Source organism: Patagioenas fasciata, chromosome 3, assembly GCF_037038585.1.
Source record: "Patagioenas fasciata isolate bPatFas1 chromosome 3, bPatFas1.hap1, whole genome shotgun sequence".
In the NCBI taxonomy this organism is placed as follows: domain Eukaryota; kingdom Metazoa; phylum Chordata; class Aves; order Columbiformes; family Columbidae; genus Patagioenas; species Patagioenas fasciata.
Window position 1 is genome coordinate 90,950,493 of NC_092522.1, and position 144,179 is coordinate 91,094,671.

General features: G+C 38.3%; 2 protein-coding genes across 2 annotated transcripts; both read right to left on the reverse strand.

The window, feature by feature from the left end:
• Positions 1-7,792: 7,792 nt before the first annotated feature.
• BCKDHB (branched chain keto acid dehydrogenase E1 subunit beta) lies at positions 7,793-119,983 on the reverse strand. The gene is made up of 11 exons (XM_065835748.2): positions 119,784-119,983; positions 117,085-117,162; positions 114,429-114,497; positions 98,170-98,303; positions 97,378-97,533; positions 92,963-93,071; positions 85,249-85,346; positions 84,322-84,432; positions 57,095-57,181; positions 13,786-13,938; positions 7,793-8,132 (listed from the first exon to the last, which is right to left on the reverse strand). The coding sequence occupies exons 1-10, from the start codon at positions 119,950-119,952 to the stop codon at positions 13,798-13,800; spliced, it is 1,152 nt and encodes a 383-aa protein (XP_065691820.1). The 5' UTR covers positions 119,953-119,983; the 3' UTR covers positions 7,793-8,132; positions 13,786-13,797.
• Positions 119,984-135,441: 15,458 nt separating this feature from the next.
• Positions 135,442-140,242, reverse strand: LOC136099382 (nuclear receptor subfamily 0 group B member 2-like). The gene is made up of 2 exons (XM_065833514.2): positions 139,658-140,242; positions 135,442-135,733 (listed from the first exon to the last, which is right to left on the reverse strand). Exons 1-2 carry the CDS (start codon positions 140,229-140,231, stop codon positions 135,480-135,482), a joined length of 828 nt encoding a protein of 275 aa, XP_065689586.2. The 5' UTR covers positions 140,232-140,242; the 3' UTR covers positions 135,442-135,479.
• Positions 140,243-144,179: the final 3,937 nt, after the last annotated feature.

Below are 144,179 nucleotides of genomic sequence, written 5' to 3' on the forward strand. Positions count from 1 at the left end.
CCTAATCATTTCCACTGTGGGCAGAGGAAACGACCAGCTGGTGGAGCCGAAAGGGTTGCCACCCACGCAGCCTTGGAAAGAAAAGAGGGTTTATGTGCAAATGAGAGCCTGAAATCTTCCTGCCCAACTGGCTTGGTGTGTGAGGACCGTGCAGAGAGCAAGCCCACAGCAGCGTGCTGGTGGGGATGCACGGAGTGCTGGCAGAGCATCCCAAATTTCATTTAGCCTCAGTAAGCACAACACTGAGCTGGTGGTGGTGGCCCAGACCTGAATCACTCATTCAGGAAACATTTGTGATCTGGCATTCCTGCCAGCACACGGTCCCCAGCACCCTTCCCAAACCAGAGGGACATACTGGGGGTGATTGGTCCTGCAGAAGCCCTGTTGTCATCTCAGCCAGCACGGCCGGGACCTGGTGAAGGACGGGGAAGCGTTGATGTTTTCCCAGTGTACAGGATCCTGTATTTCTCAGACACAGTGTCAGATCTTTAAACTCCCTGGCAATGAATGGGGAGTGTTCGCAGTCATAACTCACCTTGTTGCAAGGGACTGCAGTGAGGCTTGCCTAGCAGATTTCTCAGCATAGCATCAGAGTTACTAAAAGGATTAAAGAGGTTCACAAATAAGTAATAAAAGAACAAAACCCCACTTGAATTTAACTATTCCACCCTTGCCTGAATAACAAGAAAATAAATCCAAGAACCTACTTAGAAAATGGACCCATTTTTCATACCGAATTGAAGGATAATAAGGTTTCATCTAGGGATGTGGACAGATGTTACAAACACAGCAAAAATTAATTACTAAAACCCAAAGATTCTTTCATTAACAATAAAAATAATTGAACTCATTGAGAAAGATGATACTCTGAACTTCAGTCTCAGGGAACCAGATTCACTCAAGAGCAGCATCACTCATTTCAGTGACTGTGTATATTAATAGAAACAGACACACTCAAATATCAGTTTGCTTTTACAGCTATGCTCCGCCTAGATCATTTTAACCATAGCAATAATGTAAACATCCTCCTCCCCAAAACAGCAGGCTGAGTGCAGGCAGTTCCTGAGCTGCCACAAAACAGCTTTGCAAGAGCAGAAGCAGCATCAGCCTGAGGAGAGTGGGCTGGTGCGGCAACAGCAGAAACCCAGACAAATTTGCGCCAGGCTTCACTTAGCCCACAGTGCTGTGGTAGCTAAGCGCTCTGTTACTGAAGCCGACAGCAAAACTCTCAGCGATTTCACCGCTCATAACACAAGATGAATCACAGGCTCTTGCTGAAAGCTAATGAGATAAAGTGCCATCTCCCAAAGGCTCACCCTGTGAGTATGACAACACCCCTGTCACAGCCTGAGTGGGTGTTTCAGGCACTTGATGGTCCTGAGCAGTGAAGAGCTGTAAGTCACCAAAACTGCCTCCACCTGGGGAGAGGAATGAGACTGAGGGATGAGGGGTGGGAAGGGGTGGCAGCAGGCAGGGCACTGCAGGCAGGGAGAAGGTGCACAGTCTGTGATGGCCAGGCTGGCTCCCTCTCCTGAGGGGCCAGGGCTGGGACCAGCAGCGGAGGCGAAGACAGGGGAAGCTGGGATCACTGGTTGAGGGCAGGCAGGGCTATGACCCCACTGTGAAATGCTAGTGCCCACGTCACACCTCTTCATCCTCTCACCCTCGTTACACAGCAGGAGCCGCTGCTGTGGAACCTGCTCCACCACCTGCCCCAGCTCAGCCCCATCCCCTGCCTGGGGGCAGAGAAGTCTCCCCACACCCAGGAAAGCTGTGGGTTGGTTGTGGTGTGGGGAAAAGCTGTGAAGGAAGGGACTGAGGGAGAAGGCAACAGTTTCAGACCATGTCTGCTCTGCAAAACAGTTCAACATCTGCTTGCCTTTGCTTCAGCCACCTCTAACTCAAGTATGATTAGCACTAAATGAGGAACAGCTCAATAATATACACTTCAGTTGTATTACAAGTAAGACAAAAGTCACTTAAAAAGTTTAAAAGCATTGTACTAGAATAAATAGCTGGGCTGTTGGCACAACGGGAGGGGAAACCATACAGAAAATGTGGAGGGTGAGTAACAAGAAAAAATCACTGGAAAGGAATAGCAGTTATGGTTACTCTCACCTTGCCCTTACTCTGTCTGTTCTCTGTGTATTAACATTTGAATGGCAACCTGCTCACAGCTTCCTTCTCAAGTTAAATTCTGTTTTGTGAACAAAACACAGGACTCGTTGGTAGCAACAGGAGATGCCATGAAGCTATTGGAGGAGCACTTGAACAAGGTTGCGCTTTGTTCCTCCACTGCCTCACTGCTCTCTCTCAAAGACCCTGAGGTCAAGTCAGTAGGCATTAGAGTTTTGTCATCACAGCAGACATGATCTTCCTGTCTTTTATGGGATAAAAGATTTACCTAGAAACACACTAATATGTGACACATACCTCTTAGGAGCTTTCTGCTTTGACTTGAGGCAGAGCCCTGCACTGGGCTGAGTGGGAGAGGAAAGTCTACAGCACTTGGCTGCAGCCATGGGTCCTGCTGGAGGTACCTTCTCCATCTTCTCTGCAAACCAGTCCAAAATTTTCAGCATGTCTAGGTTGGCACCTTCCTGGGAAACCCTAAATTAGCAAATAATTAGCGTGAGATAGCTGAGCTGCCCAAGCACGTGGAAAGCTGAGGTGCTGCAGTGCAGGCTTGGAGTCACACAGTGCCTGTCAGGTTCCAGGTCATCACTGACCAATCATCTCTCTAATGTCTCTTCTGTGCAACAACCACTGGGACCTACCACCTGGATGTGCTGCTCCAGGCCAGCCAGACGCCATCCCCTGGCTCACAGGGGTGAGCTGGCTCCTCCACTTGTCTCCCTCATGGCTTTTTGCTGCCTGTCAGGTACCAAACTGCTCTGAGAGCTGCTGGAGGGCAAAAGGCACAGCTGGGTCCACATACCAGCTGCTGCCCACGCTGCCATCGCCTGCCCTCACACGGGTCACTTCTGCAGCCCCTTGAAGGTCTCAGTCCCCATGTCAGGCACATGGTCCCACAGCCTCAGGGCAGGCAGAGGCAGGTTCATATGAGCATCCCGCCCTTGCCCCAGGCCAAACCAAAGGTGCTTGGGATCCTGGTGTTGCTCCATATGTCCATGGTGACCTCCACTGGTCAGACCCTAGGCAAGAGCTGCCTCCAGGTCCTCAGCACAGCCTGAACTGGCAGGGCAGTCAAGGGGAAAGGAGTGAGTGTATCAGCTGTACTACCCATGTGGCTTATGCCAGAGCCCTGAGAAGCCAAGAAACTGTGTTTGTATGTGTCTGTGTGGGGGGCGTCTCACTGACCTGCAAGTGTGCAGGTGGAGAAAGGGGACTGCACAGCCCCCAGCCAGCGCCCAAAACAACTCTGCACCTCCAACATCCCTCTCAAGCTCCAGGGTCCCCTCAGCAAACGTGGGACAAGCCCAGGTTAGACATGAGCAGCCTGAATTTATGGCGGTAGTTAAACAGAGAGGGAAAAACTGTTTGTTTGAGCTGCTTCGTTGTCCAGGCTAAGGCGGATCCAGCGGGGGCCGTGGTGGGAAGACTGGGAAGAAACCATCTGCCTGCAGCCCAGGTCGCCCACCTCAGACTGCCCGAGACTGCCCGAAACTGGAACCAGCAGTGGCTCAGGCAGGGCAGAGCTCGCCAACGCTGCAAGAAGAGCGCAACCACAGGCGTCATAAATTCAGACAATTTCTGTTTTCAGCAAGTACTCAGCTGCAAGTAAACAGAGTACGAGTAAACAGGAATGATTTAATTATCATATAAAAGTAATTAATTAGATGCAGGAATCCACACGGAGTCCTTCTCAAATACTGGTGGCACACTGCTGTCAGCTGTATAATAGTCATCCACAGACCTACATGAGTAAGAACAGACACTAGTTTCTACTCAATGTAGCACAATTTTTTTTTTTCTTCCACAACACACAAAAATAGGGTTTAAAAATGTAACCAAAGACCATAAACAATTTCAAAGTAAGTAACAAACCCAAAGCTGGGGTTGATTCACTGTTGCATTTGCAGTATGAAATAGGCTACTGATCAGATTAATCAGTATTGTCAATCAGGAGGCTCAGTTCTTTCTGTAGAGGGCTGGGGGCAACTAACATAACGTTAAGTAGAGGTTAGGCCACCACTTCTTGCACCAGTTGGACTGAGACACAGACCATCTTCTCCCATCTTCTTGCACCAGTTAGTGTATGGCCCCAGCATCCACCTAACACTTCGTGTGCTGCTTCTCCGTTCTCTTTCCCTTCTGTCCAAAGCATGGAATGGGCAATTTCATCTGAAGTTAATTATCTGAAGTCCACATTCGGACTGTGGTCCCATGACAGCCACAGCCTCTGGAGAATCAGATGCTGTTGTCCACACCAGCATCTAGCAATGATGCCTGAGATGACAGGTAGGGCTGGATGATCTGAGCCCTTCTAGACTAGCAGCCGAGGTCCAGGCGGGATACCTTAAAACATCTCACGTGGCACTACACACAACTTAGCTGAGGCAGTCAGTGGAGTCAGCTCAGCCTACACAATGAGTCAGATTACCCTAAAGGCACTTACTAGCCAGCCCAACTGCTCTGCTCGTATGTGCACCTGTATCTCGACACTTAAATTTAGGTGGCTTAATCCTGAGGTGAATCCCACACGCAGCGACTACAGGAAGCGAGGGGACTGCAGCTCCCTCATCTCCCATTAACTCACTGCTGTTGCTCATGGCTTTGCTGAACTTGAACCAGGTCCTGCCCATATATTATCTTCAGATATTCATCAGAAACCTTGTGAGCTGCAGCAAACAACTCCGGCCAGGGGACATTCATGAGGCTGGGATTTTTGCTCCAAGTTATTTGCCTCAAGGAACTAAATGCCCAGTTCAGCATCAGCACGTCACCCAGGAGACAATCCTTTCTTTCACAAGCACAACATGTCGTGTATCCCACCTTATGTACTTACTGGGGATTTGAGCAATTTATTTTGAAAACCAAGGCAGGCACCAATCTCAGTGCTAGCATTTTATGCAAGCTCACAGAAAAATAGTCAGAGCGCAGCTACCCAAGCCTCAGAAAACAAAGGGCTCCATTTAGATGCCTGAACACAGGCATCTAGTGCCAGTTGAGATGCCCTAAAGCACCCAAGATACACACAGAGCTGGCAGGTATAACATAGGACCTATGGAAGCGGCAGCTAGAGACCATGCAGGATACCCCAGGGTGTCTCAAACGGTACTCAATGCTCAAGCACAAGCAACCAAAGTATATTCCAAAAACCTTGTTTGTGCTGAAGTCAGACGTACATCTCCTATATGTAACAAACACATATCTTGCAGGGCAGCTAAGCAGCAAAAAAGCTACAAAAGAATTGCACCCTTATTTTGGGTCTACTGAAATCTGGCAGAGTTTACAGACTGCGTCAGCTTATTTTGTTGTGAACATATAATGCTCACTGAACCCCATGAGCTGCTGTGATCACAATCTCTGCCAGCTTGCTGAATGGATTCTTTTCAGCTGCTGCCTCTGAAGTTATGTGGCAAGAGCAGAGCTGCTGTAATACACCAGGGCACTGGGAACATCGCTTTTTAGCTACGGGAGCAAGGGAGCTGTCTGAAAAGATTCATGAGCTCAGAATTGATTATCAGACCGTAGGAGCAGAAGGTCATTGTGTCAAGGCTCCTGGCTACTGCAGAGAGCATTCTACTGGCTAATCCTCTTACAAACACGTGCACTTCCACGAGGGAGAATACCTCTAATGATTTAAATCCAATTTTTATTAATTGGCGCACTGTTTGTTACACTGAGGTTGAGTCTTAACTGAGCCAGATGACAGGAGATGAGTATACAAGTCTTTCATCTACAATTAATAAATCTGGGATCCCATGAAAGCTGTATACGTCTTTCTTGAATTCCAATCTGCTGTCTCAGGATTCAGCATTAAACTATATACCATAAGTATTTCCAGCAATTAGTGTTAAATGAGCATGACTAGATAGATTACTAATTTCTTGGACTATCCACAGGGATTACTGACAGAATTTTTTGCTTTAGAAGGAGTTAGAATGAAATAATCACTTGCTCAGGTAAAATCCAAGAAAATCGCTCCACACATTTTTTTGCATAATCTAATTAAGAGACCTAATATGACTTGTCTGTGGATTTTACTATTAAGGAATATGATGAGAAACAGTTATTTGTATGTAACAACATACACCTCCCTGTCCAATTTAGAACTATATGTCATTTTTCCATAAGATGCACTTTAAACAGCTGCCATCCCTAAGCACAGGTTACATGAGTGGATACTGCCATCTAGGCAGGCTTCTGGGAGCAGCACCTACTTTAGAACACTGTCTTTGCCAGGGAAAAATATTCTACTATCCAAAACGGAGGAAAGAGAAACATTTTTTCTACTATTAAAAAATGATGCATCACCACTCACTGAAAATACAAAACCTGCCCCTCAACCAGATTGTAGCAGTCCACATTAAGAGAAAATATTTTCTGCATGTTTATTAAGAAATATATTATTTCCTATTTCAATACATGCAACTTGAATTTAAGCTTTGCACTAAATTACAAACCGCTTTTATCTGTGAAAACCACAAATACAAAGTATATAGTATTTAGGCTATTAATTACCAAAGCCCATTTTACTATGGCACTGGTTTAATTGTATCTATTTTATGTGCTTTGAAATACAATAACAGCACATTTTTAGAAGACAGTTACTAAAATATCTATTGATTTTCTACAAAGAGAGAAATCATTCTTAAAAACACTTTTCTTCATAAAAGCAAAATAGTTTCCATCCAGCACCAAAAATAGGAAATATATAATGCATCTTATTTAAAACAATCAACAAATTCTATACACAGCATTTACAGGAGACTTACAAACATACTTAGAAACCTTCACAAATAGCTCCATTTTCAGTTGTGAGATTCTATAGGGAATGTATGGAGTATGGATGCAGATCATACACAAAACAGCAGGAGGACCTGAAAAGATCATCATTGGGCACCTTCCATCTGTACAAGTCCTTTTCATGTGGCACAAATGAACCCCACAAGGGCTGCTCCTCAGGTTCGGGAGAGGGACATGAGAGCTGCCCAGGAGCCCTGAGACACACACCACTTTGAGATGCAGACACCTATAATAAAGGGTGTTGACCCCAAACGCACGTGTCCCTTGGATTTCAGTGGATCTGCCCAATGAACAACCCCCCAGATCATTGGAATGAGTGACAGAGGAACACGGTGGGGCAATACCCACTGACATTCAAAGTGAAGGTCTCCTCCTGACACCTGTAATTTTGTATTTCTGTATCCTCACCAACAGAAAAACGTCACATGCGCTGCCTCTTCTCCCACCACTGGCATGAATATGTCAGTGTACTCTCACCTTTACTTGACAAACTGGCACATTTTGCACAACTGCTTACCAGCAGACACATTCCATACCTAGAGGAAAAATAACTAAACGAAGACAGGGCAGCAAAAATGTACCAAGGGAGCCTCTCACCTATAGCAAAAAAGCAAAAAAATCCTCCCTTCTCAAGAAAAACAGGGGTTTCATTTCCCTTCCAGAAAGGAAATCAGGATTTGGGACTATTTTACATGAAGCCACCCAGCTGAAAGGCAGCGAACGACACTGGTTAAAGGAGGCCCCAGTCAGACCAGATGCACAAGCTGGTCCGTCTAAGGTTTGTTTTGTTGAAAATACAGTCACATTCAAATAACTTATTCGGGTTTTCCCAAAACAGTAACAAAACCAAGAGACAACATGTGCATAATATGTTTTATTGAATAAAATCTTGCTTCTAATATTTACACAATGAAGTTTAGAGATGTAACCTTGTGAAGCATGGCAATGTGTAACATTCATATGACATCTGAAATATCTTTAAATGCATCTGAAACTACTTATATAGCTATCACCTGCCCATCACTGATTTCATAATTAAGGAAGATTTGAACTTTCTGAAGAATAGCCAAGATGAATAGTAAGGATAGTTCAGTTCAGAGAAAACATTCTGCTCTGTCAATTCCAAACCCAAAAGATCTGTGTAAAGTGTCAAGAGTTTTGAAGGTGGCTTCTGTATTTTCCTGTCGTTTCTCTCATCTCTGCAAAAGAAGTTGACAAAATAAATTACAAATCTTACAGCTGAAAGTAATATCCACAACTTAAATACACAGCACCCTGCATGGTCATCTTACTTTTTAAATTTATGATGTCCTCTTAACCTTAACGTTTGTGAACTATAACAAAATAATTACTTCATATGTACTAAAAACTATATTACATTTTTAAAGCTCCCAAGGTAGAAATTAGAAATGCTGCAACTGATATCTAGTGTCAAAATAACATTAATTACCATCATTTATGCAAAAACCTTTATGATGAAGTGTCTTCTATCCCACTCTAGCATGTTAAGCAAAATGTTATGTGTTGTTTTCTTAAACCTCTATTAGTTATACTATCTACTACTACAGTGAAGAGGGGTCTTGTAAAAAACTACAGTCAATACCTTTCCTGCTTATAGGGTTTTTTAAAGAAAATTTCATTATTCCTGATCTTGCACAGATTCTCAGCAAGGTTTGAATGCAAGTATAGTCTTGCAACAGTCATTTTGACAGGGTAACTCACAGCATTAGCAGACTGCTATCTTACATTTGGACTACTCACTGGTTGTGAACAAGACACGATTCACTGGCCATGTGCATGATTTTTGCCATCCAGCAGGAAAACATGAACCAGGAATGCTGCATCCTGCTCACGCCTCTGGAGGCTGTTTATAGATAGCACATTACAAAAGGTGGGCAGTCTACCCTGCCACAATTAGGACGAGGTTGAAAAAAAAAATCTGGTTGTTAGTCTTGGGTTAGGAAGAAATGATGTTGCACAGTCTCTCATATTTTATTTACCAAAGAGGCAGAGGAATTATATTTTCTCTTGTGCCTCAAGTTAATATGTATGAAGCCCTGCCTAACAGGAGTGCAAAGAACAAACAATTCCAACCCGAAGCATCTACCAGGTCCCTTCTTGTTTCCCACCACAACTTACTGGTTGAGAAAGGGAAAGTATTGCTGTCTCTCCCAGCTGGAGCACTGGTTCTGAGCAAACTGTACTGGATGTTGAAATACAACTTCAAACACATGCTTAGAAAGAAACATAAATTTAAATCAACCCCCAATCATCCCCTAACATCGCCTAACCTTTAAGCACCAAGATTAAACTTCCCATATAATAGTTCCATAATGAAGTTCAGTATGACTAAAGTTGTAATAGTAATGATGTCTCTACATACACACACTCTCTCTCTCTCATGGAAGTAAGCTGTCACCTAGCAGGGAAAGCTTTAAAATGCAGAATTTGACAAGAAAACAGAATATGCAAATGTGGTAGAAAAAGCTGCAAAAGGTAACAGAAAAGCACTTGGCTATCTGCCATTTCCATGCTATAGCCACCCCTAAATATATATACGATACTTCTGTATCACAGGAGTATGTTTTATAAAATGTATGGCTGTTTTCTTCTGTTCCTTTTTGTTTGGTTGGTTTGTTTTGTTCTTTGGGTTTTGTTTTTGGTTTTCTTCCCCAAGTGAGCGGTCAGGCACCATTCCATCTACCCAGGAAATTTGTATCCATCCTAATCTCACCGCTGCTTTTGTCTTTATCTTTTTTCCAACTACAAAGAGTTGTCTGGAACACAGCTGCCTACCTGGAAGCTATTTCTCTTATAGCTAACATAGCTAGAAATTTTAATAACTAAGAAGCTGCTGAAAGATACAGATTTTGCTCTTGCCGGTCTCACTGGTGATGTATACAGTATGCATTGTCAGATGCCATCTTTGAACAGGAAAAACCATCTGTACTGTCAATCTAAAGATAAGAGACTATGCATGTGTGAGACACTGTCAACACCTGCTGAATAAAACCAAATGTACATTAAGATAATACAGCTTAGTTTAAAAATGATTGACTGTAGCATCCAGTGTGAGACCCTGCATTAGCCTCAGACATAAAGCAGTAAGTTAATCCAGGTGCCCGAGAGGAACTTTTCTGGGTATGAGGTGCACGTGCGCACACAGCCAAACATATTTCAGGGAGGGATTTGCTTGTTTTTAAAGAAGATGCAGGTTTACTCTTTGTTAAGTGAGAAATACGTGAATAAGGACACAAATATTTGGACACACCAATAACATAACGAAAAGCATACTATAACTGGTAAAAATAAGTCTGGAATTAGCATTCATTTGCTTTAATATAGAACATGTTTCCAGGTCTGAAGAGGACTTTCAAACAGTGGTGGACCATGGAACGTCATACAACCTGGTGTTATCCAGTAAGAAGGGAGGGGAATCACATCGCTGCAGACTTCATGAAACAAAGTTGCAGGTAGCTTCTCCCTCAAACTAAGGACATTTCAGGCCACATTAGAAAGGACAATCTAATATATACCAGTGATACATTTGGCAATTACTGCTTTGTTTTTTTTTACTCTACAGCCTGCCTGAAAGCAACAGATGAACCAATTTCTAGTAAGCTGTTGATTACGAGGGGGAAAGAAGAAGGTAGCCATCCATGCCACCAGCTTATATCTAACAGAAATGGCTTAAAACATAAATCAAGCAAAAACTTATACAGCTTGCCTGTTTCTGTAACAAAACCCAACGCCGTACATCCCTGTGCACCGCAGGGAACTGCTGTCTCCTCTCCGGCAGAAGAACAAGAAGGGGCCCAACTTTTCTAAGATCCAGAAGGTTACAGCTGTGCTCAAATCCACACAAACTGTAACATCACCTCCTAGAAAGGATACCCCTGTCTCCCTGCACATCAGGTGGCCTGGAACACATTAATTTCATCAATCTGGACCGACGGCAAGTAACGTCACTAATAAATGTTACACTGAGTACAAAAGGAAGCAAATATAAAGCAATTCTTCTATTTATCAGAAACAGAAGGATACCACCTTATATGCAAACTGTAGAGTAGATGGCAGGATGGAGATCTGCTACAACTGCTGCATCAAGCATATAAAACAAATTACCTACTATAGCACACAGAAAAATAAGGAATACTCCCTTGTAATGTGTCCCATAACAAGGCACATTGAGGTTATCTCTCAGAAAATCCTTTGAGCAGCTCATTCTGTAGCACTAATATCTAGTCACACCAGCCAAAAGACGTGGTGTTATGGGGCCCACCACCCGGACGTTTTCTTAGACAAACCAGAAAGTAGAGTTTTTTGTGTCTTTACAGCGTTTCCCTCCTTGATATGCTAAATCCTGATTTTCAGATGGCCATTAACTTCCTCTGATATTTGTATGTGGTGCACAGGAGCCCACAGGAGAAATGTAAATACGAATGCAGATGACTTTTCCAGATTTTAGTCCATATCAGCTTCACAGAAAGGTTCACTATGGACCTGTCCTGGTTTTGTTAAAAAAACAAGTTTCTCTTTTAGTAAATTTTGCCTGTCAGCTAAAGCCTTCATATTAGCTACATTTTCCTGGAGAACCAGACACATGTTTTGGAACACCTAGCAATGGAATGCAAACTTATTGATAAGTACGGATGGACATCTCGCGAGAGGGGCAACGAGAAACCAGTGACCAAGAAACTGACCAACCGGTGTATAACATTCCATTCATCTGAATACTTCACATAAAAGTGGGAGATCACGAGGATCTCGTCCCTTTTCCTTCCCTTCTTCCTCATGGCTGACATTAGGAGAGGACCTTGCTGGTTGTCCCTGCGAACTGAGGCCTAGTGAGAGACTGAATCCAGCTCCGGTTGGCTACAGAGTCTAATCCAGGACTTTGGGTGCCGGCTCTGCAGTTGCTGAGACTTACAAGATTGGTTTTATATATTTTGTATTATTTCCTCTATTCTTATTAGTAGCATTAGTAAAACATCTTTAACTTTTCCAACTCTCTTCTCTCTGTCCTTTCCCTCCCGATCGCCTGTCCTGAGTGGGAAGGGGGGAGAGGGAGGGGCAAAAGGGTGAAGTGGGGGGGAGAAGGGATTAACAATACATCTGCCAGGGTTTGATTGTCACCCCGCAATCTTAACCCTCGACATGACCTCAGTGTGGTAACTGGATTGTGTGCAAATTCAATGCAAACTCAGAACCCACTTTTTTCTCCTCATACTTCCCTCACTTTACCATCCTACGGAGGAACAGTGGTCAAACTAATTCTCTGAACAACCGAATGTCCTCTGTTTTCCTTTCCTTACACAGAGGTAAAAATATTTGGTCCTTTGGTTTCCTTTACAAACAAACAGATTAGAGGTTACCAAGCATGGTCCAGTAACTTGACTCAAAGAGCAGATACAACCCTTTCTCTTTAGAAAAGCTTCACTGACTTCATTACAGAGGTGCCAAAGAAAAAATAAGTCTTTAATAAGTTTACTTCAACTCAAATAAAAGGCAAGGACAACTGTCATGAAAAAGAGAGTGTCTACTACCTATTCTACAAAAAGATGACAACATTCTTCAGTTTTAATCCTAAGGAAATGCTCTGGTATGTCAATAACAGGTGATTTTGTAGAAATATTGTAAGTGGAACTACATTATTTTTCAGAGACAGTGCCTCCCATACAGGTATTCCACTACCAAGGGAAACAAAGTGAAACACAAAAAGTTGTTCTGAAAGTAAGTATGCATATAAACAAGATTAACATGAGGTACTTACAACCTTCTATCCCTGACCCTAAATTTAATTCACAGTTTAACGTATAGATAAAATGGGCACAAGAGGGCGCCCCTAATATAGGGGCCACCTTGGCCATCCCCTCTTCCGAGTTCATAGCTACAAATCCCTGACTGCCTGTTCCAGGATCTCCTTCTTCCTCAGGAGAACAGGCCTGTAGTTTTCTATTTAGTTCAGATGTAAATGACCCATCAAGACTCAATCTCAAAAACCAAGCTACTTGATTCACTTAATTAAAGGAAGTAGAGAATACAATGCATTGACACATTTCCCAACTATTAAATTTTGGTCATTAAACAACAGAAGTTCTCCCACAGCAACACACAATAGTAAGTCCCACTGCACAGCTTAATGCTACTTAGTATTATATTAGAATGAAACAGAGACAAAAGATTTTACAGACTGTGATTAATAGACATGTAATAGAAATAAATATTATTTCACAGACTTGGTGCCTGAATGGCTCTGCAAACAGAAATCTTCAAGCATGATCAAATTACATATAAGATTATAAGAAAAAATATTTTTAGAATAAATATTAAATATAAGATTTATAATTGTATTTGAGGAGAACTGTAAGATACTACAGACACACAGAACATTGAAAATACATGAATTATGTTTGCAATGCAGTGCCTATATTTTTTGTAAATTGGGACGCCTTCATACCTCACAAGATTACAGGCCACACTGAAGAGTGAAAAATTATAACATTTAATACTATGGTTTGCCTATAAAATAACTGTAAGTCTTCTACTGTAGGTGAAATATATTCTGTGCATTACTATTCCTTCCACCTTTCACTTTACATTCTTTTCACTTCTCAGGATACAAGGCATTTAATTTTCAGACTGATTAAAAGCAAGGTGATTAATTTTAAACACTGGCATTACTTGAAAATATTCTGACATCTTTAAGACTGAAGACCCATAGCCATAAGAAGCAACTCTTGTTATAAATAAATAACTAAATAAAAGAGTAGTACTTTAGCCCCAAACCTTAAAGTCAATCTGTCAGAATCATTTAAAAGCAAACTGTCAGTATAAGACATTATTTCTCACCTGTACTACTGTTCAATAGTTAATCATATTTCGAAGAGCATCATAGCATTTCCATTTGTCTGGGATGTAGAAAGGCTCAAAGATGTGAGGAAAGGGAGTGTCATAGCCACATACTCTTGTAATAGGAGCTTCTAAATTCAAAAAGCATTCCTCCTGTTAACAGAAATACATAATAAATGTTAATGAGGCCATTATTTTCAAATGTCTTGCATCACAAATTGAGGTCAAATGAACTTTGCCAGACTGACAATCCTGGAAACTCAAACTTTCTATTTATATTACAGCATAACTAGTCCAAACCAGAACAGTACTTCCTTTTGCCCAAAGGTCCACATTAAAATAACAACATGTATTAATGTTATTTTCATTTTCTACATGTGTGCTGTATTAAATCATAGGCAGGTTATATTTAGTACATCTGCTATACATCCAGACAAGTGCTGCCAAGAAACAAATATTTTAGAAACAAAGGAGTAAGAGTTTCTTCACTGTGCCACTTTTAAACATACACTTAGCTTATGTAGTTTTTCTGTATTATTTGTTGAATACACAAACATCATATTCAAACTTCTTAGAATCCTTAGATGACTAAGACTCTGTCTGAGAAGCATTAGGCAATTATGGAAATAATGAATTAGAACTCAGATCTCCAACCCTTGAGTCAAATCCATGCTCTACACAACACCTCACAACTTGTGTTCTGTTCAGAGATCACATTTGGCAATGATTGTGAGAGTTTCATTACTCGACCTAGTAGGGCACAAACTTACAAATGCACCATATTAATCTGAAAGTAACTTGTAGAAACATGAAACATCATCAGTTTTAATAAACAAAAAGTGGGGTTCAATCTTCTCACTCTCAAGTACCAGAGTGATGGCATGAAGGTCTGCAAGAAGTAGATGCACAAATAACTTCGCCGGATCAAACTGATGTCGATGCTAATTTTCAGCTCCCTTTCTCCCCATATCTTTAGCACATGCATTTGCTTTCCAGAGCAGACAAATGAAGAGACAAAACGTGTCTCCTCCTGGCCCCTCCTTTATGGACTGCAGCAACTGAGACATCCTGGCCAACCTCCCCTGTGCTTGGCTCAGCAAAATGGAAGATGAAGGATTATCTACCAATCCTTTTCCACCAGGCCCATGAGGAAAACAGGCAAAGAGCTCTGATTTTCTGCAGCAAAGTGCTAAGTATTTTCTCAGACTGATGAACTGTTTTGAATGCACATTGCCTTCCCGTCCATGGCTGCCTAACTCCAACTCACTGTGCTTTGTATGCATCACAATGTTTGGCAGCATAGAAGATACTCATAACACACCGAGATTATAACCTTTTGCTCCTGCAACCACTTCAATGCATTGTGAAGGGGCGTATTTCTGGAAGACAGATGGAAGTTGAAAGTCCAAGAGGTGTGTGATTGCACACAGCGTCATTATATTTAATAGTGAATTTTCACCTAGAAAACTTCAGACTCTGAATAGGTCTGAGGTAAAAATATATGCAAACAATATAAAGATTTTTTCGAGCTCCATTTTCAGGCACTGATTTGCTTTTCTTTGTAAAGTGAGATTCACATCACTACAAAATGCTGGCAAGTAGAGCGTCTTAAAGTCAGTGAACACAGTAACAACAGAAATGCTGCAGACCTAGCAAAATGAAGGTGATTCAGTTGACATTACTTAGTTTACAGATTTACTGACGATATTTGCAATAATATTGGCAAGAGCAAATTGCACAGAATAAAGGCTTTTGAGATTTACCTTTTTCTATAGAGTGGAAATAAAATCATAATCCAGAAGGTGGAGTATAAAGTTATCATCAGAATAAGATATTTGAAAACAATAAAAAAAAATGTACTTCTACTTTACAGTGTAGAAGTATTGTAGAGAGACAAGAGTCTTGATCTCCGTAAAACAGACAGATTTAGTCATAGAATCACAGTGATACTGCTCCATATGCTAACTATTTGGTTATTAAAAAAAAAAAAAATCTATAAATCCACATTCTACACATAAGCAGTCGTATAAAACAAGTTTAAGGAAATATCTTAATAAGATGATTTAGAAGGAAACCAGGTCTTGTTGTTTGACAAAAGATACTACTACTTTACCAGCAGTGCTCTGGATACACCTAGGTATGCAGCAAGCCTTTTGCAGGACTGAATTCTTTGCTTATAACAATCTATCATTAGGTTTGGAGTCAGTTTTGTTTAAAATACAGCTAATAAACTTTATCAGTTCATGGAGTTTTGATTTATCTCTGGAAGTAGTTCTAATTTATGGGACAGTATATTAAGTTATGTCCTTTAAACTCAAATCAAACCAAACTTTTTCACAGTTACAGAACATGAAACTGCTTGCATTAACTTAATTGTAATCTGAGCAAATTAGATTAGATTCTTCATTAGATGGCATTACACTTTGAAATATCATAGTGTTAGCAAAATCTATACTCTAACACGAAAAAATTATATAGTCTATGCACATATTTCTAACTTATCTTCCCTTTTGAGCTTCAAGAGAAGTGATCGGCCCATCAAATAGCCTATCTGATAGGGATTCTTGTTCACAGCTGCTGTTAGAAGCTGGACTGTAGGAGAAACAAGAGTTCACCTCATCCCAAATGTGATGCTGCCACATCTGCTGTACATCTTGCTCTGCCAGGTTTTTTGCACCTGTGCAGCCGTTGTGGAGAAACACGACTGAGAATATTAAATACACGACGTCCAGCTTTTTCTAAAACTAATTAGCAGACATCTTTTGTGCAAGCTTATCAGAACAAGTCTACTATTTTAAATTGTGATAGAAAATAAACATTTTCAGTTAAGTGGATTTACTCCATACTACTTGGACATGGTAATGGCCCAAAGTGCTCTCGCACAACAGGAATCCAAGCTTACAGACTTCAAGTCTCTGCATATTTCAGACAGTCTATTTAAACAACCTGACATCTTTCAAGGAAAGATCTTGGGAAAAAACTTTAAATATTAAGTGGTTTTGGAATAAAGTAGTAGGCATGAAATTTCTGATTCTGTGTAAAATGTTTTAAATTCAGTTTTGAAAATCAGTATGAAAAGTCATACTTAATTTAGTAGAATATCCACTAACTTCCAAAATTCAGTTAAAGTAAAAAATTATTGTTTTGTTAGAAAAAAAAAATGCTTAGAAGGGAACAGATATAGTTATTAGTCTAATATATCCAAGTTGTCTTATTTTAAAAACTTCAGACAAAACATTAAATCAATGTTCTTCCCACTTCCTAACTGCAGAGGTCAAATTTTGGCCTTAGTTATTCAGTATGACTTTTGCCAATTACCTTCATTAGCCTGCTTTTCACTCATAGCCTGCTGGAAAATACATTATTATATTTTAATTGGTCACATTATTTCATCTCAACATTTGATATTTCATACACATTTAGGAAGACTTTTCAAAACAACTTAAGAGCACGGATCCTACTAAAAATCTGTTCTTGAAATTCACAGCAATTGACCAAACGTATCGCACACACCACTTCAAAACAATCTTATGCCTTGATGTTTAAAATAGATGCTAAAACCAAGGACTCGATGGATTTTACATGATGATATTTGAAATGCATCCTCTAGTACTGCGTACACTCCCTCTGTATTCCCAAATTATAATATTCTTGTATGCTACTATATAAAACTTTCATTTTAGCCTTGTCTAAGTGTACATTTTACTCTTTATCAGAGATTTGGGTACTCATTGCTAAATCAAGGTTCTGAGTGTAAAGCTCTTAAAAACATGAACGACTGAGAACTGAAGGCATGTATACAGATATACAATTGTAAAAAGAAAAAAAAAATCAAATAAGAAAACAAATCCATTATCGGGCATTACGGAAAGAAAACATTACTCATCCCTGTGCAACGTATAGAAAAAAAATCTGGTGTGCAGTTTAGGGGCATTTGGCCAATGAGAAAATAGTTCAAGAGTTTATTGCTCCAGAGCTTCCTTTCTCTGGAGGGAATCTTTATCATTCCATACTCATAGTAAAAATACCTCCATATGCAAACACTTTGGTAAGTACCAGTATATGACGCTATTTAATGTGTAGCTAGCAAGACAGACAATTCCAAACTGATACTTTTCCCCTTAATTACCCTATTTTGGTCTTATTCTCTTTACTTCTGTATCTTTTGGAACTATTGCATTTTTTCTTCTCCAGCCGACATGGATTAAAATCAGTAAAAAGGAATTATTTTTTTATTTTTAAATTTACTAACCTGTAGAACACTCCATCAAGGGAGAAAACTTTCCCTTAAAAATCAATTATTTCTGCAACATTTGATGTCTCAGGGATCTCTTTCATTCTATTCTTATTTCATAACAATACAGGTATTCAAAAAATTAAGAGCTATAAGAATATCACATGACTACAGAGCTGCTGTATGAGAACACTGATTTTACAACTCCTACTTTCTGTAGGATAACAAACAAAAAGTCTATTTTAAAGACTAATATGAAGAGGCAGAGTTTGATAGCAATTCTAATATTTCTGTTGGTATTACAGCTCTAATAATAAAAAGACTAAACACAAGGTTGAGGTCCATTACACAAGGCAAACTGTAGGAATATTTCTCATGTAAGACTACTTGATTTTCTGCTGACAGTAACTACAAATTTAGACCTGGGAACTCATTGACTAATTTAGGTTTAATTCAATTGTGGTTTCTGTCAATTAGAACTCTGAATTTTGCCTTTTTATCTATAGACTACAAAATTTTAAAAACCCCACATAAATATTCAAAGAAATTTTCAGAGAGAAAACTCTTATCTTATTAGAGTTTCACTTTGTTCTGATATTATTATTCTGATTTATTTATGCTGTTGTCATAAATTAAAGCACGGAGTTCGAACAGTTAAGAACATTTATTCCATATCATAATGAGCTTTCCAAAGAGGCAGTCAATCAAACTCCGTTTTATGGAAGGTGGATATCATGCAATAAAGCTGCAACTAAACACAGATTAAAGGTCTTTTTCTTTGGTTTCTGCTTAAAAAAAAAAAAAAAAAAAAAAAAAAAACACTCTAATTTGAAGACTTTACTTTCAGTAACAGAAAAGTCAAGTATCTGCAGTTTTCATATCTCACAACTGTAGCACAGCACTTTCCTTGACAGCTGCAAGCACCAAAAGCTAGAAATTTTAAATAGAATTGCTTTGACAACATTTATATGTTGCGCTCTTCTAACAGTCACTTCTATGAGCCACATAAGTACTATACGCTTCTGAGATATTTCCAAGTTGAGAGAGAGAGATATCTTTTTTTAGAGGGAGCATTTTTTCCCAATGGCTTAAATTTGTCTTAAAATGCTTTAACAAATCTCTTCCTGATAGTTACAATAATAATACAACTTTTCCTCAGAGAACTCCACAATTATCTTCTGCAAATATTTAACTTCTGTCAGTTTTCTCCTTTTTAAGATTACTTTAAAACAATACTTCTATAATTTAGCACAGCTTGTAATGATTCATTTTTTACCAATTCTTTGAATTTACATAATTAATATTTGTCAAATACAGAGAAACAGTTGACTGCTAAAACTATAATAAACAGATAATATTTTTACTTAAAAATACATCCGCAATTAAAAAACAGTAAAGTACTTAAGGGAAAAAAGTCTGTTCCATATAATTCATCACCTTCTTACCATTAAAAAGCCATTGATGGTAAATATTGTCTTTATAGAACTGAATCACATAAAACAGTATTTACAGATGAAGCCAAATTTACTATATAGAAGATAAAGTAGTCACAAAAAATTAACAAAATTATTTCCGAATAATTCATATTCCTCTTAAAGCCATCATGCTAAAATTAGAATTTACTGCAGCTATTTTTAGCCATAAGCACTGAATCTATTAGAAGTTAATATATTTCTGACCACAGCACTTTTAGAATCCAGACATATACAACATAATGCCATATTTTAAGAGTAATACATAATCCTGGTTTAATACTTAAATATTTTAATACTTAAACCTTTTAAAATTATCTATGTGATATTGCACTATGATAATAACTTCAAATAAAAGCAGTTTCAACATCTTAACTAGAAAAGAGAGTGTGTGTGTGCTTTAAATATTGTCTTTATCAAAAGAAACACATTAGATTGAGTGGGGAGGATGGTGAGAGTTGATATAAATTCCTTCTATATGACACACACACACACTTTCAGCAAAACATATTTCAACTACATACTGTATATTTAAAAGGTTTCCCAATAAACGTTCAAGGAATTTCCACAAAAAGATGTTTAAATTGCAAGCTACATAAAATGAAAACAACACAAGTGGAAGTAACCCAGACTTTTAAGAATAAAAACATTCCTACGTACTAAATATAGTATTTTTGAAACTGCTTTCTTCAGGCACAGTAGAATTTTTGGTGCTACGGTCTTAACTGCAATCCTATAAGATGATGTTAGGTCACTATAGTAGCTATGGGGTGGCTACGCACCAGCCTTGCAAGGCAATGCTTTTTATCTGGGCTCTTTTTCTGTCATGTGGAAGTAAAGAATCCACAAGTTGATTGAAATATTAAATGGCTTATTTTTCTTCTGACAAGTCAGTATCTAGAACATCCCATATGTTATTTTTCTGTAATCCTGGCTACTTTGTTGACTGTCACTGCAGATATGTATTTGCGTGTTTTGCTTCTGGCACATCATAAGCTGATGAAACTAATGAGAGTGAAAGAATGTTTTAATTCAAGACACTGAAAAACATTTATGTTACATATTTTTCAAGACCACTTGCATTTTCTTTATATTAAAAAATAACCACTTTACTCTCTTAAGCTCAGTACTTCCATTTCAGAGAAAGGAGCGTGCATAATTAGACAAGTAAAACAAATGAGGATAATGTTGTCTTCGTTGTCACTTGTGCCTCTTGGAGCTGTAAATACCCTGCAAGAGGATTTGACCAGAAACTCGGGACAGACTCCTCACTATAAGCTGGATTTATTTTTCAAAATCTGCAGGCATTATTTTGGGGGAGTCATAGCGTTTGTACCTCCCTTACACTGCGACGAATTGCTTACAGGCAGAAAAAAAATCACTGCTTATGAAATATTCACTGTAATTTTAAAAGGTTCTACAATACCAAAGAGGGAGAACTGTAACTAACCTCCCCAGCCTCAGTATTCTGTAGCTGACGGGAGACACCAAGTGACATCTTTATCTATCTTAGATTTTACAGAGGGCCTCATCTCTTAGATTTTATATAACCCTGTCATAAATTGAAGACTTTTATATGGACTCAAGAACATTGTTTTTCTTTTTGTTTTACATCTCTTTTGAGCTTCATAAGGTGCATTGCTCAAGACAACACCAGCTATCTTAGCAATGGCTGCCTCATGCAGTTAAATTCTCATTCATTTGAAGATTGCCTTCAAATTTGATTTTGTCTAGCTCTACAAATTATCAGTTACAATCTTTAAAAATCCAATGCCAGACTGATACTGTTAGTTTGACCCTCTTTATCAAGTTTACAACACAATCACTCCAACAAATATTCACGGCAACAGCATTAACTTGAAGCTGTTAGGAACAGGTCAGTGGCTTAGTTGTCTTGGTGGTAGAACTGCATAAAAAAAATCAGCACCACACTCCCAAGGTATTTACAAAACAACAACATCACCACAAAAAAAAAACCCCTTCCACTAATGTCGAACAAATCATCCTTCCCACAAGTGGAGGTAAACGAATAAAAAGTAACTTTCATTTCTTCCCATCCAATGTCCTCTGCAAAACAGCTAAGAGTTTCCATGAAAATTTTACACGATTTAAATCCAGCCTGGTGGAGTCTATAACTAGACCTGAAACACATTCAACTCATAATGACACACTGCCAGAAATTATGTTCTCCCCAGTACATTTATAATTTGCATTGTTTAGGGCACAAGGTGCAGCAGCCAGCATGAGTCTTCTCCACAAAATAAATGGCATGAGACAGATACGCTCCAGAAGATGTATTATGAGAGCACTTCCAGATTGTCAGAATATTCTACTGCCATAAATGAGCCATAACAAAGCTCTTTGGCAAGTTTCTGATGTTTAATTGTAATCCACCAGGTGACCACTTCCCATCTTTTTACTACAAGTACTAGAAAAACTATTTTTTCCTAGGTAATTATTGCTATACCATATCAGAAACTATCTTAGGTGTTTCCTACGAATTACATATACTATACAGTGTATAGCCAAAACATGACAAAATTCTTAAAATATAAGTTATTTATTTTGTAGAGTAGCAAGCAACCTTACAGCACATTCACTACAAATTATATTATTCTATAGGACACTCCAAGTTTATAGCGCACTTTCTTGAAGTAGCAGTGAATACTTGCACTGGGACACATATCTTCTAAAAGCATGCCCTAAGCCTCACAGGTAGAATGACTTCCCCAGCCCAAAAGTATCTGAAAAGACTTGTTTGATTTAGTTACTTGGCACTACTAACCCATCTGTTCGGTTTATGATCCTGCAAACTGTTACACATATGTTAACATGGGTGAATAATCCGAGTGAAATCAATGGCCCTAAAGTGCCTGCACAAAATTATTCATATATGAAAATGTTTGCAGATCGCAAGTCATTTTTCTGCATGAATGAGCAATATATAATAAACATTTGTTAAGCTTTTAAACTGAGGATCATCCCCCTTCTAATTACACCCTGCACCTTTTAATCACAAAGCCAGAAATATCCTACCAATATAATTGGATTTTATACTTTTAGATCACCATTTATCACCTACCATTCTAATTACTTACTCAATTATTTTGCAAAAACATCTCCTGGTTAATCTCACCATGCCAGAAGTGACTGGAAGGATTTGCTGCTAAGAGTTTTAATAGCCAGTGAGCGGTATTTTTATTTTTACAGCTGTTTAGGCAGCTGAGAGATTCTTGCAAACACAGCCTTGTCAATCCATGTATCTGGCACAGCAAAGTCCTCACAGAAGTCCTTCACTCAACACACACTAATGAAATTCAAAGGAAATGCAATTTCAACTCCTGTTATTAAATAATTTAAAACAGCATGTTTCCCATTTTATATCGAAACATTTGCATTTTGGGACAGCACGATGACAGCGATACTGTCACTCTGACTGACCGCCACCAGACGCTTCTCCAGCGCAAAGCCTCAGCTTGGCCAGGCAGCCGGGGACAGGCGAGTGCAAATGAAATATCTCATCCACCCGTGAAAAGGTGGGGGCTTACCTAGTATTTTTCCACCGCTTTTTTTAACATTGTCGTCTTTGTAAAATGGAGTTGGAACAGGAGGGAAATATTAGATTACTTGAAACAGATGTATAAGGAATTTTATAGCATATTCTTTAAACCAAGTCGCTATTCTACTTACGTGTTTAATTTATAGGAAGCTGCTTGACAATTCAAACCGAAAAGTCAAGTATTCCAGTGCAAAGTTTCAACTCATATATTAAATATCCTCTCATAAGAATGGCAAAAGTAACTGTTAGGAAAGCTGACTGGTAAGTATAGAGAGGTAATTTCTATTCTCCAGATAAAGTCTAAAAAATTGAATGGAGATAAATGCAATGAGGTTTTCCAGAAGGTATAAAGTTTTATGCAGAAGAATACTCAGAAACACTGAATGAACCATACTGGAGACTGAGCTTTTGGGTACAGACTGACTTAAAAAGCATGAAAGAATTATTTTACCATACAAACTTCAAATGTTTATACCAAGTTATTCCCAAAGTTCTTACACTAATTAGCTTTTCTTCTTTCCTAGAGATTTTATTTTTAATAATTTTGATCATTTTTCACTGCATTTCCTAAACTACTCTTCACACAAACAGGCTACACTGCTATTCCACTGTCAAGAAAAACTGGTATTACTCCCCTTGGTTCAGCCAACAAAACAAAACAAAACAAAACCAAAAAACTCTAAAAAATTTTAAAAAATCCTTTATTAATTTTTCCAGCTATAAAAAGCTAATGCAACGCTGTTACAAAAGACCAAGAAAAGTGCTGCAAACTACACACTTTCATTTTAAAGTGAAATAATAAAACTACCAAAGCAGTTAGCACTACATCTCTTAATTTAAAAAGTGGTCTAATAATGAAGACCAGGAATATCATATGTCAGAGGCTATGAAATTTTAGCTTACCTTTATCCTAGAATTAACAATTCATAATTATTGACCTAATTTCAAAATGTCAATGAACTGCATTGCAAATGCATGGAATGTGTGAAAAATCCAGCAACATTTAAGAACAGAAAATCAGATATCAGCATTACTTATTTTTATACAATTGAGAAACATAATGGTAGAGGTTAACTCTATATTTTAGGAATCTCACTGAAGTTTTCATTGGATTAAACCCAAATATTTAACTTGGCCTATGTTTTAGGATTGACTGTTTAAATAAATTTCATACTTAAAATGATTTACACTAAATCAATTATGAAACTTTAATTTTCCGTCCACTAACGAACTTTCTGCTTTATGGCCAAAACTATATATCTTTTATATAACCTAATCTATCTCTTCCATCAATGATGTTATCAATTGTATAGTGAACTTCTTACTGAAGAAACAAAGTAAAAAGTAAAATACCTACACAGCTGCCTTAGCTACTATAAAGTACCTGGAATAATCTTCTTCTGTTCAGTTACACACAGTTAACACTCAAAATACAATTGGCATGAATGAAATGTAAGAATAAGCTATTGGTAGTACTGCAAAAAGAAAAGTGCAACCCAGTTCAAGCTGAGATTTTCTTTCTCCCTTATATGACTGCTAAATAGTAAAAATTGAAATGTTTCCCTCATGCAAGTACGTTAGGAAGTTCTTCCTCGGTTTATTCAATAAGTAAAAGTTTTGCTGAGATTAATCTGTCAAGACACTCTGCGTTCTACAGGAGTGGAAATCGCTAACAAATGTCATTCAATATCACAAAAATAAAATAGAACTACCATACAAATGGAGATTATTTTACTATTTACAAGGTCTGATCCTGTGAAGCCTGTTAGTGAACAGCAATCCTAACTTCCTTCCCCTGAAAAAAAACCCACAGATATTATAATAAAGCAAGATCATTTAAGAATTAAAGGTCTCTATGTCAACCGATTTTTTCAATATTTAACATATTTTTGAAGCACATCCGGCTTCTTGTTTTACCCTGTATTCAGTACTGTAATTATACAGTAGCATAAACTCCAATCACTCGCAATTCCAGAGACTGTGCTATATGATATACAAAAGGAAGCATTGAGAGAAACCAAAAAGCAGAATTCTGTGGAAATTCGAGCTTTTTTTTTTTAGGTTTGTTTCCTTGCTGGTGGCCAAACCCACTGTTGTTCAGATCAGATTTCCCATTGCATAAAGTCACTACTGATGGCAGAAATCACGGACCAGGCCCACTGACACTGATGTGCTCTTCCAGCTGTGCAACCACAAAACCAAAACACATTTTTAAACAATGGTTATCCAATCAGGGGAATTCCTGTTCTTATCAGCCCACGCACTTGATTTCTTCTCAATAAATGAGACCACCAGGTCATGCCCAGATAAAGTTTTTCTTTCCCAACCTTCTGAGAAAGCGTAAGAACACAAGACTTGATGAGGTGTCAGAATTTAAGTCCAGTCTCTGCCTTCACAGAAGGCCACAGCTTCTGCCATAAACTGATCGTATTTGACTGCATTGTACCGTACTGTGGTGGTACTGCAGTTACTGGGTTTTTTTATGCCCACTGTATGAAGGGTGATCTTGAAACTGTTTTTTTAATTTCAAGCCTAAATTCATTCATATATTATTTCTCTGTGGCATTACTCCAGTAAACTAAACTAAGAAACCAAACAGAGTGTTAAGAGCTAACCAAATCTTAAGAAACACTACTAGTAGCCTCTTGCAACTTGGTGACATTTTTGAGAGCCCAACATACTATAATCTCCTCATCATAAACCTTGCAGTTCTTGTACTGACAGGATTTTGTAATGCCAGGATCTAATCTGTCAGGCTAATCTGGCACAACATGCACTTGCTATCTAAAGACCAGCAAAATCAGTAACAAAGTTTCAGAAAACATCAGCCTGACAAATTTATTAGAATACAATAACTAAAGAAAATGAGTACTTTATGCTTTTAGGAGGGAATTCAAGACTATGAAGATGGAAAACCAGCGGTGAGAAAAATGCAGTTGGTAAAGAAGTTGTTATGGGCCTTTCCTCACCATATTTGCTGCTACGTTAATTCTGGATTTTTCCTGTGTCTGCTGGTAGAAACACAGTCGATCAATTCTGCTAATAACGATAAGAAAGAATCCTGCAGATGCTGCAGGCATGGGTTTATGTCACTGAAGATCCCGCTTTCAGTGTTTGACATCGTACTTTGTCTTGATCAGGACAAGACACACGCTCTCAAATATCTGCTTTTGTGGTTGATTAAAAAAAAAAAAACAACAGCCACAGAAATAAAGCTCACATGTAACACATTATTTTTATGGTTTGTATCTGCTATGAATTCAGGGAAACTCCAAAAATTATGGGTTTTGTTGGCTACATACTTTCCTATCCCTCATAAAATCAATATTATTTTGAAAGCTCTACAAAAATAGATGTTTAAGCAGCTTTCTCCCAACACTGTATAATTTTTCAAGATATTTATACCTATTTTAGTGGCCACCAGAAATTACAGAGAGAAAGAAAAGCTTAGCTTTTAGTGGTTAATAAACAACTTCAGCCTAGAAGACCCCCTGACCCAAGGCTGAGGCTTACTGTAGCATGGTGACCAAAAAATGCTGAAATTCAAGTTGCTGCTTTGCGGTTTTCTTGTGTAAGATGTTTTCCAATAGCCAAACATATTTTGAAAGTTTTGATGTAACTTATTTGATATAACTGTTCTAAATGATTACTGATGCATCTTAAAACAGCTGTTTTCAAGAATTCTTTCTGATTCCCCTCTCCCGCCCCCCCCCAATGGGAATACGAAATATGTATCTGAATTTCTCAGCTCTAAGCAGTGTTTAAATACTCTTCTCTGTGCTGTTACATGTCACGTTAAGTTTGGCAGCTTTTCTGAGAACAGAAACAGAACTATTAATTAAGACAGGCATTTTTTTTTCCTTTACTCTGGGATTTTCCTTCAGGATGGGTCATTTCAGAGGGTGTGAGCGGTTTTGAGCAAACTGCAAAATATTGCCAGGGTAATGGACAACTCATAAATCTGAACAATGGAAGAATAAAGCCATAAACTGTTTAAAATTTTAAAAGTAAGTACTTCTGGGAGTAAACTGACTTAACTGAAAAACCTCGAAGTATTTCATACTAAAACCAAAAGCAAATCAAAACTTTAATACTAATCTTAAAAAAAATACATAAAAGCTATGGTGGCTTAGAATACAGTTTACACGACCATTGCAATCTACCTTGCAGACAGACTGCTAACACTGCAAAACAGCTGAGCAGCTTTAAGGTGGATAATCTCAATTGCCATTTACCTGCACCAAGAGACTAGAGGCCAGATGTCCAATGCTATTGATGTTCTTGTAAGGGAGATAGCTATTTTAGGAGACAGCCAACAGGATCTTTAATTCTCAGTCACTGCTAAAAAGTTTCATATATTTCCACAGGGAGATTTACTCCAAAATGAAACGTGCCACCCTTTGAAGTTGCTCTTACTGACTAGGAAGGAGGCCTGAAGTGAATGGATTAGAGATGTAATTTTTAGATTAATCCTACCTGAGTAATTATGAAGAAAAATTCAAATCCATGCCACCTCATCACAGTGGCTGTCCTTACACAGGTGGTTGCACAGATGAGATAAACGCTCACAGTTAAACACTGTGGAAGTGATTTAACACCAGACTGGACCAATACAAAATCTGTAATAGTCAGGGTGTCCATCAAAAGCAGTAGAAGAGACAAATTTACTTTTAAAATCCATCCATATTTCCTTCTCTTTTCAGTCCTTACCCACTGCAAAAGTTTAATAGCACAAAGGTCATCAAATTTTTATGGGTACAATATACAGGACAGCATATGTTGTGAGTACACAGATCATGAAACGTCTTCAGATCTTCCAAATTTCTTGACTACTACCTGCTAGAATTCAAAGTTGGTATAATATCCAGCTTTAAAGGTGAATGAAGCCCGCAGGTAATCAAACATATTATAAAAGAAAACAAAATGTCATTCATTAGATGACTTCTGAAGTCAATCCTATAAACTCATTTCAGCATGTTTTAGTCTAACCCATTGGCTTCTCAAATGAGGCTACTAATGGAAATTCTGATTTCCTAAGAATGGAATTCAGTTAGACAATATTTCTTAACTTTTTACAAGTAATGAATGTATGCAAACACATTAACTTATGGGGAAAAATGTCTAAAATAGAATACACTGATGCACAGTCATAACACTGTACTTCTAAACCTGTATATAATGTTACATGTAGTATTTAGAAACATGTTTCCCTCCAGTAGCTCAAAATGGCGTATGAAAATGGGAGAAGTTCAGATCTTTCTACTCAAAGCTAAATCAGAGAACTTCCATCATTACAGAATAGTAAAAAAATCTTCACAACTTTTGTGAAGATAGTAACATCCACGTTTAGTCACTTAATCCTGTCACATTTACTTATAAAAGAAATATTTTTCTTAGTATTCTGAATATAGACAGTGATTATGATTTTGCCTCAAAGGAAATTAGATTTCTCAATTTTGGTTTAACCAAGCAGGATTCATCTGAAAGGAAGTTGTTAAAATGGCCTTGGCAATGCAACATGGTTGATGTAATTTAGTTTTGAATAACACTGGATTGCTTCTTCTGTATTACTCACCAGGTTCCTTGTTTATCTGAAGGATTCTCCATACATTGTGAAGATAAATTGCTTATCTGAAGCATTCTGAATAAATGGGAACAATTTGCTAACTCAACACACAGCAACATATGGTGTGACAACTCATATTTCAGAGACATTTTCTCTCCTTTCCCTTCTGCCCTTTGGGACCGGATACAGCATAACTTGACCAATATATCTATTAGTATATAACCACGTTAATTCCATCAACAACAATATATATTGCGGCTCACTCAGATATATGCAGACTTGATCTTGACACCCACAGTATACACAAGCACATTCAATGTTATAGTCAGTATTTCTTATTCTTAGCCAAATAGCATTCCTAGATGTAAGGTTCACCCATACAATCACAGCAGAACAGAGGAAGAAATTAGGTCATAGCAAGATGTAGCAACTGCACAGGACATACCGAGGCACATTTGTCAGGTTTCTTGCTAAGATGACACTAAAGTCTTACATCACTACGCTAGTGAAAGAAGTATCGCTCTGCAATATATCCTTTGCAAAGATTTTGGTTTATTTTTAACTTCCCATTGGTAGTAACATACAGACCAGGTGACTTATGTTACTGAATGTTTCATCAATCTGCTGCATGGAGAAAATCCATGTTCAATACAGTTTTGTAGACAACAATTATGTTTCGCTGTGTAAGGGATAATTCTCTCATTACAAAAAAAAAAAAAAAGAAACACAACTCATTTTCTCAGCCTACATAAAGACTTAAATATAGTACCACCAAGTTTCCCACATAAAGCTAGAAATGCTCATAACTCCAAGATAGGACAGAGATGAATGGCAGGGGGGATGCGCAAGTGATATGTGAGATATTAAAGGAGGAGAAAAGCTCAAATCTCCTTCATTCTTGTACAAGCCCCAGTACCCAGATTCACTACAGGTCGTTGTTTACTCTGGCCACCCCCTTAGGGATTTTTCCTTTCCTCCCCCAAGTGGAAGCACAGTGAGTCAGAGACACAGCACAAGTGAGTGACCTCCTGACAGTTAACTTCATCCTCATACTTCCACAATGAGTTCAAAACCAGCATTATAGTGGTAGATAACATAAAATTAAACACACATTTAAGATACGCTCAGTTTTACTATCAGAGTGAACCAAAGACACTTCCTTCAACCTGTAAGGTGACACCATATTGATTTCTGATCCAGAAACACAAGCCTCAGGTACAAACAGAAGACGAACCAGATCAACAGTAAAACCAAAGGTCCTGAATTCTGGAAAACTAGGTTCAAAAGTTCTCAGGGGCCTTAGGGAAAATATTAAATGGACTCCCCATCTCCAGAGCACCCAACATTTCTGAGGTGCCTGAACGCTGCCTGCCTTACAGGTTTGTGCAGTGACTGGAAGCTCTGCTTCTCCACGCTCAAAGAACCATTCACATTTTACCAACATTCTGCCTGTTCCAAGCCTGACCCTGCTAAGAACCCACAACCAAAATGTTCTGCGGCCCAAATCTGGTAGGGAATTCTGTTCTGGGTAAGACCAGTGAATGGTGCTGCATTAACACCAGAAAGCAGCTCACAGACACCTTTGTTCAAGGCTGACTGGTGCTGGCCAGGCCAGTGAGAATCCAACATTTGGAACCTAATCCCCAGGTAGGGCAGCTGCAGCTGTTCTGCAACAAACAAAAAATAAACAAGAAAGACCACCCTGATCACTACAGGAGGGCTCATTTTTGAAGTACTCACATGAATACAGAGCCGCCCTAATAATTAGCTACAGAAAGGTGTAAAACTGGGAAGAGGAGCGTTCTTGTTGTGGCACCCCAAAAGCTGCAGTGTCACTAAACAACAAAGAAGGGAGCACAAGTCTGACACTCCTGCCCCACGGCCAGGACGCTCACCTCAGGGACAGCAGCTCCTGAATTCCTGATCCTCCTCATGCACACATTTTATCCAACAGCTACGAATGTAAAACAGAGACACAGTCCAGGAAGAAACTCAAACTTTCAACCAAGAACTTCAAGTCTGTCAGAAATTCCACCCAAAAAGAGAGACCTGCTCCTGAACAAACCATTAGGTAAAACTGTAAAAGGATTTGTTGCTAGCATTTTCTTGCAGAATAATATTTTGTCAAAAACTCCACAGCCAGTCCTAAAATAGAAGCACTTTATCTTTTTGCTAAAGGAGGAAAGTGTTGCGTGTAATTAGCTTCCTGCCTGATTGAAATAATAGGTTTGCAGGGACTAAATACTAGCAGCCCCAAAACAGTAGGGCTGGATGGTCATTCCTTCTCCAGGTCCTCAGCAATTTTTGTCTGTCATCTTCTTTCCCTCTCATTACTGCCTTGGATCCAGCCGTGACTTACAGACACATTGAAATGCAAGACCCTGCACATCTTTTACAGTTTATCTTAAAGAAAAATATTGAAACTGTGTTAGGCAAAGAGACAGATACGTTCTATTTCTACTCCAGTATTTCGTAAATGAAACGCAATGCTTGTTTCTCTTGAATAACACCAGTCAGCGCTAGCCACCCAAGGGGCCGTCCAGGATTTAATTACAGAAACTTGGGCTTGCAGATAACTCCTTTTCTCTGACAATGCTGAACAGTGTAAGTTTGACTGTATTCCAAGCAGCAGCCAATCTTGAAATACTTTAGGATTCATCCATCTCGGCTGTCCAACAAAAGCATGGAGCTTTCACATTATAATGCAGGATTTAAGGAGTGGGTTTTTCTGTGTTTTTTTTTTTTTCCCTTAAGTTGTTGCAGGAACACCACGTGAGTTGTCTTTGGACTCATAAAACCAAAAGCTGTTTCTTGTATGCTTTTTGGATTTCACTGTTAACAGGATTTCTGCCCCTCTGATGGAACATTTTAGGTTTGAGGTCTCATGATTCAAGACAATGGCATTACAAAAACTAAATGTTAAAACAATTCATTTACACATGTTTATATTGTTTCAAAGATTTTATACACTGAGATTAGATTGTAAAGCACGTGAAACTAGACTGGTGTTTAAGTTTCAACTAACAGACGATTCAGTCAGTAAATTGTTTCAAAATAAGATGACTGCACTTCATTTTACAATTTGTGTATTTTTATAATTATAATATTATACTCTAGTGCATTTTTTTGCACTGAATTAATTACATTATTTGGCAAAAGTACAAATGTAGCCCCATGAACTTTCCATCCACTCAAAACTGTTCTTCACTGTAAAACCTATGAACAGCTGTATAAAGGAACATTTTTAATTTAGTTGTAAAAAAAAAAGTAAAAAATTAAACATCGAGTTTCAGATACAATATCACAATCAATATAATAATTTTACCTATGGAAAACTTAGGTTACAGGTTTACAGTGTACTGATCATTGGTTTTCTTAATCCAAAAACTATGGTTTTTTTCTGAATACCTAATACTATGTACAACATTTTTCGGATCTTCAGAATTCAATTTAATAACCTGTTAAAAAGTGATAAATGACAACTAGATCAATTTAGCATAGGAATAATATATTTAAAATTACAGTCCTGTATTTAAGTTCCATAATCTACTGTAAAATCTCATGCTATGAAACAGGCACGAGAATGGGTTTCAGATTTTAAAGCTGCAGTGCTACTACAAACCAGAGCACACGGAAGGAATTAACTCAAATTGCAATAATCTCATATTGTGCTTATAGAAAATAAAGCTTGAAAAATACTTTTTTGAAATGATAATATTTTGCAAATATGCTTGTTGTATGCATAAAGACAATTAGAGGTAATTTATTGCCTATTAGGGTCAAGCTATGCAAAGAAATATACTATATGAGGTAATCACAAAACCATACATTTTCTCTGGAATATATTTCACAATTGTTACTAATATTTACATAGAAAGACAACCTATATGATTTCATTCTTACTTTCACTAATTACCATTCTAAATTCTTTCTATTACGTAAACAAAAGGGCTGGCTCAAAATTGTCAAAGAAGGTTAATGTTGCACAGAGATTAACAACTCCAGTCCTGTGAGCTGTGAAATGCTCTTACACCTCAGTGAGATGACAGCAATAAACAACACAAAGGCTTAGGTCTGAACGTTTTGTGAAACAGTACAAAACACGCGAATGCACTAAACTGTCTTATTTTTACTTATTTTACTGATTGCCATGTTACAGCCCACTAGACTGTAGATTTAAAGAAAGAAACATTTCATTTGTAAAACAAGTCTCCAGTTTGATTTTTGTGTCCTCAGGCAGGAGGACTCCACAGAAGCCCTGGAGGTACTTTGGCCATACAAGACAACACGCATCCACACTGTCAGATATTTGTATTTCTGTGATACCTGGTCCAAAACCATTAAAGCTAAGACAACTGATTTTGCTTTATACTTGTAATCAAACTGATTTGAATATAGTGACCAGTCTGCTTCAGCCGCTGCTCTTGAAGAAAACCCCTGAGAAAAGTGATGGCAGCGTGGTCCGTTCACCACAAGTTTACTTCAGTAAAATCAGTTTTTTGTACCTTCTTACAAGTTTATTTCTAAATTCAAACGGCAAACACCTTCTACGAATTCTCTAGGCAAGCGACTTCCCAACCCCAAACTTCCACCTGGCTCAGGACACGTTTCAAAACCGAAGAGCACCACAGCAGTGCCTGGCACAGCTGAGGGGGCATCTCCCATCTGCGAGGGGAGAGGCCCTTCCCCTTCTCTCAGCACCAGGCCTGGCACAGCCATCACCCTCCAGCCTTCGGGGGCACAATTCAGCCCCTGAAGGCACAAAGCCAGCACTGCACCCCCAGTCTGGTAGTTCTGAGACCCCTACAAAATACTTTTACTACTCAGAAGTCGCTATATAAATTTCCGTTGCTGTGAGTATTACCCAGAGGGAAGCGGCAGCAACCACAGCTGAGTACTACCTGAAAGAATTTCAAAATGCGTTTTGGACAGTAAAATACCTCATTTAAATCTGTTTTGTCAACAAAATGTCTGAAATCGGTCCATTAGAGTGGGCAGTTTCTAACCTCAGTTGGCTATTTTAGAGCCAGGATCTGGTTTAAGCTGGTTGTCTAAAGGCTCCGGACAATTTGAGGGAGCAGACAGGACTCCCAGGACAAGGCAGCCCTGGGAGCCCGGCGGGACTGAGACTTCTGCTCTGCCAGTACATCTTCCCAGCCCCCTCAGTTAATCTGGGCCAGTCAACCAACAATCAAACTAACAATTAAGTCCTATTTTTACAAAAAATTATTAACACTACATTTAAGTTATAAAGAACATACAGAACTCCATACAGAGTGTACAGAACTACCATGAGCCCTGGTCATCCTGATGGCTGCTTACACAGTAAAGTGATATCTTTATTTTTCATACAGTGCAATAAATCAATATACACTTGTAGACATCATTGTAGAGCGAGTCTTAAATCAAGAAAGCCACTGAGGAATAGCTAAAACCTGTCCAGCCAAAGAACTGCAAAGCACCAGTATTAAAAATCTCCCCCATGCCAAAAAGCATTACAGCGTAAAAGGAAAGTATAAAAATACTTATGTAGTATTGAAAAGTTCAACAGTTCATACCACTGCAACACACTTGATTATCAGCAAGCTTATCTGCACAGCAGTGTCTTTAACTAGCTTGGGTTATATCAAAGATCAACTCTTTTCCCACTTGCCTAGTGTCAGATGCTGGCTCCAGCGCTTCATCCTATGGCATCATTCAGCGCCTCAATGAAATAAGTGAGTCTATCTCGAATTAACAGCTCTGGCCTCGCTCAGTTTAAAACATGAAAGACCCAAGTTTTGCAGCTGAAAATCCTAGTTTTGAACTCTCTTGCTATAAATATTTAGCACGCCTGAGCTGAGAAGAAATTTCCTCTCCTTAATATTCAAGGGTGAAGACTTGCAGGAGAAACATGAGTAATGGGTTGCTCACCATTTCCCAGCTACGGAATCGAAACCGTCAGCGGTTCCAACAAGCTCCAGCGTTTTGCTCTGCTGAGTCTGCATCAGCTTTTCCAGTGAACAGAGTAGTTAGAGGCTACAGTACATGATCAAATCAAAGCACCAACGGCATTTGCAGAGCCAGTTATTGCACATATCTTGATTTTCAAAAATTCAGACTCAAAAAGATCATTCCTAGGTCTGTTGAATATGGCTCACTTGTAAAGTCTGGCAAACACGTAGCACTTTGGATCTTATGAACCTGAGCAAAAAATTAAGAACGGCAAGAACAGCCTTTACAGTCTTAATGAAGTATGTTTTATTCTTGATCTCACTCTACAGAAACTGTGTTTCTCAATGAAGAAAAAAAAAAGAAAGTCCAGGAAAGTGTCAAGATAATTAAACAATTACAAGTATATGAAAATTATTTGTGAAAAAACCTAACATGAAAGAATGACTCTCAACAATAGAATATATTTTCCTGATACAGTCCTCCTTCCATTTTTAAATGCAATCTCTGCATATTCTTATGCACATAATTCTCTCAGTCTACACAATTACCAAAGCTAATAAGTCAAGGGTAGAGCCAGTTTTTATGTCACAGCTCAAATCCCATTTATTTTGTTGTGCTTCATATACTTGTCCTCCAGAATTAATGCCATCTGTCCTTTTCAAGAGTATGATCTTGATTGTGTGTCCACTCCTTTTCTCCTTATGAATTCTGAACTTTACGAATACTCCTGAGTTCCCCTGAACTCAGTTCTCCTTTCAGACTCCATTCTCAACTCTGATACTATTTCTTTCCACTAATATTCATGAGAGAATTTGAATTAGAATTGCATTGCATAGAAATTCAGATTTCTAAGTCACTGTTCCAGGACATCTGAAAACCCAGGCATCCGGCAAATGTACCAGAGAGATCAAGTTCATGTTTTTAATGTATTTCTTACTAATATTTAAAGATTTCAAACAGTATCATCTTACTTTCATTTGGTAAAGTGTCATTTTGTCTACAGCATTGCACTAAAACAGTCAGACTTTTGACAGACTTATTTCAACTTCTTGTATTATAATTTCTGAGAGAATTATTATTTAATCCATTTTCCAAAACTTTTAATCCCCACATTTATTGGCTGCATTGTGTAAAATACTACTGCTCATCCTTCATGTATGACTTCAGAACTGTTATTCACCAAGTGAGTGATGACTGAAAGGGTACCCTATCCCTTCTGTGAGAATAATTTAAGGACAGGATTTGAAAATTTAGTTTGATTTCACTTTCAAACTTCCCACTAATATTTGCTATTACAGTGTAAGGGGATGTATTTTTCAGGCATCTTCAGAAGATAGGTTACCTTTAGCCTCTATTTCCTCCTTTCTACAGACACCCTTACAAGGTGCTCCTATAAGCCAGTGAGCTGTAAGCATATAAATATAAGGTATTCAAAGGTATATATATTTAAAGGGCAGCTGCTCCTTCTGCTTCATTTGCATTTTATTAATAGTTTTCTCAGGCTACAGCTTATGTCATACTACTAGCAGATAGTGTCCTCAGTGCCTCTATATTTTAAAGCTAATCTCCTCCACATCTGGCCTTCAGAGATAAGCATGTTGATCTCAGCTCTAAATGCCTTCTTTACCTTATTAAAAATATTGAGACTATCTTGTCCTTGAATATAGCCCAATATTTGGCAATGAATTACTACTTTGGAGATAAGTTGTTTGACTCTAAATTGACAAACCTGAGTGTCATCAAGTGCTAATTACAAACAATTTACTACTATCATGTCTCCTTTCAACAATGAAGCTGAGCAAAATACTTCTGAAAGCAAATGTGCTGTCTTTTAAATGCTTATGAATTGTCTGAACAGATGACAGTAACACTTCTTACTCCAAATTAGAGATTTCAGCATGTAATTCTTACCAGATACAGAATTCAGAAGTTGTATTTAGTGAATAAAGTGTTTTGTTCTGTGCTGTTTGTTTACTTCAGCTGCCTGTTATTTCTTGTCTTTAAATGTGGAACTTTTCCCTCAGGCTTACATCATGCACCTTATCTAACGTAGCATCAAAGGTCTTTAGATAGGAAATGTAAGACACAGCAGAGGTTATTCATCCCCTGAATACATCTGTCTATTAATACCTATTTTAGAAAAGTGTCAGCTATTCTCTATAAAAGTCTGTTTCATCTGCTATAAAAAAAAAGATGAGACAAATCTGATGTTAATCGATTAAATCTCTGACAAAACAGTTTGTATTAAGAAACTACGCACAATACAACTCTCAATTCTCAGCTAATATTAAATTACAGAAGCAGCACATTTGCTTTCAGAGAACATCCACATTCAAGCATAGATATATGTAGCGTATGAATATAAAACATTCACAAATCTAACCAATGTAACATTAGCTTTGAATATTATTAAACAATTTTATTTCTAAGTAATGCAAAATGAGCAAATACAACAATCACATCAACACATCTCTGAGCTGAACTATAAACATTGTATGTTATCATTTGTAAGCGAAACTAGCAAGCTTTGTACACCAACTGATAATTTCAAGAAGTTAATTTCAATTGTTGACATTTTTATTGATTACATTGATGCTGAGTGAAGGTAAATTACATGAGCAGTGGAGCTCGGTTATACAGTAATTCAATACACCACCACGATAATTATTGGTGAGCACCCGCCTAAAGTAGCACTCTCAGCAAGATCAATCAGCTGCTTGCCAGTTCTGCCAAGGTTTAGGGGACATATCCTGCACAGTACCTCTCTGACTTCCAGAAACATTTTGCACTGCATTCTGCAGATTCCCTTATGGGGTCCACTTGCTTGCTCTGCATTTTGTCTTAAGACAACAGCAGGTTTACTGGCAACTTCAAAATGTTTCTTTAACTATTTTTTCATGGCCTCAGTAAAACACAAATCAGTTTACCATTATGAGTTTTCCTTAGATCATTTAAAAATATTTTATTTTAAATGAGACCATATGACTACTTCCCTTTCAAGGACATTTGATAGAGCTGCTAATATAAGTGAATAGTGCTGAATTGAGGAAAAGGCAGAAACAAAAATAAAGTTAGATTAAGTACAAACCTTGAGAAAACAAAATAAAAGCACATTTTTAAGTACGTAATGTGGCCATATAACTTGATAGTGTGGAGTTATGAAGAGTTCCTCAGAACATCTAGTGCACTGCCCCATAAAGTACATGCAATTGTATTTCACCCAGATAGCTTCCAATAATCCCAAATATAAAATGGGTTCAAACACTAAGATTCAGCAGAAGCCATTTGACACCCAAAAGTGAAAGCTGTTTGTCAACAGCAACCCAGGTTCATCCTGCATCAAGGAACTGAGCAGGAGAAATACGTACAAATAATCCCAGATAAAAGATGAACACCCAGGCTGCAACGCTGTGCTTTTGATGCTTGTAATTCCCACATAAACACATCACAGGCTTCCAATCTTTCTAAATGAAAGTTCAGTTTAATGTAGATCAGCAAACAATATACAAAACAGGAATCTAGGAGAGAAAATTTTCCAAATTTTTTTTCAGATGATTGTTCCATTTGTCCACTTTCTGAGGCCAATTCAGCTGTTGCAAAGGAATGCAATGCAAAAAAACCCTTCAGAAAAATCCGATGCTGAAGACCATGCATCCCTTCAGATACAAAGTCTATTGGGCTTCCAAAATAAATAATTTCCTTCTCTCAAAAACAATACAATATTCATTGAGGTTATCTTTCCCAAATATCTTCAAGTGTCACTGCTTGAACCTTAAAGAAAAGTATGTCAGGTGAATGTTCAAGCAAAACCCAAATTGACTTCTTTGATGCTAAGTGGGCATGACAGATCGGATAAGTAATTTAAGCAGTGAGAGATGTTAACACAGCATGTAGCAAAAGCATTCTGGTCTCACATGGTCACTGCAGCTTTCCATATTGACACAATAACCACTAGGGGATTTTTGCAGAAATGCTATCATTAGTTTTCCTTTCTTTGCAGCATAATATTCTAAATTAATTAGGAAAATCAGTTGTGTAAGAATGGACTATCCAATGCATTCCTGCCAATGCATTCCATTCAGGACACTGGGTACTTCCTAAACAAAACCCAGCATGACCTTTCAATAAAATCAGGTGGCTGAAACAGTGTTGTGTTTGGTTTTTTTGGTTTTTTTTTTTGCTTAGAGGGACTCTCTGGTACCAAAGATATAAGACAACTGATTTATTCCTCAAATCCAGTATGATTACAGGAACAAGACATAGTAGGGACATTATCTGCATAGCTAAGCAAGAAAGAGGATCTACAGAAACGTGATACTGCAGCTGTAAGCCAGTCAGCCTAACCTCAAGTTCCCAGAAAGATGGACCAAGTCATCCTTGATGCCATGTCCAAGAACACCAAGGACCACAACTTGTTTGGGAATGGCCAACTTGAGTTTAACAATGGCAAATATTGCCTTGTAAGATGAAACGTCACGCTTAATGAACAAAGGGAAAGCAGCAGATATTTTACCAGGACTTTGGCAATGCTATCAACAGCCTCCCCTAGTCTCCCTTTAGCCAAGCTGGTGAAACACAGGTTGCAAAAAATGAGCATGAGTGGAAAACAGGTGGGATCTATAAGGCTCAAAGGGTGGAGCAGCTATTCGGTGGCACCTCAGCAGCCAGGGAAACAGATCGACAAGCACCTCATGAGGCACAACAAGTCCTGCAGCCCTGGCACCACTGAGAGCTGGGTGCAGCGGCTGAAAGCAGCTCTGCGAAAAGCAGCCGAGAATCCTGCTGGGAAAGGAGCTGGAGGGCAGGCAGCAGCAGGAACGTCCAGCCAAAGCAGGGAATGGCACACGGGGCTGTGGTGGCACCTCCAATATCAGCCCAGTTTTAAAGACTTTGCTTTCAATGCCTGTCTTTCATGGTTTTGTAAATCGTATTCCTTACATGACTAGAATGTAATCCTTGTGGGTTAATACTACAACTGGTAGTAGTTTTCAGCTAATGATTTTTTCTTCCGCACTCATATGCATTGCTTTCACATACTTAAACTTCGCATGGATTTTCATTTAAAAAGAAGAAAAAAAAAGGTAAGAAGATAAAATAGATATGCCAAAACCTGACATATCCATTTTTGTCTTTTTTTTTTTTCACTTTGAATGAGCACTCTTGTACTAAAGAATCGTAACACATAACCCCTGTTCATACTATATTACTTCAAAAGAATAAAAGCCAAAAATAATTGGCATCAGCAAAGATTTCAGATTTAAAAAGAGGAAGCACAATACATTCCTTGTGTTATTCCTCTGTACTGTACTGGAAACTCTGTAATATTCCATCATTACAAAATGTGCTTGTGAAAGAATATAAAAATAGGCAAACAAAATAAAGACCAAAACACTCAAGCTCAGAACACACAGTGCGCAAAGTACATTCCCATTGTATTTACCCAGTCATTAGCTGTCTGTTTGCATTGTATATGGGGAAGTGCAAAGTAAACGAGAAAGCCTGCTTGCGTAGTCACTGACATCAGTACTGTAGGGTTATTAGACACTGGACAACCTTTAGCAAAAAGCGTTTACGATTTGAAATCTTCTTAAAATAACAGATATGGATTTACTGTGAGAACCGGAGATAGTTCTAAGCCCTCATTGCCATGTTTTCACTAATTAACACACTGCTATGGTGGGCACAGTCCCAGGCATTGCATGACAGAGGTAGCAAATGTTGATGCCTTCTGCTAACGTAACACCCTTGAATTTCAATATATGATAATTTAAAACCCATAAACACAAAGTACAAGATGATGTATTCCTCTGTTAATTAAGAGCCATTATCTCCCTCCCATGTCCATCTCCAAGGTAAGCAAAATTGGAAGGAAAAGTGGCCGTGGCTGTGAAAATATCTCCGAGATCTGTTAATGATCTAGAAATCTGCAGCTCACATTGCCAAGTGCTAATGAGAAAGTGGGGAAAATAGCCCAGAAGAGCAGTAGCACAAACACATCCTTTTCAGCCATAAAGAAACTCTACAGGAATAATTTAATATGATCTTTAGCACTGAACACAGACATGACACTATAGCAGAAGGGCTACCCTAAACCTGTGGTTTTTGCAAGCATGATAACAAGAGAGTAAGAAGGCAGCATGCTTGCACACATCTTCCAAAAATTAGTTTTTCCTGTTATTTCTTATTATCCAAAAAAATGTTTTGTCAAAATGTACAGGAAAAAAAAAGTCACCTATATGAGAAGCTTAATGCAATAACTGGCATGATTTTTCCATGATCAACCTATACTAGCAGTTCAGCATCATTCATGTAACTTAATCCAATTGAAATCCTGGGAAGAACGAAGCTTTCCTCCCAAAAGTGAGGAATCCTTAATTTACAGTTAAGGATAAAATAAGAGGAATTCTTCCATTTTGGAAGCACATCAAAACATTTATTTTGATGTTTATTTTCCAACTTGAAAATTGCCAGTACAATCTGCAACCATATTTCTCAGCTCTTTTTCCTTCTGATTTTCATAGGTTCCAGAAAGCACAAACATTGCCACTTCATTCAGAGGAGAAAAAAGGCTTGTTGCAATATGATCGCTTTTAATCACTTCAGCTGTAAAGTCAAAATGAATAGTAATTTGAAAACTCTTTATATCAGCCATCTTCCTCAACTGCTTTGTGGTTTTAATATACTTACTGTTAATTAATTATGGCAAATTTAGAAGAGAACATAGATTAGAAAATTTTGCAACTGACTGGGGAAAGCAATGATGAATGTGTAAGATGCCTAAGTGGTGGGGCTGCCTGGAATACAGCCAGGAACTTGCCTTTATGCCTTTGCATATACTGTCAGAAGGAATAAAGCTATTGCACAAAAAAAGCTATTTCCAAGCAAATTCTTAAGGCTTCAGCATTTGAAGTGGTTGCAAATAGCATTTCTTAAAGAAAACCATGGGGTTTCTTTCTAGCCTTCAAGAGATATCAAGGTGGGAGGGAGAAGATACCACCTCTGGTTTTTATTCAAAATGATGCTGCTGTGCTTTATTCAAGTTAACACATTTGTAACCTTAATATGCAGTGTGACTCCAGTCAAGCCAATGGATTTCTATTAGAGGAGATTTTAGTTCTGACAGAAGAAGGGTTTGGGGCATTTTTTGTCCTGTTGTTTGTGGCTGTTCTGGTTGTACTTTCCCTCTCAGGTAGCAGATGCTTCTTATCATTCTCTATAGATACATTACACATGGATTTAATAAAGTTACAGCTATTGGAAGAGTCTTGGCTCCCTTTGCTTGTGATGAAGAGGAAAGTCAAGGAAAGGTATAATACACGTGCTTAACTCTATCACCACAATTGAATAGCTTGCCACCAGCAAAACAATCTCTACATCCAGAAACAACGGCCTTTTCTAATGTTATCCCATGTTTTTAGAGCTTTTGAGTCTTTCTTCCTGATCATTTCAGAGCAGCATTTTGTGTTCACTCTCACTGCAATACTGGCTGTGATAGCAGTGTCACCACATTCAGTCAAGAATAGAAGTAACCTATGCATTGGCCCTTCCATATTTCATAATTTCCTTCAGCCTTGTTTTGAAACACTGCAATCACTGCCACTATTTATATGCCTCTCCACGCTATTTAACCTTCACTACCACAGAAGCAGGACCAGATTAAGATTCACAGTACACAAGGTCTGATAATTAGCACTTGTACCTCTCATTTTCTAAGGTTGGTGGGCGCTGGGCTCCCAACTGAAGCTGGCATGGTACCTGTTAGCTTGCAAATAGAGGAGTGGGATCGCAGACTTGCAACGAGTTTTTAATATTGCAAAGGGCTTTTCAAGTCAGATAAAGATGAACTACTTCCACAGGTGTAGGTGATCTTTGTTGTATTTTTAGAACTCCCAGCTACTGACTCTAAGTAGGACAGTATGCAGAATCACATCCCACAGTAAAACATTGGAACATACGCAACTAAACAGCCTTTTTTTTAATCAGAAAATATTTTAAAATGTCACTGAGGAGGGCTCATTTTTATAGTATAAAATATAGGCATAATTAATATTTTTTCAGGGCTGATTAAAGAAAAACTACCCAAGTAATTATAAAATTGTGTAGTCTGGTAATTTCAATAACAAATCAAAACTCTGTTTTATTTCACACTGTAACACTGTTTCATTTAAGATATTCTGCATTTTTATTTAACTACTAGGCTACAGTCAGATTAGTTAAGAGATTTTCTTTTTGCAACACATTTGTATGCTTAGAAATACATTTTATTCTGATCATAGTGTCAGTTACAAGCAACTTTCAATAGCATATTTCTTCCTTCTTTAATTCAAATAGCAGCATGTATTACCACAACTCAGACCAGAAGTTCACTTTCGCAATTTGAAGTTGCTTGGCTGCAAGAGTTTCAACAGTTTTCATAGTGTAACTCTACTATGTATCACTATAATTCTGTATTCCACTTAATACCCCATATTGGTTTTATTCCTGGAAATTACTGGCAGCTGATTTTATTATGCCATCTAGAGTGTATTTAGCTGTGGTGTTCAGAAGAAGCAATAATGAGTAATAGCCTCACCATGGGATCAGAGTGGAGCTTTAATTGTTTTTGCTTACTTTTCCTTAGACTGTACACATTAAATACAAAATACAGGATCAGGTTAACAGAAAAAGGATTATTTACCCAGAGAGGATATTCCACTGTCCAACAAATGGTCTGTGCATGGTAGAGATTATTACATCTGCATCTTTTAGCTAAATCAATTCCTGAAAAAGCAATATTTTTAACCACAGGAGGCAAAAACTACATACTCACATAATCACAGAAGTCAGACAACTTGCTATAATTTAAGTCATTAAAAGGCGCACAACCCTTGCATGTGAAAACTCAATTTAGTAAGGAAAGATGTCTGAAACAGTCAGAATTCTCAGCTATCCTTTTTTACAGGCCATCCCATCTACTAATAATGCTTGCTCTGGGGCAAATTCAGCCCACAGATGAGGAAATAAATCAGAGAATGGAATGAAAAGTAATTTTTATTCCCAATGTTAACTTCATTCTTATTTCAAAAGGAATTCTCAATATATTAGCATAATAGATTTCTGTACATATTAGCATAATACATGGGCAAGCCAAGTATCAGCCTCTGTCCCTGGGAAGCCGAATTAAATCATCTCATTTGGAAACCATGAAACACATCACTGTCAACCATGAAAGTGCTGCTGTCTCAGAAGAAATAAGATACTCCCAAAAGCACAATCCATATTAAGAGAAAATTTTAAACAGAACAATTTCTTATTTTATTTTTAAAGCACTCTAAATTTAAAAGATGTTCTGAAGCCACTAAATAAAAGGGCATACGTGCACACAAAACCTAAATCAGTTTCAGTCACACAGTTATGAGTGCAAAGCTGCTGCATAAAAACCTGATCTATCTCAGAAAGCACCTTGCTAATTATTTCAGTTAGTTTAGAAAAGCTTCTTTATAGACTTTTGAAATGCTGGCTCTGCCAAAGTTAACTAATGACTTGTTGATCTCTGTGGGTCAATTATCCTTGAGCAGAAGACTTTGACACAGATTAATACCAGTTACTAATATCACTGGCATGAACTTGTGATGGTTCTTTCCTTTTTCTTTCAGCACTTTCCTATAAAAAAGCATCACTGTGATTATGTCCTTTTAATCTTATTTCTTAAGACTATTATTTATGGAATATCAACTTTAAAAGTGAGAACCAGGAGACACTTAGATTACCTTTTTCATATATCCGATAATCACTCTGTTTTTCATTAATAAATTCTAAGATAAACCAGCAGGAATGTTTCAGTAAGCTTAAGGACAAATGTGAGTTTAGGTCAGTCTAGATATTTAGGTAACCAATTATAGACTTCTTAGTCTAACTACATGTATCATATAAAGAAAACAAATAGACCCCTTTGAAAAGAAAGCCATGCAGGAAAAGGACTGCAAAAAGTAAAACTTCACAATCTCACAAATGACCTTTAAGATCAAAGGTTAAAAAAAATAAAATTATCTTTTCTGATTCTTGACAACAAACTCACCAGAACTACGGCCTGTTTTTCAGAGGGTTGTACGATGTCCGTAAATGCACTCCATTGCCTTGCATAACTTCCAGCAAGTCAAGACACACTAAGAGCTAATTGCATTTTTGAAGGACTAATGGATAATGAGTATCTTACTTTCTGCATGTAATTCAAACCCAAGATTCCTCCTTAACCGCTGCTTTTACCTTTTGATGCAGCGCATCTGCAATTTTGATCTGAATCCTTGTGTTGAAGAAACTTAAGCTATATTAGTCAAAACGTTAAGCATTTTTTCAGAGCGCTCAAGATTTCTCTCCTAATAAACAATAAGCTCTCAATATTCATGTAATGTAAAATATGAAACTATGCAAGATTCTAACATTGCTGAAATCAACAAAACTAGAGAGAGGAAGACCATGAGACATTTCCTTTCTAGAAGACCCAGGGACATTCATTTTTTTATAATATATCAATAATATTATTCATAACCCTGTAATATTAGAGTACTTTCTTGGCATTTTCTATGCTCAAAGCCACTGCACTTCTCAGAGATTTACCTATTGCAAGATTATTTATCATTGTGCAGTAAAACTAATGTTATTGGTTAAACAAAAGAAGGTATAAAAATGCAAAGCACTGTAGTTTTTGCTGTAAAGAAGATGAGCTTTCCAATTCTCCACGTGTGCAATCAGTTAAGGAAAAAAATTAGCAGGTGACACTTAGAGCCAACCAGCCCTTCCATGCACTGAGTTGTAAAAGAGTATTGGGGAAGGAAGCCTTCAGAATGAAATCTTAATTCCACTGACTTCATCACCTGGGCCTAAGTTTTCACTCTGGGTGACTTAGAGCCAAGCCCATAGCGCCAGAGACACATGGGGAGGAAGGGGATAACAGTATCCAGACAATGGCTCTGGAATCTCAGCAGCTTGCATGTTCTATCACCTCCTTGCCTACCAGTTAGGTATTTTTTAACGCTGCCTTTAGTAGAGAGACAGATTTTATCTATACTGCTTTCAAGTCTGCAATACCCTAAATCTAGGAGAGCACTTTCTTCAAAACATACAGGAGACACAGTACTTTTTCACCAAGTGATAGGAGAGAGTAAAACACTTCTCACTTCCATCCAAGGGGATAGTTGCACTCCTCGGCCATCAAAGTTACTGCACAGCTACTCATTTGTCCATGCTTAGCGCTTCAGCAAAACATAGCTGGGTGATCTGACCTCACTTGCCGTGGCACAGACAAAAGGCACTTCATTCAATCATGACAGAGAGCAAAATATCATTTCCAACCCAGTGTACCTTAGGAACAATTCCAGTTACACAGATCAACCTTTCCAGAGTCAGAAACTTCCATATATAGATTAACAAAAGATGGTTTTGGCTCTTTGTAGAGAAACTGTTTCAGTTTTGAAGGCTGTTTTATCAAATGGCTCCTTCAGTGTTTGGCACCATGGCAGCAGAACTTCATTTCTGACTCGCTCATGTCTAACATTAAATCCTCATCGATTTTTCCTCCTTGTGAGAAAACTGTCAGCAGAATGATTTGCGCCATGTGTGCCTATAACTTCGTTTCATGCTTAGATGCTCACTGTTAGGCGTGGTAACAGTAACAAACATTTCCAGTGGGATGCACACAGATGCCTGCACTGCTACTGCTCTTTCCATAAAGCTGCCTTTCAAAATCCCACTGTGACAGCAAACACAGCACAACTGTTAATACATGAAGCATCATAGGCACTGCCTATATACAGCATATGAATCATATCTACAACTAATGTAACTCACGTTTATTCTCTTATGCTGGCGTTACAGTATGTAATAGACCTTTCTCTAGCAGTCTAAAGTGCCATGGCAGGTAAGGCCATAGGAACAGAGGGACACACTGGACTTTCTCCCAGTGTTGTTATTCTTCCCATTTAACTGACTGAAACTAGCTATTTACTTTTGCTTAGGAACTTATTCCAGGTTTACATCTGCTAGAATTTTTAATTTGTTTTAATCACTTTTGAAGCTCTTTAATTATAGTTTCTTAACTGCTACATCCCTACATGATAGCAGTAAACATGAACCCCACGTACATGCAAAAGGACCACTGGACAAAAAAAGACTATTCCAAAATTTCTTCTTCTGTGCCTGTCTAAACTATCACATGGAAGCTCAGCACTGCCATGACTTATCCTACAATCATATGTCCAGATTTGAGACTTTAATTCAGGGTGACACTTGGGCACAGACAAGCTGTGTCTGTCCCCAAAAAGCAGGCAGTTCCCCTCTCAAATATGTGGCAGAAGCTGTTAGACTGGTGTTTTTTAGGCAGTAGAGCTGCAGCCTCCATTTTCTCTTCTGTATTAAAGCTCTGAACACGGCCAGTAGCAACAGTATAAAATTCAGGGCACTCTGGAAGGGTGCGAGAAGCACAGAAGAGTTCAGGAGGCTTTTTACATCCTCTCCTATGAATACATTCAGCATGGAACTGAAATGATTCAATCTTGTGTGCACATAAAATGTCAATAACTACATACAGTTTTATATGCCTTTTACATATTAATTAATGTAAACTTATAAGAAAATAAAAAGCTATGTTCATTAGCTATACTATTTTTAAAACTTCAATGAGTCATTAACATACTTCTCTACTTTGTGCTATATTTTTCCCTCTATTCTGCATGGATTTTTATATGCCACCAACCAATCTTCTGCAGTTATGCTACCCTGAACTACATCTGTTGCTCTAAACAGATGATCTCTCCAGATCATTTCTAATGGCCCTATCAAAATATGAAAGGACAGGAAAAAAACAGAACAATATGCTTTAATGAATCAACACTTTACAATCCCAAACCAACCCACTAAAGTAAATTAAGTAAATATAACAAGCTACTTAGTGCCTGCTCCAAAGAAGTAGACCTAACATAATGGGGCAACTAAAAATGTCATCATTCTTTATCCTGACTTCCCAAGGTGCCTTAGTACATACTAAGTTGCTCTACCTGTGGCAAATAAAGGATTCTAGCATCCCACTGAAGTGTTTTTAGAAATGATACTAAACCTTATGTAACTTCAACCACCCAAGAAGATTTTGTAGTCCTAAAGCACTGAAAACTGGAAGAAAGGTCATTACCTCACTTCTACAGGGAACTCCTGGGCACACCATCATAAATTGCTGTTTAAAACTCCACTTACTTGGAGTTCTAAAGCAATTCATAACTCATTTGGAAGATAATGCCAAACAAAACAAAGCGAGTTAAACACAGTATTGTTAGGTTTTCAAGCAGAAGTTAAATATCCCTGAGTTAGTAATTACTTTGCAGAGTTGTCTTTTTTCTAGAGTCCTGCCACAGATCATCTTTATCAGACTAGAGTCACAGTTTCAAATCACTGTAAAGCCTATTAAAATGGGAGGAATTTTCTGTATTAATTTGAATTAAGCAAAAAGTTGACTATTTGAGATGGTACAATACAAAGGCCTGCTCAGTAACAGCTTTAACATTTACCCAGAATTACATAGGAATTGTTTTAGTTTTCATGTTCTCCTAAATCATCGTTAGTTAATGTTTACATACCAGTTAAAAATGCTGATGATATTGAACTATAATACGGTATTTGAGAGTCAAGTGGAAAAATATCACCACATTACAGACCAGAAAACATAGGATACACAATCCATGGAAGGTTTTTTTCCCTCCTCACTATTTGGAGTAAAACCTTCTCATTTCTATCAGAAATGGGCAATCAGAGACGTAATGTTAGAATCACACATGGTTCTAATCAAAGCAGTTTGAACTATATTTTTTAAAACTGTACCTTACACTAAATATAAACACAAAGTATTTCCTCCACCAAAAGAGCAATTTCTAATAGCTAGAAAGATTAATATGCAAACAGGGGGAGAGCGCACAGGGAAGACAAAATTTTAATTCTGCCTCAATGCTCATGTTTTTGGTGTTTTTCAGAATTAGTGTATGGAAGGCGAAACACATTGTTCAAAGCTATAAATCACAATGAATGAACACGGATGCATCAGCAGGACAATGATGCTGGAGTTCAGCCTCAGGCATATGAATATTCGCATGCCAAATTAAATATCCGAACATGGAAAAAATGTCCTCAGAAAATACACTGAGCATACTTAACACTATACACTCGACTGATTAAGGTGGATCCAACAGTGAACTTGTTCAGGAGCCAAAAGTTTTGATTTCGCTGAACCACACTGACTCTCTGTGTATTCTTCCGCTTTACCACTTCCTATTGTTCTGGTACAAACTTCAAGAATTCGCATAAGAAATGAAAAGGTACTGGGCTGCACCCTTGTCTATCCCACCACTACAGGAAAACCAGTTCAAACAGGAGAAGACAAATGGGGTTCAATGCACCTGCAGAAATGCTGCTCCCTGCCTAACAGACAGCACAGCTAAAAAAGGACAGGAGAAGGCTATTTTGCTTCAGTGCCAAAAGCATTTACGCATTACATTACTTGAAAATAAGCAACTCTATAGAAAGTATACAAGTTATTGCCAAACTCTTTTCTCAGTTGAATGCTTCCTAAAACATGCCTGATCTATCAGAGTATGGCCTATCACCTATGTCTGTCTGGAGGGACAGGCCGTCTCCAGTTGCCCATGCCCTTGAGCCTTCCCTGCTCCATCCACCACGAGCTGTTTCCTGGCACGTGTCTGCCATCCCACCCACCCTTTCTGTCTGTGAGCAGCAGCAAAGCTGGTGTGTACAGCACGCTACCAGAAGGCAGCTGTCTATTCTCACACACCAGGAACGGCCCCTCCAAACCTTACCGGTGGCCTTGTTCTCTCAGCTATTAAAGACTCCTAATGAGGCAGAACTTACTGTCCCTCTCCTTTCAGTGCCTATGGAAACTGCCAAGCTCCCATCTCATTTCTGCCTCTCTAGAGAAAAAAAGGAACAGCTTTAGCTCCTGCCAGCAGTGAGGATTCTCCCACGGTACAGAAGAAAACCTTACTCCAACCTGTAATTTTTAGATGGAACAGACCTAAAGCCAAGTAGGCAGGACGCACTCTTGCTGTGTAGAAACCCATGTCCAAATCAGTGCCAGTGGGATTCAAGCTCGGGTTAATCGTTTGTCATCAGAAGGACGTGGCTGCCAAAACATTGCCTGCAGAGCTGGCAGACGGGCTATCAGGTTGTGTTCCTTCTCATGCAGGGAATGAAACTGTCCCCAAAAGCAAGAGTAGTGAGGGTGCCTGGGCAACACCATGGCTGGGACAACTCTTAGCACACATGCCACTACTGCATGGACCTTTTCATTAAGCGTTTCAAAGAAGCTGAGGAGACTTCAACAGATGAATAAGACATTTTGATTTTTGTTGTGTCTACAGATGGGACTAATTGGACATGTAAACACTCTCTGTTTACAACTTCAGAGTGTGTTTTGGGGCAGACTTAATAAAAATCCACCACGATCTTTGAGCACTTCATTTTCCAACTTTAATGTTATTTTAGTATTTGAGAGTTGTTTGCTTGTTTAAAGAAATATATTTGGGAGTTTTACACAGTACAGACAGATTACTGTGTGTCCTGTTTACTATTTGGCTATATTCAATTCCTCAAACCATTTTTCTTTTCTCAGTACGGAATTTATTCCAACCTAGAGGAACAGAATAGTCCCTTGTAGCCTGAACTGATAACACATGCCACTACTATAACGATTCTTCCATTTGCCTTTTAGAGAATTTTTTTTCCTTTCTATGTCAATCAAATAAAAAGCATATATGACGTCTCATGAGTAAATTGGACTTTAAGACATAATATCAAACAAAACCTCTAAGAAGTCCATTCATCATGTGCTGCATTTCTTATTGTTATAAAACAAGACTTTCTTATTGGTCATATGTATCGGAACATGAGACAAGACAAAAATTAAGATACTTCCACACAGTGAGTCAAACTGTATAATAAGAGACTTCAGTGTAACATCCAGAACAATTTTGGCCTCAGAAAGTTTGTGTGGAGAAAGTACAGGCACCACTCTGTGAGCAGGCATTGCTTGTTAGATTTTTGGTTCCTTTTTGGAAGTGATATGTGTTCAGAAAAATACCACCTCTGCCAGACAAACACAAGCACCGAATCCCTCCAGCGGAGCTCACAAGCTCCAGGTGCTGAGCAGGGAGGGCAACAGGGAATTGCACAAGCACTGAGGGCCTGAGGTCTAAATGGGGGCACTCAGTGGGGTACAAGGCATAAAGCTTGTTCTTCTGCTTACAAAACAAAACAGAAAATCTCAAATGTTTATTCCTGTATCCAGGCTCTTTAGGAAGCTCTTCAAGATACAGAAAAACTCTTTGTTTGATAATCAGTATAAAACAGTCACATTAAATTCATAAGTCAAATTTCTAAAATGGAAGATCATTTTTTTATCTTGATTTTACTGAACATTTCAGTATCACTGCTGAGCCTTACTTTTTAAACATTTTCTGTGGAATATGAACCTCAGGTTTTATTGATAAATAACACTGCTTTATTTTCTTTAAGAAATCTTGGGTTTGTAACATTTTGCCTATTCACGTTTATTTTCTACATTGCTTATCAAAATATGCTGATGGCATTCTAATCACAGAGTCACAGAATACTATGTAAGACTTTAGTTCCTGTCTAATATCAGCCTTGGGGCTATTTTACTTTAAATATTCAGATTGCCAAAATAACGGAATGAGTTTTTTTGCTGTTCAAGCTTTTTTTTTTTGTCATGGCAAATTCTTTCTATGGCAACCTGTGTTAGAATAAAATTGCTATAAAACACTTACATCTTTGAAAGGCATTCCTAGACATACCCATTTTTTTCCTGAAATGCTTCTTACAAATTAGCTCATCTAATAGTTTCTCCTAATGTCACAAGCTAGCAGGAAACTACACCACTTACTGGAGATTAGGCCTTATTTTGCAGCAGCAGGAGGAAATCTAAAGCAACACCAGTCCAAATAGACAAAGATTATTATATCCAATTTTTAGACACATAGCTGAAGAATTGAAAATAATAAGATCATGTAACTCAATTGTCAGAAACAGGTTATTTCATCGAATTTGCTGGCAACTATCCTGTGATTAATATTAATTTTTTGGAAGACTGAAACCCAAAAGCTCTTTGTTTCAATCTTACATGACATTTCTCTCAAAACGGTATAATTCAAAATGGTTTTAATGAAATATGAGTGAGCATTCCTCAGATTGCCATATTTTCAGGCATTCCCAAATTTCAAAAACTCTTTCCTAGTACATTATGTACAAAATGTAAGTGTTTGCAATTCCATATTGAAAAGCCACCTACTTTTAGAGGAAAGAAAAAAGTTCCATTTAAGTTCTTCCTAAAACAGGATCTGAGAATTATTTTCAAATCTGATTTGTTGCTTAGACCGTAATAAAATTTAAAAAACATTCAGTGTAAGTTTAGCTGTCTAATATTTTATATCCCAGCGTAAAAGACAAGTAATTTCAAACTAATCTGAAGATATTATGATAATGACTTTTTAAAGAAAAAAATATTGCCTTTGAGTTAGTTCTAGGTGAGTCTTTCAATAACAACTCATTGCTGAAACCTAAACCTTTATCATCTGCAGTACTCTTTCAAATGATGATGGTGGGTTACTGCAGGATTACAGCTTTATGTTTGGATTCCTTCCGCCCCTTACACTACCAGCTCAACAGAAGTCCTCCACTCAGAAGGCACTCTTGTAATTACAAGACATCAATAAAGCTACACTCAAAGGTCATCCCTGTAAAAACAACCTAGAATAATCATCTCTTCATTTGCAAGAAAAAAAGTAATGCATCACAACTTAAATTGGAACACAGAGATCTGATAAAACCACAGCAACCGTGAAAGACCTCTAAAATCAAGGATTAGTTCTTCATGCATCTGAGTTCATTCTCCCTTGTAGAATCTATTGTTTCATAGTCCCCTACTGAGTCTTGCTATTCTTTCTGAAATTGTGCTACACCATCATCTTCATTGTGTTGATACAACAAGAATGACAAGGACACAGTGGGATTGCAAGCTGCTGCTCTGCAAGGGAGTTTTCTACCACAGGGGCACTACTGAAAGAAAGACATGGATTAAACATTGCTTTAATTAGAGAAACAACATGCATACAGGTTGATCAACCTCACCTGTAAGTAGCTCTAGAGCAGTAGACACTTAAAAGGTGAAATATTACAAGTTAATTAAAATAAAGTGATTACAAGGTTAACAAAAAATGAAAAGAGAATAATATGACATGCCCTTGCATTATCCTGATATAAATTCCTCATTTTGTCAGTTGTAATATGCCTAAAGACTGCTAAACCACCAGAGCTGTACCAGCAACAACCAGTTCACCATCTGAGGTCCCCAGTCTCCCCAGTTGCTGGCACCTGCACGCACAAGCCCCCACTCACAGTCCCACTCCAGCTACTGCTGCAGACGCCCCCTCCTCCTCACCCAGCAGGACATAGACACATGCTGCAGATCTTTGCAGCAACGGGGCTTTGACACTGCAGTCCGTTCACTAGCTTGGACTGATCCTCACCCTCCCCAGCTGTCCCACTCACTGCCAGACATACACCAACAGGTCTCTCCATTGACCCCAGGCCCTATGGTGTCTCCAGTGGCTGGCCTGGACATGCTGGCTCCTCCAGTAGCCAACTCCTCCAGGTGACTCACTCTCAGAGACACACACACATATATATATACACACACTTCACAGAATGGTTGGGGTTGGAAGAGACCTCTGGAGATAATCTAGTCCAACCCACCTGCTAAAGCACGTTCACCCAGAACAGATCACACAGCAGTGTGTCCAGGCACGTTTTGAATGTCTCCAGAGAAGGAGATTCTACAACCTCTCTGGGCAGCCTGTTCCAGTGCTCTGGCACCTTCAAAGTAAAAAGTTTTTGCTCATATTCACATGGAACCTCCTGTGCTTCAGTCTGGCCCCAACCTCTTGACATTCACCCTTGATATATTGATAAAAATTGATGAGATCCCCTCTCAGCCTTCTCTTCTCCAGGCTGAACATACACAGCTCTCTGTCTCTCATCATAAAGAAAGGTACTCTAGGCCCTTAATCATATCCGTAGCCCACGACTGGACTCCCTCCAGTAATTCCTTACCAGTCTTAAACTGGGGATCCCAGAACTGGACCCAGTACTCCAGATGTGGCCTCACCAGGGCAGAGTAGAGGGGGAAGATAACCTCAACCTGCTGGTCACACTCACTTCAGCTGATCATACTTATACATACACCCATATATGGCTCACTTAACCTACCCCCAGCTATTCCAGTTTGGTGTTTGCTAGTGACAGACACCAACAGGCTCGCCTGTTGCAGCTATCTCTTCTATATATTTTATATCTAAACCACCTTCGTCCTCTCCCCAACTTCAGTTCCTCTTCTAGACATCCGGTAAATCTTGTATGACTCCAAAATGCTCCTCCCCGTATCCCATAGTAAGTCTTAAATTCTGGCAGGCAGCAACCCCCCTCAGTCTGCAAAGTGGTCCAGAGTGTTCCTGACTCCTGGTGCTGGGTATCCCCACGGTGGTCCATGGGGCTGAGGCTGGGGACAGCCCTGGGAGGAGCTGGGTTGAGGGCTCCATGTCCCAGACTGGGTTACTGGGGTTCCCCTGCCTGCTGCTGTGCCTCTGGGCTCCTTTGCATGAGTGTGCAGAGATCAGCCTTTTATCACACAACAACATAAGCTATTCCTGTTTACCTTTTTCCCCCCTCTCATCCCTCTTTGATAACATCATGTTCCTTCCTTTTTGATCTTTTTTTTCTCCCCCCAGGGTCACAAATACTGGATTTAGATTTTTTTAATATTACTTGTGAATAATGTACTGACCATTTTCACACCTAATGCCTTATTATTTTGAAAGTGACATCTCAGTGGGCCCTTCTCCAAGGCTTCTCAAACTGTGCTCCAGCTGTATGCCTTAAGAAGTTTAGTGCCCTCTCTGCTGAACATGACAGTTTTGCAAGTTTTTATACATAATATAATCAATATGAAATATTAACTGTACCTGTACTGAACTTACCCTGCCATCTGTTGCTCACTTCAGAATACTCATTAAGATCATATATGAAACATTAGTACAAAGGGCAAAGTTTAACTGCACCACTTTGTCCTGTTCTTAGTTTTATTGAGAAATCAGAGTAAATAACTACTTAATGTGATAACATTTTGCTTTAAAATATTCTGTATTTGACACAGAACAAATCTTATTTAATACGCTCTCCAAATGCTGTTTTTAGTCTCGCAAATGCACAAATAAAACTGTTCAATATAGTTTTCTCCTATAGTTCATGAGGGAAAGCCATTATTTCCAACCATACTATTTGCCTTGAAGTGTACATCACCATTAAGTGTTTGTGACAGGTAACTTTTTAAATAACCTACGTACTTTTATTCACCTTGTTTCTATGACAAGAGACCTCACAGCAAGGATGGAATAACAATATGGAAACTAACCATCTGATCCAACTGAACACACTTCATTGAAGTCTTATTACTTCCATGTGTAAGAAGAAACTAAAGCCAACTGCAATCCCCAATTTCTGGCATTCTCAATATGCACTGTATCCAGCAAAAAATAAAAAAAAAAAATCATTTTTATTTTTACTGAACAGTGATATCAGACATATGGACTTAACTTGATCATTTAGAGATCAAGTGTTTTAACTGGATAAAAAAATCAAGGACCTTATTACACCTAAAGCAATCCTGTTGTTTAAGAAGTTGTAAAGCTTAGTAAATATTATTCTCATGTCTCTTGCAATCTCTTAGAAACAACTGGTATCAAAATTTTAGTACGCATGATCAAAGACAAAGAGTAATGCCAAGACGGTTATAACATAGATTCAAGTCAGACAACTTATATGAAAGAAACTCGTCATGGATAATTTCAGTGCCAAAAAGTTAGTCACATTTATTCTGAGGTAGTATGTGTGATAAATTAACTAATATTTCTCAATATACAAGTCCTAGTTTCTTAAAAAATATGAAAATAAAATTATGAGCTACTATCATGAAACAAATATTTGCTTTCAGTATTGACAGAAATAAATAGTTCTTTATTAAAGCATTTTAAACTCCATTTTTTAAATAATGATATATGTCAAGATACATCTCTGATAAGAAAAACATAACCCCAGGATGGATGAGTCAGGTAAGGACCTTTCTTAGTGGAGGTCTGAGGAGATTCAAAACTCATTTTGTAGTTTCAGCAATATATTGAGCATCCCATGCTCTCCCAATAATATTTACTGATAAGCTTTTTTCTTCTTTACAACTCACTTTTCTCACCAACAGACATGCTTTCCTTTATTATGCCAGTAAATTCTGGGATTGCTGCATGGCTTAGAATAGTTTTCTCCTCAAGTGTTAACAATAACACAAGACACCAAAAGACAAGCTTCTTTTGGTTGAGTTTATTTCACATTTTTGTAAGAATTTAACAAAACTCATCACTCTCACTACTCACAGTTAGCCATACCTTCTAACCCTACTAGACCTATTTTAATCAAATAAGCTACCTATAAAAGAAGGGAGGTCAAGCACAAATTACTTGGTTCTTAATCGAAACAAAATTTTGGTAGAAAAAATGAATGACCTTCACATAATTAAAATTAATACAATTACTCTTTAAGAGAAATTGTGTCAAAGACCAATAAACATAGTTTTCTGACTCCTTATGCATATTTAGTTCAAAATTACATTCCCAGAACAATTAACTCTGTTCTTTCCTACAAAAAGGCTAATTCCCAAGCTTTAACTACTGCTTGTACAGCTTATTTTTTGTGAAATTTAGAATCCCATTTCTCTCCAGTGTTATAGTTTAGCTACTCTAAGAACAGAATAATTGGAAAATAGTAATCAGATGGTGATGGACACAATTAGTTAAGATGTTCCTATAAACCAGCATCACTGATGTGTGTAGGAAAGAAATTAAGGGGAAAATTTGTGCGAAGTTACAGAAAAAAAAAAAAAAACAACAACAGCTCAAAAGCACTTCCAAAAAAAGTTAAAGCCTAATGCTCCAGACAGCTGACAGTGATGTACAGCTCAGCCTTCTGAAGCTGTTCTGTGCTTACAAGCTCAACACACGTATGAGCATCACCACAACTGTACACGAACCATTTTTGCAGACTACTTTCCTAACGAGGTCTCTGAACACCACGTGTAACAGGTCATTACCATGTGCTGGACCTTGGCACTTTTCCTGTGTGTGATTTCGAAATTTCTAAAATGTATTTGTAAGAAGTTTGGGGGATAAAAATATGAGAAAGGTTAAAAAGTATATTAAATATAGACTATACATAAAGATTTTCCCTCTGCATCTGACAGCACATTCTCCATGTTTTTCAGTTAAATTTTCTAGCTTAGCAGATATTAAAAAGAATATTAAATACTCAAGTTTTAATGTACTAATAAATATCATATCTATAGGTAAACATTCAGCCATGCAGAACACTTAAATACAAATAACCGTATGTACCTGAACTGTGGAGCTGATTTCAGACGCAAATCCTCCTGTCAAAGGAGCCTCATGGCTAATCAGCAATCGCCCAGTCTTTGCCACCGACTGAAAAGCAAAAACAAACCCCAAAAACTTAATCAAATTACAGCTCTTATGATTTCTTACTTGTAGTACTTGAGGAAAATATGAAATACATGACATTAATAGCAGTGTTAGAATGTATCTTTTTCCTCTCTTGAATTTTCACTGCAAGATAAATCATCCTAAAGTCTAAACTGAAAAGGTTTTCATATTTATCATAAAAGTGGTTACATCTTCTACTCCATTTTAAGAAAATATCAAGACTCAAAGTTGATTCAACTGAATATAAATTTACCCTATCAATGCAAGCTGTAAAATTTCTGAAGGAAAATAAGAATTTTGATAAGTCAGTAAAAACTTGGATTCTGAAAATACTAAAAAATACAGATGTAAAAAAATCCTTCACTGATACATACCCCTGCACAACCAGATCCTAGGTAAAGTCGTAGCTATTCAGAAAGTAAAATTGTTAAATAAAAAAATTTAGCAAGAGAACAATCATGTGGATTAATGCTGCTTATTTAAGTTTTACATGGCAATTACAAGCAACATTTTTCAATTTTCATTCTCAATGTTTGTGCAATTTTCATGTGATCCACTTCATAAATAATGACACAGCACAATATACACAGAAGGTGATCCAAGCATTTTTTAATCAAAACACAAACTGTGTTCATTATGAAACATAACAATGAAAGCAAAATATTTTTAATCTGATGGGAGTATAAAGCTTCACCACACCCAAATATCTGGAAGTTTACTGCAACTACATGCTAAATTGCCGAGGATTGAACAATATCAGATACCTTTGGTCAGAAATAGGACAGCAAAGTCTCACTTTGCATAATACATGTTTTATCATTTCATAAGGTGCAAAAAAAAAAAAAAAAAAAAAAAGGTTCACAAACTTCTAGAGATGCACATCAGAAAAAATATATCAGAATAACATATGTTAATCTTTCGAGAACAGTTAGAGTCTGATTTTTAAGGTAAGTACATAGTGTACTGCTGGTGTCATTAGTCATCAAGTCGAAAAACCTAAGACAATGCTGGCTATCAGGTCAGACTTCCTTAATGCCACGATCTTCACTTTAATGCCTACATGAGCACATTCTCCAGTTGCGTAGTTCTGTGTTGTCTACATAATACATAAAGCAAATGCCTTAATTATACAGAATTCCTTCCGATTCAAGTACTTTTTTAATTCTTGTGCGTTTCTAGGAGAGCTTCGATCAACAGCTCTAAGTAGCTCATCCACAGATGTATGGGCAAGTCACAGGCCTATGAACAAGATGATCCATACACTGTACTATGAAGTGGTTTGACAACATTCAGAGCTAAACAAGACAGGAAAAGGCATTTCAACAGTTGGAAAGTGATCCACGGTTACGTAGGCTGATTTCTTTCATTTCTTTTGCCAGCACAGGAAACTCATATCTACAAAGCAGAGGCATGGACTGCACTGTAAATCTGTCCAATACATCAAAACAACAGTTCAATGAACAAAATGTACACTTGAGTTTTAAGCTGATATGATAAAACTGATACAATCAGTTTGAAGCGGCTATGGTAAAACTGATACAATTAATCAGTTTTTAAAGGTTTTTTTGTAAATCCTTTTTTTTCTTTTTTTTTTTCCAAACAAAGATTCCTTTGCATATGTTTGTTCTGAAAGTTCACACCATGAAATATTGCAAACTATCATTAATTACAGATTGGGTTTCTCAGAATTTAGTACTATGAAACAGACACCGTTAGAATGCATATAAGAAGATCCACGTGGGATCAGACCAGTAATCCAGCATTCCAGTACCCTGGATCCACAGTGGTGAAAAGTTGATGTTTAGAAAACAGTAAGAATAGGGCCTTTAATGTGTTCCTTCATTATTTCTCAGCCTTCAACTGTTTTCACATCACAGGTTTCCTGAGTCTGATATGGTTTCTTGCTCTAAGCAACTGGCAACTTTTCTTGCACGAACTTATCTGTTCTCAAATCTACCCCAAGTAAAAAAATAATGAAAAAAAAATTCAGGGGTAGGAGGAATCTCATTTTGTAAACCTACTTCTTCTATATGAGAAATCCTTATTTTTACATATGATTCCCAAGGGCTTCAAGGATTCCTCACCTGCAGGAGCTTTTTAAGAGCCAGCAAGCAGCTGTGATCACCAAGCATTGCATACAAGCATCTCAGCCCTGCTAAAAAGCACTATATATCACCCCTGTTGGGAAACCAACGTAGCACAGCTCTGGTGCTTTCAGTATGCTTCCCAGACAGTTCAGGGGTCAGCATGGATACCTGCACCACATTGTCCCATGCAGAAATACCTTAAAAACTTTCCAAATGGTTAAATCAGAATCAAAATTAGCAGGAATTATCACTATACTGCTCTGTAAATAGAGTCCTGGATGTTAAGGAAGGATGCAAGTATGCCAGTTCCTGAATATTACAGGTATCATTTTTACTTCACATTTAAGACGTGTTCCTAAGCTACAGTGAGTCTTCCAGAAAGACATGCAATCTTAATTATGTTATTTCCAGTGTTTGCAAATGCATCCCAGCTATTGGTAAGTTGTTCCAGTGTTTAACTGACTTCCCTGTAAAATTTTGCACCTTATTTCCAAACTAATTTGGCTGACTTCAACTTCAAGCTGTTGGTTCTTATTTTACTTCTGTTTGCTATCCATTATCACATTTCTGCTGCCCACATGAACACGTTAGGACTGTGATCAAATGATTTCCTAACCACATTTTTGCTAAACTAAGCAGACTGAGCTCTAAATCTTTCACCAAACAAGACACTTCCAATTTCTTCATCATTCTTACAGCCCTACCCTGAATTATCTCCAGTTTTCAGTGTCCTTCTTGAAGTACTCCCATCTGGAACGAGCATTCCAGCCTTTTTCAGAACAATGCCAAATACGGAGATAATGTAACCAGGATACTGCAGCTCTTGGATGTATGAAGCCTTTTGGCCAAAGCAAAACAATACGAGTCCAGTTTCAACTGATGACTGCTGTTCCTGTGTGTGTTTATTCTTTCAAGATACAAAATTTTATTTGGATATGCTGAAAAATATAGTGTGTCTGACTCAGATCAGTTAATGAACCAGTCTTCTTTATCGGTCACCAAGTGTCTATTTGACCTATTTCTCCACCTGTTTGTTACCTCTAACTTATGTACTAAGGGTTTTAAATGTTTTCCATTGATAGAAATATTAAAAAACAGGCTAAAAAAAAAATCAGACTCTGCAGAACCTCAGTGACTTTACTATTTCCCTTCACTAGAGTTTCCTTTACATGACATACAGTTAAAATCAACACAGCACTAATCCCATACTTCCCAACTATATTAGTTTGTTTTGTGAGCAGCTAATTTTTGATCATATATTTTTAAGTTATTTCTCCCTACTTGCTTCTTCCTTGCAATTTTTTTCATAGTTTTATAGATTATTCCTTCTAACTGATTTTGGACAGAGTTTTGGTTTGTGAGCTATTTCTGGGTGGTTGGGGTTGGTTTGTTTGGGGGCTTTTTTGTGAAAAAAATGCTTCATAAATAAATTATTGGTAAAAAGATGATACATTGGTTCATCAAACATATTGGCTCTCTGTATGCCCTCTTCATTTTAATTATTATATTGTTTTCTCTGTCTTACAGATGACAGTACTATGCAGTAATAACAGCAGCCAATAGCAATTGATGTGATTTTCTTAAGCATTTTTTTAAAACATATGTATTACAATGTAGAAATGTTTCAGACAACCCATGATGAAAAAGCCCAACTGTTTCCTATACTGGTAGTGTTCTAGAATGGCTAACTTATTTAATTTCAATATCTTCATACGGAAATTTAATCTTATTTTCTGGAAGTAAAATGGCTAATCATTTAAAAGGGAAAAATGTCAAAAGTAATTGCTCTACAATCTATAGAGTACAGTGGATATTGTTAATTATTATTTTCAGGTATCAGTGCTCTCCTATAAAACATTAAGTTATAAAAAACATATAAAAACATTAAAAATATAAAAAACATTAATCCATGTCAAATCAAATGAGGCAAGCATTCAATCTCCAGGATAACTAAAGCCCAACATTTAGAAGAGCATTTATAGTCCAAATAAATGCAGCATGATACGATCCAGTAACAGGGTCTTCACCCTTCAAACTTCATAGGAAATACCACTGGTATTAAACTGGAGAAAACAATGCTTAAATCAGCACGATGTATTAAATTGGCCAGCAGAGAATCCTACCATTTTGTCACCTTTTAAAAAGGTAGATGGTTGGAGTGTTCTTTTTTCATTTGGATTAGCAACAGAAAAAAATGGCCTTTCAAGGAATGGTGCATTTCCTCCCTTCAGCCAGAGACTTGTTACATTTCTGGAAGGGCTTGGTTCTCCTCCACTTCCCCAACATCCCTGCTCTCTCTTCCAGAACCCCAGTCTTTTCACTTCTTCCTACCTCAGTAATATCTAAATTTTGAAATGCATGCATGTTCTGCAGCTCATGTAGAGTACTTTTAAAAATACATCTTAAAAAAATATCATGTGGTTTAGGAGATCGGCCCTGATAAAAATGTTCCTGTTTTAGATTCTGTAGGTTATCTCCAATCTCAAATTAAATGAACATGAAAACTTTTTCTTTTTGCAATTTTTACTAACAGACCATACAAGTCAGAAGCAAGACCTGAGCATTTAGAGAACATGGCTCCTTTTTGTGTCACAATCACTCTGCACTTTCACAGCTGATGCGACCCTGGTTGCTCCCAAAAGCAAGAGGTCCTACCCGGTGCAGATACTCCCGTTCCCAGCCCATCTCCCCGAGCACTGTCAGGACCATGGGGCAGGCCAGTTGAAGGACACAACCCCATTTATCCTAGAGCACTGTGCAGCCAGCACTAAGCTGTAAACACTGCTCCAGACACAGTTTCAGAGATCAGAGGCAGATCACGAATTGCTCACAGAAAGCTCCAGCCGTGCACCCTCTCTCCAGAGGGCACCTGAGACCCAGGTCAGGGCCCACCACTGTCACCTGGCTATAGCCAGTCAGAGAAAAGACTCCAGGGTTTTCAGCTGCTAAATTAACCCTAAATTAACAAAATCAGAAGTCAATATTGTCTTCCACCTCAGTTTTGTTGTTAGGACAGTTTTACATTGGTGTCATCCATAAGAAAGACAATTGACATTGTGTCAGAGTAAAAGGCCTGTGGGATGATCACCCTGATATTGAAATGTAAAAAAAAAAACCACAAACAAACAAAACACAAGCAAAAGCCCTAACACTTTTGCAAGACTACTGCTTTAAGATCGCACTCTGAAGGTTTTCTGAATTGCAGCCCAGCATTTTTGCAGTGAAGCAGCAGAGTAAATTATTTTCAACCTCCCTGACCACATTCTTTATCCAAGAGTTTCTCTAATGACTTTTCTGTTCAACTCTCAATTTGTCATGTTGGCCACTTTCTCCCCTTCTGCAGGCACTGATGACAGAAGAAAACAACACAAGTCGGGTGCTTCCAAGAAATTTGAAAACTAAGCGCTGACACTACCAATAACATACTGTGTGCCCTTATTTAGGAGAAAGGAGACTTGAACCGAGTTGGATGGTCAACTGCACTGTACACTCTTACTCTCCAACCACAGCAACAGCACCTCTTCCTGTGTAAGCAGCTGCTTCACCATCACAGCAATTGCCTTGAAAGAAATTATCAAAGTCAGAATTAGATTATAAATGCTTGTTACTGTGTCACAATGGCAAGTTGCCTATTTTCTTTAAAAAAAAATACTCTTCTCAGAATAAAAAGATTTTTCATCTCTTACAGAAAAGGAGTTATTTTGATGTTCACTTTCACATTTTGTTTTGCACACTTTTGATCGTGTTCTTTAGAAACTGTAAAAGATTCCTGTGTAACTGAAGAAACAGCTTTTGAAAATAATTTTAAAGCTGGCCAAAGTGCTGAAATTGTATTTGTATTATAGCTCATTTCGCAATAAGTGTGTATGCAAACAATTATAAAATTGTACAAAAACTAATATTAATAGATAACACGGAATCTTGAAAAAAAATACACCACTTTGGTGAAGTTTCAATAAATGCCTTGAAAAACATTTTTTCTTTTCCATTTTCAAATAAGCTTCAATGAATTTGTGCTGGGAAATTATAAAATCTGAGGGAATCTACTTTAACCCATTAGTTCTGTTTTCCTTGTAATGTTTCAATAACAAAGGAAATTGCATAGCAGCATTCTTGGTACTGAATATCATAAGCATAGGGATAAAAATAAGATCTCAGATTTTTATTCAGCATTTCCCACAGAGAAATGTATAACATAACCTGCCAGATGATTCACTGAGGATTACACTTACATAGCATGTGCAAATTCACAGGATGACACATTAGGTTCAGTGCACCTCGGATACAACAAACTGTGCTTGTGATACGCTGACAAATGCAGTTATTATGTCCCCAGTTTCCAGACACCCCAGAGCCATGCTGGAGCTATAGAATCTAATGAAAAAACAAGTAGATCCTCAACCACCCTTTTGATTTTTTTACCAGTGTGCAGAGAGAGGAATAGAAGGGAAGAGGAAAGGGATGTGTCCTAAGAGCCTGGAGATGCTCAAGCCCCGTAACGCTCTAATGATCATCATCTAGTTTGCAAATTGTAACTATCAGTTGCACAGAGCTACCTTTTTCTCCTAGAAGTAATAAAAGGCAGGAATAGTATGCAGTCCTCAAAGCTCCAAAACAGAAAAACCTAATTCTTAACATTGAAGAAAAAAATTACATCATTAACCTGAATTAAAAGAAAATAAAAATAACATCACTTGATGTGGTTTTCAACAGTACTAAATTCCCAGAGAAGGAAAATGAAAGAAACCCTTCAAAACTACTGTATCATGTCTACACTGCACTCCTAAGTTAACTGAAACTAATTTATTAGTAAAATCAAGATGCAAAGACAAACAAATGACATGGCAAACCATTCTTTCATCACACACAGCTTAACAGCCCGAAGTATAAATAAGATTTCTCAATTACTGGTAATGACACAGCCAGCCTTACTTTCATTCTGTTAAGATTCATAAGGCTAGTGTAAGAATAATAAACATATCAGTATTGCAATAATACAGCTGAATGCTGGCAACAATGCACATAGATCAAAGATAAAACTACTTGGAAACGAAAAATCATCATTCTTAATCCACCACTTAGGAAGGTCACAGGAGAAATATCTTAAAACTCTTCAAATGATAACATGTGAGTCTGTGTGTGATAAAATGAAAAAACATACACAGCTCTGTAATGGATGAGTATGCTGATTAACAGCAGGGGATGAAAAAGAAAATCCACTTTCTTTTTAACTTGAAGCAAATAACTAAAATGCTGCCAATAATTTTACTGATCCCCATTAGCAGAGCACAAACCTTGGATTTCCTGCTCAGTAGTTAACCAAAACAGGCTTTTAACCCCTCACTGTCTGTCTGTTCAGCCGGTGCAGCTGAGGTTTGTGCTTTCCCATCTACAGGTCTGGAATTCACCGAGCTGAGGCTGCTGCGATGGGCCATGGCCCAGATGGTGCTTGGACCTGGTGCCAGCTTGGGCAGTGCAGACAAGTTTCCCCAAAGCAAAATGACCTGCAATAACCAATTCACACAGCAGGAACGAGCAGATCCATTAGGTTCCCAGGCTGAAGAGAGCACAAAAACAAAGAGGCCTTGATTCTGGTTTCTCACAAAGAGAAGCAAAACACAGTCCATAGAAGGAGACAACGCTAATGGGACACAGGGATAAGGGACAGAACAGAGAACAGGCCTCCATCAGTGTTCAGCCACCATGGACCTTAGCACATGAGGGTGACAGAAGAGGCTGTCCTGCTGCACAACCCTCCTCGGGTACCACGAGTGCACTCCTGCCCACCTTCTCTGGAGAGAAAGACAAAGACAAAAAACAAATCCCAGGAGTTTTATTTTTTCTTTCCAACTCATATCAGACTAAAAGATCAGCTCTTATAGAAAGTAAACAAAGATCCAAAACCATAGTGCGTTACAACTCCAAGCATCATATTAATGAAGTAAAAAAGTAGGAAAATTAAGAGAAGTATTCAAAATGTACTTGCTGCTCAATGAACTGTTTATCTGAAACCAAACAACTAATGCTGCATATAATAAATTAGCAAAACTTGTTCTATGGTGTAGTATGTTATAGACAATGTTCATACTACCCATTGAGATCTTTGAAAGTTATTATATTACTATGCATTGAAATATTGATTTCTAATAAGGAGTAAAGTCCCCAGAAAATAATTCAACTTTACATGGCCACGTTAAATCTGTTCTCCATAACAGTTCAGTCTTGCTGTACTTCTACCTGGCTATTACTTCTACCATCTCCATAGTATTAGCACAATATAGTCAGATTAAAATCCTAATGATAGCTTGAAGGAAGGGGAAGGAACAAAATCTGGAACACTGATAATGATGAGTGAACAGGACAGGTCCTTGTACAGACCCCTGTGGTACTCACTTGTCACTGGCCTCCAGGTAGCATACCATACTCTCTATGACCCTCTAGGCCCAACCACACAAACAGCAGTTCACCTATCCAGCTGTCCATCTGATCAGAGCATGACATCCTAACTCGGATACAGGAGTATTCTAGGTGGGAGATAGAACCAAAAGCTTTGCTGAAGTCTGGATGATGGGGTAGAGTGTACCCTCAGCAAAGCTGCAGATGACGACACTGGGAGGAGTAGCTGACAGGTCAGATGTTTGTGCTGCCATTTGGATGGATCTGGACAGACTGGAACAATGGGCTGACAGGGATCTCACAAAGTTCCAAAGGGGAAGTGCAACATCCTGCCCCTGAGGAAGAACCACCCCATGTACCAGTACAGGCTGGGAGCTGCACAGCTGGCAAGCAGCTTGGCAGAAAAGGGACATACGCATCCTGGTGGACACCAAGTTCACCATGAGCCAGCGATGTGTCATTGCCACCAAGAAGGTTAATGATGGCCTGGGCTGCATTAGGAAGGGTTTGCCAGCAGGCTGAGGCAGGTGACCCTTCCCCTTACTCAGCACTTGGTGAGGCCACAGCTGGAGTGCTGTGTCCTGTTCTGGGTTCCCCAGTACAAGAGACATGGATATACTGGAGAGAGTCCACTGAATGGTCACAAAGATGATTAAGGGACTGGGCTTTAGGGATCTCATCGATGTATTTACATACCAGAGGGGAATGTTCAAACAAGACAGAGCCAGGATCTTTTTGATGGTGCCCAGGGACAGCAGTGCAGTTAAGCTATTATGCTGATGTTGCATAACACACTGGTTAAACCTCACCACTCTGAAATCCACATCAGGATGGATCTTTTCCCCAGCTTAAAATGTAGGCATGGCAGCAACAGTTCATAAAGAACTAATGTGACCACAGCTGTGATGCACATATGAAACATCTTACAGAGAAATGTTAGTGCAACCATAAAACTCACTGCCTCAACACACCAGGATTTTATTATTCCAATATGCATCATTTTACACTACAAATGCCAAAAATAATTCTGAAAGACGAACACGGCTTCTTCCTGCATAGCATCAAAAACATAAAGCTGTAGTGTAAAGATACTGGTGCAGAGATAATGAGAAATGAAAACAGGCACAGGAAAATGCAAAGTAACCTGGACAATTTAAAAAGTTAAAATCAAAACCAAAGGACTTGGCTACAGAGCTAGGCAGAACATCCTAAGAAGCAATGAAGAGAGCGGATAATAAAACGGTTATGGCCTTTACATCCTACACAACGCCGTCAGGGTATGTATTGCTGGGATGTTCAATGGAGAGATTTATAAGCTTCCTGCAAAGCCAAGAACCAAGAACAGATTCCCAATGTGTTATGCTCTGTAAAAATACGGAGTAGCAGAGAATTCCTCTCCAAAACAACTTTCAGTTTAAATAGCTGCAATTGTGACAAGAGAAAAGAAATACAATATACAGTAGAGAACATCTCAACACAGTTTGGGATGCTTAATATAGTTTTTAATAGAAGAGAGCTAGACTAGATTAAAAGGACTGATATTCTAGCAGCCAGCAAGTAACATCCTAATGCCTTTCAGGAAACTTACTCCTGTAAAACAACACGGCTACAAACCCTCTTGTAACACTTCCACAACACCATTCTGTGTACCCTAAAGCAGTTAATTACTAAGAAAACAGTAGCAGCTAATAAGGGCCATAGGATGTGGAGATGACGGAGAAAAGTTATGTTTTGTATAGATGGATATTCCTGCTTAATCTGAAAATATTTAGGAACATACTAACCAACTTCAGTAAGAGATAGGCAAGGAAAAAATACTTCTGGAACACCATAGCATGACCTTGTGATATCCTTAAGATAAATTGCTACACACACACTCAAATCGATTCTTTAGGAAAGAAAACTGATTCAGAATTTAACAGCAATTTGGAAATAAAACTCACCTGGCTTGTTCTTATCACGCCATATACACTATATTGATTTTACTGCATTCTTGTCCTCCCCTACTTCACACCTCATTTGTTTTCTGATACTGGCAGCTCTCCTTAACAGTGACAAGCAATATTTTTAACAGACATTTGCTGCAAGGAGCCTCTGTTTACTTCTGAGGGCCCCACATACAACCTGGATAACACTACTGAACTAAGTAATATGAATATTAAGAAAGCCTGTTTTGACCAAATGCATCTAAATCTCCCAGTCATTGTCTTCTAGTAATAACTATGAACTGATTCCTTAAATATTTTTTTCAAGTATAAAGGCAAGTGAACTAATGGAAAATATTAATGAATGGTAACTGGTAACTCAGAATTCCTCCATACTTTGAACTATATTTGCTTATTTAACCACAATTAAATACAACTATTCAAACAATCCTTCTGATGCAGACTTCTAAAAAAAAGACATGGAAGTTTAAAAAGGTTGTTCTAGATCTTCAAACTTTCATAGATCCACTTTTTGGCTAAAATTAAGAATTCGGCCTTAACTCAGTGTTCTCAATTTGCCATATGTTCACAAAACATTTTAAACACAGAAGAAGGGAACAAAATAAGATTCTAGCCACCAACAAACACCTGTGACGATGCCTTTCAAGTACGTGTGGAGGAAGAACCAACTTTGCTGACACTCTTCGTACCAGCAATTGTCTTTTTCAAGTAATACTGAAAGAATCACATCAAGGAAGAGCAGAGTATATCTGCTAAATCTGAATGCCGGAACATTTTCTAATCTGAATAATCATTCTGAAAAACTACACTAGACTTCTGAAATTTTTTTTCACTGAAACTCCTTAAGAAGTAGGAGCTTCAACATCTATTAATCCAGCATCTGCTTCATTTCTATTTCATGAACTTAACTCCAGTTCTGATAGCACAAATTCATACAGCACAAAACAGATTATTTCACTGAAGCTGCTGAACCCACTTATGCTTAGGATTCATTGGATTTAACATCTGAATTACTAATGTGGATTGTAAGGAAAAGCCTGAGGCAATCCAGTGGAAAGATCTGAGCAATACAATCACTAAATTATTCAAGAAAAATAGACCAAGATGGTCAAGTAAGACGTCTGAAAATGAGGCATGTGCCATCTTTGACCCCTTTCAAAAACAAGCATTAGCATGTGCCTAATAGATGCAGTAACTATTTCAATGATACAGATCGTTTACAGAATTTTGTACCAAATATCTTGCCAACCAATGTTTTAAAAATTCCTGTATCCCTTGTTGATTCTTTTGAATACATTTTTCTTGTACTGTTTCTCATTTAAATTAAGTTCTCTAAAGCAACAACCAATTCCTCTTCTCTTTTCCTTCTTTCAGTGCTATATTTCATCTTATTGTCCCTTCTGTTTTTTGTGCCCTCTTCATCAAAACTACCTAAGCGATCCTTATCCGATTCCTTCTTCAATCTCTACTCTTTTCTACCAGTTACACCCTCTCTGTATCTGACCTACATCAATTTATGGAGGAACATATAGTCATTTTCAAGGTATATTCATTCTCAGCCTGTTAGACAATGAAATTAGGGTTCTGTGACCTGATCTTATTTTTCTGTCCATTTGTCAGTCTCCTGATAGCCATCATGCAGCCAAATGCAACTCTTACAGCTATTAAGCCCCTGCAAGCTTGATAAAAATCAGTCTCTCTGGGTGAGGGAGATTAGTACTCCTGCTAACTTAGTAACAAAATAAAAGACAAGCTGCACTTAACACTGTCTCTCGCACACCTCTTTCAGCAACCAGTAAGCACCAATACACTGCCTCCAATGCTACCTTTTGTGTAGCCAGGCATTTAGAAAGAAGCTGAGCACCCAAATGTAGCTAAATAGAGAATACGGAATGGTGGAAGGTAGGAAACGTGGAACACAAATCCATACAAAAACAGGCTTCATTATTCATGCAGTAATTATTTTTCATTCTTTATCATAATGTTGTTATACAGAGTAAAAAAATATTTTTTTCCAATATATTTTTTCCAAAAATATATTTTTTCCATGGCATGGGACAAAAAAAGATGGTAGTGGCAAATCCAAAATCCATGGAACCTATACCTGAGAATTCTCTGTGTTTTTTCCAGACTTTCATTTCATGGAACACTTCTACTATGTTGTTGGGATTTTTAAAACAATAACACAGAGTTATCTCTCAGTAATTTGTCTGTAACTTTATTTACATTTCCATTAAAATACCATGAAATGTGAAACAACAGTTATTTTCTATTGAAGTAATAACTCTGTTGCTTCTACTACAACAGCCTTAGTTTGATCTTTTTGATGTGTTTCAATCAAGTAATTTGGATTTAACTTTTACCCCAGTAGAGTGACTACAGTCACAATGCTTGAGATAAAGGTAAAACATTACCTCTCAAAATCAACTGATTAAGATTATATCATAAAGCTTTGGACTTTGTCACATGCAAGTGGTCAAGAAAACAGGAAAAAAAAAGGTAAATTTATATTGACTGAGTCACCGTATAAACAGAGGTTAAGAATCAGCAGCCTTTCCTTTATAGATGAACTTGACTTTCATATTTTACCACTCTATTTTCCGGAAAACGCCACTATTAAAATCTTCTAGCATGTTCCATCAACATCTGTCTTGCATATCCAAGCTAAAACTAATAAAAATATTAGATTACACTAAAATAAGAACTTCTCCCAATGCTCAAGTTATTTAAAAGGTTAATCGTGTGCCTTTTAGTTCTATTTGCACTCAACCAAATTCATTCTCCGTTTCCATTAAGTTTAATGGTATTTGTGCACAAGTGACATGCTTCTTAGAGCTGTAGTGGCCAATGGCATCACTTGATGGGTTGGCACAGGACAATAAAGTAGTAACATGCAAAGTGACTGAGAAACTGCCACAAAATATATGCATTTTTCATTTACATCACTTACATCAGTGGAAGCCTCTTCAATGACAAACACCATGTCAAGCATCATATCTGAGAGAGTCATTTCTTGACACACAATAGACCTACATTCATTGCTACATTCAATCTCTAACACAAGCGTTAGCCCAAGAATCACTACCTGTAATGATTATAAATGTATCCAAAAGAAAATCTATATACAGACCAAGAAATATACTTAACTTCTAAATAGACTCTCCTAATGAGCTGAAAAAATAATGAAAATAACCTGGGAAAATGAGCCTGCTTCCATTAATTGACATACATTTTTCCATTGTACTATCTCCATAGCATCAACATGAGTCAGAAGCATGAACAAATTACAAGCATTAAAAGTTTATAAATATTCCCTATTTATCAAGAGTATATTCCTCAAAGAATCAACTCTTTGGTTTCTCTTATCTAAATAAAACATGATACACAGACCTGGGTATTTTTCACTTAGATCAACAGCTTAGAAGATGTGTTAAAGCCTTTACACGCTTATCAACCAAAAGACAGCAGTCATTTCGGTAAATGACAGAATAAATAATCAAAGTCTGTAAACCATTCACTTCAGAGTTCTGAATATTGCTGAATAACAGCCTTTGTTCTCTACTTTCTGATTATGATGTATTATTAACATATCTGAGACAGAGTGTTCACTCTAAGACTATGACACTTTGAAGTGTTAACTGACACAAAGATTTTTCTCCAAATCACTATGACAGTTTTTATGTTCAATAGTAGATATGATGCAGACAGAAAACCTTGCAGTTGGCTTAAGAACCACACAAGGTACAAACAAGCCCCTCCTGTCTGAAGCTTTGATTTTCTACTGTAACGCTGTTGAATAACACTCATTCCAAGTCAGAAAAATCAACTCTCCATCACCGTAACGATTGAAATGCCTGTAGAGAACTCCTCATTCACACCCTCTGTAATGCAATGGGGACCAGAGAGAAGATTTAAATATAGAACCCTGGAAGTACCAAGGAGCTTTGTACATCTCAGAGTATGTCAATGAAAGAAGCGTAACCAAACTTGTCAACTGAGCAAAACAATATTGACCGGAATGTCAGTTCATTCTTGAAGAGCAGTAATTAGCAGAGCTGGAGATCAGCTATGGATCATTATAAAACTCAGTTTCGTGGTGGAAGGGCCAGAGGGAAGATCAATTACCCAGTATTATAGGTGGTAAACAAAATGTGGTTGTTGACTAGTTCTATTTTCCTACTCTGAGCAACATTTTCATTTTCTTACAGAGTAATAAAGTTCTGTAGATTCGCTCCACAGAAGCTCATCAAGTTACTACAATAACAAAATCTGCGTTCTCTGATATTCCCTGGAGCTATTTTTGCAGAAAGCTTTTCACAGGCAACTTTATCAGAGTTTCTAGATTTCTCAAGTAAAATCTTTCAGAGTAAAATGTAACCATTTTAGAGAGAGACTCTTGCTTAGCCTTTGTTTCACTTATTTTCCTCAAAGGGGAACTGGTACAGTAGCTTTAAACAGCTAGCGTGCAAAATCCAGAGAAGTGGGAAAAGGGACTAAGTGGCTGTACTGTAGCACCTCAAAGAAAATGAAATTAAAAAAAAAAATCCGTATTTTTAAAACCTAATGAAAGCTCAAAACTACAAACTTATATTTATGTTAGACAACACAGGAAAAAGAACAGACTAACATGTATTTTATAAAAGGTACGATGATGGCACAAAGAAACTAAGTAACTTGTCAGATACCCTAAATTTGTGGCAGAAAGGACTTGTAAGTGAGGCACTTGACTAATGAAAAGCACAATCTCTTCCTTTATGTACTCCTGCATTTCTAATGATGTTTAGTTATAAAAGCACTGAGTCTCAATTTTACATTTTTAGATTTTTCGAAGTGTTTTATTTAAAGATCAGCATTTCTGCTTTACCACTAAATATTTTATTTCTCTGTAATTTTGCACAAGTACACAAAATTAACAGTACTTTAAGAACGCATATGGTGACAGGTTAAAAGAGCATCACGTCAGCAATTTCCTCAGTACTTTGCTGAATCATCAGCTTGCTCAATCATGTTGGGTCTGACATTAATTTAGGTGAAAAGGAAATAAAGATGAAATTAATAACAAACACAGGAGGGAAGGGGAATGTGACTCTTGACTTCTACTTTACAATGAACTTTCTTTTGACCTTTTCCAATACTGAAAAAAACTTGGAATTGTACTATCACTTACTACAAATACAGGTCAGAAAGCTACTTAACAGTATGATGCTTTAAATAAAACAAGTTACAATCTTATTAAGCATTTGACAACAGTGGAAGTCACAGAAAAAATAAATAGCTAAATTTAGTGTCACGCTGGAATTTGCTTATTATGAAAGATAAGTCATGTCTAAAATAAGAAAGGTTCCATATATTAGCTTTTCCATTACTCCAAGCAACTGCCGCCAAAAACTCTACATTTTGCAACATTTCATTACCGCAAGTAAATGTAATTAGATGAACCAAACAAAATCTTTACATTTTAACTTCAAAAAAACTACATCAATGACAATGATAGTTTTTAAATCTAAACTCACATATACCCAGAAACAAAGACATTAACTACTTCATATATGTATTGATTTTCCAGTACAAAGAACAATTTACACATTACAAGGTAGACAGATTACCTGAACAGATTTAATTTTTTTCAATAAGACTATATTAACACAAACTTCTGACAGTATTTTTAAGGTCTAAAAATCACATTTTTCTCTAGTCAACCCATTATTTAAAACCTCCTAAGCCAAAGAAGTGATAGCATAAAGAGATTTCTCCAACGTCAACAAAACACTGTAGCTGATAATTAGAAACTAATTGTTTCCACAAGCTTCTTAAAGCAAAACAATTATTGCTGTCATATTACAAACAGTTCAACACTAATAAATGGAAACTAAAAGTCACATTGCTGTTCTTAATTATCCCAATTTCTTTTTTTCTCATCTCTAACTCCTTTTTCCCTGTATGGAGAAGCAGACAGGAATGAATCACACTTTCTAAAATTACTAAAGAAACTGTAATTTCTACGTGAAATCTTTCTAAGCTTTGAAAAAATTAGTAATTCAAATTTGTTATTTTAGTGCTAAAATAACGAACCAGTTTACCGGCAAATGATAAATAGATGCCACTTATTCTTTACATTGAAAATAGATTCCCCTCTCGCAGTAAAGCCGTTCGATCCCTTTTTCCTTCAGAAATTTGTAATCTTCCAAACACAGCACTATTGTGAACTTTAAAATGTAGGTACCGTGTCAGTAATTGCATCACAAATACCAAAGATGATAATATGACAGATTAGTACTCAGTGGCAATGTTTGATCACAGGCCAAAAGAGTGGGTTTACAATTTTGTCATTTGCAGACCAAGAAACTTAATAAAACTGGCAGTATATATACATACACACACACACATATATATATACTTTTTTTAGGTAGATGGAGAAATCATAATGCACACTTACAGCACAAGCATTATACAGTAACCAAGCTGTTATAAATCACCAGTTACTGGTTTTCTCATCTGGAAAGTTTGATTAGCATTCCCCGTAAACAATAACAAGTCTGAAACTGCAAGTCACTAAACAAAGCACAGTTTCAACTTACAGCACACTGCACTGCTTATCTAAGTAATGTGCCAATAGTTTAAACAGACTATTGCTTAGATAAATGGATAAATACTTCATATACGGATCAAATGGAACGAAAAATGAATTTCATGATCTTGAAATTATATCAGCGTAAGTATTTATAATGCTGGCAGTCTCTTCTCTTCATGACATTTAGGTCAAATGAACAATTCTCCTCACATCGCCTGATTTTTAAAAGCAATAAGGATTTTTCTAATGCCTAACATGGTTATTTTAGATTACTTCAGATTAAGACCTTCCAGTACTTTACTAATCTAAAAAATATATACATAACACAGGATAATACACAAGAAAATAATTGTTTTTTCTTATAATGAGTCAATTGGGTAAATAAACATTCAGGATCTCATGCATTAATTCAGCTCACCAGATCTGCAGAGGGAAAGAGTCTAACAGGCTAAAAAATTTCAAGAGATTTGGGGCATTTTAGGAGTACTCCATAGCAGCTTAACAACAGAAGTTACTGTGGAATATATGGAGTTTATTTAGAATAAAGCCTTTGATTTTGGTGAGTATTGTGTGGCAGGCCAAAACTGAAAGCAGTCCATAAGTACGGTCTCTTTAGCACAGAACAAAGATAGGAGGGAGGTAAATGGTTTGTCCAGTCCCACATAAGTAGCACTAGAAAAAGTAACAGCATAATGAAAACTAAGTCTAATTAATATATCTATTCAGGTCAGCATTTAACCTGTCATCCTACATGGCACAGCTCTAAGATCTTTGGTAAAAAAAGAGTAAATATCTTAATGAAAAATAAAGATTATAAAAAATAAAACAACATTTATATTTGGAAATATTTGCAGTGTACGCAGTCTATGCAATCTATGTTTGAATCGTAAGTATTTCAGACTGCCTTCAGAGAAATCTCATTGTGAAAAGAAAAATACTTACAGTAAGCCAAATACAATGCATTACGGTATTAATACACATGCTATTACGCAATAACTCAGTAAAAAGTAGAATAAATCTTAGCATCACAAATCTCAGCATTAAACATCACAAAATTATTGCAGAAATATTAAACCTACATTATCTTGGGGTAAAGGTTAATAATGCACAAATAATGAGAATCTATAGCATCTGAATCCTAAACTAGTTTAACAAAAGTAACTAACTCAACTAAGTGATAATAGCAGGATAAATAGCTATAGACATTTCAAGAAAGGTAATACTGTAGAGAGGTAGTAATTATCTCTATGGAAGAATGATTCATACATGATTACCATGGTGGAACTTCATCCCAACTTCCATTAGAATTAAATCAGCACCAGTTGCAACGGAAAAAAATATTAAAAAAATATTTGAGCTATAAAATAGCTTCTAACTATAGACTACGCATCACTACTCTTTTATTTACACAAGTGCCTTTAAATTTGAAGCTTGTAATATGAAATGCGGGCAAAAGGGAAAAGGTTTTCTGAGGAATTCATGGACATCATCAGCAGTATACTCAATGTTAACAGAAACAACACACAAATGCCTTTTTTCTATTTAATCAAGGTTTTCAATAATTAGACTCTTTATCAATACATACAAGCAAACCAGACACTGGAATTTAAAGATTGAGAACATTGTTATATTGGGAGGAAGCACTGGAACAGGCTGCCCAAGGAGGTTGTGGAGTCTCCTCCTCTGGAGACATTCAAAACCCGCCCGGATGCCTGCCTGTGTAACCTCATCTGGGTGTTCCTGCTCCGGCAGGGGGATTGGACTAGATGATCTTTCAAGGTCCCTTCCAATCCCTAACATTCTGTGATTCTATGAAGGAGAAAACAAAACTAGATATACACAAACACCTCAGCTTTGAGGTACTTCCCTGAAGCAAGATCCAGAGGAACAAAAAACATTCAAAGCTTTCTTGAAATATAGAAGAGCAAAAGATGTGAATAACTCGTTTCTAAAATGGTTAAATATTCTCATAACTTTAAAATGACTGCCTGCAAGCACGGTTCCAGTGTTCTGCTTCTGGAAGCCAAGCAACAGCCCACAGCACGCTCTAGCAACCTGAAACTACAAGACCAAAAGACACAAGTTTCTTATGGAAATAGTGACAAAGTTAACTGTCATCATGCAAGAAGTACAACTTTAATCACATTTTATAGGTACAAGATCCATTCAGTAAGAAAACCAAGGAGCAACATGTAAAATGGCAAAAGATCAAGAACAGAGAGCCAAGAAACATAAATCTGATTCCAGGATACCTGCATTACAATTGTACAGTTCAATGCCTGCTGAATGCAGTTAATGAATAAAAAACCCACATCAGGCTCGCTGATCTTGATTTTCCTTTATTCACAGTCCAATTAGATGAAGTAAACTTAAAGTAATGGGAACAACAAACTGTTAGACCAACAGTTCTGCCAGGACATGCTGCCTATTAAATATAGGACACCAAGGGTCTACAACTGACAATTATTCAATCACTTTAATGACAACAGGTGACAAAAATGCCACTTGTGCATTAAGGAGAGAGCTCTAATATACACTGTAGAAACGGCTCCCATCAAATACCCTCGATGGGAAAAAAGGCACAGAGTTTGCCTTGATCTGCTCCCCAGGCCATGTTACCCACTGGCTCCCACTGCAGCGGCATTCTCTTTTGCTCAGATTCACCCTTTCCAGAGAGAGGGCAGATGTTTTTCCAGCCTGCCGAGCACTCATGCCAACCTCCATGGGGAGGTCTGCAGAACCTTTCCTAGAGAAGAGCAAAGCAGCGCCAAGTGCCCAGAATGTCCACCCCCTTCACTTGTCTGTAGTACAGTGGCCTAAAGAAACAAATTCAGAATTACTACCATTGATAATGTCAATCCATAAATTGTTTCTGTGAAGACGCTATTTTCTTGTGAAATTCAGTTATCCCGGCTCATTGTTACCCACAAGCCCTTAACACTGCAGTTCAGTTTACAGTGCTTTTATTACTAAGACATGAAGGAATAATTCTCAGCGTGTCTTTGCACTACAGCAGCAACAGCTCAGAGAAAGTTAAGATACAACCAATGAGGTAACAAATGGAAATCATCATTTTACATGGCAAATACTTGCCATTTAAATAATACAAAAGCATAAAACTTTGCATTTGCAAACTTTCACTTCCAAAAGTGAAAATGACAGATTGATACTAATCAATTTGAAGTTTAAATAACATGCTCAGCTCAATTCAGTGTAAATGAAATACAGTAACTTGCACAGTTCCTTAAGAGTACTTAATCCTGAGGTAGATTTCCCGCTTCCAGTAACACATGCATTTCAATATAAAAGACACTACAACCACGGAATTTTACCCTGATTGCAACCAGTGAAGCACTGGGAAGTGTGCCCTTGGCTTTTTAATCAATAACACACCACCCAAAAGTTCACAGACCGACAAATCCACATAGCCTAATCTCTCCAAAGCTTCTAAGCAAATCTGTTAAGTATAATGCAGAAAAAAAAAAAAAAAAAAAAGAAAAAGAAAAAAAAAGAAAAAAGAAAAAAGAAGTTATGTCTGAAAACTTAATTTCTGAAAGAGAGAAAAAGTATCTTTAAATAGTTTTGTAGGTTATAAAGTAACAAATTTTACAGATCTTTCATATACATGTCATGTTTCGGTTTCTTGAGCAGCACCCTTTATGATAGTTTAGCCTTCCAATAACAACACAGCTGATCAATCAAGCAGTAGGGAAATGTCACCTGCCTGGATAGGAACTGATGTCTTTGCTGTGGCTGCAGTAGATGCAGACGACTGGACACACATGCAACATCTGGGGAGTCAGCAGAGCATGGTCAAGGCAGGGGCTTTGTTATCAGCAATGCATGCTGAGAAGCACATGAATTTCACGTGTTCATGTTTACAGCTGAAGGTATAAAAGGGAGAGATTACTCCTGATTCCGGCTCATTCATATATACATTAAACACAAGTAAATAGGATGCTGATGTCAGAACAAGCACAGGGAATGCATTCTCTCTTTCAAAAAAAAAAGTAATTCACTCTGTGGACAGCTAACTCCTCTCTCTTTGAATCATAACCACTGTATCACTCATACTGCAGCCCTGGGGAATAAAAGCAAGAACTTTAATCAGAAATCAGTGAAGACTGTCAAAGTAAACAAGAGTCTTACCAAATTTTTCACTCGTCTATGAAATGACATAGTGCTTGGAGAATGTGCATACAAACAAGAGTCTCAGTAATCTAAAAGCAGCCTTTGCTGTTACATTTCCTAAGGAAGTAAAGGCAGCACATACTCTTTGAACAAGCCTATGACACTTCTCTAACACATAACAACACAACTTTTTATATTGATCTATTCAGCTACATATTGGGAGTTGATGCTGGTTTCACTTTCAATCCTCTAGAGGTAAAGCACAAAGAACTGCATCATATCTCATGCAGAAGCACTATACTTGAGCTTTATGCACATGGAAGCTGTATAATCTATTCCATTTTTCCTGTGAAAGGCTTTAGAAATATTACAGATCAGCGTGTGGTTTAATGTATAAAAAAATTCTTCCTATTTTCAAAAAAGTAAATTGCTGATGGACTTGCCTTGCAAAAGGCTTGCTTCCACCTCTGTAAGGGAAATCTCCAACCTCTACGATGAAAAATGAGTTAGAAATAAAACCATTTTTCTTCCTTTTAGGAACAGATCTATAAATGAAGACAGCTGTATGACACTACTGAGATCTTGCATTGTTTCCAGATGGCTGAAGTGGCAATGGTGACTGAGCAAAAATGTCCTAAAAAAAAAAAAAGTTTAAAAAATTTGCTCAAGTCAACAACCTAAAATAACTACATGTAACCACCCAGGTATCTCACAGTACATCACACTGCAATGTTGTGTATAGAGAGCAAAAAGCCACCTGACATGGGCACAAAAGCAGATCACAAAGACAGCAGGATAGGACACTCAGTGCATCAAGTCTGCAGTGGATCCAGGCTTCTCAGCTAAGGCATGATGAAAGGTTTATGTAAGAACCTAAACATACAGCTCATACATACAGCCCTTTAGGCTTCACCGCCTAAGCAACCACAACAAACTATATCCTTCAGAGACTGAAGTGTGCTTTGAGCATGCTGATAATCTGCTAACATTGAACTGACAGCAAAGTCATATGGCCCTGGGTACAAAAGCTCAGGAGCTACTCAGCTCTCCGATTAGAGATGGTGGCAAGGGCACATGTTCAAGCGGTGCAAGACCTGGTATTCAATGTCTTGGCAGTGCATGGGTTCTCCAGTCCAATCATCTTCCATCTCCCTGAGGTGTCATCTTGCTGGCAAACTACAGGATAAACTGAGGCATCAGCCTGCTCAGATTCTATTGCTGTTATTACCCTAAATCACACAGAATAAGCACCAGAAAACAGTAAGACAGAAAACAAAAGGGAATGTGGTCGTTCCTGCAAGGAGGGCACTCTCAAAAAGGAAAAGGTTTTGGGTTCCCATCTTCATCTTTAGAAAGCTGTTTTATTAAAAAACTGTGCAGTGCAAAAGGCATCAAGATCTGGCAGATTCAACTAGTGACACTTTCAGTGTGACCTGAATCTTTTCAGAACAGTCCAAGTTCAAGTGATCATGACATACAAGCACACTAGCTCAAGCCTAAGTATATAAGCAGAAAGTAAGTGATACATTAAAAACAGTCCTTGCTATCTTCTGAAGGAAACAAAAAATCAAGATGTTAAATAAGCTTCTCTGGAACAAACACTTCATAAAATTCAGAAAAATAATCCTTTCAGAAGTTAGTTTTCTAAGCACGTGAAAAGTCAGATATAAACCTCAGAGAGACATCACATCAAGCTTCCACAGTACTGAGCCTGTCAAACAACATATGCACAGCAGTCACAGTTTCAGCAGTTGGAAATATGTTCAAAATGAAAAATTTTGATTGAATATAGACAACTAAGGAATATACTACATTTTATGTAGTTTCACTTTTTACCTGTCTGGATTTCTGTGAAAAGCAACAAAGTATAGAATACAGGTCTAAACTAATTAAAGCAACAAAAAATATTTCTGGTATGTCTTTAAGCTGTTAGCCTGTAAAATCAATGCTTTCTCTTGTTCCAGAGCAGGTATGGGTAAGCAATTTTTTAAGAATGCTATAGAATCTTGAAACAGGGTAGATCACTTTTCAGGGTAAAGGACTGTTTGTATCTATTGCCTTTAAGTAAGGAAGGATGTCTTTCACAAGAAGCTTTCCCAATTTAAATAGCAATTAAGCCTTATATAAAAATATATATATATTTATAAATATACAAACACACACTTTACTTTTATTCTAGCAAAGATAGTTAGATTTATTTTTTTTTTAATCAGGCCAGCTGCTTCTGACACCTACTGCTGACAGAAAGGACATCTCAGCTACAGAATGAGGGTGCAATTTATCTCACCTGACTTTACACTACCCTCATCAATCAGGGCTCCTTTAACTTTTTTTTTTTTTTTTTTTTCAAACTTCTAAACCAAGACATTTCCAGAGGCCAATTTATATCATCCCCAAATAGGCTGCTGAAACAGCTGGGATGAATGACCCTCAGGAGATTTCCTTTCTCTAGAAAAGCTCTATGAGCTACTGTACCTAGCTCAAACTTCAATACTCATTCTTAGACACCTGATTGATAAAAGATCTAGACCCTGTTTGCACATTTACCCATCCAGGAATTGTACCTAAGAGAAGGTTTCAATTACTGCTGGGATCCATTCAAAGCCCATGGCAGCCTGCTCCAGGCAAGTGCACTCATCTCCTTTTCATGCAGATGACAAACCATAGAATGATTTTGATTGGAAGAGACCCTCAGGATCATCAAGTGCAACCACACACAACATAACTCTAGCATTAACCATGTCCCTAAATGGTTGGAGGCTTTAACCTGGGCAGTAATGCTGAGCTATTTCAAAACTGAATATAATCTCAAAATCTTAAACACAAAAAAATACCACTACAATTAGGCAGCAATTCTTATTGATGTTCACTATATTATTTACATTTATTTATGTTTCACTCAGAGCTATACATCATAAACATGCTCATAGGAGAAATGCCAAGTCAATGCAGCTGCTTAACTTGGCTAAAAAGAGGCCTCTGGTGGCAGTTGTGCAGTATAACTTCCCATAGCTTTATGAAATATGTATTTTGATGATGTAATTTTCTATATAGAAACAGTTACAAAAAGCAGAGTAAGCAGTTAGATTTGCAGTGAAAATTGACATATTACTTCTCATCTCCACAGCACTAACCATTCCAGCCCATCCTTCTTCATGCCTTCACGACAGCTGTCAAATTAGTCTTAAAGTTGCATATGTTACCAGTTAAGTAAAGCATCTCATTTTGAAATAGCTGCATTGAAAACTTCAGTGTTAAAGTAATTTCATTGCTAAAGACAGTAACAATTAAGGTTATGAGGCCTGCTCAATCCCCAACACCAACCATGAAGGGTCCTTGATTTTGTTTAAAATTACATAGACTGACAAGGAAAATTCACAGAATATTTCTACATAAAAATGCAGCATTTCTTGGGTAAATTATGCTTAGCTTGCAGAGTAGAACATATTAGACTGGCAAATGCACATTAATTCTGTAAAATTCAATTCCTTTATTAAGGCTTCATGACACTGACCCATGTGGAACATAAAGAACCCAAACGTTAGGCACATGATTAGGAACAATCATGCAGCCTACAAGAAGCTCGATAAGGCTCCTTGCCTTCTAGAAAGACCCAGCAGACAGGAGAATCAAAATAACATGGAGAATTGTAACAGGTGTGTTAAGGTTGGTATGAAAGACACAAACAGAGATGTGCGTGTGCAGGGGCTAAAAGTGGAAGCAGGCCAAGGACTAAAATCACAGAATCGTTTTGGTTGGAAAAGATCTTTGACATCATCAAGTCCAGCTGTTAACCTAGCACTGTCACTAAAAGATCCCTAAGAACCTCATCTACATGCCTTTTAAACACCTCCAGGGATGGTGGTGACTCCACCACTTCCCCAGGCAGCCTGTTCCAATACCTGACAACCCTTTCCATGAAGATTTTTTTCCTAATATCCAATCTAAACCTCCCCTGGTGCAACTTGAAGCCATTTCTTCTTGTCCTATTGCTTGTTACTTGGGAGACCAACACCCTCCATGCTACAACCACACTATAATACAAGTAACAGCCTGTACTGATCACCAAGGGCACCACTCCCAGAAGTAAAACTGAGGGATATGTTTTTACATCTAAACCCGAAGTCCTGCTCTCTAAAAAGATCACAGTCAGGTGCCCATCAGCTGAGGACCCTGCATCCCAACACAAGCAGAACAGCAATAAGGTTGCAATACATCACATACACTATCCTTTTCCTCTGCATCCAACAGGACAAGGAGGTGATAGCCATATATGTAAGATGAGGGAAAACAAAAAATTGTCCTGAGATTTATGAAGGCTGACATAAGTAACAGTCTGAGACAAAGGACAGCCCTGTAACAGCCGGTGATTTGCTTACTGGCCGGCCTGGAGTAGAATCAATCCCATTTTCCATATTAAGAGCCTGTAAAGAGTTACTTAAGCAGACAAACGGACAGCTCTGGCACAGCCAATTTTTCTACCACTCTTTCTTGGTCATTGACACTGACATCTCAAGAAAGTTATAACTGAAGTACAGCAAGTCCCGTCACCTGAGCAGACTCTGAGAGCCGTTGCTGTCTGCAGCAATTGCACCACACAGGTTCTCTTGGGATGAGGCTCCAGCAAGCAGCTACAACTATCACTTTGACCTATTTCTGTTGAAGATTACCTTAAAAGCTGTCCAGGATACAAATTAAGTTTAGAAGTTTCAGTGTTGCATAGTATCAAACATAAACCACTAATTATTTTCAGCTGAGCAAAACAGACAAGATGTACAGAAGAAGATAATTGAACATTTCTCCCATCAGACTGGCCAACCTGCAACTGTAGTAACACAAGACCACTACTAAAAACATTAACTATTTGGTATTTATTATAATAAATAGCTGAACTGCCTTGGCAATGTGCACTATATTTCTATCAAAATAACTCACTTTTAATCCTTAATAGCAAGCCCATTGACCTGTTGCTTTAAGTCTGTTAAATCTGTTCCATCTTTTTATTTATGCCACAGTTACCTTACGAGATGTTCAGGATGGAAGATATGGTGAAAACCTTTATGCAATATCTAAAGTACAAATTTGCAAAGCAACGTATAACTAAATCTTTGCACTTTCTAAGCAAAGCTACTTTTTTTCCCCCACAGCTTTTCAGTGGAAGTCCAATCCAATGAAACCAACTTAACCGCTCTTTCAAAGAGATGCTTTTTTTTCATCAAATGACAGCTCAGCTCCTTAAAGAAAAAAAATATTTAGCTAAAAGAAAATGGAATAATTTTATTTGTCTAGAAGAGACTGTAAAGGATTTATTACTACCAAAATTTCTCTTCATATTGATGACAACTCAAGACATTTCATTTTTAAAAGACAGAAAGTATGGCCAAGTAATAAGAAATACACTGCAAACAAACACTGAAAACACTTGAACTGAGAAGCTCAAACTTACACGAAGCAACACATAGCTATGCATGTAAGTACAGAGCTTGCTACATATCCACAACCAGACACCAGGATACTGCCAATAGCAGACACCCAACATGGGTCTTTCCTCCCAGAGTTTGTTCCATCCAGTCCCGCTGGCAGTCCCTCAGACAAACACAACAGTAAAATTCACATTGTGGATAAATACAAGCTTTGCCATAGAGTAGCAGACCAATGGCCCATCTTTCCCTTTATCACATTTAATCTGTTTATGCTTTACCTGACCAAGAGCAAATCCTTTACTGAGCAACTAGAGAATGACAAAACACTTGTCTACAGGATTAAGATACTCCAGATACCTGTATATAGTCAGATAAGGAGGTGTGCCTGATCTGCTCTATTTAAACATCTGTAGAGCTGCAGATCTGATACCATACTGCCTTAAATTAGAAATTGCAGGCAGAGAAGGTACTTGATGGAATCACACACCTTCTTCAAGCTGACGACTCTTCTCAGCCCTATGGTTATCTGTTTGTTGTGGTTTTAAATTAACAAGCATCATTTCCTTACCTTACAAACAGTCTCTGTATCCCAGGGTAAGATGGTCCTCAGATCAATCACTTCACAGGACACACCAAGCTTTTCTTGAGCCATTGATGCCACCTCTTTGATCACATGTACCTGAAAAGGCAACATATTATCACTAAGTAAACATTTAATTTCTTTTTAAGATGTACTAAATTACATATACTGAATACAAGCAGTGATTTTTTACCTGCATGTTTAGCAGAAACTTTTTTATTCAGTAATCTAATAAGCATTTATTACTCAGTTCATTCTTCTCGTTTACTACTTGTATTATGCCTAGTATTTCAGCACCACTTCAAAAACTAATTTCAATGAACTCTCGCTAAAAAAAAACCCTGTTACTTTCTAGAGAAGTATCTTTGTGTGAACAGTATCAGGCTACACTATTTTATATTTGTAGTCAGTTTGGGGGTTCATGTTCTTGAACAGCGTTGAAATATAACTGTTAGAATCAAAACTATATTGACCCCAATTCATACTAAATGTTCAGTGGATTTTAGCCCTCTGTATACAGGGAACCCCAGACTGCATTTTAAATGATGCAGTAGAAATCTGTATTTTTCTTTCAGCATAGTACTTTGAACTCTCCTTTCCCATTGCCCAACCCAGTGTCCCATTCTTAAATGTATCCCTTTCATAACCATGGATAAAGTATTAACTTCCTGCACCAGTACCTCTTCCACATCTCCAGAGTCAAGTCAGCTTCAACCAAAAATGAGTAAAATATCATACAATAAAAAGCAGGTTTCATATAAACACTGGTAATAATTTCTTCAAGCGTATAGTGATGGAACACGCACGCAGTTTATTGTCTGGCACCTGAGCGTGAATGCAACACTATTCAAACAGCACCTAACCGTTAGCCCAGGCTCTGCTGGATGACAAGTAACTTGTAGGAACAGGACTGACCTGAGTGCCCCAAGCCACGAGTGTCACATCACTGCCCGTCTGCAGCACCTCAGCTTGAGACAGTGGAATGGTGTAGGGCTCCACCGGAACTTGTTCCACTGAATAAATAAAAAAGGGAAAAATAAGTATTACATTCCTTTACTATTCAATATTATCCCATAAAAATATACACTAAAAAGTTTCTTCAGTGTTAATGCCATTCTAAAAGAATAGACCAAAATCACATTGAGTATTAGCCCTTATTTCAAAGGTTTAGCTGTAATTAAAAATATTTTAATTATACTGTGTAGTGTTTAATTTATGTTATGTACTAGAGCAATAAGATACATATATACACATCAATGATAGTAATAAGTCCTGCTGTACTCCAAGTCAAAATATCAGCACCAGATTTGGAAATGAACACTGCTACAACTGAAAAAAAAATTTCAAGTAACCACTGCATTTAATTCTAGTAAGCATCAAGAGAGCCTTGAAATGATACTTCAATATTCAGACAAGAAGTAAAAGTTGTGCCCATGCCCTTCTGATATCTGTCGAGAATGGTGCCCCACACTTATGTCTAAATAGAAGGAAAAAATTTTCAGAACCTACACAGAAACTGTCAGCAAGAACGTGTGATTATAGTAGTTTTAAATTAGTCTAAATATTTTTGCTTTAAAAAAAGTTATCTATTCACAAAATACATAACTAGAGTAGACAAAAATTAAGCATTTTTCTTCTCAAGAAATGTAAGGTGGTTGCTCTGAACTTAAGACCCATTTACTAGTTTTCAGATGGAAACATGCTAGGTCAGTTGTACTAGTTGCACTCCAATGCACTATGCATTGACTGGTTTAGTGATTAAAACTGTGATAGAAGGTACCCATACTTCATAATTTAAAATAAATACTGTTTGGTCTAATGGTGAACTTGTCTATGCACTAGTAAGTCAAATAATACTCCTTAAAACAAATTCTAGCCGTAAGTGGAAAAAAAAAATCTTACTCAACTCTTCCTAAATACACAAAACCTATTTGTAAAGAAGGTACTCTACTTTTTTTGTTAACATTTCATAGTTCATAAAACAGTTATTGAGTTCCTTCTGAAAAAAATTGCTTATTGATAAAGAATTCTACTGAGACACACCAGAAGGAGAAATAGTGTTTTCTTTTTTTGCTTTATTGATATGGCAGATCCAATATAAGTAAAATGACCTAAGTTTTTTTCCTGGCATACAAGCTATAAACATAACTTTTCAATAAATCAATATTTTTTTTAAATTACAGTAGATTTTTTTTTTTTTTGCCAGCAATGATATAAATACTATAAATTCACAGAATTACACAATGGCTGAGATAGGAAGCAACCTCTGGAGATGACCTTGTCCAAGCCCCCTGCTCCAAGGAAGGTCACCTAGAGCTGGTCATTCAGGGTCGTGTCCAATCAGATTTCGTGTATGTTCATGGTCGGAGACACCACAACCTCTCTAGCCAACCTGTTCCCTGTGTTTGGCCACCCTCACGGTAAAAATGTTTCTGCCTGTGCTTCTGTTAGAGAGAACTCAGAAGAGACATACATATTAACTAAATCATTCTTCCTAAAAACAGAACAGGATCTCCTTTTTCAGCATAATTCAAGACACAGGTCCAATCAAGGAAAAAAGAATAAAAACTGGATTTTAAACACAAGGTGCTTTTAAACATAGCACAAGATCAGATCTCATTGCAAGCTTTGTATTATGTATTAAAATATCAGTGTCTTTCTGTAATCATTTCTTCAAATAACAAGCAGCTAAAGGAATACAGGGTGATGAAAGAGAGGCATATCCAGCTCTTGTACATCATACATTACTGGTTGACAGTGAAGCACAGCCCAGGCTTCTGCAGATTTGGCACACTGTAAAACCCTCAGGCAAAAGAAAGCAGAGATCCTGAAAGACAATGAAATCCACAGCTCTACTAATTGGCATTGCATAACTGTCCTTTTCAGGGGATTGTCATCTACATGAAACCTGGAGAACAAGAACCTTATAAAGATGCCAGTGGAAACCTGGGCAACCGACATGAATGAGAAGGTTTTGTAGTGGCAATGGAATGAACCAGAGGAAGAACAGGAAGGTGTACATGACACAAAAAGACCTCTTTCTCTCTGCAATGGCTTTATCCACTTAGGGAAATTAAATACCCTAGTACAAAAATTGCAGCTAAACCATTCTGCAACAAGATGTCCATTGGATGACCTCACCTAGAATTCCTGACACTTTTAAATGCAAAATTCAGCTTGTCAAAAATTTCGAGAGAAGTCCAGATTTGGCAGGATTTTATTCAAATGCCTTTGCGAAAACTCCTCCCTCCACTAACAATGATGAAAAGTAGCATATGAAATTACTCCGTGCATATTCTTCCGTTATAATTAACTAAATGAGGACAATAGTGTCTATACACAACAGTTCGTTCTATTACTGAAGACATAAATAGAGGATTTTAAAGCAAATATTTCAAATACACATTTCAAATACAAAATTAACCAGAAGTTGTAATTTTCAGAGGACAAGGGCCATCACAAGTTAATATTAAGAGGCTGCACCATCTGTTGGTTTTTCTAAAAGAGCAACCTAAACAGCAGAAAGAAAACATGTGTTTTCTCATCTTACCTGTCTTGTCTCTATAACAACCACTGATGCAAGTCATATTTATTTCTACACCACCAATGTCATATATAGTACAATTAAATGAAACTGAAAAGGTCAAAAAACATCAGAGTAGGTTCTCCACAAGATGTCAAACCTGATAATGTCAAGGTGACTCATCTTCTCCTTTGATTCATAATCATTATGTGCTCTTGACACTGCACAGGCTGTTAACTACTTTTTATATATCAAAGCCTCCTTTTTCTTCTAAAATCGGGTATTTTCTTAGTGTCTCCGACATTTAGGGGGACATCACCATGACACTTTCAATATCACTATAACCTCAAATTAACCAGCAACAGAATTTCCTCTCTATATGCCTACTTGTATATTTAACTGTCAACTCCTACCTGAAAAGGCTTACACTTCTTTGGTCCTTTCTAATTTTATATCAAATTAAAACACAAAAGTTGTGATGACCACTGTAAGGTTATGTGGAAGGAGAGCTCTCTCCTGGTCCTTTAAGTATGTCTAGACAAGGATCTTCTCAATGCAAAAGGGGATAACAGGAAGAGGGAGAAGCCATAAGGAGGAACACGCAGGGACATAAGCCTAACCAACAAATGATGAGGGAGGTAGTCCCACTTATTGATAACAGCATGGGGAATGTAGGAGTGTTCCTTTCAGTAAGATTATCTGATGGAAGACATCCCATACAATGATAAAGAAAAAGAAGCTATATACAAAATATACAGAAACATATATCTGAAGACAAATAGAGACTAAGACAAGAAACAAACCCAGTCAGGCACACCAGTTGAGGGCTATCAAGAAATTATGGGCAAAAGAGGACTTTGCAACTGATAAGCACGCAAACTTCTTCTCAGTGAGGGTAACAGAGCACTGGAACAGGCTGCCCAAGGGGGTTGTGGAGTCTCCTACTCTGGAAACATTCAAAACCTGCCTGGACACATTCCTGTGTAGCATCATCTAAGTGTTCCTGCTCCGGCAGGGGGATTGGACTAGATGATATTTTGAGGTCCCTTCCAATCCCTAACGTTCTGTGATTCTGTGAAACCTGAGGGCCCAGGGTGTTGGAGGGGGTGCATGAAACTACACCAGCTCATAAGGGGACTGAGGCCTGTGCCTCATCACAGTGGTCAGGCCCAGCTTCTTTTGAAGTTCCATCCTGTGCAGGAGTGTGTGCTGCAAGAAGGACTAAGTGCCAGCTGCTGGTGAGCCCAGCATGAGAAGACAAGACACTGGGCCAGCAACAGGGCTCAAACTGGGGTGCAGACACCCTGGGCCTGCGGTGTGAGCTACAAGACCAAGTGGTGTCTCAGCCACCAGCTGCTGGGGTGGGAAAAGCATGTGTCCCAAACACCAGCTACCAGCAGGGGCTGGAGTGAGGCAAGTGAGAAGCTGTTCTGTCTAAATAAGCATACAAGCAAATCTATGTTCATTTGGGGTGACATCCAGCTAAAATTATTTAAAAAAAAAAAAAATAACACGATATCCATGTGATAGTCACACCAAAATATTTTGTGCTTTAGTTCTGATTTTCTTTGAGGATCAGACTTTTGTTTCAAAACACTTCCAAAGATTCCTCCTTTTTTTTTTTTTCCCCGCAATGTCTTCACTGTTATGAAAAAATCTGTGCTTGAATCTTGAGAAACCTGCCCTGTCATCCACCAAAAAAACAGAGAAACAAAAAATCCACACCCACAGAACCTTGAAGGAAATTGGTGGGTCTGTATAGCTCCTTGGAAGTGTGCATCAGATGCAAAATCACAAGCTTGGTCCTGCATAAGAGCTTCCATAAAACAGCAATGATCTGGCACCCTGATTAACATTCTCAAAAAGCAACTTCAGGTTATACATCCTAAGTCAGATATATTTTATCTTTCACCTCTAGCATTCAACAACCAATTTCAACCATGACAGCAACACTTGGAAGCAAAAGTGGAGGGCATAGGTTTTTGTTTAGTTAGAGTGTAGTGGGCGGGGGGGTTGTCTTGTTTTGTTTGTTTGTTTTAAACAAAGCATCACAAGCTTCAAACACCATGAACAAGGAGAACAAGGACAGATACCCTATGTTTTAAAGACTATCCCATCTACAGCCTCTTTTCAGCTGAAATTTCAAAGACACTAAGAGCTCTGAACAAAATATCACAGTTATTTAGAGGCCTCATAAGGAGAAAGAAATTCCATTAGAGGAGAATGATGAAGCTCAAATGCCTACATTAATTTTACAGATAGAAAATACTACTTTCCATTATCATCTTTGACACCTTAATTTTTCAATGAAGTACCTACACACCCACTGCAACATCAGTCATTAAGGTCTCTGCAACAAATATGTCTCTTCACATGAAGTTAGAACAAAAAATTTATGGTAGGGGGCAATATAATTTCATTATTCAATGCCTTAGCCATCATCATGGAATAAAGAAAATTAATTTTTTTCTAGAACAAGGAGGTCCCAAATCTTGGGTGGGGTTTTATACCATATTATACTAGTATTATCTCATCTTTCTCCTAAAAATATATCAAATTGGAAGTTTCTCATAAAATGCAATAAATCCTCACACCGTGCTCCCCACACACACAAAAAAAAAAAACCACACACACCACACACACACACAAAAAAAAAAAAAACACAGAGATAAATAAAGCAACAGACAACATCTGATGACATTTTGTCTCTTATTTTGGAATGCCTGCATGTTCCCAGCCTCAGGAAGACCGTGTAGTATTTTGAGACACTAATAGAGACAAGAAATGCATACACAGTTCAAGCTTCCTGTGAAAGCAAATTTCTGAATCAGTACTATCTTCTTCTGCTAGAATCAGCACACTCATATGGGATATTATAAAGATTTGCTCTACTCAAAACACAAGACAGTTGCATTTTCAAGATTCTTCTTTCTACCATTTATCCTGTTCTTGTTTATCTGGCTTGGGTCTCATTGCTGCTGCCTCTGGACCCAAAAAACAATCATGATGACTGTCGTCCATTTCAGAATTCACTAAGCCACTTGATTTATATGGTGGAATTGCAAAAAACCCTGACCAAGGCCAGCAGCATAAGAAGGAACTTTAAGATAGAGATTAATTTTCTGGAAGTAATTCCCAGACAGTCTTCTTCCAGTACAAGCTGCCCGAATCCACAAAGGACAGCTAAACAGTTAAGAATAGGAACTAACAAGGCCAGAGGAAAAGGCTTTAAATTAAAAGAAATACTGAAACTCTTCCACATAATATTCTTGCTTTATATTATAGAAATAATTAAAAGTCCATTCAAAATTGTCTCAAAATGAAAGAAGTTACCTGTCACAATCATCCTCGTCACATGTTGACACAAAAGTACTATAAATTTCAGCCTAGATCACTAACCGTTCTTAGAAATTTTAAGACAAATGTAGGTAATGTTTCTGAAAATCAGGCCATGGAATGTAGGAAGAAATCACAGTCTTTAAGAAACTACCAACATCATCTTGCAGCAACGCTGCAGTTGTTTACTGACCAGCACTTAAACCACACTAACCACCACTATTTCAGTATGACTTTACTCAAGATTTCAATTGCAAGGCTGATTTATGTTCACTAGACAATCCAGAAATTCCTTTAAAAGTCATCTCCCTCAAATATAGAGAGCTCCCTATATTCACAAAAGCTGTGTGATATTGATGTGCAGCCCATCATTCCACTATGAAAGCAGGAATTTATTAACTCTACAGTCCATACTTGTGACTTACAAACATTGGGAGAAAAAAAAAAAAAAAGGGTTGTTTTAAAGACACAGGTATAGTCAACTTCAATTTTTTTCCTTTGTTTAACAGGACTCTAAGACTCAAGTTCACTTTCAAAACTATTTCATCCAAATGAAGGGTCAGAAGTGTTTATTGCTAAATTTCAGTGAGGTCTAAAACACACTGACCTTAAGGAATGCAATACCCTTTGGGTACATCACACTACACTAAAAATTAAAAATAGTTGCACTTAAAAAAATATATTGCTGGGTCTTTTTTGAAAACATAAAAGCAAATGAACAGTTTCCCCAGTAAATATCCTATTTGTTCCTGAGTTATTCTCCCTTTTTTTGGCAGCTTTTATGTCCACTTTCTCGATCTTTCACTTGTTATTCTTCGGTTCTCTTCTCTAGAAAGAGGATAAATCTACTAAGAAAATGGATGCACTGATGGAAAAGTGCTGTTAAAAGGTCCAAAGTAAAATACAAACACTTTGTCCTTCATTCAACTTCAGTCCACACGCAAAGTCAACTTATAAACTTGATTGACAGATTTAAGCATAGCTGGTACATAAGGCTATATGACAGAAACACTGAAGGTAAGTGATGGCTTGATTTTTGTTTTATCGGTTTCTCACCCAATCACTCTGCCCTATGTCCACATGCAAGATTTGTTTACATCAATTATCTACTCTCAGTCCAGTTTCTCTAATCCAACAATTAACACGCTAATTTTTTACAACCAACTACATCACTATCATCTTCACATCACTCTGTTCTTATATGTTACTTATAATGATAGCTGTTAAAACTTCTTTGAACCAGGAAGTTCACTGTATCTAAAACAAATGAAAAAAGTAATGGCAATCACACTTCCTTTCACATAAGATTAGAATCTAAGGCAGCAGATTTTCAAGATTTTTAGCAACTAAGCACTTCAAAGAAATTTTAATTTTGGGAAAATGGTGATGTTCAAGTCTTTCGGAAAAATAAAAACTGATCTCGAAACTTAATTTAGTATTAGAGTTATCAAAAAGAAAGTAGTTTAACTTCTGTCAAATATATATTGCAATTTGATAAAGGACAATTCCTCTTATTTCTATTCTTTTTTTTTAACCCAAGACTGTACAAAGCATCCCATGAAGCAGATTGTAAATGTTCATTTATATGTGCAGCCAAATTTAGATATCTTATTCTCACAATTCCTCTAAAAACACAATCCCAAACATAACTGGAGACAAAACAAGTCAAGACTTCTGCTACAGTATTGTTTTAACTGTGACTATCAACATACATAGGGGAAAAAAAAAAAAATGTTGCTTTACTGAAAAATACAGCATATAAATATTTACCTGCAGCTCTGTAAAGTATTTTAGGTTCAAAGAATATGCAGGGATTTTTGTCCTCTATGCATGACAGAAGCAATCCTTTGGCCTGAAGAGGACTCCTTGGAATAACAATCTGTAAAAATATTTTTTAATGGTTATTTAAACTGTAATTCTGCTACAAGGTTCCTCGACTAATATTAAAAAACAAGCAACAGTTTGCTTCAAAAAAAGCCTATGTACAGATTGAGCAGTTCTTGCAAAGTGAATTAACATCAGAGCTATGCTACTAACACACACTTCAAATATTGAATTTTATTTTGTTCACTGATGAGCCCTGAACAGTTCCCTTCTACACCATGTTTAAATACTAATGGCCTCCCCCAATAAGGCAGAACTAACATCTTAGCAATAACATTCTGAGGTAGAAGGAGCAGAACAAAGTCAGTCAGATTAAACATAAATATACATATGTTCATTTAGTAAAATGCTGTAGATGTATGACAAAGAAATTCACCTGAGTGATGCTCAGTTGCATGGATAAAGATTTGTCTAAGCAGGCCTGGAAGGAATTTGGTCTTAGTCCAGTAAGTTTTGAAAACTAAAAAACGAAAGAGTTACTTAAAGTTGACTCTCTTTGCTTATCTTAGAATATTTTCAGTTGGAAGAGACCCTCAGGATCATCGAGTCCAACCATAACCTAACCTAACCCTAGCACTAAACCATGGCCTTAAGAACCTAATCTAAACACCTTTTAAACACCTCCAGGGATGGTGACTCCACCACTTCCCTGGGCAGCCTGTTCCAATGCCTGACAACCCTTTCCATGAAGAATTTCTTCCTAATATCCAATCTGAACCTCCCCTGGCACAATTTGAGGCCATTTCCTCTTGTCCTATCACTTGCTACTTGGGAGAAGAGACCAACACCCTCAGTGCTACAGCCTCCTTTCAGGTAGTTGTAGAGAGTGGTAAGGTCTGGTGGAAGCCTTAAATTTGTTCAATTTGGAACAAAAAATACCTGAAATTATTATCAAGCAAAGAGAAAACTAAGTAAGGCCTCCAGACGTAACCTGAATACTTGGAATGTTGATTATTAACATAAAATTAACGAATTATCATAGTTTCAATGAAAACAGAACCCAAGAGCTCAATTTCCTCAAACTGGAAGGATCATGTCATTTACATCCCAGAAATCTCAAAGAGCTGGTCCATGCAGCGTGTAGTCTACTAAGCAAACATTTTTATAGTTGTGACATTGAAAGTGCCCCCCTCTGACTGAAAACATCAGTTGTAGCACTTGTTTAAAGAAAAAAAAAAAAAAAAAAGCCATGTAACTATGGACACGTTAACTTACTGCCTACAGGACCTTCCAAGGCTTCAAATTATTTTTTGAGACTAAGAACATTTAATTATATAAAAGTAATAGAAAAGAGTCAAAACAACCTAAATCTGTTATCATATCAGCATGGTAAGTGCTTCTTCTAAACAAGGTAGAAGCAGTCTATTAATATTTCAGCAAAGCATTTAGAAACAGACACATGGGAAATTACCGAGCTGATGGATGTTATGAGTGCAGCTCCTCAGGGAACATTTTTAGGACAAACTTTATTTACCTTATTCATTTACAATGTTAAGTCAGACCATTGTAATGGAAGCTATTAAAAAGCTGAGAGTCACTATCATTACAGAGGATAATACCAAAGAGAGCTGGTTCACATTGAGGACATGACCAACAAACACAAAAGCAAACTGAACAATACATACTGAGAAGTCACACATTTAAGGACTACATTTTTGGTATAAATTTAGAACTCAGCAGTAGAAATTCAGATTTGAATTTATTATCTGCTCAAAGAATGACTAGCACACTATGCAGTACAGCCCTAAAAAAGCATAACAATATAGCCAAGAAGTGTTAATGCTATTGAGAAAATCACTGCTAGAAACTCAGCTGGAAAGAAAATGAATGAAACAGGTGCCAAAAGACCTTCAGAAATTGTTAACATCTCTTTGATAGTTTGATTTGTTTAGTCTAACAAAACAAAGACTAAATGGAAAACAATTGTTCTCTTAGTATATGAAAGGGAAGATGAAGGACAGATAAGTTAAATATGCAAGTCAGTCAGGAACAAACTTAGGCTGGAAATGTAAGCTTGTAGCCATGACAGCAAATATGCTGGAACAGTCTTACCATGGAATGGAGAAAGTCAATATGGTAATTGTGAAAACCAGTTTGATCCGTCACAGCAGACTTCTTCACAAGAGTAGACAAAAGATACAACCATCTAGCAACGTTCTGCTCACCCCAACAAGCCTCGTCTGAAGCAATAATGATCACAGTCCTTCCGCTGAACACCCAAAGCTGTACAAACTCCCTTTCGCTTGGGAAGTCCAAACCTCACCTTTCACTTACAAAAACAACCAAATAGAACTCTCAAATCAGGAACCTGCCACAGAGTTTAATAAGAGAGCAGTTTTGAACACCACTCTACCCCCCAAAGCTCAATCCTGCCCTTCCCAGTTTGTAATACATGGCCTTTCCTCCTGTAATTTGGAGAAAACACGCATACGGGCTTCTGCAAATGCATCTGAAATAGAAATTCCTCTGCACTTCTGGATTCATACGTGTTACCAGGTGGGTTTGGGTTCATTCAAAAATAAAGACCTGCAACCTTGAAGATAAAACCTTAAGCATTATTAACTGCACTAACGAACAGCTTTGCAAAAAAATATTGAAGGAACAATATTGTTTTCACAAAGATACAAAATTCAAAATATAAAGCTTAATACACTTCTCTTCTGCATCAAAAACTAGTATACTGTTCCATCAGTTCCACAGAATTTAATGCGCCCTTTACCTTCACTTGAGGTGACAGCTGTTAGTGGTAGCAACCTATTTTAGCACTTTACTCAAGCAAAAGTGAAAGAAAGTGAAAAAACAAGATCGCTCAGAGATGAAAGAAATGAAATTAGCTGGAGCGATTAAATAAAATTCTGACTTGCTATCTTATGTAGAAGACTGAGGACAGTAGTACTAGGTTGCTATGAATTAGGAAGAGCTTTAATCACCAGAGTGGACCACTAAATCTCAGCACTTGGTTCAGCATATAAAGATTTGAGACTAACCAACAAAACAAGCATAAATTAGCTAGACCTGGCATCAGTACCTTAATCATATGTTATCTTATGCTTCCATACAATAATAAACTACTTCAGTTCTTAAACAAGCTCAAGTAACCATTTGATTCAATTAACTGGCAAAAGACTTTGCAGATTACTTTCGTCTCTATCAGGAAATATTTTCAAGTTCAGAATAGGAACACCTCAAAGATCATAAAGAACACCCACAGACAAGAATAAATTCCATTTCTCAAACATCATGTGAATAATACACGATTTTTTTATTTAACTACAGAGAAAAAAGTAGGAGAAGTGATCATGGCCTTCCTGTAAATGAGTAATGTCTGAAGTTTTAGAACAACAAAATCATATAGAGACAATAGTTTAAACAACAGATAAACAATGAACATGTGTCTTCAGCATACAAATACTGGTTTTGTTTGAATATTCCACATCAATCAAGTCATGAGTCATTTCTCAATGGACAGGATGCCAGTTAAGCCAGAAATACAAGTCCATCAACAAAAAAATTACTCAGAAAAAATGCAGAGCTGGCAAATAGTGCTCTATTAATCTGAGATGATGAGATCCCACCCCTCCCTCTTCTCCAGGAAAGTTATCCATCTAAGCCTTAGGAACCTCAGCTTCAAGGGATGGCACTGCATCACACAAAAAGCTTGCCTAAAGTTATAATTCAGAGAATCACAGAACAGTTGAGGTTGGCAGGGACCTCCAGAGGTCCAGCACTCTGCTCAAGAAGAGCCACCTGCCCAGGCCCATGTGCAGACAACTTCTGACTAACTGCCTCCAAGGATGGAGACTCCACAACCTCCCCAGGCAACCTGTGCCAAGTGCTTCCTTATGTTCAGAACCTCTTGCATTTCAGTTTGTGCCTGTTGCCTGCCACTGTCATTCATATGAATGAATATGGTAATGCACTTAAATAGATGCAGAAAGAAAAAAATAAAAGAAATGTACTATTTATTAGTGTTAGTTTTTAGTTTCTGTACTATACTGGACACAGAACAGGTGTAAAATGTATGCTTTTAGTGGAAAAAGCACACAAATTCAAAATGCTACATCTACTAAAGATTGCTTCAATAACGGCTAGAAATTCTCAAACATTTAACAGTTTAAGTTTTATAACTTGAAAGTTCTAAAAGCATTTTTAACTAACACATTCAGATTATTTTTGTGGACTGACTCCTATTTTTCTTCTCCTGCCTGCACCCATACTCATTATTAGTCAGGTCCATTAAAAAACAAGCAAACAAAAAAACAAAAAAAAGATTAATCTTCCTAAAATAAGAGTTACTGTACCTTTATTCCGGGACAGTGAGCAAAAAAAGCTTCTGGACTTTGAGAGTGATACAGCGCACCATGACCCACACAGCCCCACGGGGCTCTGATGGTGAGGTTTCCACAATTAAACAGATCTCCAGAACGGTAACGATATTTTGCTGCTTCGTTAACAATCTGGGAAGATATATATATACAAAAGTAAAATTCAATGCCTTTAGTTATACATCATTAAACCTCCACAATACATTAGATCTAATTATATCATCTGCACAATGTATGGGATTCAGAGGACCAAACTGGAAGCAAAGGAATCCTCTCAGTGTAAAAAGAAACATTTTCCAAAGGAAATGGAGCAATGATACAGTGCATTCAAGTCAGATGCCCGGGCCTCAGGAGCAGCCATACAATACAGTTGTTCCCCCATTCCCATACTGCCAATCAGCCCAGTTCAAATCTGTAGTTTGTCCCGTGGACACATGGTTGGCTGCAGCAGCATAGAAGTGAGAGAAGGTGGTGGAAAGACACAGCTGAGGAATGTAAAGCTGCTGAAGCCAACACAGCCACAAAATAAAAAATACAAACAAAGAGACATTTGCTTCAAACCACATATTTAATTTCCATTATTCAATAAGCCTTCAAACCAGCCTTAATACCTTTCTGTTTACTTAAAACATGCATAAATATTAGTAATACAGTTGTGGATATATTTACAAAAGTTACATATTCAACCCAAATCTTAATGTTAACAGAGGATTATTTTAAACAGCCATAAGATTCCTTTTTACTTCTCTCAAATTTATTAGTACTAACCTGATCAAATGCTGGAAAAATGTAATCTGCAAACTGAATTTCTGCAATGGCTGTGGCGCCTGCAACAGCAATTCCAATACCAAAGCCAACAATTCCTTGTTCACACAATGGGGTGTTGAAAACTCTATCTTTACCTATAAAAAAATAGATACGCCACAATTCCTTTAACATACTAGCTCTAAGTTGAAAACATAGCCCCAAAAATATTCAAGTTATAAACAAGTCACCTGCAATTAACCATATGGCTATTTAGATGGGCTTTTTTAGGTATAGGAACAATAAATGTCCATTACAGGTAAAGACACTTTCATTTGTAACAGCTCAGAGGAAGACAAAGAGAAACAAAACAGATGCACAATTTCTGTAACTTACAATGTTCTTAATACTTCAAGGAAAACAATTTGTTCTGATGAATATACAGATAAGCATGTATACTCCTTATGCTTATACAGGAGGAGTAAAGAATACTTACAAGCATTAAAAAAAGCTTACAAATATTTTTAGTTCAGTTTTTTTCAGGCAGTCAGAATTAACTGTCAAAGGCAGCTGGATCTCCAAGAGCATCTGTAGAAAAGTATCTTGTCTCTTGCCCACACTCCCAGTAATCAGTGCCCAGTCTTACCAATTTCCTTTTATAAGGCAAGGCTGTGCTTACTAAAGAATTTGGTTTGTCTCCAAGGCAAGAGAAAAGAAAGCTGTTTTTGCTGTTGGAGGCACGAGACTGGAAATTAAATATTTGGGGGGTTGTATCTTCCCTGTGGGAGTCCAAAAAGGTCATTTTAGCCCTGACATATTTCTGGGCCACAGTAATTTCAGATTACAAATGTGCATCAGTCTAATAGATGGCTGAAGACAAAATTGTTCAGTTCATGAAACTAAAAACAAGAAGGGAGGGGAGGGAGATGAACCACCACTAGGATATCCTTTATAAGATATATTAACAACTTGCCAGCAGTACTGTACTCCCTTGGCAGATCAACAGGAGAACCTAGTTACACGATTAAATTTTCCCTTTGCAACACTGGGAAATAGACAGTAGGTTTCCATAAGAGTCCACTGTGCATGAATATGCCAAGACACCAAACTGGATGGAAAAAAAGTGAGCATAGAGTACACCAGTGGCTATGAAATAAATTAAACAATAACTAAATAAGCATGAAATAACTAAAAAGAAAGACTAAACTCATCAATTAATAATTAGCAGAGTTGTTACTATGAAGATGCCTAATTTCAATAGCTACAAGTTAACTAACTAGAGAAAAAGAAGCTAACAAAAAGTTTCAGAAAGGGATGACTTGAGGAGACCATTGCCCACAGCTGCACTTGCGATATATTAAAGGGAGGCATGTTTTACAAATCTATAAAATACACATCTTTTCATCTTCACCCAGCACAGCATTGTCACTGCTTGTACCCTGTCCACATGCTTCACCTGGTGTTTTGAGTTTCATACTTCAAGAGCTACTTTGTTTAGGGTTGGTTTTTTAGTTTGGACTGGTGGGTTTTGTTGTTTGTTTTCAGGGGATCTTTTTTGATACATCCATAATTAATTTTTGGCTCACCCTCTGCATTCCTCTCTTTTCCCTCCACCAGGAACATGACTAAAATACCACTCATTTAAGGCAAGTAAAAAAAATGCCATTGAATGATACTACAATATTGGTGTTGCCAGTGAGGCAACACAAGCCAACACAAGCCCAAAGAGTTACCACAACTGCAGAAAACTCCACAGTTTTGCATGCAAGACAGTGGAAACATTTCCAAGCACCTTTAAGATCATCTTTTTGAAGCGAAACACCATTTTCTCGAATTAGTCATTCCAAACTTCCATGACTTCTACTAATTTCTTATAAATCAGTGTTTGAAACAAAAATCCCTGTGACTTACATACAGGCACACAGGGCTGCTTCCTGTTTAAAAATAAATTTCCAAGAAACCTTTTAAATTGTTTTAACTTGGAAATCCTGCTATTGCTGCTGGAGATAAAAATGTTACCACAGCTAGCTCAGTAATTAAAACTGAATTCCAGATTAACAAAATTATTGCGTAGCTTTTGAAAGAAAGTAAGGCTTTGTTGTCTGGATGTCAAACACAGACAATATTACTCTGATCAACTCTGCATCACAGCGAAGTATCTTGTAGGTCAGAAAATGTTTTACCATTAGCAAAACCTGCTAGCTCTCATTTCCAAGGTATAAGAGCAAGCTGATCTCAGTAACTTCCAGATATGGGTCATCTGTACTTTGTTTTATATATCCTGCAAAAAAATAAATCATCTTTGCAGGCATTGTGCTCAAAAGCTGTTCAGACTACAAATGGCACAGGAAGGGAGAATGGCTGTAACTTTGTGGTGCTGCCATTTATTCTTGCTGGACATTTATTTTACCAGCGTGCTGCAGTAACACTGCTCATCCGCGTATTTCTGTTCTCTCTTTACTAGTACTACCAATGTCTGGCAATGTCACTATATAAAAACAGCCCCAGCCCTGAAACATTTTCATTCCAAGTAACAGGAAGACAGAATGCTTTGGGAAACCCAAAACTGGGGAAGATATTTATAGAAGAAATGATTTATTTTTATTGTCCTTGTAATTAAGTTATGCTCACTTCTGACAGACATCAATTGTGTCTTGGTTTTACTGTCAGGGATTAACAAAAATAGTTCAAAAAGCTTCACACAGGAATCATCTCTTCCTTTAAGATCTGACCAAAGGGGAAGATTTCAGTCACCTTGGTACCATGCTTCTCCCATGTAGAGTATGAAACTTTGTCTTTCAGGGCTATTTAGTCCCATTTCTACAGAGTAAATAGATCAATGAACGAATCCATAGAATGCAAAAGGAAAATAATGCCATGGAAAGCTGAATGAATGTCCAGAGCAAGGAGAGTGCAAGATTATTTTTGAACCTGGAAAAAGTGTATACTGTGTAAATAAATTGTTCTCATTCCTAAAGGATGGCTGTAATCTCAGTCCCCAAGCCGTGCAGCATCCTCTGGTGCCCTCCCTCTGCTGATAGATGTCACAGGTAAGGACACAGGAACATCAACCACCTGTGCAAAGGCCTCACCACCATTTGGGAAGGCGGGGAAGTCCTGCTTGAGTGCAGCCACAAGAGCTGTCCCTGTACTCATATGCAACTGTGAAACTATAAACAGTTGGCAAACTTCTCCTTCCCTCTTTATTACATCTAGAGTGTTATGAATTAGGCATCTTATTCCCCTTCTCTTTCACAGATTCATTTAAAATCTTCATTTAAAACACTTTGTATTTTAATGAACTAAAAATGCATTAACAAGACATATTACACTTCCCTACTTCTTAAACAGTCTGTTGGTAGATCAGTTACATGATAATTTGATATAGGATGCAAGCAGCAAAGAAAACACTGGAAAAAACGAGACTACAGAAGAGACTGGGGGAATAAAAAAAAAAGTGAAATTCACAGTAAATTAAAAAACCTAATATTCTTACATTGAAATCAAAATACTCAATCGGCCTTCTTCATGTGGATTTCTATTCTATTTTAACACATACTGATTTACTGAAATGTAGTTAAATGTGGTTTAAAACTCCATCATGTAGCCTACATAAATAGACTAATGTCTGAGCAGAATTTAAAAAAATATCATTAAGAAATGCCCAGAAGTCAGATCATACTGAGCTTACCTAAACTTATTCATTAGCACATTTTTCACTGAAATTGCCTGATGTGTTGGTTCTGTAAATAATTTTATATCATCACAAAAATGGAAATGTATTTGAACACTCCTGTAAAATGAGCTTTCACCTTATAAAAACTTCAAAATTAATTGTTTAATATCAATTTGTGACAAGTGAGTTAATTTAAAAGCATGTTAGCTCCACCACACTAGCTTACCCCTCTATGATTTGGAATATAAAGGGTGTCCTAACAAAACCGCTGAAATATTATTGAGGTATTAGAGGCAGCATGCTGATACCAATGGAGTATGTTGAAATAAATAAAGTGAGAGTCACTAAAAGCACACGTGAAATACAACATGACAGTTATAACAGGATCAGTTTGAAGCAGCTAATTTGGATTTTGGGAATGAAATCCTGAAGTGCTTTGGCTTAAAACAGTGAAGAAAGAGCTAGGTAATTGCCATTGAATGAGATTCATTACTCAGGAATGATTGCGTTTTTACATGTACAACATGTACAACAATAATACCGATCCCTTCTTAAAAGCAAAACCTAAAGCACTTCACTGTTTATTAGGTGGGAAACCAAGTTTCAAGGGTTGGGTTTAGGGTTTGGTTTTTGTTTTGTTTTGTTTCATAAAATCCAGCCTTCTAAGACACACAGTATTAGGATAAAACAAATTTATTAATTTCCCCAAACACTGAAAATTGCATGGCATGGTTTTAACCTTCTATCTTTATTTATACAATGTGAAAATCATTACTCAAGCAAATTATTTAAACACTGAAGATTTAAAGGCATTAAGACAACGCATTGTTAACTTTTTCACAGGAAGTCAACTTCGATAAAGAGCGATTCACATCATCCTTTGTAAATCATTCACCCAGCTGAAATCTGACCCAAGCAGACAAATAACCCAGAGATACTTTGTCTTTCGTATTTCATTTCCTTACCAATGAAGAAACATTTCCTAAAACCTTCTCTTCTCCTATTACCTGCGTCAGCCACACAGCTCAAAACAAGCGAAGACAAACTCTTTAAGCTGACCTGTCACTGCAGGTGTAAGCGGTACTTCTACTTTATCGGAAATCAGGTGCATCAGCCTCTGAAGACAGACATCATGCTGGTGTCCCATTCAATTAACCTGCCTGGTTTTGTAAACATCCCTCATTTCAGCCACCTGAACAGGCTGGTGCCCTTTACCATGTAGCAAGGGAAGCAATATGACAAACAGGGCTATGTGAAAAAAAGGACAATTCTTCTTATCTCTCCATGCCAATAAATCAGGAAGATTAGATGCATGTTAAGTGAGTGAATAAATACCCCAGAAGTGTTGCCTAACAAGGTAAATATGGAAATATTAAAAAACATTAAGGAAAAGGCAGTCTTTGATTAAAAGCATTTTTTAAACAACTATTCATCCTCCCCGATCTATTTTTACCTAAATAAAAAAAAAAGACTGATCCTTGTGATTTTCGGAACAAAGAATTAAGTACCCCAGAAATGTTCAGACTCCAAGTGACCCTCTGTCTAAGGGGCAACAGCTTTAATGTCTTCTCATCCTCCACAAAGAAAAAGTTTCATAGCAACCTAACAGAACATGTTTACAGGCATATGTAGTCGATTATTGTGCATTCATGGTTTGGCCTGCTTCATCTTTATTTGTTCCAAGCAATCAGGAAAAAAGTATTTCAAATTTTAATATCTGCAATAAAACATGTTCCTGTCTTAATTTAACTTCAAAAATGAGATATTCAAACAATATCAGATCTCCTAAAATCTTAACATACCACTCTAGGCTTCAAGTCTGAGTAATTTCGCATTGCTCTGAAAGAGCCTTCATGGGATGTTTCAAGTGGTTTGAGGAGTACTGCTGGCACTTCAGTCAAAGGATGGCATTTTGCTTTGTTTTTAAGATACTTCTACATCACTTGCATTAAAAAAGGCATCTTAAAAGATGTCAGTACTGACTGACATTAACAATATACCTGAGCAGCATTTTATTTATCCCCGTGAACTCATTACCTCCCATTTAAAACAACTATTATATAGAAGAGTCCAACAAGCTAAATATTTTCTATCCTCAACTGCAGCAACCATAGATGCATGTGGAGAAACAGGACTGGAAAGAAAAGGAAGTCCCTACAGATCAGTTTCTTTGCTACTCACTGGGGACTTTGTGTAGAACATTCAAATAGAAATAACATTTCAAATCAGTCCTGCCTTTATAAATCTATTCTAATCCAAGAATATCTAGGATTTTTCATAGAGGTACACCTACGTAAGTGTACTAATTCTATTCCTTAATATATTTAGCACAATCTATCCAACATTCAGAATTTCTTGGATCCACAATCACTTTTAAGCCCTGTTTTACAATTGGTGACACTTGTTATCTTCCATTTCTCTGAGACCACGTGAGAGGGTAAGCATCCCAGGGAGTAGTTTGGTACATTCATATTCAGCTCTTCTAGAGCTCCTGATTGAACACCAAACAGTTCTAGTAATTTTTTATTAATTTTAATCAATTTGTTCCACCTCTTCTTTCGATATCCTAATCACAGTTCCTCAGCTTTAAAACAGGGTGTGCAACGGCCACTGTTCCTCTATAGTGAATACCAATAAAAACTCATTGGCTTTCCAACTGAATATGCAAACTTCAAATCTACATGTCCAAAGCAGGGCTTCAGTTTCACAGAGACAGAGATGGTTTCCCTCTCAATCTTGAATCCTTGCACACTAACATGCCATGCCATTTAAAAAGCATCTTTTTTCAGAGCAGCCCATGTTACAATATATCATTTCACCTGCCTAACCGATGTAAACTTATCATATGAAATTAAAATAATTTCATATCAAGTATAACTACTGATGATGAATTTAACCTACTGTGTGTAGAGTAATACAATTCACAGAATTGAGCTTTACTCCTCTGCTGTTCTTCCTCGATCCTGTATCCTACAAGAGTTGCACAGACTGAGCCAAGAAGATTTGTGTGCGCTCAGACACCCACAGCAGGCTCTGAGGACTCAGCCATTCCTCAGCACTCATCTAAGCCAATGCGAAGTCTCAAGTCAAGTGCAATGGGTTGGGTCTGTTTTAGGAGAAATATATATCCACACACACACAAATAACTGTGTATACGCAACTTATGCTTTCAAAAGAAGTTCAACATTTAGTTACTGTGAACAAAAAATTCATTCAAAGTTTGATTAATTAGTAATTAATTCCATGGCAGGTTGCCATCACTCTTTCCTTAAATATTCAAAAAAGCTACATTATAGCAGTAAAGATACATGAATTAGCAAAAAAAGTGACCAAGAAAAGGGTCAGAACAGAGATTTACATGCACTAAAATAAATTAGCTGCTTCCTCTTCTGCTGCTGCAAAATCTACTGTCCTAGAATAGTCTGGGTTGTAAAGGACTTTCAAAGCTCATCTAGTCCAACCCCCTGCAATGAGCATGGACACCTTCAACTTCAACTCCGGGTTGCTCAGAGCCCTGTCCAGCCCACCCTTGAACATCTCCAGGGATGGGGCATCTACCACCTCCCTGGGCAACCTGTACCAGTCTGCTCTGTAACAAAGGGCCCAACTTCTTATTCTAGACAGAAGTTTTATATAAGTCAAATGACAAATAAGTCTTTCTTATTCAGTTTTACTTGTTTACAGGAGTCTTAAGCTTCATTTGGAGGAAAAAAAAAATATCACTTGCACACAAAGTATCCTTCTGAAGTACTAATCACCACAGTATCGGCCAAAGAAAACCTGTTCTGACAGATAACTGCTAAGAACAGGAATTCCTCACAGGTCTGTCATCTATTCCACTGACATAACCAACATTTCTGAAGAGTACTTCAAGTAAATTGAAAGTTAAAAACAGCTGAAGGGTAAGTTTTCCTTTTAAGTCTTCCCCAATTACCAGCTACAAGGCACTCATACATTTGAACGGACATGAATATTTGAACTAGTAGTTCTAGCTCAAAGCATTCTGGAGACATCATTCCCTTACTGAAGATGGTGCATTTTTCTTCCAAGAGCTCCAAAGAATGAACTGCACTTTCAACTCCTCTCCCCCAAGATTCCTTTAGGAGAGAAGCATGTTTATTGCATTTTCATCTAATCCTTACTCTCAAAGACCCTAAATATTATCAGAGTCAGGAGAACTGCTGGAATACAAAGAATACCATGATGTGGAGTAACGTCCTCAATTATCTACAAATTCTTATCATCCAGCAGTTACTGAATCGCAGGTTTGGAACGAAAGGAAACTTCCTTTCTAGTAAATCTTAGTAAATTCTTAAAAGTTGTTCACAGCATAAACTTCACATTAAGCATGTACTCAACTGTCAGGCTTATAGCCCTTTGGATGAAGGAAGACCTAGGAAAGTTTATTTATTAACAGCTTTACCTTCCTAAGGCAAATAGGGAAAACATGCTTTCCTGGCCCTCTCCTCCACTTCAGATTTTCTGTCATTTGTTGCAAACTAGCATCCCAACAGAAGCTAAAGAGTAAAGCAGAATTTAAAAAAATATATATATTATCTAATAATCTCCCTTTCTCAGAGAAGAAATGGGAGGGCTCAGGGAAGGTTAATGCAAAGCTCTGGTGTGACTTTGAATACCAGTAAACTTGCATGTCATTTAATCCTTCCATGACGAAAAAGCAGCCAAGCAGTACTATGAAGAGAAGGAAGATCGAATTATTTTCAGGTACACAGTGACAGATGAAATAGTGATGCAAAAGGGGAAACTGACTATATAAGAATAAAGAAAACTCACTATGACAGTGGTCAAATGCTGGAACAAGCTTCCAGAGAGGTTGTACAAGCTCCTTCCTTGGACATATTCAAAACTCAGCTGCACAAGACCATAAACAAGATAAATGGGCTCGACATTGAGTACTGGTTTGGACCAGATGTCCTTTAAGGTCTTTTTCTTTCAACCCTTATTATTCTGTGATTCACTAACGGCCCCAAACAGGGTTACATGCTGACTGCCCAAACTATTTATGTCTGTTCCTGTCCTGCGGATGGAAGCATTTCATGACATTGATAAAAGAGAACTGATTCAGCTTCACACTGTTAGAAAAACATTCAATAAGCAGCTCACATCAAAGTGGCAGATATGTTCCCCAGAATTTGTTTTTACTGATGACTATGCAGGTAGCCCACTGCACATTGAATTCCTTATCATCTGGCTCATATACCCAGCTGTATCAGCCTAGAGAAAAAAAGCACAATGTCCAAGTGCACCAAGGCATTCAAATGTTCCTCCAGCTACGATTAATAACATTCCTTGCTCAACCGCAAAAAAAAAAATTTTGCTGTGTGAGAAGCAAACTTGCAGAAAAACATAATTGATGACAACGTTAGACATGCAAAGCTATACCAGATGACAGCTTACTTGCATCCGCCCTAATATTGACATCTACCAAACACTTCATGTGGGTATAACCAAGAGACAACGTATCAGCTTTATTTAAGAGGTTTGTGTCCATTCCCTGCATTTTCAGCATATCTGCAATATTACATGACATGATAAGAGATCCAACAGGAAAATACACAGCAGTTTCCAAAGCAAAGTACTGCAACATGTTGATGAAAATTCTTCCATAATACGCTGGGTACACTACCTGGATGACAAAGCAAGGAATAAGCAAAACTGTCAAATACGAGGCACCCTCTCCCATACTCCTCAGTATCAGTGGTATAGAAACACTTCACAGTAGATTTGAAAGCATGCTAGACCTACCCTAAATTATGAAGCAAATATTCTCAACATAAAAGCAAGGATTTAATGCTGCTAAAGTAGTACTCAGGATGAAAGTGCTGAATGACCTGTAATCTGCGGTAACAAAAACATATTATGGATCTCACTTGTAACCAGGCCTGTCCCTTGATAATGCAAAGCATGTGCATGAGAAAAATCGATAAATTGGTCTATACTTGGTGTTTCCATACAAGTGTGAAAACTCCTTGTCAGGTTTTGAGGATGTAATGTTTCTACAAATTAAAAAGAAAGGAGATCTTCTATAATAAATGACTGGTGTTTTATGTCAACCTGGTCACTGGAAGACTGCTTTGAATCAAGTTAAATTAAAATTCACCTGCTCCTCAAAGTGCTTCTGTTGCAAAGCTACTTAGAAAATTGACTGGACTAGAATGGTAGCCTTGACCTTTTTGACACTTACAAGCTTCTAGCAAATTACTTCCAAGAGAACTCAGAGTTTCACTCCCTATAGCAAAGTCTGCAGCACCTTCTTAAACTGAAGTGGTGATAATTAGTACACTCTTATCACCGACCTCAGAGGCAGAAAAAACAGCAGACATACTAAATTAGTCCTACTTGATGAGTACAAATGAAACAGAGGGCACACTGATCACAGGACTAACCAAGGAAACTGAGGATCACTGAATCCCACATAATAAATAGTAAAGGCATAAAGACAGACATTTAAACCAAGTTACACAAACTGCGCTTGCAGACCTGGAATTAATACAGCCTGTGAATACTAATTATGCTCATCAATTTCATCTTGTGTCTTTAATACATAAAGTTTCCTCCTACTTGACACTATATTACTAGAATATTACTTTTTAAATGTTTCACTGCAAGTATTTCCTGAAGTGGAAAATTCCATTTTTATGACGCTCAGCAGCACATACATTGCTGGACAAAAAAGTATCTTGAAATACTTTAATATGTTAGAAGAGCTTTCTTGAACTCTGTACTGAGTATCAAGTTCTATATTCAAAAGTAAGTTCCTTATCTTTCCCTCAAACGGGTTTACAACATACAAAAAGAAACAATAAATATTGTTAAGTCTCAAACAAATAAAACTGTTTTCACAGCAGGCACAGTATCAGAACAATTTAAAAAATAAAAACAAAACTAAAATAAATTCTGTCTAGCTCTGACAGAGACTGATTTATATCAATATCCCAAAGATACAGTGTACAAAGACATACCACATTTCATCAACTTCTCAAATAACTTTTTTTCTAACTGTAAATCTTAAGAAAATAATTGGCTATTTAAGATGAAAATGAACGAAATGTACTGTTGTGTAATGAGCCTGGAACACGTTCTCCAGATGTTACTGTTCAAAGACATTTAAATAAATCAGAGTAAGATGCAGATCTTGCCAAACTGCTCCAGAAGAACCAGGCAAGCAAGCTGCAGAATTCTCTGCTTAAATCCATCCACAAAGAAACAAGGGTAACCAAACTCCAGACTACTTAGGTTTTACTCAATTTCTACAGAACAACTAGCTATTTTTAACTTTGAATAAAATGTTCTATTCTCCACTTAAGTCCACCATGTCAAAAATTCTGAACTACTTCATTCTACCGTGTACAATAAGCTAGGAAGGACCAGCACCTCTTTTACCAAGAATCAAGTGTTCCCTGAAAAATCTCACAAGTGTTTACACGTTAGACACAAGGTCTACAGAAAAACAACCAGGGATTACAGTGGATCAGACACCAGAAATAAACATTAATGCTGCAAGACAAGCTAGCATTATCATGAGATGTATCAATAGAAAACTGTAAACAACCAAGTTTTATTCAGTATGACCCAGAGTAGTGTATTCAGTCCACATCCTTCAGCTGCAGCAATTAGAGTCCAGAGGAAACTGATCAATAAGAAAAAGCTTCAAACCATAAGAATAATCCCACACTGGGACCTTGTGTGTGTAGGGAAGCCAGAGAATCTCCATCATCGAAGGCTAAGAGCAGCCTTTGCCAGCTGATCTGTCCCAAAACATACCCTGTGTCTCAAAGATCTAATTCTGTAAGATGGGCACAAAGTAGAGGAAAACAAATATGGAAGTGATAAATAGAATCATTTTTAAAGCATGCAGCTGATTGCTAATGTGGCTAGGTCATCATGACATAAGTATGTTATTTGCTTGTTAAAACTGTGGTTTCATATGCAGCTCAGTCAGTTGCTTTTTGATGTGTTTGAAATTTTCCACAGGGGAAATCTCTGATCTAGCTCCCCCTGCCCTCATGAGATTCAATACAAGTGTTATTCCTTATCTTGATTTTCCTTTTCTTCTGTGATTTGCCAATTTGTAAGAAAGTATCCTGGAACAATAGAACAGACTCTATTTACTGTTTACTGTACACTCCCTATCTTCTTCACACTTCTTTTTTTTTTAAATATGGTTTGAAAGAAAAAAACCTTACAAATTTTAACTACACTTCTATCTGCATCAAAATAGTAAAGCATTGGAAGGATTATTTATAAAAAAAGCCTATATGCTTGAAGAGAATTGGGCAAGAAATGAATTAAATTTCAAGTTACATGTGCATACTTATTGCACCCTTACAACTACATATGGGAATATCTATTTTAGCTATGAAAAACAAGTAAGGAGGAAAAACAAAATTAAAGCTGCTCATTTCTCATTTCCTAGTGTCTGCAAGTATGAATGTCTCCAGCCATCTTCTAATTCAGAATTACCTGAAACAAAATGATCCGAGATTGTTGGCTTTTTTTTTTTATCCCCACATATAGGAGTGACACACAGCTGTTCTTACCGAGTTTCACTTTACAAAGTGTTCACCCAGAAAAGAAGCAATAACTGGCTGCATAGCAGTACAACAGAAAGGACACAGGGAATAAAACATGCACAAATGGGCAGTCAGCACCACACTGCTAATAAAGGCAGCAAACATCACTCTAGAGCACATTACCACTGTTACATGGAAACCTTATAAAAAGCATTTTGTTCTAATTACTTGTTATGAGAGCACCATAAGCTGCTGTGGGCAATACACCTTTGTAAGCACTGACAAACAAAAAGAGGAGGACAATAACAGAGCCCAAACAGAACAGCTAAAAGACACCAGAACAGACAAAAATAAAAGGCATGAATGAAAGACTCTCCAGCCGGTGATGCAATACTATTCCAGAGGGAGGAAACCTATACTCCTCTTGTGATTCCTTGAACTTTTAAAACAGGGCCTATCAATTCTATAATTCACCATTAACTTGAGTAATACTGAATTTACAAATAATGTAAACCACCTTCACGTATAAGTTTCGGAATCACACTAGCTACCTGTTTTCAGGCCACTTCATTGGAATAATTTTATTCTTTAGAGGTCAGTGATCACCAATACTTGCATTTTTATTCTAATGTGTAAGAGCACTCCCTATAAGCAAGCTCTCATTCCTCTAATTAAAGAGAACCTTTTTCCAGTCTAAAAACTCTTTTTCCTACTCAAATTCACCATTCACAAAGTTCCATCTTACAGGGACCGGTCTAGTGCTACTTCCTTGCCTTACACAACTCCAGAAACGTATTTTCTCTTCCCAACACCCTTCTTTCATTTGAGAATTGATCAAATGTGATTGCACTTCACCTGCTAGCTCCTGCAGCCACTATCACCTCCTGCAAGTTGGTAATCAGTAGAAAGAGATTTGGGGATTTTTCACATTTTCACCTGCTGACCATCTTTCTTCCAACTATCTTAATCTCTGCTAGGTGGAAAATTCAAGATAACTTTCAGAGGACTACACTCTTTTTTTTTTTTTTTTTTTTTTTACTCCAGTTTTTCAGATACATTAGCAGGAACATGAAAAGCTGTAACAAGCTCTCACTAGACCACCTATAGCTAGGAAAGCAGTCCCTAAAATGAACTGCAATCTGCTTTCTTAGTTAAGAGACATAAGGCACAAACACTACTTCTGTTCTAAAGGGAAACCACCAGCTCCCTGCCTGTTCAAATTTGCATGAAATCTTAGCAACAAGAAAAAACAAATTCTGGTCTTTCAAGTTTCCTTACTAGGTCATGTTTCTGCTCTGTAATGCAAACATTTTGGCAAACATAATAACTTCCCAGCTTTTGACTGAAGCGTAACATGTATATACAAATGTGTACATCTGTGTGAAAGAGATCTGTGTGTAACCGGTAAGACCTACAAACAGCTCTGGTATTGGAAAGCCTGTAAATAAGTATGCGTTAGCAGGCAGACACAAATTACTATAAATGTATATTTACTTTTTGAGATAACAAAAAACATGGACAATAACTCAATCTAAGATTCCAAATTTTTTAACTGTATTCAATTCTTCTATTTCAAAAATCTGTGTGAGTTTGGTTTCTATCACCTACCCAAACCTCAAAGTCACCACATAAGCAAAAAAAAACCCTCAGTCTCCCCAAAACACTACTATGGGGAAAGACCTGTGAAGCCAATCTTCTGTTGGATTCTCAGAATTCTAAGCAAAGGCTGATCCTATTACACACACTCGGAATATTAATCTTTGAACTAGTCAGAGTGCTTCTGATCCTTACTCTTGGCAAAGGTTTTTGACATGGCTGTAAATGCACATTAGAGCCTCCCTTCAAGCACAGACCAGAACGGTATTAGAGACAAATCTCTACTGAGGCAAATGACTACACAGGACTTCTTCATAAGGAAGCCCTCAAACTGTGTTTGGAGATGGCAGAGAGAGTATTCAAGGAAAATATTACATATAGTTCTCTTTGCCTCTTTATATAATCTCAATATCTTCATTTTTGCCCACAGTAAGTGAGATGGGTCTTTTTTTGGAGTTACCTCCAAAAAACTGCTCTGGCATTCTTCTGAGTAGCCCTCCTTATCAAATACAGTTTCTGCTTTTCTTGTTTCTCAGTCTTGTCTTCTGTCCACTTTCTCCATTTTTACCTTATCCTCTATTTTTTTCCTCCCATTTCTTTACTTCCTATCATCTAATCCCAACTTCATATCTCCTCTGTATTTTTCTCCTGTGGATGATACTAATCTTTACATGCTGGAATTTTATTTCACACTTCAGGCAGAGCAATAGGACACAATTATTTACACTCCAAGATCATTGTTTCAAATCCATCTGCAGACTCAAAGACAAACGTACAGATAGCATTTTCTTCAAAAGACCAAAATAATAATGTACTTCCCTTTTTTTTTTAAAAAAAAAAAAAGGTGTGCACACATTACCTAGGCTACAAAAATACAGTAGGCAAGGAAGCAGGCTATCGATCAGGCAGTTTACATCTTTGCTCTAGAGATGGAAAACATTTCCAGTCAGCAAAACTATGGAACAGTAGACACTCAATACTTCAATAAGGATATTCTACAGTTTAGAGTATGCAACCTTTGGAAAATTGCGACAATCAAAAACCTGACAGGAGGTGATTGGGAATGAGACAAGAAATAAGAATGTGCCTTCCAGTGTGCAAGACCAGAGTGAGGAGACAAAGGAATAAAAGTGTACCAGACTTATTTCCCTTCCCTTAGCTGAAAAGAACTATCCACATAAAAAATTCAGGTAGCCTACTCATCGCCAGGAAGCAGTATTACATAGCAACAGATTTCTAAGCAGTTGTTTCATGCAAAACATACTAACACAAATAGAAGGATCATGAGCAGCAAAGTAATGACAGAAAACTGGAATTTGTCTATTTCAGATGTTGACATAGGAAAAGAAACTTCCACATACTGACTTATTTACATATGATTCCTCAATTAAACATTTTCAAACAAAATTTCTGTAGCATGTCAAAAATTCATCCAATCAAAAATTAAGATTTCTTTACAAAGTCAAAGACCTTGACTTATTTCACTTACTAGTACAGGCCTCTAGCTATGTTTATATTACATTACTGTATACTCAGGCTTATATGGCCTTCCTGGAAAAAAAAAAAAAAAAATTAGATTTGATGATAGATTTATTCTAAAAGCATATTTCTTCAGTCTCTCCAGAGAGACTTCAGTAATAGTCTAGACAGTAAGCAACATATGTATGGTACTACTATTGAGTATTAATATACTAAATTCTCTCTACTATAATATTAGGTGATATTCAGACCTTGACCTCTATAAAAGGGCTTAAAAAAGAAATATCGCTTTTTATCAAAATAACTACTTATAGGCATAGACTGCCACCTAGTGATTTTATTATCTACAGGAAAAAAAAAAAAAAACACACAAACAGAACCACCTCCTTCTTTCAGGAGAGGAGAAAAATCTTTCATATTTTACATCACCATATAGAAACAACATTGTACTATATCACTTGTGTCTCCTATTATTATGTTGACGGTACATGCAGGCAGGGCATGAAGCAAGAAGAGTCACTGTTTGTAATCTTCCTTGCACAGGTAAGATCCATGAGGTTGCTTGTTCATCAATTCTTTCTGGAATTCCTCCTCATTTTACATGGACTCTAGCCTTTGCATAAAAGAAGCACTGGATCCAGAACTTATTTAATCCCTAAGACTACACTGGCAGCCAGCCACACCTCTCTTGAAATTTTGGATTTTTTCAGTTTTTACACTTCCAGTTTTTCCTGGACCTCCACATCATTGTAACTATATTTTCAGTATATTCTCTAATTCATCTTTGCTATTCCCTCTCCAGCCACTGCCTGTTTTCTACATAAATACTAATACTAATATATCCAAAACTACTTCTGTTTCCAAGGATGGAAAGGAAAAAAGTCCATTTACAAGACTTCTCTCCCATGTATTATTCTCTTCACCCACAAACCATACAAGGGTACAAAAGAACAGAGATACTAATATGAAAATAATGTCAGATTTAAAAGTTAACTTACCATATTTGTCTCGCAAGCCAACTGTACACCTGAAGACCCCACCAAAGGCCACATCTTCACCAAATATTACTGGAATGTAAGAATATTAGAGGAGGCTGATGTTACCACAATGCACCTTATTTTTAATGAACATGTTTCAGAGGTTTTTATAGGAGACACTAATGTAAGTAGAACGTAACATTTCATTTTACTTCAATATTTATCTAGACCTAAGCATTCCTCATGCACAGCCTAACTGTAACAAATAAAGAACCAAGGTTAATGAAGAATAGTACAGCAATGCAAGGATGTCTCAAAACAGAATTCATGACACTGATGCAGCTATACTTTCATCAAACCATCTACTTTTCTGAAATATTCTACAATATATAAATCTAAAGGAGCAAAATTAATTTCAATAAATGATTACATTCAATTACTAAAGACTCATTGAAGTCCTGTTCTGTTTCAACTGCTAACCACTTGCATTCTTCATCCACAGATTTCAGCAAATGTAGTGTTTCAAAAAACATCATATGGAAATTTTCTTCAAACTACCAATCCAACATGAAATTTCAAACCTTCTCCAAACATACTTGCTAGATCCTCAAAGAGTGACTTCAGAAGAACTCCTCTACAGAAAAGATGGTTATCTAATAACCAGAACAACTCTCAGCATTCAACACTACTATTTTTATAGTGTGGGTGACGTAGCAAATCAAGTTTTATCACTAAAGTAATTTCCTTTAAAATTTAGCTTCATAACAACTAGTCTGGGTTTTTTTACTTTGAATTTATGGAATGACGATGTCTAATTTTTCTTAAAACAGTTTTGTTATTTAATTCACAGAAATAAGTTTTGCCCATTTCAATTTTTTTAAGCATCTACGAGATGTGCAGCAGTATCACCAGCTTGTATGAATTGGGTCCAGTTCTGATAATTCCCAAATTCCTCAATACTCTCCACGTTCTAAAGGACACAAAATAATGAGTTAGTCTCCTCGCCTTTCAGATATTATTTAAATAAAAAAATTTTATGATTGCAAGTACTAAAAGGATTAACACACTTCTAGCAAACACATTAATGACACTACTTAAAGAAAAATAACTTGTATAATGATGTAAAATCAATGCAGTCATGGAGTTTATGACTGAAGTATGTCCCCGGATCATCTCTCTAATTCATTTTTTATAGTAATCTGTTTGGGTTTTTTATGTACTTAAAATCTTTGTTAGGCCTTTCCGTTACCATCCAGACACTTCTGAGCCAGCTGGCATAAAAAAAAATCCCATTTGATGCTGGTATCAGCAAACTCGCATGGGTTTACTTGTTCTGTTCAGCCACTGAAAAGATTTTCCCAGACAGATTCTAATTCTCCTCAAGTGTGAGGACTTCCACTACTTAAACAACAGTTGCTCAATTCCCATACAACTAAATACATATGAAGGACATGCTTTCTTGTTGCAAGAAATACTAATTAATTCAGTAAGCAGGGTGACATTGACAACTTGCGTATCCAGACCAGAGAACTCCAACATGGTCCTGCAAAGGGCTTTGCAAAGATCCAGCCCTGCAAAACTGAGGATCAAGACTGGAATCTTCGGGCAACTGAAAGACTGAGGATTATATATGACTTTAGGTTCCTGCTGGATTAACATTCTACTTACTTTTATATGGCTGATTCTACAGAAATGGTACTAAAATCTCTTATTGGCACTAATTTACCCTCAGTTGTCTAAGTTTAATTTAATAAAGGTGATCACAACACAGCTGTAGACCTAGAAGGAATGCATACAGGCATAGTACTGGACAGTCAACACAGAATTTGTCCTAGCAGATCAGCCGATTAGTCAGGCTTCAAGTTGAGCAGTGGTTCAAGCAGTGCCAAAAAGAGTTACTAACACACTAAAAAGAAAAATCAAAATTACACAAGATCATACAGCTTTTGCAGTTGTGTTCATGACATTAAACATCTCTTTCAGATATCTGGCCATCATCACGCCTTTGTTATGACAGCAGAAGTAAGAGACCTCCTGTTATGTGTAAGAATTAAAAGTGGAATAAATAATTTTGTGGAAAAGATTTTAGGAAAATCCTTTTAAATCAAGTTATGATGATCTAGTTTTTTCAAAGCTATAGGTTATCCGGACTGCAAAAGCCTAGAAAATCTTACCTTGGCTACGCTCTATGATGAACAGAAATCAGTAAAGTTGGAAAGGAATTTTGGAGGACAGGGAAGGAAAGAAGGGAGAATGGACAGTACGAGGAATACATAGTCTCTGAAAAATACGATTTTTTGAGCACAGAGAGTTGAAGGAATTAAAAAGTAAGATTTATATTTTAAAAACTCCTTTATTTACTGGTGGGATTCAAGCTGCCATCAAGCACAGTTCACATCAGTAACACCAGAAGCACATTAAGCAATATATCTTTCTGTCCCTGCTTCCAGGTGAAAACCACCCAGCTAATACAGAAGACACACTGCACCTTAGATCACATAATCCATTAATAATCTGTTAATATAACACATTTTTAAGTTTTGCTCGAGATTGAAGTGTAGAAATAACTTATTAGAAAACTTAAAAGGCCATGAGAAATGCATTTAATATTGTACACAAATAGGCAAAACAAAATGGAATTTATATAAAGCAAAACACACTAATAAGCATAGCATACCTGCAGTCGGATCTTTGGCTAAAGCATTGTCCAAGGCACTTGTTATGGATTGGAAGAGATTCATCTTCTGAGTTTCCCCTGTGTGAAAGTGATAATTTAGCCACTTAATTTGGTTCAAAACACATAGTACATTAGAAAACACTGGTGCAAAATCTGACTGAAAACTTAGTTAACAGTCATAAACGAGATCCCTGTTAGAAGCACCCAAGACTCATTTGCTGAATAAACTTCAATTATGGGATAGATGAGACTGAGCGTGGTATACTTGGCAGTCCCAAGGACTATAATTCTATTACCCCACGCTCAACCTTTTTTCAAAAACTATGCAGCTTTGCAATACTTAGTCAAACATTAGGAGCAATGACTTTTTAGGAACAATGAATTTTTCAAAGGAAGAAACTATAGTGAAGCATTATTGTTTTGAGGATCGGGGTCCTTTCTGCTAAGATTCACCAGATCTCATTAAGCTTATTTCCTCATTCTTTGGTTTTTTTTTTAAGCTTCAGCCTTTCCTGTTTACAGACATTTGTTATTATCGGTAGTTTTCTAGATCACCAGTCTGCTCTCTGGATTGCACTTTGAAAGTGTCAGAAGCATCAAATCCACACTCCAAAGAAAGAAAACTTGATGCTGAACAGATACACTCAAAATGGGTAAAGTAAATGCACCAGACTGCTGTATTAAAATCTTCTGCAGTAAGGACTGAAAGAAAACCTTCAAAAATCAACAAAGGCTATTTGAGTGCCCACCTTCATTCCAATGCTGCAAGGAAAACCAATCAGAGCTGAAAGCAAAGACGGAACAAGACAACAGCGCAGTCCCCACTGTTGTGACTAACCCACATTCTTGAAGCAAACAAAATAATGCCTTATCAGAAACTGAGTTAATAAGAAATTGCCTGGCTGATATTTGGTAGCTCTTTAGCTGGTAAAACCTCTATCTAAGCCATGACTCGAAGCCACAGCCCAGAAGAATATTGCCTATCAGCACACACAGCATACAGCATGTTAAAAAAAAAGTAAGGTGAAGATCCCAGACAAACGTGAGAACAGATGGCAGAAATCAGAAAGAACTACCTTCTGTTTCCAGAAACTACAGTTTCTCTCAACAACCATTCAGCTTCCCTTCCTTAACATTAGCAATTTTTGTTAAAGACTCCTGTCATGCCACATCAAAGCTGAGTAGCTGCATTCCAACATATTCCCATGCTTGGTAGCTTCACCTGTTACACTTTACCCTTTAAGAGGAGGAAAATGCAAAAAGAAATGTTCTGGAAACAGTTCAAATCATACAAAAGCGACAAATAATCAACATTCACAATTTCAAGGGAAGGAAAGCTGGGGAAACCCAGTTGTTTCTCTCTTTCCCAAGTAATCCACATTAGCATTTAGGTTATCTTTTCCACAAGACACAATCCTTCCAGTATTGGTTAGAAATAAATGCCTATTATTTAGGCAACTCTCCAAAACTCCACACACTGACTGAGCTGACCTGCTTATAATAAAGGCCTCTGCATAAGCCCTGGCAAGAAAGGAGAAACTAATTGTGCCATTTAAATTTGAACTGTGGAGTTGGAGAAGCATTATCTTAATAATATCAGTATCAGCAAAACCTTATTTTACTTCCATTATTTTTCACAGAATTTCTAAGTGTGCTTTAAATCAAAGGGAAGTAGCTTTCTATTAGTAAATGGCAACAAAAAACAGCCTGACCCACTAGAGCTTCCTTGGTGTAATCTCAAGTAGGGATCTGCAGCACACAGGCTTTGTTTCGTGACACCTGGGATGCCCATATCTCCCCATGACTATCAGAAACGGCCAAGACTTTTTTCAGATTTAATGACCAAGCCGGAACAGCAAAGGCTAAGTAACACCTTTCTAGAAGACGGTGCAGTTCACATGAGAGAAACGGCTGTTGTGCAGCTGGCAGGTTTCTTCCAGGAGAACTTGGCACTAGTCAGTTGCAGGGATGCACCTCAGAAATAAAGTCAAAACACCAACTTTCATAGTGAGCTGTTAATTTCCAACTAATCCGTGTTTACTTTCAGTCGTGGGATCGTGAGGATGAACTCAAACATTTCACTAGACAGCAGTCTTCTAATGACAGGTTTATTACCACGTTCATGACTTAAGCATGCAATAAAAAATTAGGGACGGACCTAAGTCATTAAGCTACAGCTAGAAGCGTTACCACTGAAACCTGAGAGGGGCAGGGGGAGGGCTCGCTGGTCTGAGGAGATGCGGGTAGGCCGGTAGGAGCTACTGCACTGACGGCCCAAGAACAGTTCCCCAAACCGCCCCAAACGGTACCGCTAAAGCGCCGAAGCGGCCTGGGGCACCATGGCCCCGGCAGCTGGGACCTTCCCACCCACAGCGCTTTTCGGTAGAAAAACCCCGGGTGGAAGCAGAGGGCATCGGAGCCACACCGGAGAAAACGCACCCAAGCTGAAGGAGCCGCCGGCCGGGGTCTCGGCCCCAGCGCTGGCGGCGGCTGCCCCGCCGGGAAACGGCGCTCCGCGGTCACCGCCGGCACCAAGGCGGGGCAGAGCGGCCCAAGGCGGGGCAGGCGGGAAGCACCCACCATTTTCCCTCCCACCCCAGCCGGGCGGGCGGGCGGAGGCCTCCCCGAGAAGGCGGCGGCGGGGCGGACCCGGGAGCAGAGCGAGGGTGAGGTGGACCCCGGCCCAGTCCCACTCTCACCGTACGCGCTGGGCGCCGGGTCCGGCTGGAAAGCGAAGTGCGCCGCGGAGCGGCAGGGCGCGGCCGGCAGTGGGGGCAGGCGGCTCCAGAGCCCGCCGCGGCAGCGAACCGACACCGCGGCCACCGCGGGGGCGAGTGCCCCACGCAGCGCCAGACCCACTGCCGCCATCACCGCCGCTGTCAGGGCCCGCTGCGGCCACCGGCGCGTTCCAAAGAGGCGGGGTCCTGCGCAGGCTTCCTTATTGGCCAGCAGCGGGAGGAGGACGGACCAATCAGAAGCCGCTCTGCCGTGGGTGGGAGGGTGGGAGGGATGAGGAAGAGCTTATTCCGCGTGCGCGGGCGGCACGCGGTTGTGGAGTGGGGCTGCCAAGGGGCGGAGTTACGCGCGCGGCGTGCGGGGGCGTGCAGCATGCCCTGGAGACGGGAGCGACCTCTGCGCGTGCGCAGTTGGGGCCGCTGGGTCCCGCTGGGTGCCGGTGGTGAGTGAGTGGAAGCGGCGGTTCCCTGAGGGCGGCCCGGCGGCGACGGGCGCTGGTCCGGCGCGGTGGCTGGGCCAGGCGAGCGGCCGATTTCCCTCTCTCGGTGGCGCTGCGGGTAGCAGTGTGCAAGGCATCGGGGAGCGCTGAACCCGACCTCGCCTGTCCTTCGACTCTGTCAGAGCCGTGGCTGAAACGTCTTCACCTTTCTTTGTAAACTTTGTTCTTAGCTTCCACTGAGGTTTTGATGTTGCTACTCTAACATTGAGGAACACTGAATAAATGTCTGAAATCCTCAAATTCTACCCCAGCACATGGTCTGGAAGAATGAGAGACCAGCAGATATGATGTGTTCCCTTTTGCTTTCACCCCATGTCAACTACACATCCAATTTCTGAGTCAGTCTTAATTACTCTTCTTGCCCAAGGTCTTGTTTTGCAAACACCCTTGCTCATAGCTTCATTGCCTTTCTTTCAGCAATTGAAATTACGGTCTTTCATATGTACGTATTTTCCTTGCCAGATTTTAAAAAACATTCTTTCTCATGTTCTCCTTTCGCAAAAGCACTGCATTCCTTCTTCAGATGCCCCAGTCACCCAGGTGATGCTTCTCACTCTGCTGCAGCAGCTTTTCTTCCTCCGTATGTCTGTTGTTGCCATGTTTCGGTTGCCTCCACATCAATCCTTTCCCTTTTACCAATGCTTTACATCTTGTCCATGCAGGTGCTTCTCCATCAACCCCTTTCATGCAGTCTCCGACACATACGATGAAACCCTTTCAGTTGTTCTTCCTTCTCTGTGTTGATATTATCTATAAGACTGACCACACAAGGTAGAATTTTTACTCTGCTCCAAGAACTCGTAACTCCAAAACCTTGCCTCGGAGAAAAAGACTGGAAACTAGAATGATGTATATATGGCATTGTCTCTTTGAAATGAGAAGGCTCATATCACTTACTCTTTAGCATGCCCTTTATCCTTAGAGGCTGCTGACAAAGCACTCGAGATCATGGGATCGAACAAGTTCTTTTAACATTACCCACTATATCCCATGTAAGCAAAATACTGATGAGTGTCTAACAGAAGCGAAAATTTTAATAAACAACAGAAAAACAATCTCTTCAATGAAAGAGTATAAATGTCAAATGCTGAGATTGCTTCCATCTCCACTGGAAGACAAAATATAAATATTTGAAAAAGTTTAGTACATAGCAAACATAACCATCAAATGATCTATAACTATATATCTGTATGGTAATAGTATAAGAGATTGCAAATATCCAAATTTATTCTTCAAGTAATCATTTCTTTCAGTAAGAAATGTATCTGAGCAAGAAGAATTTAGTTATATTGCACATCATTGTGGCCAGATCTGCAAAATTTACAAATGGAGGACAGTTAGTATAGAAAAACACTCTCATTGTAAGTCTGTCAGTTGTTGGACCTTTGAATTGCTAAACTCAAATGATAAACTACGAGATATATTTGGTGTATATACTGTTACTATTTGTCAGGATGTATTATTTATGAAAGATTGCAATAACCGTGATCAGATATTTCAGGAGATGCCTCAACACAGGCAAATAAAAGGATGCTCCTTGTTGTCTTGGTTCCGTGACTGTTGTCTCCTATATCTGATGATAAATGGAATTTGAAAAGCAAAATAATGGTTGTGCAGTCCAGTATCTTACAGAGGAAATTAGGCATTTATGATGGAAGAATGAAAAGAAGAAATACCTTCAGTAAGACCTGTTCACCTGCTATTCAGACCTAGGTGAAAGAGCAAAAAGTCTCTGGAGATGAGGCCCGCCACCTAAATTATTATTGCCTTTTGAGTACAAAAAGTAGTTTGTCCACATGGCCTTGGGGATTTACACTGGTACTAAAAAAGGAAATGGGTGATCAAAGAGGTTTGTCTAAATGTACTTTGGCTGACGAATACGTTAGTGGAGATGAGTCCTACCATTCATGTCTTCCCAGCTCTGATGGCGGTAATAATTATATCCATGTTGTTCCTTCTGTATGTGATGATATTCCAGCAACTGCAATTATGTTTTGAAGACAGCTTTCTCATTTGGAAGTTGTTCACTCACTTAGGGCCACTTCTGGTAAATCTATACAACAGACTTCTAAGAGCTGAAATCAGCGACATTCCCCATCTGTGTGTATTAGTCATTACGTGCATCCTTAGTGTTGACAACCATTAAAAAACTGTGGCAGTCATTACTATAATTTCTGAATAATCATGCAGAGCAACTAATGAGGATCTGATGATGACTGCAGACCCTACTGACATTGACCAGATTATGCCCATGTTTATGCCAGCATTAATCAGATGGAAATCCTTTGAAGTCTATGTTGTTACCTCTGATTGACACGGATCTACTTGTGAGCAAATTGTGAGTATTGGACTCTTGACATGAGCATATGGTTCCATGTCTACTGTTCTACTCCAAAATCTCTTTAAGATTTAGACATAGCTTAGATCTGAACTGTAGACTGCTTCCGAGCTTGTCACATTTCCCATTAGGTGTTGCTTTATTTAAATTACATCTCTGTAGATGATGAAGCATCCAGGTGATATCTGTTGCATTCTTTCAAGCACTGTTGTTTTCTTCTCAATTCTGTCTGTCACACTGTAGTGTTGCTGTAAGTTTTCCTTGCTGCTCTCTGCTTCTTTGAAGGAATTTTGTAGCCTTTTCTCCACCAAAGCAGTCAATTAGCTGATTCACCTCCTTCTGTAGGAGCTGCTAGTAGGCACTCTTGTCATGCTAATACTGTCTCTTGGTACTATGGCTGTTTTCTTGCTTCCTGTGCTGTCTTCTGTCTTCCTCCTACCCTAATTATGAGCTGCTTCATCCTTCTTTTTCTGTAATTTATTGGTATTTTGAGGCAGTTTTCTCCCCTGTCCCTACTCCCTCACTCACATGAATTGGTCATTTTGCTGGTTAGGGACAGTCACCTCTTTCTTGTGTATGTGTAATTGAGGAAAGGAGAAGATGTAGCTTTTGGCCTGGCTGTTTTTGTTGTCAGTCCTGTACAGATTAGAAATGTGACCAGAAAGGGTAGTCTTACCCCTAGGAACAAGTTAGACAAACTGAAGAGGAGAGCAGCAATGGTTTTGAGAAAAGGGACTGAGAAGTGAACAGTTTCATCTTAGGTAGCATAAATGTCAGAGACCATTTTGCAGTTTAGCAGAGAATTTTACTATTTCAGATGTTGACAAAAATCATACAAGAGACACTGCATCTGGAGCCAGCCAAGTTGTAGTCTAGCAGAGAGCAGGGAAAAAAAGAAAGAAAAGAAGCTTTAATGGAGCACTTTTGTATTCATTTGCATGTAGAGTCAGAAATCATCCAGTTGCTTCTGCCATATCACACACCTCTGTGTGAAGACAGTGCTTCCTACTCAGTCTAGAATAGTAACCGTGACTTTTATCCCCAACTGCTTTCTAGATTTTTAAACACTTCACCAGAATTATCACTCTTGAGTTAAAGACAATCCTATTTCTAAATGATATGAGTAATTCCTAACATTAAGTGAAGTGATGCTAGAAACAGTGGTGTCTATGCACAAGGACATTATTCAGCTTTTTTTTATAAGACAGTTTTGTGTTTCATAATTACGGGAAGAGGATCCCACTCTCCTTTGTTTAACTCAATCAGTTTTAATTGCTTTGAAACCACAGAGCATATTTAACTCTATTTTCTACTGTGACTCAATTTGTTGAACTAGTATCAATTGCCAGAGAGGCAATATTGCACAAGTGTAGTATACAGGTCCACATTTTATTACTCTCAAACATGAGAAGATTGAAAAGAACTGTGTTCAGGGTGTGAATAATCAAAGCTACCCAAAGTAGATTGTACTCTAGGGACACCTATACTACTAATTTTATAAAAGCAAAACTCCATATTCAGCTGTCAGTTTACCTAAATTTAACCCAAATTGCCTGTTTTTTTCCTTCTTCATACCTCTCCCTTGTATTTTGACCATCTTTACAGTTTGAGGATATTCTAGTTTTGTTGTTTGGGGTTTTTATTTGTTTGTTTGTTTTTAGGCTAATTTACAAAGGTTTCAGATATGCGATTGTATTCAGATTCTAATGTTGCAGTCAATGTGGCACTGGTGTCTACACCAATGCAGTCACACACATGCAGCCATCTTTAATTAAGGTAGCTGGTTGGGGCATTTATTATTCTTTCTTTTTTCCTTCACTTGATCAGTTTTCTCAATCCCAGCAGGAAATGTGTAGGTGCATTTTTAATTGTAACATAAAAAATTTATATCCTTCTATATGCTCTTTTGACTACAGATTTTCGTCACCACAAAGTACCTGCAAATTCAGTTGGTTACCACTCAAAGCAGAAATGCTTAACACTCATAGAATTCATACAACTTTGGGGAAATCTAAGCTTGATTAAAAATGTGTGTGCCTCATTCAAAAAAACAACTAGGTTGTGGCAATGCTGTACATTGATTCTTACAAAATTTTATATGAAGAATTGTTTCAAGTAGTTATATGACAAACATCTGCCTAAGTTTAATTTAGATGAACAGAATATCTTGTAGTAGGTTTTCAGAGGCACCTATAGGCAGCACAGATACTTAATCTAGAAATGCAGCTTCACTAACACCCAGAATTTAGACTGAATTAGGTATCCTGGATCTCACTGAAAGCCAGTAATAGTAACAGTAATTTCCATTTTTATCCACAACCTTGATCTTCTTTATATTCAAGTAAATATATCAAAGTCTATTAGAAATAGTATCATTTGAGAAAAGTCTTACTGATTTGTAATTTTTCACATACACCATTAGGTGGCAGGGAGCAATAAAGATTTACTTGATGAAATGTGATACATATGTTGAAATACAGATCTGTCATAATGTTCTCTCCACCCTTTTTGAATCAGAATTATTTCCTACTGTGAACTGTCAAGAGCTTTGTCTAGTTAATTATTAAATGACTTACTAACAGGGCTCACTGCTTTCATCAAGACTGTTTCAGATTTCATTTCTGTGCAATCCTTTTGTCAAACAAGAAAAAAACAAGGCATGCTCATCCTGCTGGGAGTTCTCTAAAATTAAATCTCACCACAGTTGTATCTCCGTGTCTAATCTCTACATCTGCTTCTGGTCAGGCTAAATCTGCTGCAAGTGGCCCCTAGGCCAGGTTTATTAATGGGAGGCAAGAAAGTTTATTGTTCTTTTGGGAGCATTGATTCTAAACTAGTTGAAAGTGCCAAGCTATTGTCTGGGTACAGCTGTAAATAAGGACTTTTTACATAGCAGAGGTACAAGAAGATTGAAGTGATGGGGTTTAGATACCTAGGCTGACAGACAGGTGGGTTCCTGTGATAATAGGAAATTTATACTGCCAGCAGCATTTGTTTATTTAAATCTAGATGGCTGCTGGTTTTAGAATTGCAGTGGATGTCTATGGGTGAGAGAGGGTAGGTGGCAGGAATCACAGAGCAAGACTTGTGTGCTTGATAACTCGCTCGATGATTGATGTATGGGAAATTAATTCCACTAGTAGGGATGCTGTAGGAGTTAAGGATGCCTGTGCTCAGCATTTCCCAGAGATGTAGAATTAAGTCCCTGGCAGGAGTAGCCCCTAAGAGATTTATTCTTGTTCACTAAAACTCTCTTCTAGTGCTGTTAATAGGAACTGTGCCACAGATATCATCACATGAGCTTAACTGGAAAGTCCCAGTACAGATTTTTCCATGTGTTTATGTAATAAACTCATGCCAAAGAAAGAAGTAACAATTCCAGAAAATATGATACAGCTGCAGTTTGCTGTACCCATTTCTTAAGCTAACACTTGAAAGGAGGAAAAGCACAGAAGGGACGTTTGGTTGATTTATTATTGATTAGTCTGATACACAGAGAAATTCAGCTCAATGCAGTTTTAATGTGACTGAGTAAGTGACAGTAGTGAGACTGAAACCCATTATTCACAGAAAAAAAAAAAAAAAGTGTGGTAGCAACCTATAGAACTCCTAGAGTCTTTTATCCCAGGCAATCGTGTCTGGAAGCAGGGAGTCCTTTGTTCCGTCAGTTCAGCCCTGGCGTTGCCTGAGAACACTGACCACAAGCACACAAGCTCATAGGCAATCCTGTGGGAAACTGTGTATCTGAACAGGAATCTTCAATAGTTGAAAATCCCAAACCCAATAATGATGATGGTAGTACAAGATGACTTAAGTAACAGATTCTATTGGAGTGCAGAAAATCAGCTTTCTTCCAAAACAGAAATACTGCCTGTGCACATCACAGTCCCATGGCCACCATGGTGGGTGATCATCAACAACTGTCTGTTTCCTTCACAAATAACTCGCAGATTCAGAAAGCTGTCAAACAGGATTTAAGCTAATTCAGTGTCCTGTCAGCCTTAGCATCTGACAGCAGTCTGGGTACTCCAAACAGATGAGTCTTGCAGTCAGTCCATAGACCACCCTGCCCTGTTTCTGTGTAACTCTGTAGATTAAAGATATCCCTGGAAAGGTGCAGCAGAGCCCTGGAGATCATGAGAGAGGAGGTGCAGTGTGTAAGGAGACTGAGCTTGAACCCTGTGTGAAATGAAGCGATATTTTTTTCTGGTGCATTGTGAGCCGTTCAATAGTCAAAAAATGCTGTCTTTGAAAGGCTTGATGAACAACAGGAGTCACTAAGCAAATATGTTTCTCTGAGGAGACTGTGTTCAGTAGGGCTACCTAGGCTCTTCAGAGGCTGGGCTGCTGGGAAGAGGTGGGTATCACGCAACGCAATGTGCTATGCAAGCTGTGTGCACATGAGAATTTGCCCCTGTGCAGCACACTGTGACCGCTGGCTTGGATTTCACGTTAAGTGATTTCAGCTTGTAAATACTAATGATGCTGTGGCTCTCCCACGAGCGTGGTGCCTAACAGTACGTGGGTTAATGCTGTCCACTGAATTTAGGGCAAAGGTGATTTACTTATCTTTGTGGAAAAGGGAAGAACAGTCATAGAGATCATGCTGATGACTTATTGTGTCTTGTTTTCAAAACTACAGATAAGTAGTAAGAAATATTTGAATCTCCAGAGAGGAAAGGTCTTTTCACTCTGCATGACTCATATGTGGTTTACCATATGCCTGAAGGTAGGGAAGACTGGTTATCTGTTATCAGACTGTTTTCCATATGATGTTATTCACACTTGTTTTAGAAATGCCAAGACCTGCTTACTCAGCTGGGCCCAAATCCTGAAGTTTTCCATTTATGCTTTAGGTCCTTTCATTGTTTTACAATCAGATGTGAAGGTTTGCCCCAGGAGAGAATAAACTTGTTCTGAGATATTGGCATATTTGGGGAATGCAAGAACCTCAACAAGATTCAGTCTCACTGGATCTTCCTTAGAAGTTAGAGCTGTTTGCAGAAGTGGTCACAAACACTTGTTTGGTTTCTCCTGAGCTGTGTCCAAGAGGACAAAATTCAGTCCCTTTTGCAGGATTTTGTATCTTACATCTACTTTTTTAGGTGGATGTTAGAAAAACAAGAACATGTGGAATTATCTACTTCAGTGCAAAAAAAAAAAAAATCCTTAATTTTTGTTGCTATTGTGCTTCATCTCCTTTTATGGAGATTATCAAACAGTTTATTTTTGTTTTTCTTGAAATGTCTAGGTAATGAACTGTGAAGTTCTACTTTCTTTTAAGGAGCCCCCAGTAAATTAAAACACATTTCAGAATGCAAAGAAGGGATAATGTTTCACTGTAAGATAAGAGGAAAATACTTGGTCTGAACTTACTCAAATTAATGGACTAAAGAGCTTCTTTTGAAAGAGGGATTTCAGGGAGGACAGTGGAAGCAGATTACCTGGAGAGATCAAAAAAGTCAGGAGAGCAGCAGGAGAAAGTGTCTCTCCTAGGCATATAATGACTCTGTGAAGACTCATGCTCTGTACCATCTTGCTGTCTTCTCCACAGAAATGAGATTAGTGGAAAGACATATGCTTTCTTAGTATGCTTTTCTTAGCATGCTGAGAAAATGATAGCAAGAACAGAGACAGAAAACAGGAGTGGTTTTGTTCAGGTCTGCAAGATACAGGATGATGATTTACATTGCAGTAGATTAATGCCTAGGGTTGTTTTCCTTCAAATGTGCCAGGAGGTGGTACAAGACCTACTGGTGTTTTCATAGGTGCTGTCAAAGCTACTGCCTACAACTGCACACATTCAGCTTCTTGTGAAAGACTGTTACAGCCAAGACTAAAGGAAAAAATACTCTTGCAAGTAATGCTCTACCTGTCCAAAACAAACAACAGCAAGGGTGGTTTATGTAACAATTTCTGGGAGGAGGTCTGAGCATTTTCATCCTTTCTTTAAGGCTGAGATCTAGTAAAAGGACCTGAAAAGTAAGAGAGGAGGAAGGATGCAGTTGCAAAACAAACAAAAAATCTAACTGATAGAGAAGAATAAGTTGAGAAATGAATTCACAGTAATGCAAAGGGTTGTGAAAAAGCAGGCAGATGATGGAATGGCAAAAGAGAAAATTAGTGAAGCCACTTGCAACAGAGGAGAGGAAGATATGATTGACATAGCTAAAAGGTGGAGCCTATGACAGAGCTATGAGGCCATACATGAGACTGTGACACAGAACAGGAAACAAAGTGACCTCCAGGTGAAGAAGATAATAGATTGGAGCAAATCTGAGATTCACCTCTATATGAGAGAGATTTGTCCTCTGACTCAAGCAGATCAAGTGTTAGGCCATCAGCCAAAAACAAGAGAATGAGATATGAACTAGAACTTGAAAACTCTCAGAGTAGGGGTGTCAGGAGGCCCTGACAGAGGCAGATAGATAGGGGACACAATTGTTGTCTATAAATGTCTTGGATGAACACCTTGGCCTTGGAATGAGAAAAGCTATTTGAATTGAATTACAAAATTGGTACAGGAAACCATGTGCATACATTAACCATTAATCATATAGAATTAGAAAGTTTCTAACCGTCAGATCAGGAGACGTTGAGTGCCCTCCCAATAGGAACGGAGCATGCAAACACATTCAAGATTATTTTCAGGTGGAGCTTGATAAGTTTGGGGATGTAGCCAGATTCAAGAATGATATCCGTGATGAGAGAGACCAGACTGCATGTTGTAGGACCTTCCTAGTTCTTGTCCTAATCTTACTTTCCTAATAATGCTGCTGTTGACTCATAAGTATTGACCAGGACAGGTGCAGACAGACACATATTTGCCTGACTCGCTTTGCAAGCCAACTACATGCCACCCACCTCTGGAATTTGTGTAGCTGTGATCCAGGGCTGTGCTCAAGTTGTTAAATCAGTGCGAATACATGACTTTCAGATCTGAACTGGCTTGTTTTTGCCTAACTTGGAGTGTGGGCGAGGGAGTCCACACCTAGCCATACATCCTCTGCAGGGCCCACATGTTGAGTGCCTTAGAGGAGTATGAAAACTACTTAGATTAGGGGTGCAGGGACTTTACAAGCTGATGTAGCAGGGCTGAGGAGACTCAAGATCCTGGAAGAAATGTAGTAAAAACATCTGCTAATCCAGGGTACCACAGCAGCACTCTCTGGAGCCACATACACCACCTCTCTCCTAACTTCTGTATGACAGCATGATGTTTGGTGGCAGACTGGAAGTCTCATTCACCAGCATTGTGTATGACGTGTCACCAGTAACAATGACTTACATCTTTGACTTCCCTGTTGTGCTGAGTTCTTAGACAACACTGCATAATAGAGATGATGCCACTGTTCCTCCTAGGTAGAGCATCCCTTCGTTGTCTGTTATACTTCATGTCATGCTCCCAGAAGTTGTGTTGCTCCTCAAAAAATGTACAGCACCCTGCTCATGCTGCAGTGACCACAGCCATTTACTGCATCAAGTTATGTTCCAGTGCACTGACTGGTATTTGCGTAGTTGGAAGCAAATATTTGTGTATTGTAGGCGTGTGAGAGATTATTCTTAATTGCTGATTAAGATGCTGTTGGGGGAAAATTGCTAGATCCTTCACTGCATGGTCATCTGCATAAACAAGACCTTTATTTTGCAAATTCCTCTCCTGCCATCCTGACTGCTGTCTCAGACACACTAAATTTCCTTTTTGCCCTCCTAGTAAACATCTGTTCTTATGTGAGTGTGCATGGCTTGCACTGTTTCCACTGTGACTGAAATAGGACCATTCCCACACTACCTGAAGCTTTTCATTCTTGCCTCCTGAGATTACCTGCTAGGAGACAGATGTGACCATGTCTTCCTTTGATGAAGGTGTTCTTATCTGAGGTGACATGTGGAATGCTTCATCTTGCAACATTTCTGCTACCCTCCCAGGCAGAGAGAGAGAGCGAGCACAGAGGAAGATGACAAGTTGTACTTTCAAAATCACAGCCTCACCTAGGACAACAGTTGATAACAAGCCCAAGCAAAACTGAACTCCTCACTCATCCTCCCCTCTCCTGGTCCCAATGGAAAAAATTGAGGATTTCTGTACAACTAGTAACACCAGTTTCAGTGAGATTTTTTTTTTTTTTGTCATTAAAAGAATTGGAGCTTCTTTAGTCTGTGCCTTTATTATAGAAACTTGTCTCCATTTTTTTTTTCCCCTGAGTTAGGCTGCTTGTATCAGTGGACCTGTGGTGGACATAAGGGGCATATGTTTCTTTGTGCGACTATATTAATGCAAAGTACATCACTGTATTTTTCACATATCCGTACCCTATGATAGTTGGCTCAGCTGCAAATAAAATTATATCTAAGACTGAGACTGTGAATTTCTAGTGCTTTCTAGCAAAAGTGAAGTTTGAGGTAATAAAGGCATTCAACAGGAAAAAGAAATACTGATACAGATAAGGATACAGATAAATGAGTGTAATGTCCTATGTGGCTTTGAAATCTGATATTACTTAAACAAAATAGATTAATGGAGAGTAGTGTGTTTTCTTAGTCCTTTCTGGGCAGGTGAATAAAAACACTTAATTATCTTTGTTTCCAGGCCTATATCAGATATCTGTTGTCTACTAGAGATACACATTTAGCTGGAAGCATGAGTCTGAAACCTACTATTTAAAGAAGATCAGGACTGCAAAGCCAAGCGTGCCAACATTAGAATATATTAAAGTTAATATTGCATGTGCAGACCAGATCCAGACCACTTCTGTGTATGTTGTAGAGGTGGGATTAATCTCACGTTTATCATCTGAAAAAAAACTATTCCATGCAACACTGTCAGTAGCAGCTTTATTCTGGGACATGTACCACTCTGAAGTGCCTGGAATAATGCCACTTATGTTTATGGGGCTGCCGCACAGTCTGTAAGGTGTCATTCATCTGATTTAACTGTAAGAGCGTCATTGCTGCCACTGCAGACCTGTTTTCATCAAAGTTCTGCAGTGTTGGTGCTGCAGTGAAAGCAGCTGAGCCTTAGCAGGCAGCAGTCTCCTCCATTTCACAGTCATAATAAATTCCAGGAGCACAGGCCCCACATAAGGCAAGCAGTCATGAGAGGAAACCACAGGAGTTTGTAATCAGGTCTTTTGAAAACTTATGATAATATTCAGAATGAGGCTGGAGTAACATTTCACAAGCAAATTTAGTTTACTTTTTCATTCTTGATACTGCAAATGTAGATTTCTTTTAATAATTTAAAAATATTGTCATGCAGTATGTTGAAAAAGTCAGCAACTGGGAAAGGAGAGTTGTCTCTGAGTTCTGCCTGGGTCGTCAGCAGCACCAGGTCCTTTGTTAGACAGGTCTCCACCAGCTGAGCTCACGGTTCTAGGTGGTGGCAATACTGTCACCTCCTGGGCACTAGAGGGGGTTGGATACACATACCTTGCTGGTGGATTTCACAGCAGGAGAACCAGTGCTCCTGCTTCTGGTTTCAATTCCAGAAGCGCAAGGAAGTAGTGACGAACCTTTCCTCATTGTTTGTGGGTTTTGTTTGGTTGTTTGGGTTTTTGTGGTGTTGGTTTATTTGTTTTGTGGGTGGAGGTGAGATTTGTGGAATTTTCCCTTATCCTCCTCTTGCCTTCTGTTCATTTCTGTATCTGCATCCCCGTTCCGAAGTGTTACTTTCCTTGACTTCTAAAGGCTGTCTGGTCTTGTGCCTTTCCTCTTTCCAGGGACAGCTCCTGCTTTTGCTCCTAACCTCTGCTCATAGTCCCTTACCTCTCCTATTCCTGCCTGCCTCTTATAACTTCACAACATCCACATTCATATGCAGCTTATTTACATTAGATACAGATTTCTACTCTGTCCTCAGCAAGACGATAGTATCTCAGCCCCTTTGAATAGGATATCAAGCAAATTATTTTTGATATTCATGATCTCTCTGTGATCACGTCTGTGAGATGGGGAATATTTGGTTACATACTGCTTTAGCTCAAGGTTAATGAATTTTTTAAATACATACATACTAAAGAAAACATGTTTTGTTAAAGACCTGTTGTAGGACTGAAGCACAATGAGGTGAGGTCCATGAGTATCAGATCTTGTGAGAGTTCCCTTTGAAGCCTCATGTTTGCCTTCATGGTAGAAGGTAACACAATCTTGAAAACCAAGATGTTGGCCATGATTTTCATTATGGAGCACTAGGCGTTCTTTTCAGACAGCTGGTGACATAGGCACCCATCAGGCTAAATGAGTAGTCAGCAAATACAGTATTGCCTTCTAGGTGAGCTAAGCCATGGGAACATGTTGGCATTGTGCCCTCCAATTCAAAGAGAGTTGAACTGAAGCCATTATATACCTTGAAGATAAAGTCAAAGACCTTGGAGCAGATTTCGATAAGAAGTAAAGCTGTGAGAAGAGACTGTCTGATGTGCTCAGTGCCTGAAATTCAGGCTACTGAATTGTGAACCCTGTCCTGGGTTTTCAGGTTGTTGGTGATCTACTGAGCAGGCCTTTGGCTTATGAAGGTGAGCCAGGCACTACACAGGAAGTAGCTCTATTAATAAGCTGCTTCTGTCGCCATCTCCTGCTTTTTTATTTCCCTTTTTGCTCCTCTCTCTGACTATTAAAAGTATGACTATTTCTCATTTTACATGTGTTCTTTACTTTTTACCCGCGTCCCAAATTCCTCACTTTTCCGACTGAACTGAGGGTGTTTCTTCCCCTGTGCTCTCTTCAAACCAGCAGCGAGAGCACTGAGATCAGGGCAGGGCTCTTCTTCCCATTCTCATTGCAGAAGCTGCTGCGTGGGCAAGGCCACCCAGGTCCTGCCCCCACAACCCTGGCTGTGCTGCACTGTCACCTCTGCAAGTGGAACATTTTCCGTAGCCAGAAGGTAGAAGCTCTCTGGACTTGAGAGGTGTTTGAGAGAAACTCCTATGTCTACTACCATATGATACTGTCAATATCAAATGTGCAGATATAATTTTCGGATGTATACTGCTTATGTGAATCTTAAAAAGAACAGACAAAAAGTAAATCTCTGAAACTAATGTTTCCTTTCACTAATGGAATGGATGGAATGTCCTGTTACCATGCACCACCATCTGTGGCAGTACTGTTGAACCATTTAAAAAAAACTACTAAAAACTGCTAGCTTGAAGGCTTTCCATGGAAAACATCAGTCCAAAGAGCTTAATTTCTGAAAGGTTTAGTGAACTTCTAACATAGGAAGGTCAATTGTGTTTACTGTAGAGGTTGTTACTTCCATAATCACTAGTACCCTGGGGCTAAGTTGATTTATCTTGTTTGGGGTTTGCTTTTTCCCCCCTTATTTTTACAATTTGTTCCTCAGTTAAAGTGGGGGAAAATGTGTGGTATTTAGGCAAAACTGGTAGATAGTAAACTCTTCTTCTTGTTTAAACTTCTTTTTTTCCTTGACTGATTTTCTTTTAAAGTCTTTTGAACATACATCTCTGTATTTGAATGTGTTGATACATATGTGTGTATATATATGAGGTTTTTTTCTTACAATTTTAGCTTGACTTTCTAAGGAAGCATGGATTACGCTATCATACTCTTTGTCCTCCTGTCTATCATCTACCTGCCTGCCAGTCCTCATTTCATGAATTTGAGCCCCCTTGCCAAACAAAACTAGATTGGACCCTCTACTGAAAAAAATGATGAAATTAATTCCTCTGAGTTTCAAGGAAACCATTGGGAGAGGAATGGGACAGGAAAGAGACACCAATAGCTTCCCTTACCGCAGCTGAAGTATAAGCTCAATGTATTTTTTATCCTGATGGATGACCAGTCGGCACACACATAGTTTGGTGCCAATAACAACATATGCTGCCTCTTCTCCAGCCAGATAGACAGGAGACAGTGAGATGTTGTGGGACATGCCGTAGCACACTTGGAGATAGAGACGTGGAACTTTTGCAGTGAGAGACAGAGGAACAGATTGTATACATCTGTAGGAAAACATATTTCAGCATTTCTGCTGTCCAAGGAACATCTGTCATCTGTTTGGAGGGAAGTGAGGGTAATCATAAAAGGGTGCAGGGAGGGCTAAAGGGGAAAGGTCTTAAATATGTAGGAAACTGGGCTACATTGGCTCTGCTGCTCATGGCATAACACAGTAGCTTTCAGCCTGGAAACAATCCTGAACAATGGCTTTTGTCTAGTCAACAAATGTTTAAACCATATTATTCAGTTTCTTACTCAGGAAAGGACTTTGTGAATTAGGGGAAAGGAATTTAATGCCCACAGTTTACTGCAAGACTTAGACAAAGAACCCATAAGGAAGCAGTTAGTAAAGGGGAGCTCCATCAAGCAATTACAGCCAAGGACTGGAGTTCTCAGTGGAACAGAAAAGGGTTTGGGGTCAGGGAAAGACTTCCCAGGAAAAGGAAGGGTTTATACGGATCTTTAGCGTTGATCAACCTTTTATATATCTATTCATCTTCAGCTGGTGATGCATTGAACAAATTTTACCACTTCCCCTTTTCCTGAAATCAAAAACATCTGGAAAGCCGAAAGCATATAGTATAGTTTTAAACAAATGTAAAAATGCTCACTGGAATACAGTTGAACCTAGCACAACTGGAAGGTGTGCTGTTGCTCCTAGACAGTCTTTGAATACATTAAACTAAAGGCTTTTGAAAGCACAGAGAATCATTAAATGCTTATATTTCTATGTTTTTAATTCTAAAATGATACAAAATTACTTCATCATACAATAAATACATATGGCTTACAAAGATGTATCAATGATTTGTTTGAAATTTCATCTCTTCAAAAGCAGGTATTTGAGAGCACAGATGTCATCTGTTTTCAAAACCAGTCTGACTTGATAGACAGGGTTTCTAGAAGTAATGCATTCAGGGTGTCCTTTCCTAGGATGGGCCTGAAGAAGAGCTCTTCAACAGCATCTGCATCGATGTCTTGAAGAGAGGCAATTAGCTGGATAATCCAAGTAAATCTGCCTAGGTTTCTGTGGAACACTGTTGAGATAAACTCCATCAAGGCTTGCTGAGCTTCCTGCTGCAGGATTTGTACATAGGGGAGACATTTTAGGACATGGCATCCTGTCAAAACAAAAAGTAAAATAATCTTGAGTAAACACTTTTATTCTATGCCATTCATAATGATGGATATCTGACTTTCTAGCTTATAGTATTATTTTCTCAAGAAAACAATAGAAACTCCCTAAACATACTTTTTTGGAAAGAGAAGATTATGCATCATTCGATAATTTGAAGTAACATTGAGCTGCATTGTAAGCAGATTGGAATCTAGCCCATTACAAGAAATCCAGCTTTGAAATGGTAACAGGAGATAACTTTGACCCAATACAGGTGGAGAAGCAGCTTTATAGTGTTGTCTACCCACCGAATGTTGCTGAGACTGTAGTCTGAGTAGGTGGAAACATTCCAGATCTAAACATGTAGTTAACATGAGGAAAATGGTTTGGAGCAGTGAGCAGGCTGGCAGTCTGAAGACACAGGTTTCCCGTCTACCCAGCCCCATCTCCCTCCTGTTGTTGCCTCTGCTTGCTTAGACTAAGCTGGGGCACTATGGTTGACCATGCTGTCCAGATTATCTTGATTTACAGTCAAAAAGAGCACTTCTCTGTGAGATGCATCATGATGCACAGGAGTAGGACAGATAATTGCATTTCCTGGTTTTGTACTCCCTTTCCTCAGCCATTTCTGAAGAAGGAGAGGTGTCTGCCCTATGGATTCATGGTCTTGAGCCTCAATCACATAACCTCCTATAGCATGTGACTTCAGACCTGCTGGCTCACTGAGGGCCTTTGTGGGTGCCAGAGCTCAGTTCAAAGGACACCCTGTGTTTATGCTTGGGTGGAACTGCCATGTCACGTAGCTCTCAGCAAGCTGTTGCCCCCTGTCCTCACCAGCTAAGGACAGCACCATCTTTTCTTTCCTACAATTGCTGCAGCCTGGACAGGAGTAGCATGAATCCCCAAGTTTTGATTTCTGTCTCTCCTGCCTCCCACATCTTACTTTAACGTATCTCCCAGAACACACTCCAGGCCTGTTTAGCATCTTTTAGAGTGACTGACTCCATGCCTCCCTGGGATGGGATCTAAATAGCTTAGCGCAGGGAGTGTTTCACAGAGGATCATTCATTCAAGTGTAGGAGGTTCTGCCTTCTTGCCTAGTGCTCCGTACTAGGGCAAAACCAGCCTGGTTGGGGTTTTTTCAGTCTGTGGCTGGCTGCCCTTTGTCAGTCTTCAGCAGCTCTCTTCTCCCTATACATCACTGCCAGAGGAGAATAAGCCTCAGTAAAGCTTGCCACTAGGCTAGCCAGAAATGAAGGGTTTGGAAAAGTCATCTTTTCCCCCAGGATTACCACCAGCTGCAAGCTGTGAGGGTGGTTCCAAGTGTTAGATTTTTTCACAGAAAGGAAGTTGTCAGAATTTTGTATATTCAGGATGAAATTGCAATTGCTTCTATCCCTTCCAATTTGCTTAATTTCCCCATTTGGTCTCCTTTTATATGTAATCAAGCTTTGGTTTTAATTTACAAATAATGAGAAACCTCTTGTTCTGAGATCTGTTGTAATAATATTAAGTCAAACACATTTGCAGCTGAACTGTAAACCTCTTAAAAGCATCTTTTTTAACAGAAGTCCTGTCATAGCCTTGATGGAATTATATACATACAGATATAACTCTATAAATGTATATATGGCACTGGTACAATAACAGCACTAGTTTTCACTATTTCACTGCACAGTTCCCATTGCTCTTCAGACAAGTGTCAAAAGCAGCAAAAGCAGTTTCACCTCACTCTGTGCTGTTTATGCATGGTGGGACAGTCCTACCTGCTCCTTCCTTTGACTTACTGCTTGGTCCTAAAGAAGGCCTTGCAGCTGGACCCATCACCCGTGCACACTTAGACCTCTCTGAAGCCACCTAGCCAAAGCACCTCAGCAAGGAGCAGGGTGGCAATATGTTCTGGAGAGGCTGGATTCAGCTGACGCAGGGCTGCCTATTTGCCCTCAGAGGTGGGGCACACACTTTTGTCTTCACAGGTTCTTGCTGGCCCAGATGCGGTCAATCAGTAACCCAGCCAGAGCCTCCTGCACAGAGGTACTGCACAATTTGTGCTTTAGTGGGAGGACCTACAACCCAGCTACATTTCTGGGCACCTCATTAAACTCCAACTCATAACCCAGCTTTGCATTGCTCCATGCCTCATCCTTCCCCTTTGCCTCAGCCAGTTTTGGTGGTCCAAACAGGAATAAAAGATAGAGAATAAAAGCCCACACAAGGCCTGGATCCCATGATCCAGGAGAGGATTTAGTGTTGTCACTGCTGGTGGCTGCCTGAAACCCATTTACAGCTGAGGGCTGTAAAATATTAGGGTTTGGCCAAACCTCAAGCTAAAATTAAGAGGGCAGCTGAAAATGTGCTGCATGTATGTAGAAAACATTTTCTGAGTTTGGCAAAAAGTGTTCAAAAGCTTTTAAAAATATTTGTGAAATGCCAGTGGTAGAGATTTGTTTGCAGCAACACAGGTAGAGACAGGGTGGTTTGGGCTGTGTATAATCCCTGAGAACCTGTTTCAGGCCAGAGTTACACTGTGACTCTTTGTTTCATGTGGAATCAATCCAGGCTTCACTGAGGTTCTCCCAGCTGCCTTCTGCAGCCTACGGAGAAAGGTGTCTTCAAAGAAAGGGTCATCCCTCCTGAGAACTAGGGAATCTCCCTGAAGCTCTGGAGACTGTCTGCAGGCAGCATGAAGGGCTGCTGGACCTTTCGTACAGCACCCCAGGGAAGCAGCAGGAGTTAGCACAAATCCAGTACACAACACTGCTTCTGCTGCTGCTTTCTTCTTCATTAAGGGAAAGTCACATTTATCCACAGAGTTAATAAAAATGCCTGCTAGTTAAACTGTGTAAAGCATTGCAGATGAGGGATTTCTCCCCTTATCATCACCCTGGATATAAATGGTGGTTTCTTTTAGCCTGATTTTATTGTGAAAAATTGAAAAAATAACTTGCACTGAAACAAACTCCACTGGTTTGGTGCTGTGGCATAGACACATAAGACAATACCAAACATCTGGATGACATTACATCTCAGGAATCAAAATCTGAATCCTATTGGAAACAAATATGAAATCACTACAGCCTTTGAGCAGCCTATAAACCATTCACCACAAGAAATATCATGGAATAACTGAAGCTTTCAAGTACCCTTTGGTGCAGTCCCAAGTACAGCACACACTGCTGACAGTGCAGCCAACAGCAGTGATTGCTGTGGAAGGAGTCAGGGATCTGAGCCAGAGCAGGCTGGAGTCAATAAGTCTTCAATTTTCTTTAGCGGACTTAGACTAAGCTCAGCTTTTAATGACTCATGTGCTCCATGATGCTGACCTAGGCAACCTTTCTTCCTGAACAGGCTGAACTTGGCACAAGAAGTGAGAGGACGCAATCCCCAGCCTGAGTTCGCTTTGTGGCTGCTGTCCCAGGCTTTGAATATACAGATACTAAAGGATAAATACATAAAGAAAAGCTGTGTAACCTCAATGCAGTATGCCTTTGCCTCACTGATGAAAATCAGATGATGCAGATTATCTTCTCCAGTCTTTTTGCTACAGAGGAAGTCTTGTTAAAATACTTCTAATACTCAACTCATGTACTCGTGTGCTGTCTCTCCTTCTCTAGACTGTGGGTGAGGCTGCTGTGTTACCTTTGAACTGGAAATCAGTTTGAAGTGACACAGTTAATTCTTTATGACTTAAAAACTGTCTAATAGAAGTTGTTTTGGCTTACACCAGCTGACCAATTGCACACATCCAAGGAACCTAAATAAACCACTTCAGACAGAAAAATCATTAAATTGTGGAATATAGATTTTTGAGAACATTTAGCTATATTCATAGAAAAAAGTAAAACTAAACATCTGTCTATAGGTAAATGAAAATGCCAAATGTCCTTCTAGGCACATAATCATCTGTGTGATTTCCAGGAGGACTTACCAGAATCAAAAAGAATAATTCCTTTAAGATAGGCATATTCTTTTGCACTTATATTCAGGTCCCAGAATTTCCACAACAAATTCTTCATCTTCTCAACTTCTGCTAAAGATGCTCCGAGTGACGAGCTGCCCGGTTCATTGCTATCTGTCAAAGACTGATTGAGGAGGATTTTTTTCAATAAACTAGGGGCTGAAATCTCTCTCAGGTCAAAATCCACAGCTTGTTGTGCCATGCCCAGGACAAAAAGAGGGGCCCAGTTCTGCTGCAGGAGGACAAGCTGATCATCCCAAGGCACATGATAAAAAGAAGGCAAGTTTCTAATAAAAGTTAAGGTCTTTAAGAGCACTTCAGAAGCTCTTCTGCAGGTAGCTTCTGGAGTTTTCAGGACAACTCTTCTCGTGTCTGCACAAGAGCAAACCTTCTTTCCCGTGGAGCGGTGGACACTGTGATGGTGCTGCTGCCTCTGGTGCTCATTCCCACGCTCTTTGTCAAGGATCTGGTACAGGATGCTCTTAGCATCATGTGTCTCACATGGACATTTCCTAAATTTCTCAGCTGGCATCTTGGTAGCCATAGAGCCGAAGGTCCCCGTGCCAGCAAAATGGGCGCGTAGATCTATACATCAACAGCAGGTGAGAGCATTTCTGCCACACAGCAAGGCATTGTGTGCTTTTTATACAAACAGACGTCTGAAAAGCAATATGACCCTGATCTGTAAAGTTACCTTGAACTTTATTTGCACCACTCTGGTTCCAGCGAGGCGGGGCTGCCAGCTGCCGCTGTGGCACAGGGCTGCCGGAGCGCTGGGGGAGCATGGGCACCCCTCGCCGCCGTGCCCCAGTGCCAGCAGCTGAGCCCCCACCGCCGTGCTGGTGCCTCTGCACTGCTGCCACCAGAACACGGCATTTTTGCAAAGGCCAGCTATAGGACATGTACAACTTGCCCCTGAAGGGAAGCCCAGTGGAAATGATGATACCATAAGTGAAGGAGGAACAAGCTGTCTACATTTTTATTGATACAATGACCTTGCCCACTAGCTAATGCTCTCAAGTGTACAGAAATATGTTTATAGTCATGAATGGTGTGGTGGCAGCAGTCCCTTGAGTAGACACTTTTATTCCTTGTTAAAAAGAGTCAACTGAAGGCACTGTGGATGGCTACCATTTCTTTTCACAGAGTGCTTACCAGTGTTCATACTTTACGTGACACCTATGTCAAGGAGCTCACAGGTGAAAGTCCCTGGGATCAAAATTCCCGTGTATAGGAATTATTTCACATGCCAGCTATATTTCATGACAGTGTTATCTCCTGCATTTTGCATATGGTCATTTCAAACACAGAACATGTGGACTTCTCCCAGACTTGCTGTGTAATTAAGTGTTCATCATGCAAGCTGTGGAAGTAAAACTGATGAAGAAAAAGAGCACTATGGCAATTTTTACTGTTGTATGTGTGAACTTCTGTAACAGAACAAGAGCCGAATGATGGAATTGTTAGGACTCTTCAGTCAACGTCAGGCAACAGTAAGTGGCAGGAATGCAAGAACTCAGCCTTAAAAAGAAGAAAGTGATACTTCAAGTTTTTGCTACTTCACACTCTCTTGCTTGCTCTTATATAGAGAAACAGGTGCTGAGGTTTTTCACCAGGCATCATGTTTATGCATTTCTACCATCTGAGCTCTTAGCATGTCTTAACAAAAACTGAGCATTAAAAACAACAGCTCCAAGAGCTACCTGCTAGATCTCCAAGCTCTAGGTGTATAAAGGCCATGCCATCAGATGCGTAGCTGTAAATTTGTCCTTTGCAACAAATTTTCGTTTTTTTCCACACTGGGCCATTTTATAATTTCCATTTGTTTACCTCTCCATGACATTTATGTTACAAAATTTCCCCCTTTTGTGGAAATAAGAAGTGGAGGAAGAGATGACTGCTACAAAACTGAGCAATCCAGAAGTCTAGCGCTTGCTGAGGTGCAACTACCGCTAACTGCAGTGAAGGTCCAGGGGGCCCAGAGCACTGAACACCTGGTGGGATTTGCTTGTCCATTTCTCCATCCATTCAGCAGGTTTCTACAGCTGTCCATTGCTGGGGTATCAGAGAGATTTTTAGCTTAAAAGGTACTGGAACAGAGGAGTCCCCAGAAAGTCCCATTCTTCTTATTCTCACTGTAAAATTCTGGCTGGGCTGAGGTTCAGTGGAATGAACTCCAGTTGCAGGGCTAGTGCCACCTGAGGTTCTGCATGAGGTACAGATATTGGCTAATGACTGTACTAGAAAAATAGACTGAGCTTGCTAAAATAATTCTTACACAGAGTTTGCTGGTGAAAATAAGTTCTGTCTCCTAATTGCTCGTATGGTGTTGTTTCAATAATCTGGGTAGAAGAGAGAGCTCTGATAAACACAACTCCTCTACGCCAAGGAAAAAAATCTTTTATTTCAACTGAAATCAGCACCGTTTCACAGTTGGCCATCATTTCACCCTCATAGTTCATGTCATCATTTCACAGTTCCTATGAACTGTGCTTATTAAAGTTCTACTCCAGATCAAATTGATTCCTTTTCTACTTTTTTTTTTTTCCTGAGATCTGTCTCAATCATATGCAGAGTCCTGATGTCAGTAACGCATGGTATTGGATACCATTTCTATTTATCATACTTGATTTCTTTTGACTGTATGTAGTTCTAAGAGGCAGAAGCAAATTATATTTTTCTAACCGGAATTCCTGGTATATTTTAACAGCTTTATGACTGTTTACCAAAAATACAGAGTAAAGGTTACTGCCTCAGTACAACTGGTAAGGACACATCATCAGCTTTTTCTGAAAGAATGGTTACTTAGAATTATAAGTCAATATTGAATTGAAGGTGAAACTGATTCTGGTGGTCCTGATTCAAAATTGTTCGAAAGGAGCTCTCTGTGTGGCGTGATTTTCCCAAATGTAGAGGACCAGCAGCTAAATTAAGCTCTATGTTCATAAATTAGACAGTAATTATTTTTTCTTTCTAAATCTTACCTACAGAATGGTTGCAGCCACAAGTGCCTAGATATCAAGCATCCACAGTCTTTTTGCTACAGTAGCAGTGCTTCTTACTTTTTAATGTTAAGAAAGTATACCATACAAAAAATAAATTTCTTATATGAGAAATCCCCATGGAGTTTTATCTATTTTAGCTGTTTCTAGTTAAATGATGGTTTGAGAACAATAAGACACAGTCATCTCAGTGTTTGTTTTTTTTTTTTCCGTTTTGCATTCATATACTTTTCAAGCAACAAAGCACACACCCACAGATACTCGCTGTCACCATATACTCTCTGCAACTGTCAGAATTGCTTCTTGGGCACAAGCATCACTCTTTGGACACCAAAAAAGTGTATCCAAAGTCTACACACAAAATTACTGCAGACAACTCGTGGATATTCACATCACTGCTGGGAATTATCCTGCTTCAAGCAAGGCTGACATCTCCATCTCTCGCAAGAGTAGTGTTGTTTTGCTGCCTTTATATTACTCTTACAGGTAATATATACTTAATATAGCTTTTTCTCTTTGTTGTTTAGGTGGTTTACACACAATGCAACCTTTTTCCTAAAACCCCTGAATTTCTCAGGTTTGCAAAAACTGCCTGTTAGGCATAGATGGTCCCAGGCATGTAGCATTTTTTGCTCTTAGCCCATATTGTTAATTCACCAAATAGAATACTTAGAAGGCTGAAGAGACTTTTCAGATAATATAGGAGCTTAAGTGGCCTTACCTGGCAGCAGCCAAACGTGAGTCCTTCAGGAAGAGTGTAAGATATATATTGCTCTTCTCATGAGTGCTTTTGTTGCCTTCAATCATTTGCAGCTTAGGGAATTCCTGAACCAGAGTGATTTTATGCATTTAATAACTCTTAGTTAATTTCTACCCTATGATCTCATGCAGTCTGCTCTTGAAGCCACATGGATATCCACATCAGCCTACGTCAAGGAGCTCTGCAGATGCTGTATGTGAGACAAAACTTCATCAAATGTGACATTCACTGGATTTGGTGCTGTCTTGTTCTTGTACTGGCGAAAAAAAAAAGAGAATCAGTCAATCCCTGTTCACCCTCTCTATAGCTTGCTTTGTTTTATAAATCTCAGTAAGATTCCCACAGTCATCTTTCATCCAAACTAAAGAAATGTAGCTTCCAAAACTGTAGTTTCTGCAGAGTGGTGCCATACGTTTGATCGTCTTTTTACACTTCTTCAAACCCTTTTTAGCTCTGTATCTTTTTTAAGATATTCTTTAAGGGGAAGTGCGGAAAGTATCAGAACAGGACACAGCAACTAGGACTCTAAGAGAACATGGATTTATACAGGGACAAAATGAAGTTCTCTGTTTTGTCTTTCCCAGAAGTCACTCCTGAACACTGAGCTGCTGTTGCCGAGAAACTGTCGCAGCCCCCAGGTTTGACTACTGAGTGACAGTCATCAGTTCAGAGGCTCTCACCTTTGTCAGGAGTGTTTGATCTTATGTGCCTCTTTTGCCATACATATATA

Bases quoted from the DNA above. Each gene is read 5' to 3' on its own strand.
- BCKDHB (XM_065835748.2), bottom strand. From the start codon at position 119,952: ATGGCGGCAGTGGGTCTGGCGCTGCGTGGGGCACTCGCCCCCGCGGTG. The intron at 98,304-114,428 runs GTAAGTTAACTT...ATTTTTTTATAG, and splicing joins TGGCTTGCGAGACAAATATG to GTAAAGATAGAGTTTTCAAC. The intron at 13,939-57,094 runs GTACATACGGTT...TTCTGTTAACAG, and splicing joins AAATCAGCTCCACAGTTCAG to GAGGAATGCTTTTTGAATTT.
- LOC136099382 (XM_065833514.2), bottom strand. From the start codon at position 140,231: ATGGCTACCAAGATGCCAGCTGAGAAATTTAGGAAATGTCCATGTGAG. The intron at 135,734-139,657 runs GTAAGTCCTCCT...TTGTTTTGACAG, and splicing joins AATTATTCTTTTTGATTCTG to GATGCCATGTCCTAAAATGT.